Source organism: Mya arenaria, chromosome 13 (genome assembly GCF_026914265.1).
Source record: "Mya arenaria isolate MELC-2E11 chromosome 13, ASM2691426v1".
Taxonomy (NCBI): Eukaryota; Metazoa; Mollusca; class Bivalvia; order Myida; family Myidae; genus Mya; species Mya arenaria.
This window is the reverse complement of record NC_069134.1, coordinates 47,042,367-47,158,320: the sequence shown is the minus strand read 5'-3', so window position 1 is coordinate 47,158,320 and position 115,954 is coordinate 47,042,367. Positions and strand designations below refer to the sequence as shown.

General features: G+C 37.6%; 3 protein-coding genes across 4 annotated transcripts; 1 reads left to right on the top strand and 2 right to left on the bottom strand.

Annotated features, from left to right (window-relative positions):
- Positions 1–10,698: 10,698 nt before the first annotated feature.
- On the bottom strand, positions 10,699–23,430 carry LOC128213096 (tartrate-resistant acid phosphatase type 5-like). Its single transcript, XM_052918623.1, has 6 exons — positions 23,335–23,430; positions 18,687–18,892; positions 18,226–18,350; positions 17,555–17,752; positions 17,079–17,226; positions 10,699–14,663 (listed from the first exon to the last, which is right to left on the bottom strand). The coding sequence occupies exons 1-6, from the start codon at positions 23,369–23,371 to the stop codon at positions 14,415–14,417; spliced, it is 963 nt and encodes a 320-aa protein (XP_052774583.1). The 5' UTR covers positions 23,372–23,430; the 3' UTR covers positions 10,699–14,414.
- Positions 23,431–25,185: 1,755 nt separating this feature from the next.
- Positions 25,186–51,408, top strand: LOC128213094 (membrane progestin receptor beta-like). 2 transcript variants are annotated; one of them, XR_008257678.1, is made up of 3 exons: positions 25,186–25,278; positions 41,085–48,783; positions 49,068–51,408. XR_008257678.1 is itself a non-coding variant. In XM_052918620.1 (2 exons), the coding sequence occupies exon 2, from the start codon at positions 41,088–41,090 to the stop codon at positions 42,108–42,110; it is 1,023 nt and encodes a 340-aa protein (XP_052774580.1). In that variant the 5' UTR covers positions 25,186–25,278; positions 41,085–41,087; the 3' UTR covers positions 42,111–51,408. The 2 variants fall into 2 exon arrangements, 1 of the variants encoding a protein (XP_052774580.1); XM_052918620.1 differs by having other exon boundaries at positions 41,085–51,408.
- Positions 51,409–59,076: 7,668 nt separating this feature from the next.
- On the bottom strand, positions 59,077–102,998 carry LOC128215315 (uncharacterized). The gene is made up of 5 exons (XM_052922014.1): positions 102,080–102,998; positions 72,965–74,110; positions 62,589–62,749; positions 60,946–61,156; positions 59,077–60,397 (listed from the first exon to the last, which is right to left on the bottom strand). Exons 1-5 carry the CDS (start codon positions 102,996–102,998, stop codon positions 60,297–60,299), a joined length of 2,538 nt encoding a protein of 845 aa, XP_052777974.1. The 3' UTR covers positions 59,077–60,296.
- Positions 102,999–115,954: the final 12,956 nt, after the last annotated feature.

Genomic DNA, 115,954 nt, shown 5'->3' with positions numbered 1-115,954 from the left:
AAGAGAAAATATTTATTGTAACCTCAAAAAATGTTCGTTTTATAAATATTTAGATGTTTTCTTATAGTTGAAGCACTCTATTTCCTCTAGAAAAATCGTGAGCACACAGAAAATGTACTTGACAGTCATTGAAATGATCATACGGTTCATGGCATGCATGAATCATTACATCGGATCAAATGCATGCATGGACTAAATGTCAACATTTTCTCAACAGTTATAGGAATACCCTATGAAATGTAAGTTTTAAGTCATACTTTGCCGTGTTATTTTGCACACCATGCCTTGCCATTAAAACAACATTACTATTCTGTAAAATCATTGATTGCATTGTGCAGACTTTTGTGGATTGTGGTAGGATGGGTGTGAGCTTGGCACCCAGTCAGCTTTACAAACTGAAATCTATGCATGCCTTTACTTCAGCATTATTGGGTTTGGGCTGCAGATTTTTTTTGTGTAAAAAGTTCTGTGGGGTTGAGGTGGGGCGGTGACTATCCACACAGTAAGCTCAATTGTTAGAGTACCAATACAACGTTCATGTGGATATGCACCAGACAATTGTAACCACGGCCTCCCCAGGTCTGGGGAATAATGGGGACTTTGACTTTCAGTACAGCCAATCCCGGCTAAAATCCCCACCCTGCGCGGACGATCCAATGGCAAAATCCCTGCCAAATGCCCCCACACCCCAGGGACTCTAGGTAAGGTCCATTCCCCTCTATATTTTAAGCGAAGATAAAACCACCGCATTCAACCAGCACTGCCGGGCCACCTGATAGGTAAAAACACGGCCCATTTCCCCTGGTTAACCCCAGTATTCCCCCGGACCTGGGGTGGGTGGGGGTTACAATTGACTGGTGCACTAAGTTGACAGATCTTGTCTTAAAATTGTATTTGTTCAAGGCAGATCATGCCTTACTTTACCTCCTAGGCTGTGGATAAAACCCACTCATTAGAAGTTTCCTTACACATTATACTTGTCTAAATCTATAATAATTAGTCTCAATATCTTTGAGTAAATTGTCATTTTTTATTAAAAACAACAACACCAAAAGAGTAACTGATAAGATACTCAACTGATTTATTTTTTTGTAAATAAAAGCCTTAAACAAATATTTAGCCAGGTTACTAAGCTTTTCAGCAATGTATACCAGACTTTTTTCAATAATACTTAATCTATTTTGAATAATTAGCCATTAGATCACTCTTCACCAAATGACTCTTTTATGTCCAACTCCATAAAATGCAAACAAGAATCCTTTGGACTCCACACACATTGACCAACCCAATTGCGTTCATACCCCGATAATGACATCAACCCCGCAATTCATTCCTTAATTGGTTTAAGCAATAAAATGGTATTTCATGTGGCCCAGTGAATTTCACTTCTTTCACACTGGAGATGTGACTATATTTCTATTTATTTATTTTTTATGCATAATTATTGGAATATGAATCAAAAGAGGTTAATATTTCAAAATTCGATGAAATTGATCAAACATTGACGAAGTTTTAACCTCAATGAAACCGGGATGCCATGTGTAAATCCCTCGTCAGTGGATTTCTATGCATTCAAACCAGTGTACTAATGAGATGTAGGTTCGAGCATGGGCTTGGCATAGCGGAAGTCGCTGGTTCTTTCCAGAAACACCTTGTTGTTTTCGTCGATCACAGACGTTAATATTTACCTTTAAAAATGCCGAGACCCCATTACAGACCAAAATTTAACACTGATCAGTTTTCAACGAAAGTTTTGATTGAAATAAATCGTTGTCAGGGTTAATTTTTGTTGTGTTTCAATGTAGGTATGTAATAAAGACACTTAAAGTTTTACTTCATTTATTCTACAAGTGTATTACATGTGAGTGCATCAATAGTGTAGCGAATTTGGGCCGAGCGATACTTGTTAAACTGTTGTCTGCTGCTTTTACATTAAGGCGTAGGATTTTGCTATTGTACACTTTCACTTTCGTTTTGAATAGTTAGGAAACCCGCTTTATTTCAATCATCTTAAAAGTTATTATTTCATTGGCAGATACGTTTCGAAAGAATAGGAGGCTAAAGGAAATAGTAAGTAGTCATAAACAATTGTATTTGGATTACTAATACATTTGTTATGCACCCAATGCTTCAAACTTTTAATATGGGGTATGAAATAGTTTAGAGAGTGAATTTCTCAATAAAAACAACAGCTAATGATACAACTTGATCGTAAATTGAAATAAGATGGTTGAATAATAATAATCATGGTGCGAACAGCGATTTATTATAATAATGTTGTTTTCTGAAAATATGAAAATATAAGGCGAAACCCCCTATGAAAAAGACTTAACGTTGAAAATGGACTATTCCAACTGGTTAGGACCGTCCAATGTGGTCACGTAATATCGTGGGTATAAATACAGCAAACCAGCGGGTTTTATTCATTCTTGTGCTGGCTTCTGCGAGAGCAACAACTGGATAAGACAAGGTGTACTATATTTATTGTCTCTAATAGGGGTTAAACACTATTTGTCCTAGCGGCAAATATACATGTTAATTCCCTAGGGGTTTATACCGAACTATCTATATTAATATAGATATAAGTATGGTATAAACTGTGAACCAGAGAATATTAAATAGAAAAGCGCCTCCTTAACAATAGAAGTAATGAAAGTAAACTCAAAAGTCCTTACCGTACATTGACATAATACTATTAGAACAGTTTTTAAGTGGAAAGCTAGGGATATCGAAAAAGTAAGATAATTTAATATGTGCGTATATGAAAACTGTAAATATTCAAATCTTTGTTGATTTATCATTGATTGAACGATAATTGTTTTCACTATCCAATCATTTTAAATAATCATTAGTGCAAATTATTTGGCAAAATAGCCAAAGAGGAAAATCTTATATATATATATAACCATTTGAAAGTAAGCCCCGGCACGTTACAATAGTCTGAATCATACCGCCTCTCTGATACTTCCAGGGGCTCCACCTTGGTGCCTTAGCAGGGTGGTTACCGATTTGCATATATAGGCGGAGCTTCTATGCTCACAACATTACATCCCATCTTTTCTCAGATTTAAACTTTCAACATCTGCCAAAGATTAGTTTAATATTAAAAACATTATCAATCATTAACATTTAACCACATGGTAGTCAATTCATTAGGAGAGTAGTTAATGTTCTGGCAGTTTATGAAATGTGGCATTATGGCCAGTGTCAGATAGAGCTAATGTCCAACAGTGTCAGATTTATGGCATCGGCGAGCACTAATTGCTTGATTCGCCACAAAGTTTTGAAAACAAATTGTCTGTTTGTAATTACACTGGTCGTTTTCTGGGATTAAAAGCATGTCTCTGGCAGGATTGTAAATTCCAAAGAATTCCAGGTAAGTCAGTTTTCTGTTCAATGAATTTAGACTGGTCATTAGAATCGGTATATAGATCATCTGATCTTACTTTTGTTCTTTTTTTTTACACTGAAACATATTAAGAGATTTGCACTAGCATCAAAATGTCATGAATTAAAATTATATGTACACAAGTATAAACATAAAGTTAACGAATATTCCATTTCTTAAACATAAAAAAAGAATGCGCAAACATATTGTAAATTAATCCAAATTCATAAAGGGATTATTATGCCTTTTCACTATAAATCACTTTTGCACAAAGTCTTGGAAACGTTCTGGGGGGTTTCGATTTCGCGATAAACGTCTCGGTTGTGAAGGCTCTTGTTCGCCCGCACGTACAGTGCCAGGACGGAAGAAGTCGTCTAAGTCGTCCTCGCTGTCGGAGTCGTGTAGCCTTATCAGCTTAAAAAAGGACGAATTGCGGGTGATTGACTTGTTTTCTCTTTTCGCTGTTATCATCGAACCGTTTATCTTTGTAATTTTATATGGCTGACTGTCGAAAGGTGTGGAGAACTTGCTTATTTTTTGTTGTACAGTGTCGCCAACGTTAAATGTTGCCGGCTTTACATGCCGTTTTGCGTCCGCATACGATTTCATTTTAGCTTTTTGATTTGCGTCATTTTCACGAGCTTTGACTTGCTCATTTTTCTTTGAAGGTTTCGATGGTGCAAATGGTAATTTTATTCTAATCTGTCTTCCAAATAATAATTCTGCTGGACTGTATTTTGTAGTCGCATGTTTTGTAGCTTTATATTTCCGTACGAATGCATGTCTGTGCGCCAATCTGTTTTTTTAGTTTTTGCTGCGCGAATTACTTTTCCAATTGTTTTCATGGAACGCTCGCATTCTCCGTTTGCTAGAGGCCAGATAGAAGTTAATTTTCGGTGTTTGAAACCAATTTGTTCTGAAGTTTTGAAAGTCTGCACTATTCATCGGCGGTCCATCGTCAGTTCTCAGTACTTTAGGCATTTAATATTCTGAGAATATTTTGTCAAGCTTCTCAATAACTGATTTTGCATTAAGAGATGTTATTATTTCAACAATTGGGAATCTTGAAAAGTCATCAATCAAAACAAGAAGATATTTTCCATCAGGAAATGGTCCACAGAAATCAATGCTCACTGAATCCCATGCCTGTTTTGGCATTTCAGTCATTTGAAGTGGTTCCCTGGAGTTTTTATCAGTTGCTGCGAGACAGGGAATACAACTGTTACACAAGTCCTCAACCATTTTGTCCATTTTTGGAAAGTACACCTTTTCGCGCAATAGTTGTTTTGTCCTAACTATTCCTTGGTGTCCTTCGTGTGCTATTGAAACAGGCTTCTGTTGCAACTGTTTAGGTAACACGATTCTATTTCCATGCAAGAGAACTTCGCCGTTTTCGAACGTCCCAACTGTCAGTTCATTTTTCGCACGTGTACGTGTATCTAGTACCGTATTGGTTTTGTAATTTGATTTCCACGAGGACTGTCTGACGTTCTGCATCAGCTGTTGTAGGTCGTTGTCACGGCTTGTCTCATTGATTATGTCCTGCAACGTCATCGCTTTTGGAACATCATGGTACGTAATAAATGACAGGTATTCTTCAGCAATTTTTCCTGCGTTGCTTGCTTGAGTCTTTGTCTTTGTGACACCAGGGTGCCTACTTAGGTAGTGTGACATGTTTGATTAACCTGGCCTGTATATGACATCAAAATCATAGGCTTGCATTTTCACTCGCCACCGTTCGAGCCTGGCTGGCGGCTTGGACTTCAGGTTTTTGTATGTGTTCAAGCGCTTTTGCGTCTGTTACGACGGTGAACTTGTGTCCAAAAAGGTATATATGCCAGTGTTCAATAGCCCATACGATAGCTAAGTTTTCTTTTTCGGTCTGAGAGTACCTTTTTCGATATCTGTCAATGATTTGCTTGCATAGCTAACTACTTTCCCTCCTTGCAGCATGATAGCTGCTATGCCTACGGGGCTTGCGTCTGCAACAATTTGTGTTGTCAGTTTTGGATCAAAACATGTCATTACAGTTTCACTGCTTAGGTCCGATTTGAGCTTGTCAAAAGCTTTTGCTGTCTTTCTTCCCAAACGAATTTGACATCTTTCTTCACGAGCATTCGCAAAGGTTCTGTCGTTGTTGAGTAGTTTGGTATGAATCTTGACACATAGTTTGTCATTGCGAGGAAGCTTCGTACTTCTGATGAGTTTTGTGGAGCAGGTGTGTTCTTTATTATTTCACTGAAAATATAGCCGAAGAATTCAAGTGTTTTCTTGTTGAATTCACATTTCTGTTTGTTCGGTGTGAGGCCTTTTTCATGTAGACGTCGTAAGGCAGCTGCCAGTCTACTGTCGTGTTGCTCCTGCGAACTGCCATACACGATTATGTAATCGCTGATGTTTTGTACACCTTCAAGTCCTTCAAGTGAGGTCCGTATTGCATTTTGGAAAACTTCTGATGCACATGTTAATCCAAAGTTTAGTCTTTTGTAACGTCTTAGGCCAACATGTGTAGTGAATGTGGTTATGTTGCGTGATTTCTTTGAGATTTCAAGTTGATGGTATCAGTGATTTAAATCCAATTTTGAGAATATTTTTTAACCATTTAAGTCCACAATTAGATCGTCAATTGTTGGTATAATATGTCGAGTCCTTTTAATGGCTTCGTTAGGAAGGCGCATGTCTACACACGTACGGTTTTTATTGTTTTTGTTCTTCGGTTTCGGTGATACCCAGGCTGTTGGTCCATCTTCTTTTTCGATTATATCCATGTCTTCGAGCCTTTTGAGTTCAATTTCCACCTGTTTTCGAAGGTGAAAGGGTATTCTCCTATGTGGTTGCACAACGGGTTGAACTGTTTTGTCTACAAATAACTCAATTTGTGTGCCTTTCAATTTCCCAATGCCTGTGAAAACCTTTGGGGAATTTGTCACATATTTCACTTTTGCTTGTAATTGAATATATTTCTGTAACGACTTGCAATGACACTGATGTAGAGTATGATAGCAGATTGCCACTGTTTCCTTTCGTTACGTATTATTATGCCGCTCATTTTCAGCCTACTAAATGTTCGATTTTTAACACATAAAAACATAATTGTAATTATGCAGGAGATCATAATTAGATATTAATGGCATTTCCTCAAATACTGAGATATTTCATTTAGGACACATAAGTAATAATTATCACTTCTTACATCTCTAAGTTTGAGACAGGGTCCAAATAATCATTTAATGATCTTTCAGTAATTGACATTATTATGTCATTATTTTGCTTGAAGATAATATTTTGATTTTTTGATAATCACATTCATCACCTGTCATATTTTATCAAATTCTGTATCACATTTAAGGAGTATATAAACACATACATGTATTCATTAAAATAGTGATGATTTAATAATCAATAGTGCAACAACTTTGTGTAACTTTGTGAAAGACATTATACTCTATTTCTCTATGTGTAAAACTTTGTGCTTTACTTTGTGTGCATCTTAAACTGTGTGAAAATTCTAAGTGACTTAATTCAATTGAATGAGTTAATAATTAGACTTCTATATTTAATTTAAACTATTCATAATACTTTGTTATTTGTTACTAGAATAAAAAAGTGAAATCAAAATGGCGCTGCACGTTCCTTTTTGTCGGAGTAACGTTATGTGGCAGACACACGCAATGTCGTGTTGCGGGTGTGAGGCGCACAATGCCGCGCACCCAAACGGTCGCATAAAATAATATCATGGCTGTCGTAAAATTGTCTGGGGTTTCTATCCTTGCTTGAAATTAACTGGCCCATAATTTTGACCGCTTCAGTTGAACCATATGCGTATGCTTTCGTATCCGTTTTGTTTAATTTTGGCTTCGGCTTCATGGCGTTGTATGCTTGTTCATCAATGACGCTTACGATGACCCTGTGTCTACGAGCATTTTTAGGGCATGACCTTCGACTTTGACTTTGATCGTAGGTCGCTTGCAGGATATGTCTGGCTTATTTGAATTTATTGCGAGTCCAAACGAAAATTCGTTTCTGCTTTTATCATTGTCCGAAATTTCAATGTCTGAACATGTATCGGTACCTACTGTATGCACTGGCTTTGACTGTTTGCGCTTTGAACGACAAACAAGCTCAAAATGATTCTTTTTCTTGCAAAAAATACATATTTTGCCGGGACGTTGGCCATTCATGTGCGGATACTCCTTACCAAAGTTTCTACAGCATCGTGTTTTCTGTTGCGACTGACGGTATTTAGTGCTGGTAGACTGTCGTTGACAACGGTTTGGTTTTTGCTTTTGCCGGATTGCATAGGTGTTGTAACTGTTGTTGTGGTTGGCTGATTGTTCTATCTCGCTTGCGTTTTGTCGGACAATTCTAGAGATCGCGCTTCTTTGAATATTTCATCTAAAGACATTTCTGATCTGAGCGCTTTGCGCCTTAGTCTTGTTGACGTACAGCCTTGTATGATTTGTGACTTAATTTCCTTGCCTGTATTTGCAAAGTCGCAGTGTTTTCCAAGCTTTCTGTGGAAACTGTCCAAGTTTTCGTGAGATTCTTGCTTTGCCTGTCGAAACTTGTACACTTCGAATTCAATACTTTTCTTAGGTGCAAAAAACTGTAAAAATGTCATAAACATCTTCACCAGCGTAGTGCAAAAGTAACGCTGTTTTGCGTTTAGCGTCCTTGACATCCATGCCAACTAGCATGATTTCTAGTCGACCTAACCACTTCATCCAGCGACTGTCCACTGCTGTTTCAGTGACATTGAATGATGGGAAAACTGGTAATCATTGAGCCATTTTTGGTCAATAATCAATCCTTCTAATTAATTACACAGCACAGGTTTTTTTTACACAGTTAATCCGCTTTTCATGTGTTTTACACTTTTATCCTCGTCGCCATTGTTGTGTTTCAATGTAGGTATGTAATAAAGACACTTAAAGTTTTACTACATTTATTATACAAGTGTATTACATGTGAGTGCATCAATAGTCTGAATCATACTGCCTCTCTGATACTTCTAGGGGTTCCGCCTTGGCGCCTTCGCAAGGCGTTTACTGATTTGCATATATAGGCGGAGCTTCTATGCTCACAACATTACAATTTTAAACGTTGAAATGTTAAGATGAGTCATGTTACACCAGCGTCTATAAAAAACATTCCGCTTTCCAGTTTGGTAGTACTTCACGAAGCAGTGTTTAAACTATTTTTGGACTAGGGCACTTGTGGCCTAGTTCATAGCCGTAATCGCGATGTCTGCATTTTCTAGCCGAATCTGGGGGTTCACTGACGTAATGTATTCATACGCTGTATTTTGATTGGATTGCCGTTAGCAAATTTGAATAATCAAAGTAGTACCAGAACTGATTACAATGAAAACATCCAATAAAAATAGTTCTCCTAACAAGACAAGCTAATTGTAAGTTCCTTTTAATGAAGCACAAGAAATGGGTACGTAGCGAGTGAGTTAATCGGGTTAACTACATGAATGTTCTTGCATACGGTCAGATTAAATGCAATAAGAATATGAACATATTGGAAAAGTACTCATCGACATTTTCCGTTCAAAGCTCTTGATTGATAGACTGGTAGCCGCTTTCTCTTTTATCCGAAAAGAGACCAGTATCAGCTAACCACGGTGCCCGTCGCGCATTCGAAATGTCTTGTGGGTACGTAAAACGAATCAAGCTTGCGGTCTAAATAGTAAACAGCCAAGATATTTGTTGTTGTTTTTTTTAAAAAGTATTGTTATCCTTTGTATAGAATGTTGGTATTAATTTATTTACAGGGCTATTTTTTTTTTCGACATAATTTGCATGTTGCCGTGACATTTTCTTTTTAAATACAAAGTTTATTTTTTAACTAATCATTGCATGTCACTCAGCACTTTTTTAAATACAACATGATTTTTGGTATTGATTGTTTAAATACTATTAATGTAAAATAAAAAACCATATGCCGCGTACCTGTATAACGTTATAACTTGTGTTCTTGAGGAAAAGTAAATTCGGGTACCAGTCTACTGTATTGACTCATTCACTCTGATCAGAGCAGTCGAATGATTCACACATGTACATGTTATCACTACTTCCGGATGCTGATGATGTGAATTTTATACGTGTTATATTGAAATTTATCAATAAAGTCGCCATTGAATGATTACCACCATCAAACGGATTTATTGTCATCTTACCGTGGATAGCATGTTTTATTTGACACGTAGAATTTCAAGCAATACAAGTTCGTTTGATAAAATCATGTGATTTCAATTTTGCAAAATGGAGATAAAGAAATATCAAATATGCGCATACTTATTTATAAAGTTTCATTTTAAATGAAGCCAAATGTATGAATCTGTGCATAGCATCTGGCTTATGAATATGATGAGTGTTTACTTATGTGCATAGAAATGTCTTGGAGCCATTCTCAGTGTAAGTACATTTTGTTCAATGACATTGTGTGATAAACCATCGCCATTTGCCTGCTCACTTTTGATTTCTACTCTTATTATGCACCAGTCAATTGTTACCACCCCCTCGGGGTATACTAGGGAAAAGGGCAGTGTTTTCACCTTTCAGCGATGTCCCCGCAGTGCCTGATGATTGCGGTGGTTTTGTCTTCCCGCAAAATATAGCGGGGAATTACCCTTACCTAAGATCCTTGGGGTGCGAGGTTATTTGGCAGGGATTTTACCACCAGTTCGTTCCCGCAGGGTAGGGCAGGGATTTTATAGGGAATTGGTTGGACTGAAAGTCAAAATATTCCCCAGACCTGGAGGGGGGGGGGGAGCGGGCGTGGTTACATTTGACTGGTGCATAAAGTTCTTTTTCTGAAGACGCTTTGAGCTCACTTTTTGTTTCCTCGCCAAGAATGAAAATCAGTAATCACCCAATGTTGTGGCATAGTGAAGTAATGAAGATTTAACCTCACAACAGTCTTTCTCAAATGCTGTCCAGGCTTTTTTATGCTTAAGAATAACTTACCTGGAGATGTCAGACCAGAAATCGTCTTGGCATGAGATTGGATTACTGTGGATCATCATGCACCAGTCAATTGTAACCAGGGCCCCCACATCCGGGGGTATACCGGGGAAATGGGCCGTGTTTTTACCTTTCAGGTGGCCCCGCAGTATCGGGTCTTCGTGGAAAATACAGTGCGGATGTGACTTAACCTAATGTCCCTTGGGTGCTGGGGGGATTTGGTGGGGACTTTGCCATCAGATCAATTACAATTAATTGACTGATGCATAAGCTTGCGTATACATACAGATTCAGTGTTTTGGTGCGCAGTTGACAAATTAACTAATTACTTATTAGAAGTTAAGAATATATATTTATTTATATAAGAATACTTTGCAATCTAAGTCATAGATTTGAAAAAGGTAACCTGTATCAATAAATGCAATTATACATAAATAACTGTGCAAATCTTTATGAATCATCCAAATATGAGTACCTTGCAGGGTCTATGTTATGTTTTAAAAATTATACTAAGGGAGCTTTCAAGATTAGCTTTCCAATCGCATACACAATGCAGTTTGAAACCTTGATAATTCAAACAAATCTTGGTTGCAGACCATTACTATTAAATATTTGATAAGTCACAGACATTATAAGGTACATTTTAAATGGGCTGTACTCAGTTAATAATGAAAAAGAAAAAAACTTTCTTTTTTATAGAAACCTGACATTAACTTGGTATCGATGTGTACCGAATTAATGCATTGAAACTTACTAACTGATGATGCACATAGTTTACAAATGATTTATTAATAGCAGTTATTTCGTGTTTTTCCATTAAAAAAAGATTACTAAGTACATTGTATGTCTACCGAGTATAATTCATTCCTTATGCGTAATCTGCCGTTGATGTTATTACGTGATTTAAGCGAGTTAGGTATATATCTGGAAATTTCACCCAGTCTTCATATCATAGTGGATTCGACACTGCACTGCATTGTTTTTACATTTTGGTATTTTATTTACAATAACGATATCAAAGAGTAAAATAGTTTATTAAAAAAATGTCCTTAGATTCGTTAAAGAAAATATCCAACTTTTTTGGTGCCATTCTGGTGTACAGTCCCTTTAATTAACAACAGGTGAAGCAAATGCTGTATTAAATTTGAGACAGACAAAAAGAAGACAGTACAAAGTTCAACAAGTGTGACCAATTTGAGAATAGTCAGTACCTTACGTAATTTATAAATATTCATGCGATTCAGACAATTTAAATGCTAGAAATCACAAAAAAACAACATTCCCTTGAATTATTCCTGTCATAGTTTAAACTCATAATCAAATTTCAATGCACAGCATTTGAAATAATTTTAAACAGATGAAAAACTGTTATTTTTAAAAAGCACAATACATTGTTTATCTTTTATGTGACCTAACATTAATATAAAAATTTATTCAGATCATAATTTAGAGTCTTTTCTTGCACTTAAATGTGAACAAGTATGCTTGGGATTGAACACTAAGAAAAACAAATTTCAATGAAATTAAATGAAGCACAAAATATACAAAAATTGAAACTTTTTAGACTTTCAAAACTTTAACATTTATACTAAATACGGTTACATAAAATGATGAATACATTTGTAGGATATGATATCCCACTAAATGTAACCGTCGGCTTCGTTCATTCTAAACTTTCTCTCAGTGATAAGGAATAAATTTTATTCACTGCAGTTGTTTTCTAACTTTATGATAATAAGAACAATGGAAACAATGCATTTACTGTTGATCAGTGCAGATTGTGGGAGGTCATGGTTGATTTCACTGAACCACCAATAAGCCCTGCCGAAATTGGATTCTCATTGGTCAGTCAGGTGTTTTTGGTAGGCATGATTAGTATGAATCTTAATTTTAACCATCATTTATGAATGTTTACCAAATCATTGAATATCGAAATAACAAGCGAAATGTTAGTTTGAATGATGAAAGCCATGAAATATGTGAAGTATTCAAAAAGAGACCATTTTCCAGTTTGTGTAAGTATCGAGAAAATATTAAGTAAACTTATTTATTGTTTATCTGGAAAATGTTGAAATCTCATGTTTAGCCTTGATTGCTATGCTATTGCAATATGTTTTATTCATTGCAAAACTAATGTAAAACATTTTTATGTTGACTTAAGTTTGTAGATAAAAACTAATGGTATTGGTGATATGAGAATGATCTCGTAAGTCTTTAAAATCCCTTTCGGTATTGTGAGGATTTTGCTCCAGTCTTGATCAGTTTAGCTTTTGAAGATTTTCAAAGTAACTGCAAAACAACTCCAGCTGCCTAGAAAGACTATGTCAAACCCTGACCAGATAAAATATCTAGTGTTTTCAAATTACCACCTTGGCAATGGTTTTATCATAACATAGGATATTAATGCTAGTGGTTTTAAAGAAAATGCTAGTGTTTTTGTATTCGGAATGATATATCATAAGTGGCACTAAATTGAACATAATTTATAGTTCTCATTGATAAAACACATAGCCCCAAGTACATGTTGATCTAAGATTTAAGGCTTGGATGGAGTCAGGTCAAGAAAATTGCATGTAACATTGTCAATACATTGTACTTTCCAACGCAAAAACTGTTTGTTTATTCAAGTATATAATGCACACCAAGGAAATGCAGTATTGCTTAACCAGCTCAATTGACATCATGAGTTGGACATTAAATTGCTGCAATTAAAGGCACATCTAGATATCAGAATTATTCAACCCTGATTTAGCAACCTTATTATAGTTTAATATATGAACTACTTTTGTGAAATGAAAGTTTTTTTAGATTTACAAGGACGGGTAAAAGTATTTGTAGTAAAGTAAATGTACTGCAACACCTGATACATGTTGCCTAGGAATCTTACAAATTCTAGGCACTCCAAATGTTACAGTTCTATTCAATTCGGAGTGCCTGAAATGAAAGCTTCTTGATTCTACATTCAACATCTGTATGACCAATGACCAGGAGAATCATGAACCTACAACCATTTGCAACTGTTGAGATAGGGAGCTATCAGGACAGAGACAGAGGACAATACAAGAATGGCCTACTGTTGCATTTATTGATGTCTTTTACAAATATTATCCAAAGTATGGCCCTGTGGTTTAAAGCTCCCCTGAAAAAGAGGTGACAGGTTTTCTATATAGGATATAATTACATCATTGAAAATCTTCTCTGAAACTGCAAATAACAAACCTTTGATATAAAATGATTTGATCAAATTAAACAAGTATGTGTACTTTGGTTAACATACGCCAACCACGTAAATTAATTTGTTTAGGTCTGATCTAACGACATTGAGATTTTCAAAAGAACTATGACTTTATCTGATTAAACACTTTAGCCCCCACCCCCCTCCCTCTACCCACACTTTTAAAATTTCCTTTGCAGCTTGCAAGCAGTTTTAGTCTAAAGTTTAAGCTAGCCCATTAAACAGTGACCCCTTGTGATGTGAGCCGATTTGTTTAATGCTTAGAACATGGTTATCAACATTCCCCTAAAATGAAGCCCTAGTCCATCAGTGCTTTCAGCACTTTGATTATTTTATGGAATACGATAACTACATAACATAACAGCAAATACATACACGTACCAGATTGGCGCCAAAAAAGTGTTTTTCTGTAACGAATTTCAGGACAATTATCATTGTTGATAAAATGTTTTACGCTTTGATATTATAATTGTAAAAACAAATCCAAAAATGTAAAAAAAAAAATCGAGTCGGAGACCGGGTTCGAACCGGTGTCGCTAAAATTGCAGTTCAGTGTTGTATCCACTGTGCTCTGAAGGCTTACACTAACCCTTGTTGTTGTTGTTGTTGTTGAGTTTATAAAGGTCTACCCACCGTTTTGTGGGATAATGATTTATGGTCAGACAATGAAGATCTGTCATTGATCAATAAAAAGGTTCCAGTGGGGCACAATTCTAACGTGTTTATAATAATTAGTATTGAATGTTACCTGAAAACAAGAACACTTCTGAAAATAGTTCATATTCGAAGCAACAGGTACTCTGGTATTCAGAATACTCTTTCAACTCTTTCTAGAATACATCGTGTAAGAGTACAGTGTGCTGCCAAAGCCATCTACAAAGCTCATTGTCATATTCTTAGACGTAGCCTCCACGACGGCAAAGCCTCCGAGATCAATAAGCTTCGCCCAGAAAAACTTGAGACTTCCGGCGGGAATATCCCGTTCGTGACTTTTGTTGTCTTCCACGATATTTCCGGCCCCACTAACAAAGTAGTCGACCGTCCACCCGCTCTCCGAGCTACTTATATGCTATAGATAAAATAAACAAGTATGTAATATTAGTTTAAATTCCCAGAATTCCAGTAATAGAGCACACGGCATGTACAATAAGTAAGTGTGGTTCACGCCTGCATGTTTGTAAAAATAGGACTCGATGGTTCCGCCTGTATGTTTGTGATAATGTGACTCGATGGTTCCGCCTGTATGTTTGTGATAATGGGACTCGATAAGATTTCGCCTGTATGTTTGTGATAATTGGAATCGATGGTTCACGTCTGTATGTTTGTGATAATGGGACTCGATGGTTCACGTCTGTACGTTTGTGATAATGGGACTCGATGGTTCACGTCTGTATGTTTGTGATAATGGGACTCGATGGTTCACGTTTGTATGTTTGTGATAATGGGACTCGATGGTTCACGTCTGTACGTTTGTGATAATGGGACTCGATGGTTCACGTCTGTATGTTTGTGATAATGGGACTCGATGGTTCATGTCTGTACGTTTGTTATAATGGGACTCGATAAGATTTCGCCTGTATGTTTGTGATAATGGGACTCAATGGTTCACGTCTGTATGTTTGTGATAATGGGACTCCATGGTTCACGTTTGTACGTTTGTGATAATGGGACTCGATGGTTCACGTTTGTATGTTTGTGATAATGGGACTCGATGGTTCACGTCTGTACGTTTGTGATAATGGGACTCGATGGTTCACGTCTGTATGTTTGTGATAATGGGACTCGATGGTTCACGTCTGTACGTTTGTGATAATGGGACTCGATGGTTCACGTCTGTATGTTTGTGATAATGGGACTCGATGGTTCACGTTTGTATGTTTGTGATAATGGGACTCGATGGTTCACGTCTGTACGTTTGTGATAATGGGACTCGATGGTTCACGTCTGTATGTTTGTGATAATGGGACTCGATGGTTCACGCTTGTATGTTTGTGATAATGGGACTCGATGGTTCACGCTTGTATGTTTGTGATAATGGGACTCGATGGTTCCGCCTGTATGTTTGTGATAATGGGACTCGATGGTTCACGTCGGTATGTTTGTGATAATGGGACTCGATGGTTCCGCCTGTATGTTTGTGATAATGGGACTCGATGGTTCACGTCTGTATGTTTGTGATAATGGAACTCGATGGTTCACGCTTGTATGTTTGTGATAATGGGACTCGATGGTTCACGCTTGTATGTTTGTGATAATGGGACTCGATGGTTCACGCTTGTATGTTTGTGATAATGGGACTCGATGGTTCCGCCTGTATGTTTGTGATAATGGGACTCGATGGTTCACGCTTGTATGTTTGTGATAATGGGACTCGATGGTTCACGTCTGTATGTTTGTGATAATGGGACTCGATGGTTCCGCCTGTATGTTTGTGATAATGGGACTCGATGGTTCACGTCTGTATGTTTGTGATAATGGATCTCGGTGTGGTTTATATATGCTTAGTTGTCTGTACAAAACTAAGCTAAAACTAGAAACACCGCAATGCGACGAAAACGAGATGTTTAATATTTTTGCAAAAAGAGAAGGAATTTTGGGAAAATTAAATAGGTGATGGATAAGAATACAAATGGAGAGGGAAAACTCTTATATGACCCATTTTGACGTTTAATGTTACCTCGATTTATAACATACAAACATGAGTGTTGCTGATGACACACAGTCATGTCATGGTGAAAATGTGAGCCAAGTTATTCCGAATTCCTCAAATTCATGACTAAGTAACATTCTTGCATGAGAAGAAAGAAGGATTTTTTACCAATATGACCTTTATGTGTGACCATGACCTTTAACCTACGGACAGGAATGTAGTCCCCCAATCCATGGCCAAGTTACAGCTGGAACAATCCAAAATACAAGACACTTTGCCCAATGATCCTAAAGTGTGACCTTGACCTATGACCTATATATAATGGCTCTTATATGCGGCACATTTTCTAGTCATGATGAACATTTGTGCCAAATTATTTCAAAATTATCTTATGTATGGCCAAAATACAGGACGGATAAGCCAAAATACACGGACTTTCGACAATTGGCCCTTAAATGCAACCTTGACCTTTTTTCCACAAACGTAATTTAAAATCCTCCAATGCATGACAAAGTTATAGCCTGGATAAGCCAAAATACAGGCATTTTAACCAACGATCTTTAGGGTTGACCTTGATCTTTGATGCACAGACCAGAGTCTTGTACGCGACACATCGCCTTGGCATGAACAATTTTTGTGCCAATTTGTTTAAAATCTCTTTTTGCATGGCAAAGTTATGTAGTCCAAACGCGAAAAACAAGGCCATCGCCTAGAAGTGTGACCCTGTCTTTTGATGTGCAGACGAATCGTTGACGAATCCCTACTGCATGACGGCCCATTGGTACAACATAATCTAAAAACCTTATTTAATAAATTAGTACAAAAGTAAGTTACCTGGAGGTTATGGTCGTGTCCACAGAAGTAGGCAGTCACGTTATATTTGTTCAACATGGGTTTAAGCCTATTTGTAAGACACTTTGTAGGTCCGTGTTCCGCTATAGAGTAGACCGGAAAATGACCAGCAACTAACAGGTATTCGGCTCTGAAACAGTCATGGTCGTGTTCCTTTAAATCGTTGCAAGAACTTAATTTAGCAAGATGTATTTTATTCAGGGCTGCACATTCATGATGTGGGCATCGTGTTTAAAACTTTTTTTAAAACATTTAAATATGTTTAGTAATTAATTCATTACCTGCACTATAATAATGATGCCTTCCCTATTCATTTAAAATCATTATACTTTATTGACATATTGTGAAAAGGCGCATATAAATCTTGTCTAGAACAACAATGTATAGAAATGATAGTTGAAAACATCAGCCTAATAATTTAGGCAATTGAAATTAACCATGCTTGTGTCATATCCTACTTAGACGACTTCAGCTGTGTATCCAACCACGCCCAATGATCCTCGGCGACCTTGACATTCTCGGGGCCATGTGGTTGATCTCCGACAATGTCATGGTCGGTGTTACCACACAGTAGCACTGTATCAATCATGATAATGTCGACCCCGTCCCCTCCAGGGATCTTGAAATTTAGGGAGTAGTAGTAGTCTGGGAAGTTCCTGAAAAAGTAGATCATATAACGTCATCGTTAGTGTTACCACACAGCAGCACCGCTTCAAGCATATGTCGGCAACTCCCCCTCCAGAATTCGGGAAGTTCCTGAAAAAAAATGTTCCAACTGCAGATGTATTATTCACTTTGGTTAAATTTATATATATTGTGTGTCAGTACCAAATAGTTTGGTTATCTATATGTAATATTCAGCAGATTTCAATGATCGAGAGATTTTCACTCCCCGTTTTGTTTGTAAAACATACTTCAGTTTTAATTCTGTATGTGGTTCAAGAAGCATTCAGATGTGTTAATATTGTGACAGTTTCTATGCAGGTGTCAGTATCTCCTCCAAGAAGTTACGGCGGCTGGCTGAGACGGACCACAAGGAGCAAAATCTCGCGGCATCTCAATCCGACATCAGTCATTACTTCAAGAACGTGTTAAAATAAATAGCTACAGCAGCCTCCGATTCACTCACCAACGCTCTGACCTTTTGGTATAAGCTATCTGGGCAGAAGCGTTACCATAATGATCATGATTTCCGGCCACGATGTACCAGGGATTCATCAGGGAATCATAGTGATATACGTCCTCAAAAGTTTCCTGGCAACAAATTATGAATATATACATCTATAAACGTGTTAAAAAAATCTAACAAGGTATACTCAGTTAATATTTTGACATATTTGTATAAATAGTATATTCATAGTTAAGTACCTATCTGTTTTAAAAAACAACAACTTTAAAACATATCCTAACCAATACACTCGTCTCATCTTTACGATCATTTCTATTGAAAATAATAATGCGTGCATCCCGATACCGTTATATTATTTTATACTGATCAAGATGCGTTGAAAACAATGTAATTTAGTGTATACGCAAACTGTATGATGCATACTGCATATAATTAACAACAGAATAACAGTATGTGTGGACCTTAAACCTCTTGTCATCTACATCAGTGACCCCGTTGGAGTAGAAGTTGTCCCCTAGGGCGAGGTTGAAACTGGATTGGTACATCTCGGAGACTTTGGCCATCTGTTTAGCTACTTTAGTCTCTATAGGGGTGTCGTAGGGCCAGAAAGGGATCCCGCCCCAGTCCCCAACCGCCAGGAACCGTAGGCTGTCCATGCAGCTGACCTCTGAACATGAAAGTTATGTAAATACACATAAAAGTATACCAATTGGTCTACCTGGCAACAGCTGTTGTCAAAACGGGCCTGTTGAATTCTAAAAAGGGTTTATATTGGCAATTTTGGGAAGTTTCCAAAAAAACACATGAAACTGGAAATTTTTCGCGTATTCTTTGTAGCACAGGGCCGTGTCAAGTGGTGTAGTGAAGGAAGCCCTAGAAGTCGTAATAACAAATACTGTGCTGACTATAAAAACGCCAAACGGCGGTTTCGAAGACTTCACGGAAAATCTGTAAACACCTATTTAACGACACTTGATATGGAACTTGACAATGCAGCTGAACGCGACCAAAAACGCTTTTGGAAATTAATAAGGAGACGGCGTTGTAATGTTAACCGCCTTGGGGCGGGTATAAACTTTAACGGTTCTGTAGTTTGTGATCGCCTACAACTTACGCAAGAATGGGGCCATTACTTTGAAAAAATATATACGCCTATTAATAAAACAGAATTTGACGGAGAGTGGCATGAATATGTCTCCGCGGAAGTTTAAACAAAAATTTCGAAGTTTGCATCCTGACCCCAACGCGACTGTGTGTCCCCGCCAAATCCGCAAGGCTATTTTAGAATGTCCATCAGGGAAGGCATCAGGACCGGACAACATTTATTATGAACACTTAAAACACTCGTGTGACTCTATATCTCCAGTGTTGTCTTCTTTATCAGCGATGTTGCGTCACGCTCATATTCCGAGCACACTCAAATTGGAGACAATCATAACACTACACAAGGGAGGTAATAAGAAGAAAGACAACCCTGATAATTATCGAGCGATCACTTTGTCATCGGTAATATTCAAACTGTTCGAAACTGTCGTGCTTACAAGATCTTAACAACAAATCATGGATGTAATCAACAAGCAGCAAGGAGGTTTTCAAGACGGACTCGGTTGCCTGATGGCGTCGTTTACATTGCGTGAAAGTATATTTTATGCACGTGAATGTCACTCTAAAGTATACCTGTGTTCCATGGATGGCCGGAAAGCGTTTGATACCGTTTGGCACGACGGCATTATGTACAAACTGATCACAGAGTGCAAGCTAGACCCAACAACACTTCTTGCTTACTCCGAAATGTATAAAAACGTGAAAGGTTTGTTAAAAACCAAGGTCTATTTTTCTCCCTACTTTGATATACTACAAGGAACGCGCCAAGGCGGACGGAGTTCCCCGATTTTGTACCTCCTGTATATCAACGGTCTCATTAAAGAGCTGGAAGCCAGTGGACATGGTATATGTTTATATCGGATGAAAGTTGGCAACATCACTGTAGCAGATGACATGATTTTAGCTTCCTTTTCTGTTAACGGACTGAATGATATGTTAAGGATATGTGACCTTTACTCTAAAAGATGGCGTTATGAATATAACGCATCTAAGTGTTCCGTTATTGTCTTTAACGAACGTGGACGTGCTAAAATGAATAGATGCTTTAAACTTGGAAATACTATAATATCTGAAGTTAATAGCTATAAGCACCTTGTGATGCATTCCTCTCAACCTCAAAACTTATCGACGACGCATGTCGAAAACTGGGAGGTACACTCTTAGAAATTTGTAACAGCGGGCTTAACCCATATTCACTAAACGCGATGAAGAACTATATACAATAGCGTTGTTATACCAAAATGACTATTTGGCAGTGAGTTTTGGACAAACTTATGCAAAAACGATATCGTCAAACTAAAGAGATCTCATATGTTCTGTGTTAAATTTATACCTAAAAGCACACAGTAAGCACGGACTTTGCGCTATGTGCAATTGATATTAGATCAGTGGAGACTTGTATTGACAAGAGGAAATTACAGTTCCTAGGACAGCTATGCCGCTTACCAAATGCGTATCTCGCTAAAACAGTTTTTAATCATAGGCTGGCGAGATTCATTAATTATGACCAGCAAAGCCTTGGATTCATACCTGAAATATATAGACTCTTACAGAAGTATAATCTCATAAATTATATTAGTTATTATATATTCTATGGTACATTCCCGTCGAAATCATGTTGGAAGACCATATTGAACAAACATGTAATCTATGCTGAGAAACGGCGACAGTTGATGTACTTGTGCTCGCGTGATGACGCTGGAGAGTTAATGTCCAAACTTTTATGTGACAATAAACCAGCATATCTTTGGTTGCTGGCCAACAAAGGCAATACTATTGGATTCATTTGTAAACAAATGATGAATATCATTAGCCCAACAACTGAAAGGGACTATATACGACAATGCACTTATTGTGATTTATTAACAGACAATTTAGTTGTGCATCGAATTTGCTTCTGTAGTGCTCATGATCCGAAACGGCATTTGATGTGGAGATATGTTCTCACCAACTCTGACACTCCATTGAATTATGCTAGTTTCATTTCGTTAAAGCCAGTCATACAGAGCAATGAACTGATTGAATGTGCTGTTGATTGCCTCATAAGAAACACGTCTTTATATCTTGTGAACCTCATTTGCAGCTTGTTCACATAGTTTTCTGAGAAATTTTATAAACCAAGACATGCTGGCACATCATAACTGATATATCGTTATGACTATTTATATATATTATTTATGTGTAGAAAGGATGTGATATTCATTAAGCAAATTTATCTAGCTATTTCGCTTTCGTATCTAGGAAATGCATGCACTGTGGATATTGTCTTAAAGTGTGTATATTTAATATTGGTCTTTAAATTGTGCTTTATGTTTACTTATAGAGTTAAGTAAATATTGATAAAGCAATATGAAATAGGCACAGGCCTGGTAATACCATTCTTGTGAAATTCCAATATATGTACTCGAAAATGAATTATATAAGTGTGAATGTTGTTTAAATATTTCTCTAATTGCAAACTGTCATGTTGTAAACTTGTTTGTTGTACATTTATAAGCTGTAGTTTTGCTCTTCATAGCACTATGGAGGAAATAAAAGTATATATATGCGTTGTTTTGACACGCCCCTGCGATTTGAAGAAAAATGAACAAAGACTTAAATCATCAAATTAAATTTCTAGGTATAGTTATATATATTTATCATTATACATATTGCTAAATAAATTAATTAACTAAAGAGATTTCTTATATGCTGTCCAGTGATTTATATTGATAAAAAATGATATTCCACTATTTCAGACAATGAGATAACAATTTGATATTTTTCACTGTTTAAAATATATTACTAGAAAATATTAACCAGAGCCCCAACAATCGCATAATACACCTGACCTATTTTAAAGATACCAAAGTTGGTGATGATTGGTTGTACGTTATGCAAATTTAGAAAACAAACACAGTTTTTGTCAATTCGAGGGTCATAACCCTGGAGTGACTTAGATGACGTGGCTGGTTATCGAATCAGACCAAGACATTGTGCTCATAAACATATCGACTAAAGTTGGTGTCGATCTGACAAAATGTTTCTAAAGATGTTGATCGGACAAAACTGATTTAAGGAAAATTCTTTAATTAATGGTCGATAACTCTCGGTAGTCCAAACAAATTGTACGTTGACGGATTTTTTTTTACGATTTTTGATATTGCAAATCCTTCTCGACGTTAGAAATTAGAAGAATCCCTTATAACACGTCTATTATTTTAGACTAACTCTCGAAAAACTCAAAGTTATCCAAGATTATAAAAATACTTATGACCATACTCATTCTGAAAAAAAAATATGATGATAATTGGACAAGACCGATTTCAGGTAAATTCTAAAATTAAAGGGCGATAACTATATAGTGACTTGAGCGATAAATATGGCTGGTTATCGCTCCCGTCCAATATTGTATGCCCATACAATTCTATTCTATTTTTAAACAAATGATTGCTTGAATTCTTTAAAAAGATAACACTTTCAATATCAATTAATGTTTACAAAAAATGTCACAATTTTCATATTTGATTTTTTTTTATTTCCTTGATCCGGAACTAACCAAGATCCGGAATACCCCAAACAATGGTCATTCTAAAATGCCGTCCAGACTTCTTTCTTAATGATGTTTAGCCTGGACTTATAAATCACGGTTTGTAAATGTAATGTCCCGAAATATGGTACGTTACTGTATAATATTAAAACAAACTGTGAGATAAAATATGTATCATGGCCCGTATTGTCTACAAATATGGTACGATATATAAAAAAATGTGAGTAAAATTATAAATCAGGGTCCGTAATGTCCCGAACTATGGTCAGTTATGTCCCCAAATATGGTCCGTTATGTCTTGTCCGTAATGTCAGTGATCCTTTTAATAGGAATTAGGTGAATTACTTCCCCAAACAACTGTTATTTAATAGTTTAGTTGCACACCAAAATTATATAAAAAATACAATTATCATTTTAGTTTTGTGAAAACAATAAATACTGTACTGTAGAAGTTAAAACAGGGTAAATAAGAATACCTCGAAGAAAAATACACATAAACATAAATCTTATCATTTTGTACTTTCTTTTTCACAATAACATTGGTAATCACATGACATACTGTATCACATGACACTACATGAGGATGTGTATTAGTCGGTAAAAACGGAATCCTGTTTATCGTTGAAAATTTGTTAAATTACGATTTATATTTTCAATTTGATATTCTTGCGTTTTAAAGATTTTAAAGTATCTCAGTAAATTATTTTAGATTGAGCCATTTCATGCCTATTACGTATACTGTACGTATTACTGCAAAAGATAGGCAAACTGATCAATGATGAATGTCTGCAAACAGCATTTTTCATATATCAAAATGTTTTCAGGGGGTCTGTAGTTTCTGGAATGGCTAATCATATTGTTCAATACCGATGCGAAGCAGAGAAAGTCAAGTCAAGTCAACACATTTATTCACTCAAATTCATGCACAACATGAAAAATTGAGGTAATTGATAAAGACAATACAATTCAAATGCAGAAAAATGCAGACAGCGCCCAAGATGGCCGCCAAAACACAAACAGTTAGTGATCGAGTATTTATATTTGCTTATTTCCATTACTACTTTTGAGTTTTCAAGAACATGTATCAACTTTATTAATGAAAGTAGGTATATGACCAATGTGGTATAAGTGTACTTCCAGTCACGTCAAATGAAAGAATCGAGTGTTTTTGGCATATTAATTAATGAAAATAATTGAGTTGTCTTTGTGCAGTATGGTATATAATGTTTGTTTCTAGTTGTTCTTACGTTAAATAGTTACACTAGACATATATTGTAACAGTTAAGTATACTCTTTAATTATTCATAATTATATATTATAACAGTTAAATAAAATATTTAATGATTCACAAATTGTTGGTCAAATGTAACCATGGAAACCCCAAGATGGCGACTGTAATAAGAAGAACACTGGGAGTAAGTTTGCAAATTATTTTATAAGTGATCATGAAGATCCATCATAATATTTAACAGTTTAAAAAACATAATATTTAACAGTTTAAAAAACAAGATTGAATATCATTTACAAAACTTCTTGAAATTATAATTTCGCACAGTAGTCTCATGTTACATTACCTTTATCTGTCGGATTACCGGCAACTCTACTTGCTGGTGATTACCAAAAATATTTGAGCAGGTACTCCCCATTGGATATGGTTAAGCCATGTATACATCGTCTGTAAGTTTGGAAGTCAGTAGTGATACAATTGAATTTATAATATATAATCATTAAGAAAAAGTGAAAACAATATTTGGCGAAAGATTTTCACCCTGGCGCTCCCTTAAAATACTACCTGGAGCCAATAATAATCATACTCCAAGGTCCTACTTAACGTATTTCACAGCTCCATATACATGTATTAACCTTTACACAATGTTTGGCCTTCTGATAAATATTGAATATTAGTCTCAAAATTGTCCAATCAATATTATGATTAAGTTAACTTCACCCATAACATTATTCTATCAACACTGGCGAACGCCTTGCGGCAGCCAATAAACGAACAGTAAATTCATTTGGGGTTTTTATCAGCATAAGTCAACTAACATTTTGAGAGTATAAATATGATCAACAGTACCAAATACTTTGTATGAAACCTGCTTGTTCCTCAATTAACAAGTTTGGATCTTCTAAAAGGCCATTAATACTATCATAAATGACTGAAGTTAACAATTTCCACAAACAACGTAATATTTCAACCCCTCTTCAATTGTCTGGATCATTAGGCCTGGTTATCTGTATTTTTTCCAAATCTTACCAATATTGATACCGAATACCGGGTTTTAGCATAACCTAGTTTATGGCCGTTTGTTAGTAGCCGTTATGTCTGCAAATCGGAATCCAGTTCCGGGTTGCTGGGGAAGTTTCATTTCGGCAAAATATTTTGCATAAATTATTCAACAGCAAGTATTGCAATTCAGGTAAGATGTGTAAAATTGTGACGCATACCTGGTCGAATACCACACCGCTTGAAATTTTCATTTCGGGTATCGCAGAGTTGGGTCTTGCCCGAATAAGAGTTTAAATCAGTTTACACAAACGGTTTGTTATTTCTATTAATACTGTGTATGTTAAAAATAAGAAAATGGTAGATGTAAAAGGAAACAGCTTGTTTTAAATGTTAATCAAAATAATTTTCAAAACCTCTGCAGTGTTCGACATTAATGGAGTCCCTAGTCTAAAATAATAGACGTGTTATACGGGATTCTTCCAATCCCTAACGTCTAAACGGGAATGTGCAAAAAATGGGGGTGTTTTAAAAATATTGAAATTGTTTTAAGTGAAGTATTTTATGGTTGAAATTGATCATAAAGAGTTATATTCATATTTTACAATGTAAGTGAAATGTTATTTTGCACTAAACAAGCATTTAATGCATTAAAACAAATTGTTTACCTTTCCAATAAAACGAAAGTTGACTGACACAGACAACAATTATGCGAAGGGGAACAACTCGATACAATCGTAATAGCTCGGCCTCCTCCGACAAAGCTTCGAGATAGACCTCATTATACAATCGTAACAACTCGGCCATGGCCGAAATGTTCCGAGCGATTTAAAACTGTGCCCTAAAGCCTTGCAGGTGCCTTTCATGTATATATCGTTATGTTTTGACAGAATGAAATGAAAAAACCCCGTCAAACTCATAATTATAAGTTGGATATTTATTTTTTTTGTGTACGGAACTAATATAAAATAACATTATCTGGTAATATTTCTTGTTTTTATGATATTTTATAGACGCTATATGCTTTAATCCGGAATCCTGATCGGAACAACTACCCACTTTTGATAATAAACAATTTGTACGTGAAGGATTTGCCATATCAAAAATCTAAAAAAAAACCGTCAACGTACAATTATTTGGACTAATGGAGTCCCGCAATCCCAAGGGCACAAATTTTTGTGGGATGGACACCTGAACGTCGAAGTCCGGTATTCCATCAGGACACTAAAAAAAATTCCCAATAAAAGCTAAATATCAATAAATATAGCGTTTCATTTATTTATTACCTAAATTTGGGTCCCCCTAAATTTCTTAAAAGTGCATGTAAAAATTATATTATTATTAATACGTTGAACACACTAAAGCGAAACTTCAAAGTATGGCTGACTTTTTGACTATAGTTATGTCATGTATCTATAAATAAACAGGTCATTTCACAGTGCGCATGAGGGTTAACGCTTCTGTTTTTTTGTTGACATTATCAACAAGGTCAGAGGTGACAAACTTTTATTATCGGAAAAATAATTATGTTGATTTAGTTTGCTTATGTGTCAGAACCGCCCAAAAAAGATGCCAACACTACTGACTTTGATGCGACCTTTGAGTTGTTACAGTAATATTTTACCCCACAAATACCGGAATCCTACTATTCAACAATCTTTGTTTTGTGCTTTCATTAAAGCAACATAGAAGTAAAATTCCAGAAGTTTTATTAACCCTTTCGGCGCCAAAAGTGCATATTTGCAACAACTAGCCTGACCGCCAAAGTCGCATATTTGCGACAAACGATAGGGAAGTTTTTTTGCTATTTTTACGCTCAGATATTATTACAGAGCCGTGTTATTTCTACTTTCGATTCAGAACGTGGCTTTTTCCTGTTACTTCCGCATTCTCAAATAATTTTTTATGTAAAATTGAATTAATTACAGTCTTTTAAAGTGAATTAAAATCACACAGCCATCTGGACAATCCAAGATGGCTTCCAGGAAAAGGAAGCAGTCTTATATTTGCAAGGAAGTGCTAAATACGATCTTAAATGACAGTGATAGTGATATTCCGGACATCGAATGGGATTTGGATAAGTCAAATGAAAGTTCGGATGACGTTATTAGTGCGAAAACTGTTTCAAATCATTCATCCAGAAAACAAACACCTTCAGGTTAGTATAATGTTTTTTTCTGTTATTGTTTATGTTTTATCCCCATGAAAATGTCAAATATACCATAAATAAAGTAATAAGCACTTGGCAGCTAAATAATTAAATATAATATAAATAAAAGAAGACTAGACTAAAAAAATATCTGAATGAAACTATAATGCTCAGTAGATTGATAGATTGACGGTCAAATTTTTTTTGGATATCTTCAAAATCATCTCTTTTTGTTTTGTGGCTGCTTTTTTAGATCAATTTCTTAATTTATAATGCAGTTTGATAATTAAATATATGCATTTATTGATCTTTTAATTGTTATATAATTATTTATTATTTATTTTAGATCACAGACAAGAGGTCGGGAACAAGGTAGAGCTAGAGGTCGTATGGCGATCGGGAGAGGGGAATATTCGAAGACAAGAAGTATCGGCCAGATTGTGCGGTGCGAAGTGACAGACAGATTCCTGGATGGAGAAGAAAACAAACATCTTTTAAATCCAAACAGCAGTGTTCGGCAAAGGACGCGCCCTTGCGCCATTGGCGCAGAAAAAATCAGGATGGCGCAACGAAATACCTGTAGACGGGCCGATTGGCGCGCCCGTTTTTCGAAAAGCCGTTTTGACTTAATCGAATTTTTAAAGAGCCGTTTTGACTTAATCGATTTCTTTTTTCAGAAGTTTTCTTTCGAAAACCAGCCAGATCCGCCCATGCATGCCTAGATTATGGCCCTTGATAGTATAAAAAAATGCTATTGTGTAAACAATTGGTTGTGAACACGATACAGTCTTCAGTTTTGATTGTATCTCGATGAAACTTGTACAGTATCTAGATATAGATTAGAGATCGGTTCCTTTCGAAAACCAGCCAGATCCGCCCATGAATGCCTAGATTATGGGCCATGAAAGTTTCAAAGAAATGCTTTCTATTTTTAGCCAGGTCTGCATGAGCGAATTCTATTTTTAGCCAAGTTTACATGTACATGTAAATTCAAGTCTAGAGTTAAGGGAGACAATTTGCAAGTCTAGGATTTTGAGAGACAATTTGCTTTTTGCTTCTGCAGCTGACTTTGTGAATTACTCTGCCTTGTTCTTGTTGAAAGCCCAAAGGCCATTTTTTAGCTTTAAGTTCTGTAGTTTGCGCATTCATCTTAACAAAATTGGTTGTGAATGTTTAAGTTATGCACCTGGTGTCATTACTGGCCACACCCAGGGTTCACAGGTTTGGTAAACATAAATCTGGAAAGGTTTGAAAATCTTTTCGTGTGTTCGTGCATCCATCTCAGCACAATTGATTGTGAATGTTTGTTCAAATTGATCAATGTTGTCCTAGGATGCCCTTGACTTTGACCAACTTTTTTTAACTTTTAAAACTACAGATTTTTTTACTATGAGTACAGTTTTGAAAGCATTTTTTTTTGTCAGATGACTTTTACTTGGCACATATTAAAATAGTTCATGCAACTAATCTGCTTACAATACTTTCTGGGCTCAGATGTTGAACGTGCTACGTTTTTAAAAATGAAGGTAACCCAAACACAAAACATAAACTATATGTCTGTTGCCTTTTACCCATACATACATGCTCTGGATTGATATGACCACAAAAGCCATGCCAGTAGAGCATAGGCCCTTTTGGGCCTCTTGTTTTAAATTTATTATGTAATTAATTAATTTTGTACAATAAAATTTCAAAAAATCATATTTGTTTTAATCTAATGTTTAATATATTATTCAATTTATTTACTGTGAAAATTTGAAGAGAAAAAAAGTTATGGTCATGTAAATTACCTTGGTAGAATTCTCTTAGACTTTCAGGAATTAATTTGGCACTGAGAGGAACTTTTGACTATTTATTTGGCGCCAAAAGGGTTAATGCAATCAATGTATAAAATTTCACTACATTTGGGCGCGAAAACATACATTGTACACAATTTTTCGGTCGTTTGCTTTTCCAGTATGCAATACACCTGTTGGGCAGTCTGATTGATTGAGCAGCTCTATTAATATAAACTTGAGTTTTCACAATCCAGATGTAATATTCCAACTGTTTCTCAATCAAAAGCACTGACATGTGACAAGACCTTGAACCATGACGTATTTTATGCATATTTTCCGAAAATCTAAAAATAGTACCAATCATCAAGTTTTTGTTAACATTGTATCCATCTTTGTTTTTGACTGAAAACAAAAGGGACTAAGTCATTCTTCTGCTTTTGAACCCGATCTACTGACTCGGAAACCCAAATCTTCCACTTGCCATTGCCAGAGGTTCATATGTCTGACATTGTGCTAATTTTTTAAATTTGTCATTTTTCATCCTGTTGAAAACATGTATAATATGGTGTTTAAAAGACACTGTATTTGCATGGTAAATTTAATATTAAAACATGTTAAGTAATGAAAAAAACCAGAAGGAAAGGGTGCAGGATGGGTGTCCCCTCTCGCCTATGATTTAGTTTTAGAAATCAAAATGGTGCAATATCCCGTTTTTAGCTCACCTGATCACGAAGTGCTCAAGGTGAGCTATTGTGATCGCCCTGTGCCCGTCGTCGTCGTCCTTCGTCAACAATTTGCCTGTTAACACTCTAGAGGTCACAATTTGGGCACAATCTTAATGAAACTTGGTCAGAATAATACCCTCAATAAAATCTTGAACGAGTTTGATATTGGGTCATCTGGGGTTAAAAATTCAATTTGAATTAAAGGAAAAGCTTGTTAATACTATAGAGGTCACATTTATGACTGTATCTTCAGGAAACTTGGTCAGAATGTTAATATTAATAATCTCTAGGTGAAGTTCGAATCTGGGTCATGTGCGGTCAAAAACTAGGTTGCCAGGTCAAATTGAAGGAATAGCTTGTTAACACTCTAGAGGTCACATTTCTGACTTATCTTCATGAAAGTTGGTCAGAATGTTTATATTAGGGATGGCAACGAGTACCCGAGTACTCAAGTACTCGATCGAACGTCCGAGCACTCGAGTACCAAATCACTACTCGAGTACTCGGAAAAAAAATATAAAAATCACCAAATACACGATTTACAGACAAAATATCAGATCTGGTTAGTTGCCAAGAGGACAATTTACGGTCCCTCTAATCCCCGCTGTGTACACAATTGACCTCAGTCAATTAGTTGACAGTTGTTGTGATAGTTGCAAACTGTCAACAAAGGACCCCTATTTCAAATTAGCACTTATGTCAATTAGCGAAGTTTTGATAGCGGTACTTTCACCTACACAATTCTATTGTATACCAATTAGAGACCTTTCACCAAACAATGGACGCTAACGAGCGAAAGAGTATCGAGAATTGATTTTTTTAATGGGCGTATTTTAACTATTTTTGCAATGATTATCACAATTGATTGGTTGATATTTTAAATCAAAAATTATGAATATTAATGAGGTAAACAAGAATTGCACCGTATGAAAAACTATCATTTAAAACAAAAAAATTGTAGAGTAAACAACTGAACTTCGTATTGAATTTCATTCACTATTTTTATGAATGCTATTAATTTTCGTTCATTGTAATTCTGATTGTTGTTCATTTCTGCAGTGCAAACTGGTATAAAATGAAACGAATAAGACAAATTAAAAGCCTGAAACAACATTTGTTTTCTTTTTATATCATTTTTTGTTAAAACACGTAATGAAAGTTAAAATGACCAATAATACGACCAACGCACAATATACGTCATTAACGATACATGTATACACAATCTTGTCTTTGCGAACGCATAATCAATTTTTCCGAGTACCCAAGTACTTGATCGAACGATTGTCCGAGTACTCGAGTATTAATTTTACTACTAGTTGCCATCCCTAGTTTATATTAATGATCTCTAAGTCAAGTTTAAATCTGGGTCATGTGCGGTCAAAAACTAGGTCACCAGGTCAAATCATAGGAAAAGCTTGTTAGCACTATACAGGTCACATTTATGACTGTATGTTCATGAAACTTATTCAGAATGTATATATTGATTAGCTCTAGGCCAAGTTCTAATCTGGGTCATGTGTGGTCAAAAACTAGGTCACCAGGTCAAATTGAAGAAAAAGCTTGTTAACACTCTAGAGGTCACATTTATGACTGTATGTTCATAAAAGTTGGTCAGAATGTTTGTATAAATAATCTTTATGTCAAGATTAAATCTGGGTCATGTGTGGTCAAAAACTAGGTCACCAGGTCAAATCATAGGAAAAGCTTGTTAGCACTCTAGAGGTCACATTTATGACTGTATATTCATGAAACTTAGTCAGAATGTATGATAAGCTCTAGGCCAAGTTCGAATCTGGGTCATGTGCGGTCAAAAACTAGGTCCAGGGATATAACTTAACTTTTCCAGACCATTAGCCAGCTGGGCTCCTAGCTTTTTGAATTAACGAGCCCAGCATCAAACCCACGAGCCCAACATTCTGTTAACACATTTTATTTACATCCAATTAAAATCACTTACTCACCCATTGTTTATTACAAGGGAATGACAGACTCAAAACATTAGAAATAAGTTGTCATAGACAGCATTGTTAAGCTTCTCAAAATTTTGGTACTTAACAATTTTTGAAAGGCTTTTCTTCACCTTTTGGAATAGAAAGGGACCTCTTGTGTATCACTAGTTTCATGTTTTAATACTTTCAATTAAGTTTATACTAGAAATTCACAGTAATGACAAAAATATTTTGCAAAACCGGCAGACTCAAAACGAACCAAACCATTATCGGTTTTGGACGGCCATGGGCGGTAGTTTGCCCATTTAAGGGAAAATTTGAGCACTGGCCGTTTATTTTTTTCATATTCTTCAAAATGCTTTTGTTATTCGGCCTTGCAAGCTCCTTACGCCGTCAAAAAAATTCCTCATAAGTCTATGTAGGCGCGGCCATATTGGATTTTTCTGATGCGTGATTGGCTATCGCAATTATCCTATTTCCCGGCGCCCAGTACCCTTTTGCAAGAGGTATTTCTCGGCGTCCGGGAGCATATTATTCAGACCCCTATGAAAAAATCGGTCTCGCCACTCGGGCGAACTTCTTTTAAAATTCAGTCGCCCAGATCGGAAATAGGTCACCATTGGCCAGTGGGCGAGTGCTAAGTTATATCCCTGTAGGTCAACAGGTCAAATTTAAGGAAAAGCTTGTTAACAATATAGAGGTCACAATTATAAATGTTTCTTCATGAAAGTTGGTCAGAATGTTAACATTAATAATCTCCGGGTGAAGTCAAGTTTAAATCTAGGTCATGTGCGGTCAAAAACTAGGTCACCAGGTCAAATCATAGTAAAAGCTTGTTAGCACTCCAGAGGTTACATTTATGACTGTATGTTTATGAAACTTCAGAATCAGAATCAGTCAGAATGTTTATATTGATTAGCTCTGGGCCAAGTTCGAATCTGGGTCATGTGCGGCCAAAAACTAGGACACCAGGTCAAATTTAAAGAAAAGCTTGTTAACACTCTAGAGGTCACATATATAACTGTATCTTCATGAAAGTTGGTGAGAATGTTTATATTAAAAATCTCATAAGTCAAGTTTTAATCCGAGTCATGTGCGGTCAAAAACTAGGTCATTAGGTCAATTCATAGAAAAAGCTTGTTAGCACTCTAGAGGTTACATTTATGACTGTATGTTCATGAAACTTAGTCAGAATGTATATATTAATTAGCTCTAGGCCGAGTTCGAATCTGGCACATGTGTGGTCAAAAACAAGGTCACCAGGTAAAATAATAGAAAAAGCATGTTAAAGCTGCACTCTCACAGATTTACTGTTTTTACAACTTTTTTATTTTTTGTCTTGGAAAGAGCAAATTTTTGCATAAATAACTGTAAACCCGTTTCAGGACAAAAAATAAAAAAGTTGTCAAAACGTTCAATCTGTGAGAGTGCAGCTTTAACACTCTAGAGGCTACATTTATGACCATATGTTCATGGAACTTGATCAGAATGTTATTCTTGATGATCTTGAGGTATAGTTTGAAACTGGGCAATCAGAGGTCAAAAACCAGGCCACTAGGTCAAATCATAGAAAAACTTTGTAAACACTGTAGAGGTTACATTCTCTCTTTGATCACCATGAAACTATGTCAGAATGTTTGTGTTTATGAAGTCTATGTCAGGTTTGAAACTGGGTAACCTGAGTTCAAAAACTAGGTCACGAAGTCAAATCATAGAAAACATTGTTAAAACACTATTGAGGCCATATTTTCTACTTTATCTATATGAAACCTGGTCAGAATGTACTTATTACAGCAAGGTAAGGTTTGCATCTGGGTCATCCGTGATATTAAAAAAATCATCTGTGATATTAAAAAAGAACTTGGTCACTAGGAAGGATCTAACCCCCTGTCATAATTGCCCTCGCCCTGAAAACACCTTCAGGGCCCTCTTGTTTAAGGTAGCACAACCCTTCATGAAAACCTTTACTTGAAATGCTTAGTCATGTTTGCCAGCACAAAATTACAAAATCTTTCGAGGATTTCACTGTAGAGGTTTTAATCCAACTAGTCTAAAATTATAGAATGTTATACCGAATTCTTCTAATCCCTAACTTCGAAACGGGTTTGTGCAAAAAACGGGGGGTTTGAAAAATATCAAATTTGTATTTAGAGAAGTATTTTATGCTTGAAATAGATAAAAAAAGGTTCATATTCATATTTTACCATGTAAGTTCAGAAATATTTTGCACAAAACAAGCATTAAATGCATTAAAACACAGGATTTACCTTACTGACACAGAAAACAATAATGCCATTTTAACAACTCGGCCATCTCCGACAAGCTTCGAGATAGAACTTGTAGATGGCCGAGGTGTTCCAATTGTTATAAATCTGTGAGCTGCAGCCTTGCAGGTGTCCTTCATGTATATATATCGTTATGATTTGACAGTATGAAATGGAAAAAACAACACATCAAACTCATAATAATTCGTTGCATATTTTTTTTTGTATGGAACATATATAAAATAACATTATCTGGTAATATTTTTTGTTTTTGTGTTATTTTACAGACACAATATGCTTTAAACTGGAATCCCATCAATTATTTGGACTATAATCCAACCTGAAGTACAAATACTGTTTTTTAACCAGGTTTTCACATAGTGGTTATTAAAATGAGGAACGTTGTTGTTCGGGCGGCCGGGCGGCGCAAACTCATCTATGAAACTGAAAATCTTTGGTAAGGGTTGACATATCTTGACCAAACTTGGTCTATAGAAAGAGTTTATGGGTACCTTTTATGGGATTGCGTTTGGGGTCCCTAGGGTCATGGTCAAGGTCACTGTTATTAAAAATAGAAAAATGGTTGAAACTGAATAACTTTAGTAAGGGATGACATATCTTGACTCAACTTGGTCTATAGTCAGAGTTTTTGGAGACCTTTCATGGGATTGTGTTTGGGTCCCTAGGGTCAAGGTCAAGGTCACTGTTACTAAAAATAGAAAAACAGTTTAAACTGAATAACTTTAGTTAGGGATGACATATCTTGACTAAACTTGGCCTATAGGAAGAGTTTATGGATACAATTCATGGAGTTGGGTTTGGGGTCCCTAGGTTCAAGGTCAAGGTCACCGTAACTAAAAATAGAAAAGCAGTTGAAACTAAATAACTTTAGTAAGGGTCTTGACCAAACTTGGTCTATAGAAAGAGTTAATGGGTACCTATCTTGGATCACTGTTACTAAAAATAGAAAAATGGTTGAAACTGAATAACTTTAGTTAGGGTTGAAATATCTTGACCAAACTTGGTCTATAGGAAGAGTTTGTGGAGACCTTTCATGGGATTGCATTTGGGGTCCCTAGGTTCAAGGTCACTGTTACTAAAAATAGAAAAACAGTTGAAACTGAATAACTTTAGTTAGGGATGACATATCTTGACTCAACTTGGTCTATAGGAAGAGTTTATGGATACCTTTCATGGGATTGCGTTTGGGGTCTCTAGGGTTAAGTTTAAGGTCACTGTTACTAAAAATAGAAAAATGGTTGAAACTGAATAACTTTAGTTAGAGTTGACATATCTTGTCCAAACTTGGTCTATAGGAAGAGTTTATGGATACCTTTCATGGTATTGCATTTGGGGTCCCTAGGGTCAAGGTCACTGTTACTAAAAATAGAAAAAACAGTTGAAACCGAATAACTTTAGTTAGGGATGACATATCTTGACTAAACTTGGTCTATAGGAAGAGTTTATGGATACCTTTCATGGGATTGCATTTGGGGTCCCTAGGGTCAAGGTCACTGTTACTAAAAATAGAAAAATGGTTGAAACTGAATACTTTTAGTTAGAGATGACATATCTTGATTAAACTTGGTCTATAGGAAGAGTTTATGGAGATCTTTCATGGGATTGCGTTTGGGGTCCCTAGGTTCAAGGTCAAGGTCACTGTTGCTAAAAATAGAAAAACAGTTGATACTGAATAACCTTAGTAAGGGTTGACATACCTTGACGAAACTTGGTTTATAGAAAGAATTAATGGGTACCTTTCTTGGGATTGCGTCTGGGGTCCCTAGAGTAAAGGTCGGTGTTACTGAAAATAGAAAAAACGGTTGAAACTGAATATCTTTAGTTAGGGTTGATAATCTTGACCAATCTTGGTCTATAGGAAGAGTTTATGAATACTTTTATGGGATTGCATTTGGGGTCCCTAGGGTCAAGGTCACTGTTACTAAAAATAGTTGAAACTGAATAACGTTAGTCAGTGTCCACATATCTTGACCAAACCAGGTATAAAGGAAGAGTTTATGGATACCTTTCATGGGATTGCGTTTGGGGTCCCTAGATTCAAGGTCAAGGTCACTGTTACTAAAAATAGAAAAATGGTTGAAACTGAATGACTTAAATTAGGGTGGACATATCCTGACCCAACTTGGTCTATAGGAAGAGTTTGTGGATACCTTTCAATCGATTGCATTTGGGGTCCCTCGGGTCAAGGTCACTGTTACTTAAAATAGGAAAACAGACACAGGCTGAAGTTCTTCTGTCAATCATTAAAAACCTGGTTTCGTCGAATTGCAGCGTTTCTTGTTCTTTGTTTAGGAGAGCTATACTTCTCACCCAAGTGTCAACTCACACCTTGATTAAGGTTTTGTGTGCAACCATCCAACCTACTTAATTAACCAAGTTAGACAACACTTACTTGAATTTAATGCAAATAATAGGCCTTTATTATTCGACTTAGAAATTCTGGTTAAGGTTTTGCATGTAAGCACACATAGGTTAATATCTCAGCAACAACTTGATGTATTGCATTAAGACTTTATACAATGTTACTCAACCATCCAACCTACTTAATAAACTAAGTAAGATAACTCTAGTTTGCATTTAATGCAAATAATTGCCCTTTATTATTCAACTTAGAAATTCTGGTTAAGGTTTTGCATGTAAGCACACATAGGTTAATATCTCAGCAACTGTTTGTTGTATTGCATTGAGACTTTATAAAATGGTACTCAACCATCCAATCTACTTAAGTATGATAACTCTAGTTTGCATTAAATTCAAATCATGGCCCTTTTTTATTCGACATAGAAATTCGAATACATCGTGTATCATGCATTGAATCTTTATACACAGGCTCCTAACCATTCAACCTTCTTAATAAATCAGGAAAGATAACTCTATCTTGCATATTATATAATTTTTGCCCCTTTATTATGCTACTTAGATATTCTGGTTAAGGTTATGCATGTATGCACACATAGGTTAATATATCAGCAACTACTTCATGTATTGCATTGAAGCATTATAAAATGGTACACAACCACCTAACCTATTTGAATAACCAAGTCAGATAACTGTATTTTGCAAATAATGGCTCTTTATAATTGGACTTAGAAATTCTGGTTAAAATTGTGCATGTAACAACATTTATGTTAATATCTCAGCAAATACATCATGTATTGCATTGAAATCTAATCTAATTTTACAGTGATCCGCCAAAACTTTTCAATCCTTACATTGAAAAGCGTTGGAAAAGTCCAGCACGCTGTCTCTGTGACAGCTCTTGTTGTTAATACGAGTTATCCCCCAGTGTAGCTCTGTTGGTAAAGCGCCAATTAGAGTTTGTGGGAGATAGTTATCCGCCAGTTTAGCTTTGTTGGTAAAACGCCATGTAGTGTTTGTGGTAAGAGTTATCCACCATTCTAGCTCTGTTGGTAAAGCGCCAATATTATAGTGTTTATGGGTAAGAGTTATCCGCCAGTCTAGTTCTGTTGGTTAAACGCCATATAGTGTTTGTATGTAAGAGTTATCGCCAGTCTAGCTCTGTTGGTGGAGCGCCATTTAGTGTTTGTGGGTAAGAGTTATCCACCAGTCTAGCTCTGTTGGTAATGCGCCATGTAGTGTTTGTGGGTAAGAGTTATCTGCCAGTCTAGCTCTGTTGGTAGAGCGCCATATAGTGTTTGTGGGTAAGAGTTATCCACCAGTCTAGCTCTGTTGGTAGAGCGCCATATAGTGTTTGTGGGTAAGAGTTATCCACCAGTCTAGCTCTGTTGGTAGAGCGCCATATAGTGTTTGTGGGTAAGAGTTATCCACCAGTCTAGCTCTGTTGGTAGAGCGCCATATAGTGTTTGTACGCAAGAGTTATCTGCCAGGTTAGCTCTGTTGGTAGAGCGCCATGTAGTGTTTGTAGGTAAGAGTTATCCACCAGTCTAGCACTGTTGGTAGTGCGCCATGTAGTGTTTGTAGGTAAGAGTTATCCACCAGTCTAGCTCTGTTGCTAGAGTGCCATTTAGTGTTTGTGGGTAAGAGTTATCTGCCAGGTAAGCTCTGTTGGTAGTGCGCCATGTAGTGTTTGTGGGTAAGAGTTATCTGCCAGGTTAGCTCTGTTGGTAGTGCGCCATTTAGTGTTTGTGGGTAAGAGTTATCTGCCAGGTTAGCTCTGTTGGTAGTGTGCCATGTAGTGTTTGTGGGTAAGAGTTATCTGCCTGTCTAGATTTGTTGGTAGAGCGCCATATAGTGTTTGTGGGTAAGAGTTATCTGCCAGGTTAGCTCTGTTGGTAGTGCGCCATGTAGTGTTTGTGGGTAAGAGTTATCTGCCAGGTTAGCTCTGTTGGTAGTGTGCCATGTAGTGTTTGTGGGTAAGAGTTATCTGCCGGTCTAGATTTGTTGGTAGAGCGCCATATAGTGTTTGTGGGTAAGAGTTATCCACCAGTCTAGCTCTGTTGGTAGAGCCCCATATAGTGTTTGTGGGTAAGAGTTATCTGCCAGGTTAGCTCTGTTGGTAGAGCGCCATATAGTGTTTGTGGGTAAGAGTTATCTGCCAGGTTAGCTCTGTTGGTAGAGCGCCATATAGTGTTTGTGGGTAAGAGTTATCTGCCAGGTTAGCTCTGTTTGTAGAGCGCCATATAGTGTTTGTGGGTAAGAGTTATCCGCCTGTCTAGCTCTGTTGGTAGAGCGCCATATAGTGTTTATGGGTAAGAGTTATCTGCCAGTCTAGTTCTGTTGGTAGAGCGCCATGTAGTGTTTGTGGGCAAGAGTTATCTGCCTGTCTAACTCTGTTGGTAGAGCGCCATATAGTGTTTGTGGGTAAGAGTTATCTGCCAGGTTAGCTCTGTTTGTAGAGCGCCATATAGTGTTTGTGGGTAAGAGTTATCCGCCTGTCTAGCTCTGTTGGTAGAGCGCCATATAGTGTTTATGGGTAAGAGTTATCTGCCAGACTAGTTCTGTTGGTAGAGCGCCATGTAGTGTTTGTGGGCAAGAGTTATCTGCCTGTCTAACTCTGTTGGTAGAGCGCCATGAAGTGTTTGTAGGTAAGAGTTATCCGCCTGTCTAGCTCTGTTGGTAGAGCGCCATGAAGTGTTTGTGGGTAAGAGTTATCCGCCAGTCTAGCTCTGTTGGTAAAGCGCCATGAAGTGTTTGTAGGTAAGAGTTATCCGCCTGTCTAGCTCTGTTGGTAGAGGGCCATGTAGTGTTTGTGGGAATGAGTTAACCACCAGTCCAGCTCTGATGGTAAAGAGCCATGTAGTGTTAGTGGGTAAGATTTATCTGCCAGGTTAGCTCTGTTGGTTGAGCGCCATGTAATGTTATAGGGTAAGAGTTATCCGCCAGGTTAGCTCTGATGGTAAAGCGCCATGTAGTTTTTGTGGGTAAGAGTTATCCGCCTGTCTAGCTCTGTTGTTTGAGCGCCATGTAGTGTTTGTGGATAAGAGTTATCTGCCAGGTTAGCTCTGATGGTAAAGCGCCATGTAGTTTTTGTGGGTAAGAGTTATCCGCCTGTCTAGCTCTGTTGATAGAGCGCCATGTAGTGTTTGTGGGTAAGAGTTATCCGCCTGTCTAGCTCTGTTGGTTAAACGCCATATAGTGTTTGTACGTAAGAGTTATCGCCAGTCTAGCTCTGTTGGTGGAGCGCCATGTAGTGTTTGTGGGTAAGAGTTATTGCCAGTCTAGCTCTGTTGGTGTAGCGCCATATAGTGTTTGTACGTAAGAGTTATCACCAGTCTAGCTCTGTTGGTGGAGCGCCATATAGTGTTTGTACATATGAGTTATCCGCCTGTCTAGCTCTGTTGGTGGAGCGCCATTTAGTGTTTGTGGGTAAGAGTTATCACCAGTCTAGCTCTGTTGGTAGAGCGCCATATAGTGTTTGTACGTAAGAGTTCTCCGCCTGTCTAGCTCTGTTGGTGGAGCGCCATATAGTGTTTTTACGTAAGAGTTATCACCAGTCTAGCTCTGTTGGTGGAGCACCATATAGTGTTTGTACGTAAGAGTTATCCGCCTGTCTAGTTCTGTTGGTAGAGCGCCATATAGTGTTTGTACGTAAGAGTTATCACCAGTCTAGCTCTGTTGGTAGAGCGCCATATAGTGTTTGTACGTAAGAGTTATCCGCATGTCTAGTTCTATTGGTAGAGCGCCATATAGTGTTTGTACGTAAGAGTTATCCACCTGTCTAGTTCTGTTGGTTGAGCGCCATATAGTGTTTGTACGTGAGAGTTATCACCAGTCTAGCTCTGTTGGTAGAGCGCCATATAGTGTTTGTACGTAAGAGTTATCCGCCTGTCTAGTTCTGTTGGTAGAGCGCCATATAGTGTTTGTACGTAAGAGTTATCGCCAGTCTAGCTCTGTTGGTGGAGCGCCATTTAGTGTTTGTGGGCAAAAGTTACCTGCAAGTCTAGCTCTGTTGGTAAAGCGTCATGTAGTGTTTGTAGGTAAGAGTTATCCACCAGTCTAGCATTTTTTACAGTTCCCAAAACTCTCTAAAAAAATAAATTGACCCTTATTGTGTATTACATTTTCTACTGACTTCTACTGAAATTGGTCCATCGTTGCCAAAATCAGCACATTGTCAAATTTTAGAAGCCCTGGTTTCTAGCAAACACATAATATTAGTACAATGTTATGTTAATGTTGTACCATGGTTAATTTGTTGTTCAAACTTGAGGCAGTGTGCGGAAAACATTATTGAATATTTTCGAATGATATTTAATTAGGCTTTTTGCTTAAACTTGTTCATATTTTATCAAAAGTATAAATAAAGTGAATGATGCTGGGTATACGTAACCATGGTGATTTAACTGTTTACCTCTCATTTCATGCTTATCATTTTATCCTCAAACTCATATCAGTCCATTGTTTAAAGATTCCGATTTGTGGTGATGTGGATTAGCCGGTATCTTAAGGTCAAAATGTTGGTTTTGTTGGAAAAGTCTACATTATTTTTGGTCTGCCCTTATAACCCCTCACAATCCATGAATGTCAGAGTGTTATTTGTTTGCTAACCTGTCTAAATAGAGATAAACTGAAACTAGAGCTTCCTTTATCCATTTGTATGCTGGTTAAGATTAGTACTGTATGTTCTTAAGCATAAATCAATGATTTCAATTTTAAATAAAATGATTTATTATTTAAATTTTATAAATTCAGACTATGCCGATCCAGAGACTTATCCAGAAGTACCCAGCTCCTGGGCACAAAGATGACATGCCATTACTTTTCCATGAGCCCCACGTTGAGACTGGCTTTCGACACATCCACCAACCATGGCATTACTACCTCCTTAGTCTCTTCCAACGACACAATGAGTGTATGAATGCCTGGACACACCTCATTGGCTGCATTGTGGCAATTTATCGCATCCACAAAATATCCTATGAATTTAATGCTTACAATGATCCATGGATGTACCCGATGCTTGCTGGCTCGATTACCATGATTATCATGTATTTCTGCAGTTTTGCCGCCCATACTTTCCACAACAAGTCTGAGCTTTGGCATTACACTTGCTTCTATATTGATTACTCAGGCATTGGTGTGTATGGACTTGGAAGCACGATCATCCACTACTTTTATTGCACCCATCCAAATTTAACCGAATCTTTTATCTACAAAATGGCAGTTCCAGTTGGTGTTATTTTATCTATAAACGTTTGCGCTTGCTGTAGCATATCCAAAACATTGTATTCCCGGCCTTACCCATTTACAAGGAAGATTTGGCAACTGTCTTCTGTTCTGGGAATCTACCTGTGGTTAAACATTCCAATTTTTCATCGAATGTACATGTACTATTGTACAGATAGAGTAGATCCAGAAAAGTGGGACCAAAGCTTTGACGACCACACACAACAGATGATTTGGTTTGTAACAGCTGGGTTTTTCTTTGGCTCAGATATTCCGCAACGATTCTTTCCAGGAAAGTTTGACTTTCTCTTTCACAGTCATCAAATCTTCCATGTATTCATCATGCTGATGAACTTCAAGCAAATAGATGGCATGTATAGCGACATTCATCTACACCTTGAGCGAATAAAGAAAGTTGAAGATGTACCAACTTTCTGGAATACATTTGGAGCTGTTCTTCTTGCCATCACTGCAAATATCATAGTTGTGTTATTTTTCCAAGAAAAGGCTAAGGCAAGACTAAAACGAGAATCTGAGGAAAGAGCAAAGTAGTTTATACTGGCAGATAGCGCTGGGAAATTGTATGCCATTCTGTTAATGTATCCCTAAAATCTCTGTCTTAATGATCTGTTTAAGTAAGCAGGACTAACTGTTTATGTGGGTTAAATTGAAACAGCTTTGAAAATACATTTCATGTTTAATAACATGTTGTTGTTTTTTGTTGTTGTTGTTGTTGTTTTTAATTTTGAGAGGCACAATCTTATACATATTCTATTTTATATTGACTTGTTTAGATATATATTTAAATGCTGTTAATCAATAGATGTGGTCTGTGATCTTTTCTTTAGATGTACAAGTGTTTGTCACATGGAAAATAAAACTGACATTAATTATCAGTCCCTGATTTCCAATATACATTAAGCCTAACAGGTTTAAGGATCATATTTTATTGTTCCAAATTGCTTCCTAAAACTTGATTTTATTAACCAAAACATTGTTTATCAAATGAATATCTATTGAATAAGACTCAAAACTCTCTAAAATGATATACTGGCCCCAATTCAGCGTACATTTCAGTCCCTTAAAAGTCTGGAATAAGCTCAGCACAATTTTTTTTTCATTCAAAAGGAAATTGTCTGATTTTTATCACAATCAAATTTTTTAAATTGTTAAGTCTCGTTTATATAAATGTATTTCAAAGTGTATTTTGAATGCTTTCAGACTGCAATTCTGTAGTTAACAATCATTTTTGTTGTTGAATTGGATTTTGATTGGATCCTTAATATTCATGTTCCAATGCATTTTCAATGAATGTTTGTTATTGTATGTTCACTGACATATCAACATTTCATGAATAGACTTTTATTATTGGAAACTTGTAATCCACACTTTTCCCTTTATACAGCACAATTCAGCACATCTATCCATTGCAAATCAAGTCTTTTTATTCACTATATTTTTTAAATGTAAAGTCTGTGCCACTACACACCGCTTATGATTTGCATTTAAAGTGAAAGTAGGATAATTTTTCACAACCTTGACCTTGTTATTTGAAACGTTTTACTAGTTTGTGTTGTCGAAATTTTAGTGCCATGTATTTTGAAATGTTTGAATATTGCATTTTCAAATCTAAAACAGTAGCATAATAAATGTGTAGATTAGTTTGTTTGTCACCGCATGGCGCATGCAGAAATCCTGGAAAACCCCAATGTTTATGAATTCCTAATAATGTTTATTAGCCAGGTTTTTACATATTGAAACCTGGTTATAAGAATGATGAACGTCGTTGTTCGGGCGGGCAGGCGGCCGGCCGGCGTCCAACTCGCCTATGAAACCGAATAATTTCGGTAAAGGTTGACATATCTTGACCAAACTTGGTCTATAAGAACAGTTTATGGATACCTTTCATGAGATTGGGGTCCCTAGAGTCAAGGTCAAGGTCACTGTTACTAAAAATAGAAGAATGGTTGAAACTGAATAACTTTAGTTTTGGTTGACATATCTTGACCCAACTTGGTATAAAGGAAAGGTTTATGGATACCTTTCATGGGATTGCGTTTGGGGTTCCTAGGGTCAAGGTCACTGTTACTAAAAAAAGAAAAACAGTTGAAACTGAATAACTTTAGTTAGGGTTGACATATCTTGACCCAACTTAGTATAAAAGAAGAGTTTATAGATACCTTTCATAGGATTGCATTTGGGGTGCCTAGGGTCAAGGTCAAGGTCACTGTAACTAAAAATAGAAAAACAGTTGAAACTGAATTACTTTAGTCAGGGTTCACATATGTTGACGAAATTTGGTATAAAGGAAGAGTGTATGGAGACCTTTCATGGGATTGCATTTGGGGCCATAGGGTCAAGGTCACTGTTACTAAAAATAAAAAAAAACAGTTGAAACTGAATAACTTTAGTCAGGGTTAACATATCTTGACCAAACTTGGTATATAGGAAGAGTTTATTGATACTTTTCATGAGGTTGCGTTTGGGGTTCCTAGGGTCAAGGTCACTGTTACTAAAAATAGAAAAACAGTTGAAACTGAATAACTTTAGTCAGGGTTCACATATCTTGACCAAACTTGGTATATAGGAAAAGTTTGTGAACAAGTTCCTTTAAAATCATTTTCATTTCCCAGCAACAGAGTTTGATGATTTACTAAAATCACCGATGATAACAATATCTATAATTATGTGCCATGACAAAGTAACATAATCATCTTTATTTATTGATTAAACTTTCCCTTTAATGTTCATTTCCCCACTTATGCATGCTTCCTGTCTTCTGTGTATATCCTCTAACCAAATTGGCCTGTTCTTATACATGTATAAACACAACACACAATAAATCAACTGAATTATAATTCTCACAACACAGGCTGAAGTTCTTCTGTCAATCATTGAAAACCTGGTTTCATCGCATTGCGGCGTTTCTTGTTTATGTTAGTATTATAGCTGATAGTCACTTTTAGCTTGACTCAAAGATTAAGGAGAGCTATACTACTCACCTTAGCAATGGCGTTGGCATAGGCCTCACACCTTGGTTAAGGTTTTGCATGTTAGCACCTTCAAGTTATTATCTCAGCAAGTACATCACTTGTTGCATTGAAACTTTAGATAAGAGTTTCCAACTATACAACCTACTTGTACTTAATTAATAAAGTAAGCTTACATTGTTTTGAATACAATGCAAGTTATGGGCCTTTATTATTTGACTCAGAAATTCTGGCTCATGTAAGCACACATAGGTTACATAATCTCAGCAACTACTCGCATTGAGATTAATACACTACTCAATGATCAAAACATATTTAAACAAAGGATGTTTGTCAAACATTATGACCCCCCACCCCCCCTGAGCGCCATGTTGTCAGGATTAATATGGACATTTGAATGAAATATGCATGGACCGAAATGACAGCTGATTTGTCACTGACATTGGATGCTGTTAAGGCAATTTGAAGAATATGACCATTCAAGTGTGAGGATAGAGTGTGTTATGACCATGACCTTTGACCTCAAAATCCATAGGAGTCAGCTGGTCACCGAAACCTAAAAAAAACACTATGACCTTGACCTTTGGCCCGATGACCCCCAAAAACAGGGGTCATCTACTGGTCAGGCCCAACCTCCAAGTCAAGTATGAGGGCCATAGGTGCATACATTGTCGAGTTATCACTCAGACGACCTTTTACCATTCAAAGTCACAGTGACCTTGACCTTTGGCCTGATGACTCCCAAAAACAATAGGGGTCATCAACTGGTCAGGCCCAACTTACATATCAAGTTTGATGACCATAGGTCTAGGCATTGTTGAGTTATCACTTGGACAAGCTTTAAAATTATTTAACCATTTAAGGTCACTGTGACCTTTGACCCTAAAATCAAAAGGGGTCATCTTCTGGTCAAGCCCAACCGTCATGTCAAGTTTGATGACCATATGTCAAGGAATTGTAGAGTTATCACTCGGACAAGCTTTGGTCTACCGACACACTGACCGACCGACCAACATGTGCAAAGCAATATACCCCTCTTCTTCGAAGGGGGGGGGGCATAAAACTCAAGTTGGATAACTCTTTTTTTCATATAATATAAATTATAGCCCTTTATTATTCAACTTAGAAATTCTGGTTAAGGTTTTGCATGTTATCTAATTTTACCAAAGCTTTGCAAGCTTTGCAACCCTTGAAAGCGGTGAATAGTCTAGTGCACTTTCTCTGTGATACCTCTTGTTCTTTTCCATACTTCTTTCCAAGCTTTACTTACTATTACCTCAGAAAGAAAAAATACACAGTTTATTTTAATGCATTTATTGTAAAATGTGTATCATTCTTTTGGATAAAATATATATATAGATATATAATATATTTCTTTTTGTTAAATTGGTGTATATATATATATATATATATATGTGTACCAATTTAACCAAATAAGACTAAGATTAAGCACTTATCTGTGTTGAACCTGAGTTCTGACTCAAGGTGATGCTGAATATAGAATACTGAATATGAGCCCTGCTTTGTTTCGAAAATTAATTTTAAATGATACAGTGGTATGGTGTCCTGTCAATTGTTTGGGTACATATTTCTCTACTGATGTACATTAATTTATTTTAATTATGCACTTCAAGAACTGATAAAGGTTAAAAAAAAGACTACAAGTTGATTTCATCCTTCTCTGTCTCAAGCTTATCCTCATTTATGTTAATTGAAACAAGTTGAGGGTATACTGAGCCTGAAACCTTGAGTATAATGAGAACAATAACCACAAGTGTTAGTTGTACCTTGATATATCTGGTTTATTTTAGATCTGTTATATTGGTGTTGTTAGATGATTTATGTTATCTTTATTGTACATGACTGTTTATGTTGTAATGTGGTACTAAATTGTTGAGTAATTTATGAGATATTGACCAAGTAAATGTTTTTAGTGTATATTCAATGCTACCAGGTTTATACATTTATAATTATGTTATCTACTACAATAAATGTAATGATTAAATCATATTAAAACCACCCTTGATAATAACCTACTTGGTTTATCAGAAGAATATATTCAATGTTCATACGAATTTCATCACCTTTGCTCAAAAACTCAAGTTTTCTTACCTCTTTTTGTGAAGTCCATCTTCTCACAAATTTGTAAATCATTGACCATTTAACATATCCTGTGAAAGTTTTAGAGCAATATTCCACTTTCAAATATTGTCTGTTTAAAAATCAAATATTGTCTGTTTAAAAATCAAATATTGTCTGTTTAAAAAAAAGTGTCTAAATGTTGCCCTAATGTTACGAGTGCACTTCCGAAGGTTTTGCAATTACATTTTTAGCTCGACTATTCGAAGAATATGGAGAGCTATACTACTCACCCAAGCGTCGGCGTAGGCGTCACCCCTTGGTTAAGGTCTTGCATGTTAGCACACATAGGTTAATATCTCAGCAACTACTTGATGTATTGCATTGAGACTTTATACAATGGTATTCAACCACCCAAACTCATTGAATAACAAAGTTAGATAATTGTATTTTGCAAATAATGGCCCTTTATTATTACACTTAAAAATTCTGGTTAAAATTTTGCATGTAATCACATTTATGTTAATATCTCAGCACATTATGTATTGCATTGAAATCTAATCTAACAGTGATCCATGCATTCGCCAAAACTTTTTAATCGTTACACTGAAAAGAGGCGGAATAGTCGAGCGCGCTGTCTCTGTGACAGCTCTTGTTAAATAAATCCTTAGGCATGTAAATTACAACATGCAGTTTATATTTTATGATAATATTGATAACAAATGAAATTAAGGTACATTAAAATAATAACTCCAAAATTAACATGTAATAATTGATATATATCTGTTTAAAATGTTCTTGCATTAAAGTTTAGTAAGTGTAGAAACTACTTTTAAGAAAATAAATAATTTTGAGTTTTAAAGCATTTCATCGCATGTAGTTATTTAAAGTTTTAATCTTATTTATTATACAACAATTGTGAAACATGTTACATAACATTATATTAATCACACTCGTGATGTAACACGAGAGTGTGGTATTTTGTTGTGGTGGAAACAGGATCCTGGAGGAAATCCACTTGTCCGGCTTGGTGACCATGCACCCAGGACAGGAATCGAACCTGGGCCGCCTAGGTGAGAAGCGAGTGCACTTACCACTGCTCTTACCCAACATCCAAGATTACTGAAAGAAGTCCAAGAAAGATAATCAAGAAAATAAGAAAATCAGTTTTTTTGCCACTCCTGTACAATTCGGAAAATAAATTGTTCTGATTCTTATTGGGCCAAGGTGATGCTTTGTGCAATGGTATCATGTGACTAGTGACTCCCTTCATTGTTTGCGGTCATGAATATATTTATAAGGGTGGTATGGCGTCATGTCAATTGTTTGATCACTTTAATATTAAATATACAGTAAGCTCATTACCTGTATATTTAATATGTGCTGAGCAACCTAAACTGATATGGGCTTCATTTTCTTCATTAATGTGAATACATTTTGGTAGGCTAGGATGATTTAGCCCGTATCATGGCAGATTATTCTTGCAATCTTTGTGTGTCTAAAATGTAAAATATATCTTCTTTCAACTCATTTATTACTTTCAATTATTGTATTGTATATAAATTGATCCTTATTTGAACATATAGGAACATCATTTATTATAAAACATCTATTGCTTTGTCTTTGTAAGGAATAAATTAAATTAATTGAAACCTTAAACTTTCCCATTTGTTCATCAACTGGTTTAAATTAAGGAACTGGTTGACAGGGCCTACATACATTAACAATTATTGTTTGTACTACATAACACTGTATTTTAATGTCCTTTGAAGGTTTTTCATGGACTTGTATAGATCAAACATTGAGTGTATCATACGCTTATATAGATCCAATTCTTTAATGAGTTTCATACACTTATATTATAAATCCAATCTCTGAATGTGTTTCATACCCTTGTATAGATCTATGGTTTATTGTGCTTCATACACATGTATAGGTCCAATCTCTGAATGTGTTTCATACACTTGTATTGTAGATCCCATAGTTGAATGTGTTTCATACCCTTGTATAGATCTATGGTTTATTGTGCTTCATACACATGTATAGGTCCAATCTCTGAATGTGTTTCATACACTGGTATTGTAGATCCCATAGTTGAATGTGTTTCATACCCTTGTATAGATCTATGGTTTATTGTGCTTCATACACATGTATAGGTCCAATCTCTGAATGTGTTTCATACACTGGTATAGATCTATGGTTTATTGTGCTTCATACACATGTATAGGTCCAATCTCTGAATGTGTTTCATACACTTGTATAGATCTATGGTTTATTGTGCTTCATACACATGTATAGGTCCAATCTCTGAATGTGTTTCATACACTGGTATAGATCTATGGTTTATTGTGCTTCATACACATGTATAGGTCCAATCTCTGAATGTGTTTCATACCCTTGTATAGATCTATGGTTTATTGTGCTTCATACACTTGTATAGGTCCAATCTCTGAATGTGTTTCATACACTGGTATTGTAGATCCCATAGTTGAATGTGTGTCATACCCTTGTATAGATCTATGGTTTATTGTGCTTCATACACATGTATAGGTCCAATCTCTGAATGTGTTTCATACACTGGTATAGATCTATGGTTTATTGTGCTTCATACACATGTATAGGTCCAATCTCTGAATGTGTTTCATACACTTGTATTGTAGATCCCATAGTTGAATGTGTTTCATACCCTTGTATAGATCTATGGTTTATTGTGCTTCATACACATGTATAGGTCCAATCTCTGAATGTGTTTCATACACTTGTATTGTAGATCCCATAGTTGAATGTGTTTCATACCCTTGTATAGATCTATGGTTTATTGTGCTTCATACACATGTATAGGTCCAATCTCTGAATGTGTTTCATACACTGGTATTGTAGATCCCATAGTTGAATGTGTTTCATACCCTTGTATAGATCTATGGTTTATTGTGCTTCATACACATGTATAGGTCCAATCTCTGAATGTGTTTCATACACTGGTATTGTAGATCCCATAGTTGAATGTGTTTCATACCCTTTTATAGATCTATGGTTTATTGTGCTTCATACACATGTATAGGTCCAATCTCTGAATGTGTTTCATACACTGGTATTGTAGATCCCATAGTTGAATGTGTTTCATACCCTTGTATAGATCTATGGTTTATTGTGCTTCATACACATGTATAGGTCCAATCTCTGAATGTGTTTCATACACTGGTATTGTAGATCCCATAGTTGAATGTGTTTCATACACTTTTATAGGTCCAATCTTTGAAGGTGTTTCATACACTTGTATAGGTCCAATCTTTGAATGTGTTTCATACACTTGTATTATAGATCCAACGTTGAATGTGCTACATATGCTTGTACAGGTTTTATCTTTGAATGTGTTTCATACACTTGTATGGGTCCAACGTTGAATGTGTTACATATGCTTGTACAGGTTCTATCTTTGAATGTGTTTCATACACTTGTATGAGTCCAACGTTGAATGTGTTACATATGCTTGTACAGGTTCTATCTTTGAATGTGTTTCATACACTTGTATGAGTCCAACGTTGAATGTGTTACATATGCTTGTACAGGTTCTATCTTTGAATGTGTTTCATACACTTGTATGGGTCCAACGTTGAATGTGTTACATATGCTTGTACAGGTTCTATCTTTGAATGTGTTTCATACACTTGTGCAGATCCAATATTGAAAATTTGTGCAATTGATGCGTTTGTGATCTCTATTGTTTTCATGAACTTATAGTTATTGTTTATTTATTTCATCTTTAGCTCAACTTTTGGAAGAATAAGGAGAGCTATACTACTCAACCTAGTGTCACTGTCGACGTCACTCTGTCGCTTCACACTTTTGTTAAGGTTTTGCATGTAAGCACCTTCCAAGTCATTATCTCAGGAAATGCATCATGTATTGCATTGAAATTAAGATATGAGTCCCCAATTATCCAACCTAATTAGTTATTCATGTAAAATAACTCTATCTTGCATATAATGCAAATTATTGCCCTTTAGTATTGGTCTGAAATTCTGGTTATGGTTTTGCATGAAACCACACATAGGTTAATATGTCAGCAACTGCTTGATGTACTGCATTGGAAATTTATACAAAGGTACTCAACCATCTATCCTACATGTACTTGAATAATTAAGTTTGGTCACCCTGTTTTGCATAGAGTGCATATTATGGTCCTTTATTATTTTATTAATATCCTGGTTAAAGTTGTGCATGTTACCACATTTAAGTCAATATCTCAGCAAATGCATATGTATTGCATTGACACTTTATATAAAGGCTCCCAACCATCCAACCTTCTTAAATAACCAAGTAAGATAACTCAATCTTGCATATAATATGAATTTTTCCCCTTTCTTGTTTGAATCAGAAATTCTGGTTAATGTTTTGCATGAAAGCACATATAAAACTTTGCGACTACTTCATGTATTGCTTTGAAACTTTATACAATTATGTATGATAACTCTATCTTGCATATTATGCAAATTTTGCCCCTTTATATATTTAACTGGTCAAGACTTTACATTTTATCTCATTTTACAGTGATCCATGCACGTTTCACTAAAGCTTAAAATCCTTAAAAATAAAAGCAGAAAGTCGAGCCCTATTACAACTCTTGTTTTGTTGTTGTTGTTTTTTATACTTTTTTTACTTTTTATTTGCTGAAGTTTGTTTAATATTAACAATTTACAATGTTATTGTTATAGCACAAATGTACATGTAGGTCATATTTGTTTTGATATGCAGTAAATACATTACACAGTTATACCTTATACAGTGTTTTGACTTGAATTAATCCAACCCTCTTCGCTGTATGAGTTTGTAAACTGTAATTGGAGTTCTAAAGCGGGTGTTAGATAAGGGACTGGTGCCATTAAATGCATGTTCGGTTTTGAAGATCTACAGAGCTTATGTTTGTATGGTATACTCCTTGCCGATATATATATAGCTTTATTTCCCCCATTTTCTGGAGATGTACATGGTATAAGGTAATACAAACATAAGAATGAATAATTACAAACACAATACAAATTTCATAGTACATAGATATAAAAGGAAGTCACAGTAACATAAATTGCAACAAGTTTGTTTTATACGCATTACGTTGGTCTCATTTATAATTTAGCCACTGCATACTGATCTTACAGACGATTAAGAACAGTGATCATGCATCTGCTAAAATCAATAAACAGTTGCCTTTTAATTTAAACAATATTTCTTCGAAAGCGAAATAGAAATAACTGTTTAAGGATTAGTTCATTTTGTCGAGTGGCATTGTCATTGGTGAACTGCACACATCTTAATGCGTCTTAGTTAAATAAATCATTGCATAATTTAGCACAGTTGATAAGGAAGTCTAACTGTACATCGAGTATCTTTACCAAATGTTCGTCGATTTTGCCAAGTGTGTATAGAATGAATGACTGTCTCGATATCGTATTAAATAAGTCATACATCGGTTCACTCAAACTTTTAATCCCCTCTAGGGATTAAAGTCTCGAATAGCTATTGTTATTCGAGCAACACTCGAAGATCAAGTGCTTGAGCTCATGGCTGCATTGTCGATGACATATACGGCAATCAATCGGCTGGTCTTGGGGACGCTGGCAGCACAGACATGCTAGCAGCTTCATGAGGGAGAGGCTCTCTGGACGAGCTCTCGCGACGGACCACACACTTAATAGGCGCAAATGCGGATGGATTTGTTTAAACAGATCAAAGTCAGAGCTTGTGTCCATTCTCGCTTTCCATGCATTCACTTCGTGGGTGTAGACAGCTGTCTTGCAGACACGTTTTCCATATGTACTTGTTTGGGAATGACGCTTTGACTAGGTTTAGTATAATATACTTTAGGCAAAAGTGATGGGCCACTTCAAGTTGGTGTATGTCTACTCGCGCGAGTCCGTTCTAAACTAAATAAGAACATTGCTTGTCATGCATGTAAACGTATAATCGCATTTTATTGATCACGGTCAAATAACGAGTCACAAAGTCATAAAAGAGCACTAGGTGCATATCATTCTTCATTATAGTTGGACTTAACTTTTGATTATTATTTTTGTTCTATCTTATGAAAATCACAAAGGATACGTCAAGAGTCGTCACATAATTCATTTGGAATGTTCTGTTAGGTGGTCGATCTAAGAAGTTGTTTAAGGAATAAATTGCGGGGTTGATGTCATTATCGGGGTATAAACGAATCCCCGATAATGACATCAAACCCGCAATTCATTACTTATATTTACACCAATAGTTCATTATTTCATTCAAGAACTGTTAATACAAATACTTCCTTTCATTTAAGAAAACGTTTCAGTAATCCTTACATACACATCCTGTAAAATGAAGCGACCCGACTGTAACCGGAAACATTTTATCGAATGACGTCACGATAACGCGGGAAAAAATAATTCACTTATAATCACTTTTAACGTAAAATGGAAACACTTATGACAACAATACATTTAACATATCATACATTAACACTTTCTTAAATGTTAGTTTATATTTACGGGACCTGCTGAGATAATACAAACAATAACAAGATGAACATTTTCATGTATATTGTTACGCGATGAATTGCGATCCGAACATATCCGAAGATGTTGTGTTCATCGGATGATAACCGCAATTGTCGAAAAGCAGTTTATTTAAGGAATGGAAGTTGAGGTGTAAATATATCACTTATATTAATAACTTATATTTCCTTCATTCAATTAGCGTAATACTTCGCACAATTATTAAAGACCATCTTACAATTAGGTTACATAACTTTATTTTAAACCTTAATACAAATTATGTCCCTTAATTGACTTTTTTGTACTTTTTTTCTTATCATTTTTTTGACAGGCACATCTTATATATTCTTAACCAGGTTCACAAATCGAAAACTAGTTATTAGAATTATTCGTTGATCGGGCGGGCTGGTGTTCTGGAGCGGCGTCGAATTCACCTATGGTATCCAATAAGTTTAGTTAAGTTGGAGATATAGTGACCAAACATGGTATATAGGAATAATTTATGGAGACCTTCCAATGGAGTGCATTTAAGGCCGCTAGGATCAAGGTTAATGTCACTGTTATGAAAAAAACAAAAATGGTTTACACTGATTAACTTTAGTTAGGGTCGACATATCTTGACTACACTTCGTATTTAGAAAAACTTTATGGAGACCTTTCATGGGATTGTGTTTGGGGCCCCTGGGGTTAAGGTCAATGTCATTTATGTAAAAAATAGAAAAACGGTTGAAACTGATTAGCTTAAGTTAGGGTTGACATATTTTGACTGAACTTGGTTTTTTGATAGAGTTTATGGAGACCTTTCATGGGATTGGGTTTGGGCCCCTCGGTCAAGGTCACTGCTACTAAAAATAGAAGAACGGTTGAAACTAAGTTACTGCAGTAAGGGTTGACATTGCTTAACCAAACTTTGTATATAGATAGAGATTATGGAGACCTTTCATGGGATTGCGTTTGGGGCCCTTAGGGTCAAGATCACTGATACTTTGAAACTGATTAGCTTTAGTTAGGGTTGACATATCTTGACTGAACTTGTTTTTTAGAAAGACCTTTCATGGAATTGGGTTTGGGCCCCTGGGTCAAGGTCACTGCTACTAAAAATAGAAGAACAGTTGAAACTAAGTTACTTAAGTAAGGGTTGACATAGCTTGACCAAACTTTGTATATAGATAGAGATTATGGAGACTTTTCATGGGATTGCGCTTTGGGCTTCAGGGTCAAGGTCACTGCTACTAAAATAAAAAAACGGTTGAAACTGAATAACTTTAGTAAGGGTTGACATAGCTTTACCAAACTTTCTATATATATATATATATAGAGAGAGAGAGAGAGAGAGAGAGAGAGAGAGAGAGAGAGAGAGAGAGAGAGAGAGAGAGAGAGAGAGAGAGAGAGAGAGAGAGAGAGAGAGAGAGAGAGAGAGAGAGAGAGAGAGAGAGAGAGAGAGAGAGAGAGAGAGAGAGAGAGAGAGAGAGAGAGAGAGAGAGAGAGAGAGAGAGAGAGAGAGAGAGAGAGAGAGAGAGAGAGAGAGAGAGAGAGAGAGAGAGAGAGAGAGAGAGAGAGAGAGAGAGAGAGAGAGAGAGAGAGAGAGAGAGAGAGATTATGGAGACCTTTCACGGGATTGCGATTGGGCCTTGAAATCACTTTAAAACGTAAAATTGAAACACTTATGGTACCAATATATTTAAAATATAATAAACTAACACTTTTAAAAATGTTGATCTATATTTTACGGGACCTGCAGACACAATACAACCAATGACAAGATCAATCGCTTTCAGGTATAGTTGTTATGCAATGAATTACGATCCGAACATATCCGAAGTTGTTGCGTTCATCGATTGATGAACGCAATTGCCGAAAGGCAGTTCATTTAAGGAATGGAAGTTGAGGTGTAAATATTGTTGTTTGACACTGACGTTAAGTGCTATATCACTATGACGTTAAGTGTTGTATCACACTGACACTAAGGCCATCACTGGTCCATACAAACAAAGGAAGCACACGATCATTGGTCTGGATGCTCTTATCGCCAAACATCACAGTTTCGGTAAAATTTCTAGAAATGTGCGCAGATCATATTCTTGGCATTTTTCAAAGAATGTTATGTTTCACTTACCGTGGCGATAATCTTACACCAAGCCTCTCTTTTAACATCCGAGTATATGACGTCATAATTTTGTAATACGTTCATGACGTCATTTCCGATTAAAAGCAGTTCTAAGTTGACGAACGTTTCAAGAATGCTTTTATAAAATGAAGAGAAAATACTACGTTTTCCCTGATGACAGTAATGGAAAACAAACTACTTCATTCAAGTACACATTAGAAAAAGGGGCGCACAGTTTTGCAAATGTTTGTCGGTGGGTCGGAACACAAATTTTTGTCAGCGCAATAATTCGAGAACGGACGTAGGACCATGAAACTTCAGTTGTAGGTTGCACTTGACTACTAGATGACCCCTATTGTTTAAGGTCAGTAGGTTAAAGGTCTTTGCCACTCGTGAAAATATGTTTTTTCGATGACACTCGTGAAATAAAATACGATCTTACACTGAAAAAACAAATATACTCTATACACAGACGTTAAGCGCTGTATGACAGCTGAAGTTAAGTTAAGGAATGAATTGTGGGGTTGATGTCATTATCGGGGTATGAACGCAATTGGGTTGGTCAATGTGTGTGGAGTTCGAAGGACTCCACGCGTACTTTGACCAACCCAATTGCGTTCATATCCCCGATAATGACATCAACCCCGCAATTCATTCCTTATATTTACACCAATAGTCCATTATTTTATTCAAGAAACGTTAAAAAAATACCTCATTTCATCTAAGAAAACCTTTCAGTAATCCGTTTTTACCCATTCTGTAAATAGAACGACCCGACTATAACCGGAAACATTTTTTTCAAATGACGTCACAATAACGCGGGAAAAGATCAACCACTTGAAATCACTTTAAAACGTAAAATTGAAACACTTATGGTACCAATATATTTAAAATATAATAAACTAACACTTTTAAAAATGTTGATCTATATTTTACGGGACCTGCAGACACAATACAACCAATGACAAGATCAATCGCTTTCAGGTATAGTTGTTATGCAATGAATTACGATCCGAACATATCCGAAGTTGTTGCGTTCATCGATTGATGAACGCAATTGCCGAAAGGCAGTTCATTTAAGGAATGGAAGTTGAGGTGTAAATATTGTTGTTTGACACTGACGTTAAGTGCTATATCACTATGACGTTAAGTGTTGTATCACACTGACGTTAAGTGCTGTGTTACACTGACGTGAAGTGCTGTATTACAGTGAAAATAAAGCACGCTGTATTGAAAAATCCGTATAATGATACTGTCGTTTTCTGATTCCGTATCATGCGAGTACCGAGTGTTATCTAGGAACTTCTTTCGCGTTGCTAAAAATAGCGTAACCAGAAAAAGGTAAAACCTGTCAACTTTTAAATACATAAAATTATCTAACTTTACTCACGCTCCAGAAGCATGTAAATATTCAGGAACATGGTCCTCATGTTCTTCAAGGAACCATGAAGATAGGCACAAAGCAGATAACACTTTCAATCTATCTACACAGCTACTTCAGTGAACTAGTTGTTTGCCATTTCGAAGTTCATAGATTGTTGCATTATCCATGTTTAATATAAATCTGAGCAGCTAGCCAATTCAAAGAAGAAGGCGAATTCGCGTCATCGATAGAAATAGCGATTGACTCACGAACTTCCCTCAATTCTGCATATTATGATCGTCAAAAAATCCCACGTATATTTACTCTTTTTTTTTAAAAAATGGCCGCGTTAATACATGTATGTCTACAGGAATTGAGGAAATGACGATTAGTGTTTATATATACTCGTAAAATAAGTACCGTTTTGTTGTTGTTGTTTTTTGTGCTGTTACATTTAATAATTATTTTCGTGTTAGCATTTTGTTAATTTTGCTGAAACATGAAATATTTTGTTCTTATTTTGCTCAATAAAGTAGATTCTGTAACTTCTGACTTCGTTTCGCTGTAGTAGCCTTCATTACACAAAACTACGTAACACATTCAAATTCATACGCGTATTTGACAGATGGCGGTAAATTTAAATCCAATTGAAACCGAAAAAAAAAAAAAAAAAATAGGCAGGTATATTTGAAATGGAATATTACGATAAAACGCTTTTCTGGTGACCGTTCGGTGAGTATTAAACATGCATCCGTCTCGACCTGCGGTCTCGACAGATACGTGTTTACACACCGAACGAGACGTGATACAGGTCACCAGAAAAACGTCCTATCATAATATCCCCTATTTATTATATGCCTATCAAATTCCTTTACCATATCCAACAGTGAAAATACAGCACGGCGTATTGAAAATCCGTATCATGATACTGTCATTTTCTGATTCCGTATCATGCGAGTACCGTGTGTAATTTCGGAACTACTTTCGCGTTGCTAAAAATAGCATGACAAAAGTGGTAAAACCTGTCAAATTTTAAAGACATTAAACTATCTAACTTTACTCACGCTCCAGAAGCATGTAAATATTTATATTTATTATCCATGTTTATTATCATAAATGTGAGCAGCTCGCCAATATAAAGAAGGCTGTATCACACTGACGTTAAGTGCTGTATTTCACTGACGGTAAGTGCTGTATTACTTATAGAAAAATACACGGTTGATCATGGCTTTTGGTTGATAATTGCCCTAGTGGAAGGAATAATTGCCCGAGTTGTTTTGTCATTTGTCAATGATTTCAAATGAATTTAAAAACATGATTTTGTGGAATAATGAAGGATTTGTCATATAATTAGCATGTAGTCTGGAAGTCTTAGAAATGAGATATAACAAAATGGTTTTGAATTGCATTAGCTGCGAAAAATAACGATCGAGTGAGTGGAAATCAAAATATCAAACGTTTTCGTACGTGTTTTCAGAATAAGCCTGCAGTCTTTCCATTCTACAAATAGTTTCTGTTTTACATCGGCTGATTGTGATGTTCATTTCAATAGGTGAGCACAGCGAGGGTCGGTCAAGTCTAGGAGCAGTTTCATAAGAATCTCGGCTTGAATGACCCTAGCCATTTCGCTGGAATAATAAAACAAAACATTTCCTTGTCTCACTGCTTAATGACCTTTCCCGAATGTAAACATCCGGTACGGTTTCGGGTAATACTCGTTACTGAAACACGGAAGGTGTCATTATTGGTAAAACTAATTCCACTATTCTTGCACCGATAGTTCCATTTTAATCCCCATAAAGCTTTTTATGTTTAAATATTTTCCCACCAAGTAAACGGCGGCCATTTTTATTTATAATCGCCCTGACGTGCCGTGATAATAAACGTTTGCGGACGGAGAACAATGTAAGGTTATAGTAAATAAAAAACAATGTGCCGGTGACAGTTGCCGTCAATTTATCGTAGACTGTATCGGTTTTGTTTTTTTAATTCATTCGCATGTATCTCATGCTTACGAAGATCCCCTCATCCATAATGTATTGTTTATGTATTGCCAAGAAAATAAAGTAGTCGACTAATGAAACTAGCTTCGATTGAAGGACAAATCGTTGACTGGTTACAGAAAACACTTAAAAACGTCGGGAAAGTATGCGTTATGAAAAAAATGCCGTGCTATTTACTGTTGACATCAGCTTGATTCGTTTAGATTCCTTTTTTCATATTTTTTTGGTCTGAATTCCTCTTACCAATTGATCGTTTGTCGATAAATACCTGCAGAAAACGTGCTATATGTAAACTTTAAACGAAAGCCATTTGAGGTATGGGATAGCATTTGCATTAAAGGGAGATAACATAACACACACCAAACACAAATGTAAAATTGAATAGTTTATTCTAGATTGAGAACTATTTACAGTCCTCAATATTACAACCCGTCAAATGATACTTAATCTCATTATCATATAAAAACTACAGTGAAGCTAATATTGAAACAGTCAACAATGACATGAGCCACACTCATAAGCTCCGCATAGTCATGTGGAACAGTGTTTACATGACAACAATTTACAATTAAATATACTATATTTTTATACTGTTATTAATTTTTAGAATAGCGTCTTTATTCAACATGTGCACTCGTGCAAACCAACAGATAATCAGTTTTGCGTTCTCTTTTTTTACCCGTGGCATTTACCATTTGCACAATACAAAAAACAGCGTATTTTACTTCTATTCCGAAACGCCCCTTACCAGTTTAGACCAACATCTACAGTGTATGAACAATAGTATAATCATATCGGTACGTAAGCATTCGTTTCACTTTGGTTTATTACTATCGTATTGACATATTCTTCTAGAGTATCCGTATGGTAAATCACCATTAAATAATAATCAGATGCCCTCAGCATGTGTGGGTAGCATTCACTCAATGAGAGAATGGAGTTTTATAATTTATCAATGACCTACAATATGGAAATCGAATATGAAACATTTACATGTAAATGGGTCTATGGTGATTTCAGTGTCTGTCTTCTGTGTTGCCAACAGTAAATTGATATTGATATACCGAGACTGCTGGCTGGAGCTTAGCTCGGCTGACTGGTATCCCCATATATTGGCATATACAGTCTTCATCACAGCAATCCTACCTAAATACAAACAAAACACTATAAGTAATTAAATAAAACATTGCAGCCACAAATATTTACTCTGATGTCGTTCTTGCACATAAAACCGATGTAAATTGCCCTTTATCAGTATGCCACTCATATGGACCAGGACGGACAATACAGATTCCTCCCTTTCGCAAGGACTTGAAGTGTACTTATATCGCCATTGTCTGTATGCTTATCTTAAAAGCAGATATATTGTGTACATCTTCTTTAGATCATTCCCTTTCACATGTTACTGCAATGGAAATTTAAGTAAACTGCATTTTCGCTATACATATTATTTTCTTAAATACTCTAATGTTTGCCTAATACTGGTAGACAAATTTGTTATAACGCCTCTATTATAGTCTCCTTTTGCAAATGTTTGTCTGCTAAGCAATTCCATGTGTCTCGTAAACCACTGTTTTCTTGAGTATATATTATCGGCGGCCTTAACGTTTCACGTCCAACCGTCTGATGTCCGTTACCCACGGTCTATACGCTGCTAGTTGACCAAGTGTCAAGAGTTTGTTGTCGTCGGATCAGGGCTACCGGTCTTGACGTTCATGACGGATCTATCTGGCTTTGGGGAGGTGGCGCTACTCGACGGCTTGGAGCTTTCTGAAAGAAATAAGTTATGAATACAAACTCACATGTTGCATACTTCTTGCCCAATATCTATGACAATTTTAAGTTAAAAGAAACAACAGTTAGATAGACACACTTATAAAAATTATTGTTTTCAAATTATTATTAGTTACACAATTAGTACCTGGGAATGTGGTATATACACACTCAGTGGGTTCATGCCATGCGGATAACATTAGTTATGTTGGAGGTGAGCTATACTATTATATGGCTCTAAACATAGCCTCATAGGCAACGATACTCTTAACCATTTAGTTATAGCGTTAAAATACAATTTGCCGTTTCATCAAATAGTTCAAAATGGACACACGGTAAATATTCATTTCATCTGGTTTTAACATTAGCAAAGGTTCATTTAACATAACATCGAAACCTGTTTTTCACATAGGCAACGATACAATCATATCACTTACGTTATATTGTCCAAATATATTATTAATACAAGCTGCTTGGTACCTTTTCTCGAAATTGACAGATGCTATTTCAATATACAAAAATAAAATGATCACATGAATCCTTACCTGTGCCGTCCTTTTTAGCCCATACCTCCAGCAGGTATTTAAGAACCTCTATGTGTTTGATGTACTCGAGAGCCCCGGGGTTCGCCCCGAGGGAGGAGGGGCAGAGGATCACGGGACCAAGGCAAGTGGCCAGCTGGTCAAGCCCCATCTTGTTCTTGTCACTCTGGACGGCCATCTTATGGAGATGGTTCAACATCATAGACATCGTCTCCTGAAATGAGAGTTAAATGTTTAATGGCGAATGCCACGATTCTAAGAGCGTTGCTCATGCACATGTTTTAGAGGCGGTTCTCCGTTATGCTCGAGGCTTGCATAAAGCTGTCTTCATTTACCAAATCTTAGACTCCACGCCGCGACATGATATAGCTTTTGTCGGATGAAAAAGAACTATGTATGAACACAATAGAAATGCTATGACCAGAGTGCCATATATTAGATGAGCGATCTAGGGAACTTTAGGCCCTCTTGTTTAAAAAATTATCACCCCCATAAAAGTCCTAATTAATGCACTGCGGTATTATTGTTTTATAATTTGCATGTTATACGATTTGAAAAGTAAAAGAAATGATTTTAACAAAATTTCTTGATTTTCGTAATGCTTTAGCGATATGTAAACTTTAAGCGTAGTCGTTGTTGTACTGGATAGACTGGTGACATTTTCCTATAACGTAGTTATGTGTAGTTTAAGCTTTATTTATTATGCAACGATTGTAAAGAAAGTAATTTTAGCTGATGCTAAGTCACTTTCGTTGGCACGATGTTGCATGTCTCGTGGTGGAAACAGGAAAACCTAGAGAAATCCCACTCGTCCAGTATTGGTGACCACCAATCAAACTCAGATACGTTCAGGTGAAAAGCGAGTGCGCTAACAACTGCGCTTACCTGGCAAACTAATAATTATGTAGATATGTATATCATTATTGTGAACTGTATATTTGATGTTCATCGATGAAACTGAAATGATATATATCTATATATATATACAACATGCGACCTGGCGTTTGCAGACTTGACTTTTTCGTTTTCTAAATTGTCAATTCCAGCATATGAAAATAATATTGAATCACGAGACATACTGATGCAATTATTCTGTGACTGCCATTACCGTATGGAGTCTTATGCCTCATGCATTATGCCGTATGGAGTCTTATGCCTCATACATTATGCCGTATGGAGTCTTATGCCTCATACATTATGCCGTATGGAGTCTTATGCCTCATACATTATGCCGTATGGAGTCTTATGCCTCATACATTATGCCGTATGGAGTCTTATGCCTCATACATTATGCCGTATGGAGTCTTATGCCTCATACATTATGCCGTATGGAGTCTTATGCATCATACATTATGCCGTATGGAGTCTTATGCCTCATACATAATGCCGTTGGAGTCTTATGCCTCATACATTATGCCGTATGGAGTCTTATGCCTCATACATTATGCCGTATGGAGTCTTATGCCTCATACATTATGCCGTTTGAGTCTTATGCATCATACATTTCAGTTTTTATCAATATTGAAATCTCAGATTCATATCTCACAGAATAATCTATTTTGATTGTTAATGATTTAACATATCATACCATTATCCTTTATTTTCTATAGCTGCAATTAAGGTAAGTTAGTTGAATAAATGTTCACCTGGTTTGACTTAGGCAGACACTCGAGGATGCTGAGCATTAGCGTGGCGCTTCCGTCTGGATCCCCCGGGAGTCGCACACTGAGGGCATCCAACATCATCTGGTAGAGGGCATTGGTCACCAAGGGCTCCGGAAGTTCCCGCAAGTAATCCTTCAGTACACCTAGTAAAGTTTCGAATTTCAAGTTGTTTTAACAGAATATCCAGAAGGTCATAGCTCAACGTGTTTAAAAGTATCTAAAGTGTTTACAGTTGGTTCAGTGCATACAGCATACGATTAAATATCACATTAAATATACACTAGCTGACCAACTACATTGGTACTGTATTTAAATTGTAATCTGGTACCACTAGTGCGTAGCTTACATCCTATTTGATGCCACTGAAAGTGCTAGCACCAATTTGTTATAGAATATTTCACATATTATAGCGACCTTGATTTTTACTTAACATGATCAATAATGGTACTGTGCCGTGAGTTTTTTAACTTTTAAACCAGTAGATTGGAGCACCAATGGGGAATTAGCTTTCACGTCCAAACCAAAATCCTTTTCACGACACCAAGTTCTTTTCACGATTTTATTATGTTGTTCTTTCCTTAACAATACTTGATGTAATAACACAGTGTGTGTAGTCCAAAAATCAACACCAAATACATTGTACAACAGCGACAACGCTATAGTTTGCTGGACTGTGGTAAAAACACCTCCGATCACAGACAAATTTCAAGAGTCCGTTTTCTATGAAGAACTACCTTTTTTCCTTTTCTCTAAACATTTAAAAATCTGTTACCTTATATTGTGCAGCCCGGACACGCATTACATAAATTAAACCAATAGAAAACAGGAAATACTTCAAAAAGACTGTCAGCTTAGCTCAAACTAATTACTTCTGATTTCAAATAACAGGTGTAAAAACATCTAACAAATAATAATAAAATCTGACCCAAAAAATCAAAGATACACAGATATTGCGACAAGGTTGTACAGAGATGGTTACATAGGTGATATCAAGAGAGTTAAGAAGCATTCGACCATGGAATCTCGTCTATTCCCCCAACAAAAACCACAATCGACCATGGAATATCGTCTTTTCCCCCAATATAAACCGACCATGGAATCTCGTCTATTCCCCCAACATAAACCACAATCGACCAGGGAATCTCGTCTATTCCCCCAACATAAACCACCTTCGACCAGGGAATCTCGTCTATTCCCCAAACATAAACCACAATCGAACTTGATCAATATGGTATAGAGACATTCATTCTGGCCAAATTTCATACAGATAGGGTAGCAAATGGCCTCATGGGCATCACCAATAGTGGCCTATTTGTTGACCGGACATGGCCTCATGGGCATCACCAATAGTGGTCTATTTGTTGATCGTACATGGCTTCATGGGCATCATCAATAGTGGTCTATTTGTTGATCGTACATGGCTTCATTGGCATCACCAATAGTGGACTTTTGTTCACCAGACATGGCCTCATGGGCATAACCAATGGTGGTCCATTTGTTGGCCGGACATGGCCTCATGGGCATCACCAATGGTGGTCCATTTGTTGGCCGGACATGGCCTCATGGGCATCAACAATAGTGGTCCATTTGTTGGCCGGACATGGCCTCATGGGCATCACCAATAGTGGTCCATTTGTTGGCCGGACATGGCCTCATGGGCATCACCAATAGTGGCCCATTTGTTGACCGGACACGGCCTCATGGGCATCACCAATAGTGGCCCATTTGTTGACCGGACACGGCCTCATGGGCATCACCAATAGTGGCCCATTCGTTGACCGGACACGGCCTCATGGGCATCACCAATAGTGGCCCATTCGTTGACCGGACACGGCCTCATGGGCATCACCAATAGTGGCCCATTCGTTGACCGGACACGGCCTCATGGGCATCACCAATAGTGGCCCATTCGTTGACCGGACACGGCCTCATGGGCATCACCAATAGTGGCCCATTCGTTGACCGGACACGGCCTCATGGGCATCACCAATAGTGGCCCATTCGTTGACCGGACACGGCCTCATGGGCATCACCAATAGTGGCCCATTCGTTGACCGGACACGGCCTCATGGGCATCACCAATAGTGGCCCATTCGTTGACCGGACACGGCCTCATGGGCATCACCAATAGTGGCCCATTCGTTGACCGGACACGGCCTCATGGGCATCACCAATAGTGGCCCATTCGTTGACCGGACACGGCCTCATGGGCATCACCAATAGTGGCCCATTCGTTGACCGGACACGGCCTCATGGGCATCACCAATAGTGGCCCATTCGTTGACCGGACACGGCCTCATGGGCATCACCAATAGTGGCCCATTCGTTGACCGGACACGGCCTCATGGGCATCACCAATAGTGGCCCATTCGTTGACCGGACACGGCCTCATGGGCACCACCAATAGTGGCCCATTCGTTGACCGGACACGGCCTCATGGGCACCACCAATAGTGGCCCATTCGTTGACCGGACACGGCCTCATGGGCACCACCAATAGTGGCCCATTCGTTGACCGGACACGGCCTCATGGGCACCACCAATAGTGGCCCATTTGTTGACCGGACACGGCCTCATGGGCACCACCAATAGTGGCCTTTTTGTTGACCGGACATTTGTTGGCCGGACATGGCCTCATGGGCATCACCAATAGTGGCCAATATGTTGGCCGGACACGGCCTCATGGGCATCACCAATAGTGGCCCATTTGTTGACCGGACACGGCCTCATGGGCATCACCAATAGTGGCCCATTTGTTGACCGGACACGGCCTCATGGGCATCACCAATAGTGGCCCATTTGTTGACCGGACACGGCCTCATGGGCACCACCAATAGTGGCCCATTTGTTGACCGGACACGGCCTCATGGGCACCACCAATAGTGGCCCATTTGTTGACCGGACACGGCCTCATGGGCACCACCAATAGTGGCCCATTTGTTGACCGGACACGGCCTCATGGGCACCACCAATAGTGGCCCATTTGTTGACCGGACACGGCCTCATGGGCACCACCAATAGTGGCCCATTTGTTGACCGGACACGGCCTCATGGGCACCACCAATAGTGGCCCATTTGTTGACCGGACACGGCCTCATGGGCACCACCAATAGTGGCCCATTTGTTGACCGGACACGGCCTCATGGGCACCACCAATAGTGGCCCATTTGTTGACCGGACACGGCCTCATGGGCACCACCAATAGTGGCCCTTTTGTTGACCGGAGTGGCCCATTTGTTGACCGGACACGGCCTCATGGGCACCACCAATAGTGGCCCATTTGTTGACCGGACACGGCCTCATGGGCACCACCAATAGTGGCCCATTTGTTGACCGGACACGGCCTCATGGGCACCACCAATAGTGGCCCATTTGTTGACCGGACACGGCCTCATGGGCACCACCAATAGTGGCCCATTTCTTGACCGGACACGGCCTCATGGGCACCACCAATAGTGGCCCATTTGTTGACCGGACACGGCCTCATGGGCACCACCAATAGTGGCCCATTTGTTGACCGGACACGGCCTCATGGGCACCACCAATAGTGGCCTTTTTGTTGACCGGACACGGCCTCATGGGCACCACCAATAGTGGTCTATTATGGGCATCACCAACAGTGGCCTATTTGTTGACCGGACATGGCCTCATGGGCATCACTAATAGTGGCCTATCTGTTGACCGGACATGGCCGCATGGGCATCACCAATTGTAATCTATTTGTTGACCGGACATGGCCTCATGGGCATCACCAATAGTAGTCTATTTGTTGACAGGACATGGCCTCATGGGCATCACCAATAGTAGTCTATTTGTTGACCGGACATGGCCTCATGGGCATCACCAATAGTAGTCTATTTGTTGACCGGACATGGCCTCATGGGCATCACCAATAGTAGTCTATTTGTTGACCGGACATGGCCTCATGGGCATCACCAATAGTGGCATTTTGTTCCCGCTATGATCTTTTATCCATTGAAAAAAATAACTAGTTACGTAACTAGTTAACCACATAACTAACTAGTTATGCCACCATACATAAGATAACCTAAAAATATGTTTAAAGACATCGGTCCTTTAAACATTTGATAAATATAATTGCCTTCGTCTGGGACTGATTAAATATGGATGATGTTTTTTAGCTCCTTAATACAGTTAGCGCGCTGTCGGATGCGTTTGCTGAAATAACTGGCAGACAATTCGGAAGACAACACTTTCACACATTTTCTTTTTATAGCTTTTAACCTCATGGGAAATATTTTTCTGAAGGGACAGATCTTTACTTGGCAAAGACATGTTTGTAAAGGTTAAGAGGAGAGAAGATTGCATGTTGATTTAATCCTTTTTTTCAAGAGGAAATGAAAATAGGAAAAATATAATTTTGTTATTGTAAAACTTGAAGAACCAACAGCAATCTCGTGCTAAAATATTTCAAGACTTTCTTAAGAACAATACAGATAGCATTTTTTTCATTGAATGTTAGAAAACGAAAGTATCTATTTTGCGATCAGTTCCGCAATTATCGCCATCCAGGTAAGGAATTGTCACATCAGAATTGCCCTTGAAAACTGTCGTGCTATCTTTCAGAGCGTACCTAACATTTTACTTAAACAGTTACACAAAATCAGATACAATAATAAAATAGCAACATTTAGTCCATGATGAATTAGTCACTAAATTAAATTAGATTGGTGAAATCGGTAATAAACGTTTTTGTAAAAATATCTTTTAATAAACAAGGATAATTTTTGGCGTTCTTTATGGTGACATATAACTGCCGTAAGATAATCTGTTAACGTTCGCGAATTGTTTCGTGTTAACCACTTAATTTTCGCGACAATTAACTAGCTATCTCTAGTTAACATCTGCGAAACTTAATATGTTACGAAGATGTCAAACTCGTATTTAGTATTTAGTTTTGACATTGAAAAAATGTTTATTCCTTATTCAGTAGCAATACATAAATATAATTGTATACCAACATAAAGTATTTTATGGATCTGCGGGTTGAACTGAATCACCCCTAACTAAATATGCAGGTTGAACCGTTTACATCTAAAGCGTGGCTTATCAGGGTTCTACCCCGCGACCAGTGGTCACGTGGTGTGTGCGTGGCTTATCAGCGTTCCAAGCCGTGACCAGTGGTCACGTGTTGCGTGTCGGCCTATCGCTAGTCTCCCGCTTCAACCATTCTAGTAAAAACTTCAGAGATACCTGCTAGCGAATTTTTAGCAAAATAATTTTCATAATTTTCCTCCACCTCCCAATCCACCTCCTTACATGTTTCACACAATATAGGTATATATATTTTTATGCATTTTTTTATGTTGTATAATTGTAGTGCAATAAACCCATTTCTAAATTGATTGTGTATGGCTTTTATACTTAATTTCTATGAATATATACATGTTTATGCATTTGTTCTAGTATATTTTTGGTTTTATTGTTGCACGTTTATTTGGCGGTTGTTTGGACGCCCAATATGCGAGTCGTGAATGATATGTTACGAGGATGTCAAACTCGTGTTTAGTATTTAGTTTTGACATTAACTGAATGTCCTTTTCACTCAATGTGGTTTATTATTCACGTCTCCCATTCGGTTGAACTTGTCGTGGCCAGCCACTCCTTATTCAGTAGATAAATATCATAAGACTCAAAACTGGCTTGAAAGTGCCCAGAACTGCCACCTGTTACCTTTTTAAGCTATACAACATTAATAGGTTAACTAGTTATGGTTTGCGTACTCCACTTAAAAAGGTCGTTAGTTGACTATTTGATCAATCTAAGTCACCATGACAACACGATGCCTAATGTCGTTAGTTGACTATTTAATCAATCTATGACACCATGACAACACGATACCTAAGATCGTTAGTTGACTATTTGATTAATCTAAGTCACCATGATAACACGATGCCTAATGTCGTTTGTTGACTTACCTACACATTTTTTACTCCATAAACTGGTTTAGAATATAAGTATCTTCCATGGCCGAGAGTAAAAGATACCCGAGCGTAAGGTGTTTTGCGGAAAGGAGGTTTACCGAGTTTCAGCCGAACATTCTGAGCGAGGGTTGTGATGAACCTATTTTACATAAGCGGCTATGGTAGATGTTTTGTCTACCTTAGTTAAACAAAATTTAGTAAAAATGTATTTTTTGCTGAAACTCTTTTGTGCGTAGTGAAAAAAATGCGTATTGATATATGATAATTCGTGGTCGTCATGGATATGCGCGCAGTGATTGTTAATGTTAAATCTCAAATCGGTTCTGATGAGAGTGAAGGATAATTTCTTTAAAGGTGCGTGAAAACTTTTTATGGTGACATTTAAAGCGAGAAATAATTAATCAGCATTCTAAATATTGCCACAAGACAAGGTTTTTATGATGCTACAAACGGCAGTCTTCAACAAAGGGGGTAGTTACAATGTGTTGACCATTAAAAATGAGTTCCATACGGGTACTTGATTTATCTTTGCCCGTGGGCGAGATAATTTTAACACAAATTATCCCCAGTTACCTCTTCGCACCTCAAACTTACCTGTATTTTCTATACTGTTCAACAAAAAAATGAACTACACACAAAAACACAAAACAACTTTTTCTTGCAGTATACATATTGAATATTATTTCACTGTATTTCATTACGGATATATTGTTTCACTCTGTTCGAAATGCATACTTATTGTAGAATATAACTATAAAGTTGACATTTGTTTGCAATGCATATCTATAAAAACGAAATAATTTCTTTAATTGTGTATAGACAAAATACAAATTGTCAATAATAATAACTGATCGAATTTATTCTGGAAACAATACTGATGAGTCCTTATTAATGTAATTAAGACATTCCTGGTAAAAAAAACTTCCAACATTCTACGAAGCCAAATCGAGTCTAGGCAGCGGTCAAAGACTAGACCAGTGCTGCCAAAGCATAGAGCGGGTGTGACATTGAAAGGGAAGTGGACAGGGACACTAGCCGGGCAGCGATTCCTCGTTGCAAACGACTGTGATGTTGAGCGAATACTGATATTCGCCACCGTTGAGAACCTGACCAAATTGTCTACAGCCGAGACCTGGTATCTGTGCCAGTGTCTTGGTTTAAGGAATATGTAACGTAGCAGGGGATAGAGGGAGACCGTCGAGCCTGGAACCACTACGACAATGAAGGTCCACCCGCTACAAATTATGTTGAGGGTGGCACCATAACACTAATAACCAACTGCGCTATTGCCACCCTAATGTATACACTCTGATTGATATTGTCCAGAAAGAGCAGGCTGCTTACGAGGCCAAGATATTCCAGCACGCCAATGGTGGTAAGCAGCGGCCGAGGAAGCGGGTTTACCGTGTACTGGAGTAAAGGCTTATCAGGTTTACCAGCTGCAAACTGGCCATATGGATATAATAACATATGTTGATACTGTTGCCCATTTAGCTAAACTGAAGTAAATGTGTGTGATAATGTATGTTTTCATTTATACCAATACATACATACATTATAACTAGTTGAATATGTGATATTTGGCTATACTGTTTAAATGTGTTATTGGAGATATAGTTATATCTATAGTATGCTGTTTAATTATATTTTCGTAATTTAAGATCAACTCTAATGTTTTTTCCATATATTCATTATATTCTTGCATTTCTAATTATATGAACTTTTATGATTTACAAATAAAATCAGCTCTATATAAAATTTTGTGTTATTTTATGTTATGAAAATTAAGAACAACTTTTTTAAAACTAAACACGCAACTTTTTTCAGAACAGTATAGCAATTTTCGCCAATTATCATCCATTTACTCTTTTGTTACAACACACAATACCTCTCCCCAACCTCAATTTCTATAAGAAAAATTAGCGGTTGGGAACGTGGGAACACACCATGATGGATACTTATGACCCCCAATCAGTTTAAGCCCGGAATTATAGTTATTCGGGTTTTCCCAGCCTAATCCTCCGGTACAAACAAAATTAAACCGTTGTTATATACACACGTTACTTCGGAGACAATAGAATCATTGGACTGTTACATGAATTTCAATAGCTCGATATTCACCTTTTATTTGTACCGGCATGGGAAAACCCAGTTATGTTAATTCCGGGCTACATGTGATATTTTCATGAGGTTGTCATATTGTTTGAACGACAGGTGCGACAAAGCTCTTATTTGATAAATTTATAAACATGTTTGTGACGTCATCCGTTTATACTATATGGGAATTATTGAACTGCGTTCCGTACTTTACTTACTGTCCAATATTTCAAGAAGGGACTGTCCAATACATGGAGAATGGGAAGTCATTGTCCAAATAATGGACAGTCAGTACTGTAGAATCAAAACGTGTGTTGACAAACTTGTTTTTCTTGTAAATGCTATCAAACTTGTGTAAAAGTATGCACTTATTTGAAGAAAATAACTTTAAAACATTTTTTATTTAGGTTAAATAAAAATTCATAAAAATGTAAACAAGTTTTTTTTATAAAATTCCGATTTTAGGTTGTAACAAGTCAATGCCCAAGATGTGACTGAAGTATGCGCAGGAAAAAAAATGTGTTGTTGTTTTTGTTGTATGTCGCTTAAAAGTATAAAAGGGTATTAGCGAATTTTGCACTTGTTAAATATCCGTAAAAGTTAACCTTTGAAGAGAATAATTTTAACTTAAAAGCATACTACAGTCAAACCTGTATTAAGTGGCCACCCTTGGGAAATGATCAAAGTGGCTGCTTAAGACAGGTGGCCACTTAATCCAGGTTTGACATTTCGGCCTTTAGCTTTATTCAGAGATGGAGTATGTATCTTAACCACCACCTCACACCACAATCAGTAACATCTGTATCAATATTATTGAAGAAGGCTGAATACAAATACATTTGTATAGATAAAATAAATTTATTTCAAATTTATAAATAAAATACAATAGATAAATGTTGAAACAAGACATAAACAAAACACACCACATATCAGTCTACACATTTCACGCTTACGCTTAAGTAAGAAATTGATTCGAGTCCTTCCACAGTTAAATTCCTTGGCAACACTTCTTGCACTACGGCCGTTTTCTAATAACTTTATAAACTCGACACGTTCTTTTAGAGTCAAACACTTTCGATTAGTCTTTGTTTCAGCCATAATCAAAGGTAAAAACATATCAAGAACAATGTATTGTAAATATCCGTTCGTAGAAATATAAATCCGTGCACTTTGAAAAATAATATTAAAGTGCATAAAAATCGTAACTCGTTTAACGCCTTCGAATGACAATGCAAATTGTGAACTCATAAAAACAGGTGTTTTTGTCGGTATTTAATAATTATCTTCGTAATTATTTAATTATCTTATTAATTGTGTCATTAATTGTGTCAATTCTGATCAAAACATTCGCCGACGTGTAATCAACATGATTTCTCGATGAGTAAAGACGCATGGCAATCGTGTGATGCAATATTCATTTTCATTGGATGACAGAGATTCCCGAGGCCGTCGTTCTTTTCCGTAAACTTTTATACGCAATTAAAGCTGTGTATTGGAAAAATTTATAAGTGGAAGTGTCAGTGACAAGGGATTAGTGGCCGCTAATTAGTGTTTATATGGCTTCATGGAGACAAAAATTAGTGGCCGTGGCCGCGTTAGACAGTTGGCCGCTTAATGCACGTACATTATATAGTAAAAACGTACGGGGGGAATTTGGAGTGGCCCGTTAAGGCAGGTGGCCATTTAAAGGAGGTGACCGTTCAACCAGGTTTGACTGTACTTAAATAATACTTAGTTACATTTCTGTTTACAAGCGCAAAATTATTCTGATTTGCCTAAGAGGTTCACATGATTAGTATATTTTCAATGGGTGTGCCAAAAAGTTGACAATATCGCCACGCTTTCACCCATTCTTAAGATAAAGGTATAGAAATATCACATATTTCCCTCACCATAGTGGTGTTTATAAACTTTGAACGCTCCTTGGCTGGTTCAATAATTGGATTTGCATTTTTTTATTACAACATATATCCCACTCTCTTCCACGAGAGAATCATGCCGATGTTTGTAGAGAAAATTGAATGCCTGTGTACGGAGAAGAATTTATTTATTAAAAAAACAATCGGTATCTGAAAGTATAAAATGCTAGACTACCCTTGAACAGGATGAGCAGTGTTAGGATTTTTTTTTACTTCCATTTTTTCTTTTAGTAAGATATAAGAACTAATCAAAGCACTGAATGTGCATAAGTGGCGATTGTCAAGGAAATCATGCTGATAACGTAAACAGATAGCGGAGGAATTGTTGTAATTAAGTTATATACCTAATTTTACATAATCAATTACTACACCCTTGCAGCCTTCTAAATATTCCATACCTGTAATGACGTGGATGTCAGAGACATTCTCAGGCGAGAGATCGACGTTGGCCGCGTTTTTCTCAAACGCCTCCCTCAGTTGTGCCTTCCGTCGTGAGGACCCACACAGGCGGTATATGCCCACCACTTCCATTCCCCGCCTTTCGATTTCCGCTATACTCTTCAACACGAGAAGTGGGACATGCGCGCTACTGTGCTCGCGTTTGATGACCGTGTCCAGGTCAACTCCAAACACACCGTCACGTTTAGTGCTAGATACTCGTTGTAGGATTTCTTTGGGTTCTTGGAAAAGAATCGTAATGTAAAGTAATCCCTTAGGTTCCATTTTAAGGGCTATATGTTTCTTTTTATTTGAGTCAATAAATCCGGGTAAAAATATAGAACCATGAAAACACAACCTATGTTTATAATTCGGATCCCAGTTATATATCAAGAAAGACACATCTTTAGCATTTTCAACGTCAACATCAAAAGCTTCATCCCAATCAAAGTTGACCGCACCTGTCCGGATCATAGTCCGAGCTTTATTTAACGAATCCACTGAGATCACGCAATAAAGATCACGAAGGGTCATCCGCGCACACTTTAGACCCTGACCGCATAACACATGGACACATAGGATACCATCAAAACCACTACACCTTGAGAACTCTTGTCGCTTCTTCAAATCCACACGGTAACAGTCAAAGTCACCATATGCTATTTGGAGAGGACGTTTAGCTAATTGGAGGTCTCTAAAGCGGCTTGCGGATGTACGGGTGATTGTTTTGCCGTTGGTATCAAATGATTTGCTAGAGTCATTCTTTGATATAGCGCTAGTTGAGGTAGTGACGGTTTGTGAGACCTTGGTTTGTCCCTTCGATGAAGTATGCATAACGGGGCGTGTGTACCTGGGTTCAAGGTTAGACGGATCACCGACAGCATGAGGCTCCTCCATCTGATATGTTTTGTAAGACAGGAGGCAATCGGCGCTGTGCTTCCGAAGAAGCTGCACCTGCTGGGGTGTCTGGGTGGCCGCCGCTACCTTCCGGTTTGGCACAGGGGACAGTGATTTTGTGACACAGCTGCTACTTCCAGGTGCCGAGTAGATCGAGCCGTACTCGTCCGAGCAATATCCGCCCTCCAATCGTGACATACCCGTAGCACCTGCAATAAAACTATAGTAAAGAGAACAAACAACAAACAGGAAACAAATAATGATTTTATAAATTATACATAAGCTAGTTATATCGATAAGCGATGAGCAACCCTTAAAATATGTAAATCATTTATGGGGAAAAGATGTGATACTACTTTATATATTCGTTCTATCATTAACGTTGGGTAAACTTTCAGTTTTAGTAGTGAATGTACTCAAAGTTTATTGACTAAAGTACCGCTATGGGGAGAGAGCAGTAAGCAGTTTTAATCCAACCGAGACTGCTGTTTCATACTTGATTATATTTGACACATCCCAAGGATACATGGTATCATACTTTCAGAATGTATACACATGCTGGTTTTATCCGTACCGTCCATTTTATGTTATAGTAAAGGACTTCTAACCTCATCACCTTCGCATGTGTTTTCACTGACCGTGTCTTAATGAGTAAACCCTAATCTCATCAAGTGCACATGTGTTTTCACAATCATGTTCGCATGTGTTTTCACTTCACTGACCGTGTCTTTATGAGGTAACCATAACCATGTCATGTTCGCATGTGTTTTCCCTGAGCGTGTCTTTAAGATATAACCCTAACCTCATCATGTTCGCATGTGTTTCACTGACCGTGTCTTTATGAGGTAACCCTAACCTCATCATGTTCACATGTGTTTTCCCTGACCTTGTCTTTATGAGGTAACCCTAACCTCATCATGTTCGTATGTGTTTTCACTGACCGTGTTTTACATGGTCACCCTACCCTCATCATGTGCGCATGTGTTTTCACTGACCGTGTCTATATATGCTTACCCTACCCTCATCATGTTCGCATGTGTTTTCACTGACCGTGTTATTATAAGGTTACTCTACCCTCATCATGTGCGCATGTGTTTTCCCTGACCTTGTCTTTATAAGGTAACCCTAACCTCATCATGTTCGTATGTGTTTTCACTGACCGTGTTTTACATGGTCACCCTACCCTCATCACGTTCGCATGTGTTTCACCATCATGTTCGCATGTGTTCCATTGACAGTGTCTTCATGAGGTAGCCCGTGTCTTTATGAGGTAGCCCTAACCCTACGCTCAACATGTTCGCATGTGTTTCACTGACCGTGTCTTTATGAGGTAACCCTAACCTCATCACGTTCGCATGTGTTTCACCATCATGTTCGCTTGTGTTTCACTGACCGTGTTTTTATGAGATGACCCGTGTCTTTATGAGGTTATCCTTACCCTAACCTCATCATATTCGCATGTGTTTCACTGACCGTGTCTTTATGAGGTAACCCTAACCTCATCATATTCGCATGTGTTTCACTGACCGTGTCTTTATGAGGTAACCCTAACCTCATCATATTCGTATGTGTTTCACTGACCGTGTCTTTATGAGGTAACCCTAACCTTATAATGTTCGCATGTGTTTCACTGACCGTGACTTTATGAGGTGACCCTAACCTTATCATGTTCGCATGTGTTTCGCTGACCGTGTCTTTATGAGGTAACCCAAACCTCATCATCTTCGCATGTGTTTCACTGACCGTGTCTTTATATGGTAACCCTACCCTCATCATATTCGCATGTGCTTTCACTGACCGTGTCTTTATATGGTAACCCTACCCTCATCATGTTCGCATGTGTTTTCACTGACCGTGTTATTATAAGGTTACCCTACCATCATCATGTTCGCATGTGTTTTCACTGGCCGTGTCTTTATGAAGTTACCCGTGTCTGTATCAGTTAACCCTAACCTCATCACGTTCGCATGTGTTTCACCATCATGTTCGGATGTGTTTTACTGACAGTGTCTTTATGAGGTAACCCGTGTCTTTATGAGGTAGCCCTAGCCCTACCCTCAATATGTTCGCATGTGTTTCACTGACCGTGTCTTTATGAGGTGACCCGTGTCTTTATGAGGTTATCCTTACCCTAACCTCATCATATTCGCATGTGTTTCACTGACCGTGTCTTTATGAGGTAACCCTAACCTCATCATATTCGTATTAGTTTTTTGACTGACCGTGTCTTTATGAGGTAACCCTAACCTCATCATATTTGTATGTGTTTCACTGACCGTGTCTTTATGAGGTAACCCTAACCTCATCATATTTTTATGTGTTTCACTGACCGTGACTTTATGAGGTAACCCTAACCTCACCATATTCGTATGTGTTTCACTGACATTGTCTTTATGAGGTACCCCTAGCCTCATCATTTTCGTATTAGTTTTTTGACTGACCGTGTCTTTATGAGGTAACCCTAACCTCATCATATTTGTATGTGTTTCACTGACCGTGTCTTTATGAGGTAACCCTAACCTCATCATATTTGTATGTGTTTCACTGACCGTGTCTTTATGAGGTAACCCTAACCATATCATGTTCGCATGTGTTTACCTGATCCGGTCTTTATGAGGTAACCCTAACCTCATCATGTTCGTATGTATTTCAATGACCGTTTCTTTATAAGGTTGCCCTAACCTCATCATGTTCGCATGTGTTTCACTGACCGTGTTTTATAAGGTAACCCTAACCTTATTAGGTTCGTATGTATTTCAATGACCGTTTCTTTATAAGGTTGCCCTAACCTCATCATGTTCGCATGTGTTTCACTGACCCGGTCATTATAAGGTAACCCTAACCTCATCATGTTCGCATGTGTTTCACTGACCGTGTTTTATAAGGTTGCCCTAACCCCATCATGTTCGCATGTGTTTAATTGACCCGGTCTCTATGAGGTAACCCTAACCTCATCATGTTCGTATGTTTTTCAATGACCGTTTCTTTATAAGGTACTAACCTCATCATGTTCGCATGTGTTTCACCATCATGTTCGCATGTGTTTCACTGACCGTGTCTTTATAAGGTTGTACTAACCTCATCATGTTCGCATGTGTTTCACCATCATGTTCGCATGTGTTTCACTGACCGTGTCTTTATAAGGTTGCACTAACCTCATCATGTTCGCATGTGTTTCACCATCATGTGCGCATGTGTTTCACTGACCGTGTTTTTTAAGGTAACCCTAACATGTTTGAATAATTTATAAGTTATATGTTAAATGCAAATTTTGGATGACGTTATCTGCTCACTTATTTAGTCTTTGCCTAATGGTGACATTCTGTTGGTGTCATTAACCATATATATGTTTGACTTGTTACCATTCTGAATGCACAGTATGTAGTTTGTTGCAGTTATCAAAATCAACATTCGATAAGGAAAAATAGTTTTTCTATAGCTACGAACGGAGTCATAAACGACATCAGTGTAAATTGGGTCAAACCTGAAATGTATGATGAAATCGTTTAAAGACATGACAGATTTTTCAACTCGCCTATCGAGTTTGTCTACAACGATGAAATAAGTTTATTACGGCGATGGAATAACATTACAATACACCAATATCTATAGAAAACGTTATATTAAACCATTCAAACAGAACTGCATTTTTCATGCATTAGATCGCCAGATCAAACGCTATTTATAACGGATTGAATAATTCAGTGCAGTTCTATGACTCATAAATCAATTAACTGGGATGAAAGTTAGTGTCACCAAACCACAGATGAATGAGTAGTTTCCACTGAGCATTCAACAAATGGGACGAACATAGCACACATATACCGTTCTCTCATTGCTCCGTGTTACCTTTTAATGTTCATAGAAACTTTGTTCCTCTCAGTGCTTTTAAATTACCGTGCATTTGCGTGACCCTGCGAAGTTCCAATGCTAAAAACATTTTAATTGCCCAGCAAACAGATTAAACATTACACCATGTCACCTCTATACAATTATTTTCATACAGATATTGATTTTGTTCAACAACGTGAATATGGTGTTCCATTTGGGCTTCAGGTAAGAATTGTTGAGATTAGTATTATCTCATCCTTCGAAATTACAAACAAAGTCAGTATGACCTGAAGCGGTTAGGATAACACTAGTTGATTCATTTTTGGTTAGTTGTATTCTTCTTGAAAATATTGCACAAATGAAAAACATCTCTATACAACAGCAAAACATTCAATATGATAATGCGATGAAAGTAAATACAACAACGAAATGACAGTAAAAACAGCAACCCGATGACAGTAAATACAGCAACACGATGAGAGTAAATACAACAATACGATGACAGTAAAATCAGCAACCCGATGACAGTAAATACAGCAACACGATAACAGTAAATACAGCAACACGATGACAGTAAAAACAGCAACCCGATGACAGTAAATACAGCAACACGATGAGAGTAAATACAACAATACGATGACAGTAAAAACAGCAACCCGATGACAGTAAATACAGCAACACGATGACAGTAAATACAGCAACACGATGATAGTAAATACAGCAACACGATGATAGTAAATACAGCAACACGATGGCAGTAAATACAGCAACACGATGACAGTAAATACAGCAACACGATGATAGATTTACAGCAACACGATGATAGTAAATACAGCAACACGATGACAGTAAATACAGCAACACGATGATAGTAAATACAGCAACACGATGGCAGTAAATACAGCAACACGATGACAGTAAATACAGCAACATGATGACAGTAAATACAACAACACAATGACATTAAAAAAGCAACACAATGACAGTAAATACAACAACACGATGACACTAAATACAGCAACACAATGACTGTAAATACAGCAACACTATGGCCGTAAATACAACAACACGATGACAGTAAATACAGCAATACGATGATAGTAAATACAACAACACGATGATAGTAAATACAGCAACACGATGAAAATAGATACAGAAACACGATGACAGTAAATACAGCAACACAATGACAGTAACATAATGACAGTAAATACAGCAACACGATGACAGTAAATCAGCAACACGATGACAGTAAATACAGCAACACGATGGCAGTAAATATAACAACACGATGATAGTAAATACAGCAACCCGATGATAATAAATACAGCAACACGATGAAAATAAATACAGCAACACGATGACAGTTACACGGTGCCCGTAAATACAGCAACACGATGACAGTAAATACAGCAACACGATGCCAGTAACATAATGACAGTAAAAACAGCAACCCGATTACAGTAACATAATGACAGTAAATATAGCGACACGATGACAGTAGCATAATGTCAGTAAATACAGCGACACGATGACAGTAACGTTATGACAGTAAATACAGCTACGGGATGACCGTAAATACAGCAACACGATGACAGTAACATACTGACAGTTAATACAGCAACACGATGACAATAGCATAATGACAGTAAATACAGCAACACGATGACAGTAAATACAGCAACACGATGACAGTAAATACAGCAAGACGATGACAGTAAAAACAGCAACACGATGACAATCAATACAGCAACACGATGACAGCAACACGATAACAGTAACATAATAACAGTAAATACAGCGACACGATGACAGTAACATTATGACAGTAAATACAGCAACACGATGACAGTAAATACAGCAACGTGAGGACAGTAAATACAGCAACACGATGTCAGTAACATAATGACAGTAAATACAGCGACACGATGACAGTAACATAATGACAGTAAATACAGCAACACGATGACCGTAAATACAGCAACACGATGACAGTAAATACAGCAACACGATAACCGTAAATACAACAACACGATGACAGCAACACGATGACAGTAAATACAACAACACGATGGCAGTTAATACAGAAACACGATGACAGTCAATACAACAACACGATGACAGTAAATAGAGCAACGTGATGACCGTCAATACAGAAACACGATGACAGTAAATACAGCAACATGAGGACAGTAAATACAGCAACACGATGTCAGTAACATAATGACAGTAAATACAGCGACACGATGACAGTAACATAATGACAGTAAATACAGCAACACGATGACCGTAAATACAGCAACACGATGACAGCAACACGATGACAGTAAATACAGCAACACGATAACCGTAAATACAACAACACGATGACAGCAACACGATGACAGTAAATACAACAACACGATGGCAGTTAATACAGAAACACGATGACAGTCAATACAACAACACGATGACAGTAATTAGAGCAACGTGATGACCGTTAATACAGCAACACGATGATAGCAACATAATGACAGTTAATACAGCGACACGATGACAGTAACATAATGACAGTAAATACAGCAACGCGATGACCGCAAATACAGCAACACGATGACAATAACATTATGACAGTAAATACAGCAACGTGATGACCGTAAATACAGCAACACGATGACAGTAACATAATGACAGTAAAAACAGCAACACGATGACCGCAACACAATGACAGTAAATACAGCAACACGATGACAGTAAAATAATGACAGTAAAAACAGCAACACGTTGACCGTAACACAATGACAGTAAATACAGCAACACGATGACAGTAAAATAATGACAGTAAAAACAGCAACACGTTGACCGTAACACAATGACAGTAAATACATCAACACGATGACAGCAACACAATGACAGTAAATACAGCAACACGATGACAGTAAAATAATGACAGTAAAAACAGTAACACGTTGACCGTAACACAATGACAGTAAATACAGCAACACGTTGACCGTAACATAATGACAGTAAAAAACAGCAACACGTTGACCGTAACACAATGACAGTAAATACAGCAACACGATGACAGCAACACGATGACAATAACATAATGACAGTAAATACAGCAACACGTTGACCGTAACATAATGACAGTAAATACAACAAAACTATGCCAGTTAATACAATAACATGTCTGAGGAGGTTGGGAGTCTTTTATTTTTATTGCAGTGCAATTTCAGTAAAAAACAAGAAATGTCATTGATGCAAAGCACCAAAGGGCGCCATGAATCCGTTTGTAAAGTTAACAAATTCGTTGGAAAGGAATGACGAACGAAACAACAAATTCGTTGGAAAGGAATGACGAACGAAACAACAAATTCTTTGGAAACAACAAATTCGTTGGAAAGGAATGACGAACGAAACAACAAATTCGTTGGTAAGGAATGACGAACGAAACAACAAATTTGTTGGTAAGGAATGACGAACGAAACAATAAATTCGTTGGAATGAAATGACGAACGAAAGAACAAATTCGTTTGAAAGGAATGACGAACGAAACAAAAAATTCGTTAGAAAGGCATGACGAACAAAACAACAAATTCGTTGGCGAGGAATGACGAACGATTTTTTTAAATATCCTTTATCGGTTTCAATTGAACACCACGCGACGGCTCTCGTCCATGTGTACAATACGGTTTATAACTCGAAGGTAATCTTGACTCATGGCGCATGAATAAAGACTTTTGATTAATATAGATAGATGGATGGATGGATGGATGGATCGATGGATCGATGGAGATATATATATATATATATATATATATATATATATATATATATTTAGTTTGTAAAGAAATTTTAGAGACGGTACTAATTCAAATTCAAACTAACATATTACATACTGCAATATCGTAATAAGCCTGTACTGTTTATCTTCTATCTTATTTAAGGTTACTTTTAACAGTTGCATTCTTTTTAACAGTATTATTATGCTTTTATTGCAAACGGCGAAACAAAACCAAAGTTATTTAAGGTTAATTTCAACTTATATATATTTTATTTATTTTTTACGTTTAATCGTGCTCTATTGTATCGTTTTAAACACTGTACAAATAACAAATATCCATGATTATAAACTAAGGAAAAAAAGAAAAGAAAGAAACAAACATGCAAGTACATCACATATTCTCATTTGTATGCTTAAAAATTTAACTTAAATTCAAGTATAAATAATTTCAATGAAAATGTAGTTAAAGTAGAAAACGTTCTACAACTGTCCAATTACTTCTTTCCTTAACTGATAATTTTGTGTTATTATAAATATCCAAAGCTATCTAAGGCTATTATTAAATCCATGTACTGTTGGAACTAATTTTTTTTTCTTTTACAAAGGAATATGAATTTTTTAAATTCTAGGAACAATAAATCAAAACTAAATTTTTTTTTTCCAGACCTTAGCAAAACAAACCTACTATTTATGACAATATTTGGATCAATGGAATACATTTTTTTGTAAAATATGCTGTAGCAAAGGCTGTATTTTATTACAATCCCAAAAAAGATGGAGCAGAGTTTCTTCACTGCTTTCACAAAAAGAACATAGGTTATCGTCAACTAGTTTCATTTTATATAGCAACGACTTTGTTGGAAGTATTCTGTGAACTATTCTTGTTTGTAACCATTGAATATATGAATCTCTTGTGCAATAAAATACTTTCCATTTAATATTGATATTTTCATAAAACAACACCCACTTTTGTTGGCTAGTTGGTTTTTCAGTGTTTTTAATAAATGTGTTGTAAAGAAATCTATTGAGGTCCTGTTTTACCAATATAGGGTATAAAAAACAATTTATACATGGATTTTTGCAAAGAGCAAGGTCAATGTCTCTTAACATAATGTTCTTTTTCTTCATATATGAATCTATTGCAGATGTAAGTCCATTATAATGTAAAAAGTTCAATTTTTTGCCAACAATCAATTCTAAAGCACTTAGATCATACATTTTACCATTTAGATCGAATAAGTCTTTTACGCAGTGTAACTCATTAATAAATAATGCATGCATAAATACATAGTTTCCATTTTTAAAGTTATGGTTATAGAATAAAGGCATGTGCAAAAATTGTTTTACAGTGTCTATACATATTTTATCTATATATAACATATATGCTTTTACAACATCTTTCCAAAATACATTTGACAATTTTTGGCAAATATTTCCACAATACATTTTACCAAATTTAAACATCTTATCAACATCAAATAAACTCTCCATCACTTTAAAACATTTACTTTCATTATGTACTATATACTTTTTAAGCCATTTTACTATTAAACTATACATATAACTCGCTACATCTATCATTTTAATACCACCTAGTGTAAAGTCTTTCACAAATACGGTACTTTTTATCTTAGGTTTTCCACCCCATACAAACTCAGAGAATAAATCATTGAGTTGTTTCATAAAAGCGTTTGGTGGATTAGGTAAGCTGATAAATAAGTGTGTAAACAGTGGTAATAGAATTGTCTTTCCAATATTCAATGCTATTCTTCACTTTCAACAGTTTTTCATGAAAATTAAGGTTACACATTTTGTTAATATCTACATCAAAATGTACACCCAGTAGTTTAAATCTAGTATCACCCCATGACAACTTAAATTTTGTTTTAATAGATCTGGCAGAATATTTTTGAGTTCCAATCCAAACCAACTTTGTCTTATCAAAAGTTACTTTTAGACATGAAAATTGTGAAAATCTATATAACTCATCTATGACTGTTTTCACCGTTTTCTCTGTACCATCTAATAATAAAGTTGTATCGTCCGCAAATAAAGAAATCTTGTTTTCCACTCCATCAATACATTTACCTTTTATGTCTTCACAATGTCTTATCTTTATAGAAAGGATTTCTGCACATAAAATAAATAAATATGGAGATATTGGATCTCCCTGTCGACAACCTCTACCTATCTTAAAAAAATCTGACAAGTATCCATTTAATTGAACAGCAACTTCAGTATTATATAGAAACATTTTAATCCAGCTTTTAAAAGTATCACCAAACTTAAAAAAATGCTAAAGTTTTCTCAATAAAATTAAAGGATATAGAATCAAATGCCTTTTCAAAGTCAATCAGCATAATGAGTCCAGGAATGTTCTTATCATCACACAATTTCATTACATCATACAATAACCTAGTGTTTTCACTCATATTACGACCTTTAACAAATCCTGTTTGGTCTTTGGAAACTAAAACATCTAATACAGTTTTCAATCTATTTGCTATGCTACCTGAAGCTATCTTATAAACGACGTTAAGCAAAGTAATAGGTCTCCAATTTTTCAAGAATTGTTTAGGTTTATTTTCCTTTGGAATACACACAATCGTACCTAACTTTATATTTCTAGAAAACGAATTGCACTTAAAGGCATGGTTTATTGCTCTAACAACAAAATTGCCAATATTTTTCCAAAACATTTTATAAAAATTTACTGTAAATCCATCGCTTCCCGGACTTTTATCATTTTTCATAACTTTTAAAGTATTTGATACTTCATCATATGTCAGAAGGCCCTCTAAGGAGTCTATCTGATGTTTGTTTAATACATTATAAACACATTTATCTGATTCTTTTTGAAGATCAAGATCAATAGATTCCCTTTCACTGTAAAGATTTTCATAAAATTTGTAAGACTCTTTCAGAATTTCATCTTGTTCATAAATAAAAGAACCATCATCTTTTTCAATAAATTGTATGTGTTTATCAGCAATAGTTTTCTTTTCTAAATTGCAAAAATATGAGGTAGTCTTTTCGCCAGTCTGCTCTAGATCTAATAACAAAGCCCTTAAGCGTATTGCTTCTTAGTTCATTTAACTCAGACTCTAGAATTAATAACTGTTCTTTATTATCTTCCGTCATATTACTTTGTAATTTTAAAATATCATTTAGCAATATTTGTTCTTGTTGATTTCTTTTTTTAGACTTGTAGCTACCAAATGATATAGTTTTACCTCTAATTTCCATTAACAAAGTTTCTAAAAATAGTTCATCGTTAATTACAAACTGTATTTCAGACCTATCCATTTCTATCACAGCATCACTATCATATACAGGAATACAATATTGTAAAATTTACATCATCAATCTTTTTTTTAATACATTCTAAATATTCAGTATCTAATAAAAGTGAGTTATTCAATTTCCAAAGGCCTTTACCATGCTTGGCTGCAGAAAAAACATAACTCTAAAGTAATAATTGAATGATCCGACTTATAACACATATCTGTTTCACATTTTCTAACAAGATTTATCATATAATTTGATATCAAAAATAAGTCAAGTCTTCCCTGCTGAAAAGGGTTTAGTCTTCTCCAAGTGTAAGTTTTATTCTCTTCGTGTAACTCTCTATATGGATCTAGTATGTTTCTTTCATAAATTATACTTAATAATCTTTTCCTGGCTTTAACATTATGGTGAATCGTTCTATAGTTTTTATAGTCTAACTCTGGGTTAAGCACTAAGTTATAGTCCCCACAAATAATATACCTATCAATATTACTCAGTTTATCTATTTCATTGAAAATCATATTAAAAAATCCGGACAATCTGTATTTGGTGCGTATATATTAGCTAACAAGAAAGACATATCATTATACAAAATTTCTATCAACAGAAAATTTCCATTATTGTCTTTAACTACACTGTTAATTTTAATGTCTAAATTATTTCGAAATAATATAGCAACTCCCCTAGCATTTGTTTTCCCATGGCTGTAAAAACATTCACCATTCCATTCTGAATATATTGATTTCTCAAGTTCATAAGTGAAATGAGTTTCTTGAGTACAGACTATATCAAACTTTTTTTCTCTAAGTAAATTAAATATGTCAAGGCGCTTTTTTGTATTTTTTAAACCTCTACAGTTGTAAGATCATACATACAAATTAGACACAAGAAAAAAGTTGATGCATAGCATCAAGTCGGCGCAATGAAATTAGAAGAAAAACGTGCATGCAGATAACCAAAAATGGTTATTATTTCAATGATAATATTTTGTTTTATGTTGGGTGTACATATGCTCGAAGGACATTATGGTTAATAATATTGTTACAATAGTTTAAGCCCGGAATTAACGATATTCTGTTTTTTCCCAAGCTAATCCTCCGGTTAAAACTAAATTATAATAACAAAAATATTAGGGATGCAAACAAATATTCGAATATTCGATCGAACGTCTTATACATAGATTTCAATAGCATGAAATTCACCTTTTATTTGTACCGGCATGTTATGTTAATTCCTTGCTTTATATTTTGTATAAGTTTTTGTAAAACATTTCACTCATTATGATATGATGTATAGAACGGGGATAAAAGCACTTTACATCAAAGGGGAATTATCTGGAGTTCATTCCTTCGAATGAAATTTTCAAAACAAACAATTAAGCTCAAGATTAATTTTTCAAAACTCGTCATTTTTGCTGTCACCAACGGAGATTGCGGTTTACAAACATAAAGGATATTTTAAAAGTACCGTGTAACCTTCATCTATTTGATATCAATCGGAACACCTCGGCCTGTATCTTTTTCGGAGATGGCCGAGTTGTTATGATTGAGTTGGTATTTAAAATCAAAATTTTCAAAATGATAAGCAGGGCTGTTATAATTTAAGGTTTCATTATCAATAAAAGTGTAAAGTTTTATAAAACAAACTAACCTTCATATTTTATCATGCAACGTGAAAACTATTGAAAGCATTGTTCTGCAATTTATGAACTAGTCCCTAAGTTGGAATATTTCTAAAGTAATATCAAATATAGTCGGCGCCCTTCTGGGCGCCGAATAATAATGAGTATTACATATGATATCTAAATAACTATAAAATAAAAATATCCATAGTATTTGTAACTACATTTAAACATGATGTCAACTTATATTTACAGTAAAATAGAATCGTACTTTTAACGGAATGGTGCACTATAAAAATACATTTACTGTTGTTTATGATAGAATCAAGTCGTGGCTTTAACTGTGTTACGTTTTATTTGCATTTTGTTTGTTATCGCCTGTCGTTGTGAAACTATTTAGTATATTATAAAGGGGTGTTTCTGCCGTGTAGTCAACCATATCGTACAAGAACGCCGATCTCGAACTGTTGTCTGCTACGCTTCTCTTTAATTAAATTTTATCGTCATGTTTTAAAGATAAATTCACAATAACGGGAAATGCTGATGAAAAGGTATTATAAAATTGTTTGTGTGTTTTCTTCAAGCGTGCTAAAAAGAACGACACACATTTTAATTTATTTCTTTACAATGTTCTTGTCGTGTTTCAAAAATGTAATTATGGATGTCCGGCCCAAATTTCTTGAAACTTCTTAAGTCCCTTATAACAGGATTAAACTGAGCTCTATATTTTGCATTATATTTACTCCTTTTAGAGTTTTTAGACTTCAAATAGGAGTTATCTGTATGATTATTACAACACACCATATATCATTTATCAAAATAATGTACAAAGTATGTGGGTCTCCGACATCGACCACCATAAATATTCCAAATAGTCCTTTTCTCAAAGCTATATAGTTTCAGTCAGATGTTTTATAAAATAGGTTTGATCACACCACTGTTAGATAGTCTAAAACCTGTTGTTGTTTTCTTATTCTTTTATTGCAAGCGTCACTGATATCCCGATCAATCGATACGTTTTTTATCACAACCAACTCCTCAGTGTATATAACTGTTTTCGTCTTTTACGATTTCGCGGCCTAGTGCCCATTGTTGGCGATTATTTCCTATTACGTTTGGAGGATTTGGGCCTGGTGAGGCCATATTGTTTGGGTTGGAAGTGATATGATGTGTAGAGAAAAATATGTAAAAAATATGTACCGAAAACATTATTACAAACAAGCCTTTTTGGCCTAAAAAAATCTGTCCACGTCCGATTTCAGTTAAAATAAAGAATAATCAAAATAATTAATATCTATTCCTATAATGAATTTTCAGTCATTCCCCTTTTACATTGTAGTAATCATCAATCAATGCCCTTTCAAGTGATACCAACACTATATGGAGTCACCAGGCATCAACACGGAACATTATGACCGATGGCGAGATCAAAACAAACTTAAGTTGAAAACTACAGATACATTAACGTTTGACCGGGCGTCGACCATTTAGAAGTCAGTTGGGTTAAGATGCGTATTTCTTGGAAAATGGCATGCATCGTTCCATTACACGCCCATGAGTTTTTATTATTGAGACGAAAGAGCTTTGTTATTCTTTTATTGGATGACATGCCAGGAAAGGAATCAAAATTGTATCTGTCTATTCCTGTATTCTCCAATTTCAGTTTATGTCTGTGAGGTTGTGTTTTGGAAGAATCCACAAGATCATTTAATCCTGTTGCTACACATGTAAGTTAGCTAGCTTGGTCTGCAAAGCTCATATTGTATAGCATCGATTTAAATTTTACCAAGCGATTGTCATTTTTTATGCAATTAAGGTATTTATAATTTAGTACATAATAAAAACAATTTAATAAAACTGTCTTATGCACCATGCCATCTAATGAAATAGATTTCCTGTCGCAGTATCCAGCTACACGCGTACACAGACGAAGCCAGACTGACAATCATTCAGACATACCAGCAGACGCAGTATCCAGCTACACGCGAACACAGACGAAGCCAGACTGACAATCATTCAGACATACCAGCAGACGCAGTATCCAGCTACACGCGAACACAGACGAAGCCAGACTGACAAGCATTCAGACATACCAGCAGACGCAATATCCAGCTACACGCGTACACAGACGAAGCCAGACTGACAAGCCTTCAGACATACCAGCAGACGCAGTATCCAGCTACACGCGAACACAGACGAAGCCAGACTGACAAGTATTCAGACATACCAGCAGACGCAGTATCCAGCTACACGCGAACACAGACGAAGCCAGACTGACAAGCATTCAGACATACCAGCAGACGCAGTATCCAGCTACACGCGAACACAGACGAAGCCAGACTGACAAGCCTTCAGACATACCAGCAGACGCAGTATCCAGCTACACGCGAACACAGACGAAGCCAGACTGACAAGCATTCAGACATACCAGCAGACGCAGTATCCAGCTACACGCGAACACAGACGAAGCCAGACTGACAAGCCTTCAGACATACCAGCAGACGCAGTATCCAGCTGCACGCGAACACAGACGAAGCCAGACTGACAATCATTCAGACATACCAGCAGACGCAGTATCCAGCTGCACGCGTACACAGACGAAGCCAGACTGACAAGCCTTTAGACATACCAGCAGACGCAGTATCCAGCTGCACGCGTGCACAGACGAAGCCAGACTTGTCTGACAAGCCTTCAGACATACCAGCAGACTTGCAACCGATACCATTTCTGTTTTAACGCTCTATTTATATACCGTGAAATTCTGGCTCACACATCGACTATTGATCTGCCCTTGATGACTGGCATTCTACCTTCGATGAATGAAATTTCTCCATCGTAGTGATGTAAGGAGTATGAACATTTATGTAGAACTGCACGATGATTTTGTTGTTGTTATTTACAATAAAATATGAAAATTGTAAACGTGAATTGTCAATTCCACGTGAATACACTACTTGTTCTTTGGTCCCAAGGCATATAAGAGAACGATGATGTCAATAACTCGGTCTTGTTTTTGCGATAGTAGTCGTATTACGATAAATAACACTTTCGAACTTTATATTCAGAGAAACTTTCAACTATACAGCAGTATACATACAAATCGACAAAGGTGAAAGTGTCACGGTCGGTTAAATTTTTTTTAAATATATAATAAAAGACATTACATGGGTTGTTCAAATTTTATTTTGTCGTTAATTTTATATTGTAAATTTATCTATATAATTTCAAGTCACTTGCTACAATAATGATTCAGCACTCACGGAATAACTGCTATTGTTGATTGTGGAACAATTCTAACAGCAAACTCAATGAGAACACTTCCGACCATAACATGTAGCACACATGTGTGATCATGGTTGTTACAGTTCAGGTCAACATTTCTTAATCTTGTGAAACGAAGAATCCAACAACAGGTCAATGTATTTGATAAAAGAAAATAAAGCAAATTTTCTTGATTATTTCTAAGTTAAGCATTTGTGATTTATATCAAGCAAGCGATCATGACTTTACTAACCATCAACATATCCGAGGGACCATAGAGACAATGATCATGAGTTTAACAACATGTCTCATGTTACTTTACAGCAAATGGTCAAGGAAGATCAACATTTCTGATATATCAATGAAGCGAACGGTTACGAAAAAATCCGCATTTCTGATGTAAAACAAAATATCATTATTTTCTAGATATCGACACTACTGGTGTTACTATAAAACAAATGTTCATGGATTTGCAAATATAAACATTGCTGGAGTTACAATGAAACAAACGATCATTAATTTGCTTAATATTAACATTTCTAAAGTAACAATAAAGCAAACGATTATAAATAGAATACATATATAACACATGTTATGTTATGTTATGTTATAAATCTGCCCACTGTTAACAATAAAGCAAAAGATCATTAATTTGCCCAATGTAAACAAATCTGATTTTACAATTATAAAGCTGCCCAATGTTAACAAAAAAGCAAACGGCCATGAATTTGTCCAATGTTAACACTTCAGATTTAACAGTAAAGCAAATGGCATTGAATTTGTCCAATGTTAACACTTCTGATTTAACAGTAAAGCAAACGGCCATGCATTTGTCCAACGTTAAAACATCTGATTTAACAATAAAGCAAACGGCCATGAATTTGTCCAATGTTAACACATCTGATTTAACAATTAAGCAAACGGCCATAGATTTGTCCAATGTTCACACTTCTGATTCAACAACAAAGCAATCGGCCATGGAATTGTACAATGTTTAAACCTCTGATGTAACAATTAAGCATTGGCAACGATAAACATTTCTGATATAAGTGAGCGTTACAATTAGGGTCATATCCTTGTCGCTATGCATATGAATGAGTATTAATATCAAAGGTTAACACTTCTTATACAAAATAAAGCAAATGATATTAAATCTGCCGAATACCAACTTTTTTTATAAAAAAAATGAATCAAATGGCCACATGTTTAATGAAACAATGATCATGAACTTGTCAAACGTCAACATAATTGATAAATCAATGATTCCAACGATCATTAATTTGCCACATGAAGTTAAGCTGTGACTGGATGAGTGGGTTGTACGTACTGAACGTGAGGGTTGTACGCACTGTACGTGATGGTTGTACGTACTAGACGTGAGGGTTGTACGTACTGGACATGAGGGTTGTACGTACTGGACGTGAGGGTTGTACGTACTAGACGTGAGGGTTGTACGTACTGGACGTGAGGGTTGTACGTACTAGACGTGAGGGTTGTACGTACTGGACGTGAGGGTTGTACGTACTAGACGTGAGGGTTGTACGTACTGGACGTGAGGGTTGTACGTACTAGACGTGAGGGTTGTACGTACTGGACGTGAGGGTTGTACGTACTAGACGTGAGGGTTGTACGTACTGGACATGAGGGTTGTACGTACTAGACGTGAGGGTTGTACGTACTGGACGTGAGGGTTGTAAGTACTGTACGTGAGGGTTGTACGTACTGGACGTGAGGGTTGTACGTACTGTACGTGAGGGTTGTACGTACTGGACGTGAGGGTTGTAAGTACTGTACGTGAGGGTTGTACGTACTGTACGTGAGGGTTGTACGTACTGTACGTGATGGTTGTACGTACTGGACGTGAGGGATGTACGTACTGTACGTGAGGGTTGTACGTACTGGACGTGAGGGTTGTACGTACTGGACGTGAGGGTTGTACGTACTGGACGTGAGGGTTGTACGTACTATACGTGAGGGTTGTACGTACTAGACGTGAGGGTTGTACGTACTGGACGTGAGGGTTGTACGTACTGTACGTGAGGGTTGTACGTACTGGACGTGAGGGTTGTACGTACTGTACGTGAGGGTTGTACGTACTGTACGTGAGGGTTGTATGTACTGAACATGAGGGTTGTACGTACTGGACGTGAGGGTTGTACGTACTGGACGTGAGGGTTGTACGTACTGTACGTGAGGGTTGTACGTACTGTACGTGTGGGTTGTACGTACTGTACGTGAGGGTTGTACGCACTGTACGTGTGGGTTGCACGTACTGTACGTGAGGGTTGTACGTACTGGACGTGAGGGTTGTACGTACTGTACGTGTGGGTTGTACGTACTGGACGTGAGGGTTGTACGTACTGGACGTGTGGGTTGTACGTACTGGACGTGAGGGTTGTACGTACTGGACGTGAGGCTTGTACGTACTGTACGTGAGAGTTGTACGTACTGTGCGCGAGGGTTGTACGTACTGGACGTGTGGGTTGTACGTACTGGACATGAGGGTTGTATGTACAGGACGTGAGGGTTGTACGTACTGGACATGAGGGTTGTACGTACTAGACGTGAGGGTTGTACGTACTAGACGTGAGGGTTGTACGTACTGTACGTGAGGGTTGTACGTTCTGGACATGAGGGTTGTACGCAATGTACGTTAGGGTTGTACGTTCTGGACATGAGGGTTGTACGTTCTGTACGTGAGGGTTGTACGCACTGGACGTGAGGGTTGTACGTACTGGACATGAGGGTTTTACGCACTGGACGGGAGGGTTGTACGCACTGGACATGAGTGTTGTACGCACTGTACGTGAGGGTTGTACGTACTGGACGTGTAGGTTTTAGGTACTGTACGTGAGGGTTGTACGTACTGGACGTGTAGGTTGTACGTTCTGGATGTGAGGGTTGTACGTACTAGATGTGAGGGCTGTACGTACTGTACGTGTGAGCTGTACGTACTGTACGTGTGGGCTGTACGTACTGTACGTGAGGGTTGTACGTACTGTACGCGATGGGTGTACATACTGTACATGTGGGCTGTACGTACTGGACGTGTGGGTTGTACGTACTGTACGTGAGGGTTGTACGTACTGGACGTGTGGGTTGTACGTACTGGACGAGAGGGTTGTACGTACTGTACATGTGGGTTGTACGTACTGGACGTGAGGGTTGTACGTACTGGATGTGTGGGTTGTACGTACTGGACGAAAGGGTTGTACGTACTGGACGTGAGGGTTGTACGTACTGTACGTGAAGGTTGTACGTACTGTGCGTGAGGGTTGTACGTACTGGACATGTGGGTTGTACGTACTGGACATGAGGGTTGTACGTACTGGATTAGAGGGTTGTACGTACTGGACATGAGGGTTGTACGTACTGGACACACCTGGCCCAGCATTGACTTGTGTGACAGACACACTTGGCCCATCATTGACTTGTGTTACAGACACACTTTGCCCAGCATTAGGTTGTGTGACAGACACACTGTGCCCAACAACGACTTGTGTGACAGACACACCTGGCCCAACAGCGACTTTTGTGACAGGCACATTTGGCCCAACAGCGACTTGTGTAGCAGACACACCTGGCCCAGCATTGACCTGTGTAACAGACACACTTGGAACAACAGCGACTTGTGTGACAGACACACTTTGTCCAACAGCGACTTGTGTGACAGGCACACTTGGCCCAACAACGACTTGTGTGACAGACACACTTGGCCCAACAACGACTTATGTGACAGGCACACTTGGCCCAACAACGACTTGTGAACAGCGACTTGTGTAACAGACACACTTGGCCGAACAGCGGCTTGTGTGACGGACACACTTGTCCCAACAACGACTTGTGTAACAGACACACTTGGCCCAACAATGAATTGTGTCACAGACACACTTGGCCCCACAACGACTTGTGTTACAGACACACTTGGCCCAGCATTGACCTGTGTAACATACATACTTAACCCAACAACGACTTATGTGACAGACACACTTGGCCCAACAACGACTTGTGTGACAGACACACACTTGTGTGCCAAACACACTTGGCCCAACAACGACTTGTGTGCCAAACACACTTGGCCCAACAACGACTTGTGTGACAGACACACTTGGCCTTAAAACGACTTTTGTAACAGATACACTTGACCCAACAACGACTTGTGTAACAGACTCATTTGGCCCATCATTGACTTGTGTAACAGACACACTTGGCCCAGCAGCGACTTTTGTAACAGACACACTTGGCCCAGCAGCGATTTGTGTAACAGACACACTTGGCCCAGCATTTGACTTGTGTAACAGACACACTTGACCCAACAACGACTTGTGTAACACACACACTTGACGCAACAACGACTTGTGTAACAGACACACTTGGCCCAGCATTTGACTTGTGTAACATACACACTTGACTCAACAACGACTTGTGTAACAGACACACTTGATCCAACAACGACTTATGTGACAGACACACTTGGCCCAACAACGACTTGTGTGACAGACACACTTGGCCCTACAACGACTTGTGTAACAGACACACTTGGCCCAGCATTGACTTGTGTAACAGACACACTTGGCCCAACAACGACTTGTGTAACACACACACTTGGCCCAACAACGACTTGTGTAACACACACACTTGGCCCAACAACGACTTGTGTTACACAAACACTTGTCCCAGCATTGACTTGTGTAACAGACACACTTGATCCAACAACGACTTATGTGACAGACACACACTTGTGTGACAAACACCCTTGGCCCAACAACGACTTGTGTGACAGACACACCTGGCCCAAAAACGCATTTTGTAACAGACACAATTGGCCCAACAACGACTTGTGTAACAGACATACTTGGCCCAACAATGAATTGTGTAACAGACACACTTGGTCCAACAATGACTTATTTTGGAATCAGGTTTGCCGAATAGTTTGATGAAACTAATCACCTTATCAAACTCCGGTAATAAAACAAAAGCGGGCTCTTTAAGTTGCATAGACTGCCCCTTGATTCATTTAAATTGGTGTAGTAAAAGAAAAGTTATCTGTGTTTTAAGTGTTCATTTTCAGCAAAATGTTGCCTTCTGGCGAAGCATATATGACGTAATTTATCACGTGGTATACACACACTGAACAATATCGTAAATTCAAATACATACACAATGTGGTATATTCTTATACACGGGCAGTGTGGTATATTCTAATACACAGACCATGTGGTGTTTTGAAATACACAGAAAATTCGTTATATTAAAATAAATACAGACCAAGTGGTTTATTCTAATACACAGGCAAAGGGGTATATTCTCATACACAGACACTGTGGTATATTATATTACACAAATAATGTGGCATACCAGGTCACGACCTCTAAACGCCAGCTCCACTACTTTACGGTGGTGCAAAGAAAAAGAGCTGTCGACACTTCCGTGGTGGAGCTGTGCCTTATGTTTACATGAACAAACGTGAGTATGATTTATATTTTATTTGATAATTTCATTTAACGGACATATTTCGAAAATCGGGGAATGTGGTACCGTGTAAGAACACTTCTACTGTAGGCTGGTTACTTTTTCGTTTCAATATTGTGTAAACTGTGGTGTCAGGAGCTTTTCTCCCGAATCGGACTTGTGCATATTTTGAGATCAGATTGCATAGCAAGTACATTTCGGTGCTTACACACCCCATAAGAGCATTCTCACGTATGCAAACATAACTGTTATGTATAGTACCTATGCCGGAACACAACAAAACTGATAAGCACTTCTTAAAAAGGAAAAATGCACATATTTATAAAAGTGGTGGCTCTGTTGCCCTAGTGGTGGCGCTATCGAGTATGTTTTGCGCTTGAAGTAATATTTAAAGTAAACGCTTTTGGAATGAATACAAAAGATGCTATGTTTATCATTCATTAAACATTATGCTGGTTATGCATACTACTTGTGGAAACAAAACTCTATTTCGAAAACAAATCGCTAGGTGCTGTTAATTTTACCATATAGCTATAAGTCTCTATCATGTGGGTCCGGTTATGAGAGAGGTATTCTTGCATACCGGACGTGTGTTTCCGGTCATTTGACCAGTGCTGGAAAAACGCATCTTACACCACCATGTAAGATGAGTTATGCGCAACAACGCGCTACTTCTTATTTCTTTTATTGTATGGTTTATGTAAAGTACATTATTTCATTTCAATAAAGCGCAATCAATTATATAAGTATGCAATTAATTAAAATAGATAATGAATAATCGTAAAAACGCGATTTAAATAGTTACTATTTGACATCAATAGTGATTTACAATTACTGCGCTTTATAACGTCAGTAAACAACGTCGCACGCGCTTTTTGGTAAAATGTACAAAAGTGCGTTTTCTACCACAATTCTTCCACAAATTGATAATTTTAGATATGCAAGAAAAAAATTCAATCATGTTTTTTCCGGTCCGGATCGAAAAATCCGTCCTTCGGTCACGCTGCAAACCTCGTTACCGGCTTACGCGCGTGCACTCGGGTCGGATTTTTCTATCCGTACCGGACACACATGATAGATACTTATAGTAATATGGTAAAAATAACAGCACCTAGCCGTTTGTTTTCGAAATAGTTTTCAGTAAGGTTAAGGTAGTTCGCGTAGAGTTTTGTTTCCGCAAGAAGTATGCATAACCAGCATATTGTTCAATGAATGATAAACATAGCAACTGTTGTATTCATTCCAAAAGCGTTAACTTTTTATATTACTTCAAGCGCAAAACGTACTCGATAGCGCCACCACTAGGGCAACAGCGCCACCACTTTTATAAATATGTGCATTTTTCCTTTTTAAGAAGTGCTTATCAGTTTTGTTGTGTTCCGGCATAGGTACTATACATAACAGTTATGTTTGCATGCGTGAGAATGTTCTTACGGGGTGTGTAAGCACCGAAATGTACTTGCTATGCAATCTGATCTCAAAATATGCACAAGTCCGATTCGGGAGAAGAGCTCCTGACACCACAGTTTACACAATATTGAAACGAAATAGTATCCGGCCTATAGTAGAAATGTTCTTACACGGTACCACATTCCCCGATTTTCGAAATATGTCCGTTAAATGAAATTATCAAATAAAATATAAATCATACTCACGTTTGTTCATGTAAACATAAGGCACAGCTCCACCACGGAAGTGTCGACAGCTCTTTTTCTTTGCACCACCGTAAAGTGGTGGAGCTGGCGTTTAGAGGCCGTGCAGGTATGAATTGTTCACAGATGATGTCGTATATTCTAATACAGACAATGTGGTATATTCTAATACACAGGCGATGTGGTATATTCTTATACACAGACAATGTAGTATATTCTTATACACAGACAATGTGGTATATTCATTTTTAAATGGGGTGACATCGGCATGCCATGTCTAACCAGAATACGCGACAATCTCACATCTTGTCGTCATAAATAGGAACTATATTCTGAAAATTCAACATTAAATAATAGCTTTCATACGACATTTTTTTCCAGATTAATGTATATATACTGGCTGGGGTGAGAAAATAAACAGAGTGTGATACGTCTGCTGGGAATTGTCGATCAATGGTATATTTTGTAGCCCGCCGCGGTGACTCATCGCCTGGATCTAACAATAGAACTCCGAGATACGAAATTGATTTGTCGCAGACGACTTTGTGGACACATTATACTGAGCTAAAAAGGTATGAAATACAGGAGCTAACATTTCCCTTTTACAAAAATTTATATTGCAATTACGTTACCAGAAAGCAGACGATAGTTTCTCAAAAAATGCATCATCGCAACACTCCTGTACTTATAGATTAGGTAAATTTCTACAATCAGTAGAGGTGAAAAGGTAGATGACTAAAAATGTCCGCGTAGGAACAGCTTAACTTAAATCATAACAACGGATGACGATCTATCGATCATAACATTGCCGATTTAGTGGTCTTATAGGATGGAGCAATAATTACTGTTGACCAATCAAATTGCTTAAATTTGCAAAAACTATCCAAAATATATTAACATGTTGATATCTTATAGAGTTTTATACTCTTTTGTCACGTGTGAAAATAGTGTTGCGTTATCCACTTTTAATTTGCCGTACGTGTGAAATGAAAGTGTAGTACTAATGGTAATGGAATACTTTAACACGCATCTACTCGTGTATCGAACACCATGTTAATAAAGTTAATGAGTCTTTTAGCAAACATTTAAAAGAACCTTCATTTCCTTAAATATTTGTCCATTAATACTCTATTGTTATCTATGGTAATTCAACTGATACTCATTACCAGTACAGGCAGCGGCAAACGTAACCAACAAGTGTGAACATTACCAATACTGGCAGCGGCAAACGTAACCAACAAGTGTGATCATTACCGATACTGGCAGCGGCAAATTTAAACAACAAGTGTGATCATTACCAGTACAGGCAGCGGCAAACGTAACCAACAAGTATGAACATTGCCAATACTGGCAGCGGCAAACGTAACCAACAAGTGTGATCATTACCAATACTGGCAGCGGCAAATTTAACCAACAAGTGTGATCATTACCAGCACAGGCAGCGGCAAACGTAACCAACAAGTGGGATCATTACCAGCACAGGCATTGGCAAACGTAACCAACAAGTGGGATCATTACCAGTACTTGCAGCGGCAAACGTAACCAACAAGTGGGATCATTACCTGTACTTGCAGCGGCAAATGTAACCAACAAGTGGGATCATTACCAGTACTGGCAGCGGCAAACGTAACCAATAAGTGGGATCATTACCAGTACTGGTAGCGGCAAACGTAACCAACACGTGTGATCATAACAAGTACTGGCAGCGGCAAACTTAACCAACAAGTGTGATTATTACCATTACTGGCAGCGGCAAACTTAACCAACAAGTGTGATCATTACCAGTACTGGCAGCGACAAACGTAACAAACGAGTGTGATCTTTACCAGTACTGGCAGCGGCAAACTTAACCAACAAGTGTGAACATTACCAGTACTGGCAGCGGCAAACTTAACCAACAAGTGTGATCATTACCATTACTGGCAGCGGCAAACTTAACCAACAAGTGGAAACATTATCAGAACTGGCAGCGGCAAATTAAACCAACAAGTGTAATCATTACCAGTACAGGCAGCGGCAAACGTAACAAATAAACGGGAACACAAACAGTACTGGCATTGGCAAACGTAACCAACAGGTTGGAACATTAACAGTACTGGCAGCGGCAAACGTAACCAACGAGTTGGAACATTTACAGTACTGGCAGCGGCAAACGTAACCAACAACCGAGGACATTACCAGTACTTGCAGCGGCACACGTAATCAACAAGCGGGAACATTACCAGTACCGGCAACGGCACACGTAATCAACAAACGGGAACATTGCCAGTACTGGCAGCGGCACACGTAATCAGCAAGCGAGTACATTACCAGTACTGACAGCGGCACACGTAATCAGCAAGCGGGAACATTACCAGTATTGGCAGCGGCACACGTAATCAACACACGAAGCCAACAAGTGGGAACATTAATAGCACACGTACACAACAGGCGAAGATATTAACAGTACCTATAGAAGCACACGCACTCAACAAGCCGCCACATTAGCAGTCTAGACAACACCAAATGTTATCAACAAGCAAGAACGTTACAAGTACTGGCAACAGTACACGCACTCAATAAACGAGAACATAGCCATTTGTTACAGTCGCATTAATACTCAACAAGAGAACAATGCCAGTAGTGGCAGTACCAGATGTATTCATCAAGGGAGAACAATACAAGTTTTTACAGCAGTACATGCACTCAACATGCGTCAACATTACAAGAACTGGCAGCAGAAAACGCGCTCAACAAGCGGGAATATTACCAGTAGTAGCAGTAGCACATTAACTCAACAAATGGCAGCATTACTAGTACATTACCAGCAGCAGCAGCACAGACACTCAACAAGCGGCAACATACCATTACTTACAAAGGCACACGCACGCAAAAAACGAGGTCATTACTAGTCTTGAAAGCAGCACAGACACTCAACCAGCGAGGTCATTACCAGTACTAGCAGCAGCACAGACACTCAGCCAACGAGGTCATTACCAGTACTTGCAGCAGCACGGGGTCCCCCAACCAGCGAGGTCGTTACCAGTACTGGCAGCAGCACAGACACTCAACCAGCAAGGTCATTACCAGTACTGGCAGCAGCACAGACACTCAACCAGCGAGGTCATTACCAGTACTGGCAGCAGCACAGACACTCAACCAGCGAGGTCATTACCAGTACTGGCAGCAGCACAGACACTCAACCAGCGAGGTCATTACCAGTACTGGCAGCAGCACAGACACTCAACCAGCGAGGTCATTACCAGTACTAGCAGCAGCACAGACACTCAACCAGCGAGGTCATTACCAGTACTAGCAGCAGCACAGCCACTCAACCAGCGAGGTCATTATCAGTACTGGCAGCAGCACAGACACTCAATCAGCGAGGTCATTACTGTCACAGACAGCAGCACAGACACTAAACGTGCGAGGTCATTACCAGTACTGGCAGCAGCACAGACACTCAACGAGCGATTCATTACCACTACTGGCAGCAGCACAGAGACTCAAACAGCGATGTCATTACCGGTACTTAGAGCAGCACATACACTCAACCAGCGAGATCATTACCAGTACTAGCAGCAGCACAGACACTCAACCAGCGAGGTCATTATCAGTACTGGCAGCAGCACAGACACTCAATCAGCGAGGTCATTACTGTCACAGACAGCAGCACAGACACTAAACGTGCGAGGTCATTACCAGTACTGGCAGCAGCACAGACACTCAACGAGCGATTCATTACCACTACTGGCAGCAGCACAGAGACTCAAACAGCGAGGTCATTACCGGTACTTACAGCAGCACATACACTCAAACAACGAGGTCATTACCAGAACTGGCAGCAGCACAGACACTCAACCAGCGAGGTCATTGCCAGTACTGGCAGCAGCACGGGGTCCCCCAACCAGCGAGGTCATTGCCAGTACTGGCAGCAGCACGGGGTCCCCCAACCAGCGAGGTCATTGCCAGTACTGGCAGCAGCACGGGGTCCCCCAACCAGCGAGGTCATTGCCAGTACTGGCAGCAGCACGGGGTCCCCCAACCAGCGAGGTCATTACCAGAACTGGTAGCAGCACAGACACTCAACCAGCGAGGTCATTACCAGTACTGGCAGCAGCACGGGGTCCCCCAACCAGCGAGGTCATTACCAGTACTGGCAGCAGCACGGGGTCCCCCAACCAGCGAGGTCATTACCAGTACTGAAAGCAGCACGGGGTCCCCCAATCAGCGAGGTCATTACCAGTACTGGCAGCAGCACAGACACTCAAACCATTTATGTCATTACCAGTTCTGACAGCAGCACAGATACCCAACCAGCGAAGTCATTACCAGTAGTGGCAGCAGCACAGACACTCAACCAGCGAGGTCATTACCAGTACTAGCAGCAACACAGACACTCAACCAGCGAGGTCATTACCAGTACTAGCAGCAGCAAAGACACTCAACCAGCGAGGTCATTATCAGTACTAGCAGCAGCACAGACACTCAACCAGCGAGGTCATTACCAGTACTAGCAGCAGCACAGACTCTCAACCAGCGAGGTCATTACCAGTACTAGCAGCAGCACAGACACTCAACCAGCGAGGACATTAGCAGTACTAGCAGCAGCATAGAGACTCAACCAGCGAGGTCATTACCAGTACTGGCAGCAGCACAGACAGTCAACCAGCGAGGTCATTACCAGTACTGGCAGCAGCACAGACACTCAACCAACGAGGTCTATGGCAGCAGCACAGACACTCAACCAGCGAGTTCATTACCAGTACTGGCAGCAGCACAGACACTCAAGTCAAATTTCTGTGAAAAGTGTCATACCAATTCACGTTGCATAATGAAAGTGCAGAAATTGGCGTTTCTTTGAAGTTTTCTTGTTAGATTTTTGCCTTTATTAATAATGTATGTCTAAAAAGCAGTGTTTCTATTTTATAATATACATGTGTACTTAAAAACACCAAGTAACCCTCATAACAGATCACATAACGGTCAAGATCACATTAATTTTAAGGTCATAATACATTGGCAAACTAGCTCTTCAAATCCAATATTATGTTTATTCTGCAATTGCTCTGCATGCTTAATGAAATTTCTATCACATGTGATTGTTTAAAAATTCATACCGGTTGATATAAATGCCAGAATTATGTTTGCAAAAGCTTACACCGTCGACGTTAAACCACCCTCTCGTAGGTTAGATAATGGCTAAGGCCGTATGTTGATTTGGTGTGTGGTTTGGTCACTCGGCCGCAATGCCACAATGCCATGAAACATCCTGCCAAAAAACAAATAAACAATATTTTAACTTTACCCGGTTTATCCCTAGAGGTTAGCTGCTGTTGTAGGCGATTCTGCTCTTGTTGGAGCTCATGTGAGAGAGTGTTAAACTTTCGTAGTAGCAGCTGCAACTCGCTGCTACTGCTCGATGAGATCTGTTTTGGCACGGCGTACACCGGTTCGTCATCGCTTATCGCCCCCGCGTATGTCTCGTAGTCGGAGGCGAACCCTCGAGGGTCCACCGCCGAGAGAGCGCCACTATGACTCGTGTATAGCACCTCTGAGTCCGAGTTGTAACACTCCGGTGAGCGAGGTCTAGGAGCCTTGCCGCCGCCGTACTTTGCTTTGGAATGTATCATTTCCCTGAAAGCTCCTTGGTATCTTTGTCGGTGGGCAGAGTCGGTATAGCCGGCTCTATATCCCACACCGTAGTCCGACTGAGATTGGTACGTGTCGCTGTTTGTTCCACGATCACTGTCCGAACTGTAGTATCGAGGCCGACTACTTGGCGTCTGCCCTAGAGTACTGCCTTTGGAAGGTGATCTTTGGTTACTAGATATATTCTTTTGATCTCGGGGGAAAATACGTCCATAGTCGCGTTCCATTGAATCACTCGAAGGAATGTGATAAGTGGGGAGCGAGGAAGGTGCAAGGTAGCCATAAGGGTCTTCAAGGGGGCCAATAGAGGCACTGTAACCTCTATGACCTGAGTAATGGTCCCTACTGTCCCTGTCGCCTGAATCAATACTGCGAGGTAAAGAGCCTTCACTGGAGTGATCACTATTATTATCTTCTCCAGTAATGAGTTTTGCTTCTGCTTTATGGGGTGATATGAAAATACTTGCGTATTGAGAGTTAGTTCGCTCTTGACGAGATACCCGTCTATTAGGGTAATCACTGTTTGTATCAGCTGCTAATCCGCCTTCGAATAAATTGGGTATCTTTTCTGTCATTTCTAGTTGAGTATCGGAAGAAGCTCTTACGTGGCCCTTTTTTAAAACTACAACTGGAGGTGACTCTTTTTCTGTTATTGCTAATGAGGGACATGATGCATTTTTCTTGTTACAATTTTTCTTCGACCTTATTTTAAGAAGTAACTTCCTAGGTATGGACATCAGTATCACAACATCGTCTAGCGACATTCTACTAACCTCTACACTATTCACAGATATAATTTCATCTCCTATATGAAGTAATCCATTACTCTCCGCCACCGTTCCCGCTTGTATCCGTGAAATAAATACTCCCTCATTTCTATCCGACCCATTCCCTTCACGTATATAAAATCCTAGAGTTTGGCCAGGATTTTTGAATATTTCCACCGTTTGAATCACTGACGAATTTTCCATTTCTATTGATTTTATACCCATTTCCGGAGCACCATTTCTACCGGAAGTTCTATTTTTAGCACCATTCCCAGATTGATATTGACCATCGCTACCTGATTCCTCCTGGGAAATCCCACATGAGTCTATCGTCTGCGATACAGCCACTGTTTGTGCGCGTTCCTTTGAGTAAGTTGTGTGCTTTAAGGGCCTGCTCTCCGCACTCTGCGACCTTCTGCTGCTGGATCTCGTGTGGTAGTGACGGTGCCTTCCTACCTCTATACCGCCAGGCCCTTGTGCCATCGACTCGTCCTTCTGAAATGTAGATAGTCGATGTTAGCTCGACAGAGAAGCAGAATTAAATTAATCACGCGTTTCGATCAATACCGCGCAACTAAAACAGACTCTGTTTTCCATCCAAGTTATTAAGGTGCTTTACACCGAGTTACGGTGGTACTACTATCGGTGAGAATGAGAGAATCAATATCGATTCTAGCTCTCCTACTCCTTTTCTAACTATGTGCAAATTTAGATAATAAGAAAGAACTCTGCCAAACAACATACACATACAGATCTCAGCGAGTCTTGTTTTAAAACTGTAGAATGAAAAGAGCGTTCAGAAAACAGTTTGTTTCAGCATTAAAGGGAAATTTATGTAATGTGTCATTTTCCCGACGGAAATCTTTACAGGCGCTTCCTACTGGAACAGTCTCCAAACGTGGCGTTTTGCCGATAATCGATAACCATGGAAATCACGATAAGTCTGTTTATAGGCAACTCGTTCTCACAGAAGTATTGAAGATTGTCAAGATTTTCTCCCGTGACATACGGGCCACCTTTTTCGAAGTATTGTCACAAGAATCGTCTCAGTAGCTTGCGTTAGATCCTCCATACATTAGCCATAAGAATCGTCTCAGTAGCTTGCGTTAGATCCTCCATGCATTAGCCATAAGAATCGTCTCAGTAGCTTGCGTTAGATCCTCCATGCATTAGCCATAAGAATCGTCTCAGTAGCTTGCGTTAGATCCTCCATGCATTAACCATAAGAATCGTCTCAGTAGCTTGCGTTAGATCCTCCATGCATTAACCATAAGAATCGTCTCAGTAGCTTGCGTTAGATCCTCCATGCATTAACCATAAGAATCGTCTCAGTAGCTTGCGTTAGATCCTCCATGCATTAACCATAAGAATCGTCTCAGTAGCTTGCGTTAGATCCTCCATGCATTAACCATAAGAATCGTCTCAGTAGCTTGCGTTAGATCCTCCATGCATTAACCATAAGAATCGTCTCAGTAGCTTGCGTTAGATCCTCCATGCATTAACCATAAGAATCGTCTCAGTAGCTTGCGTTAGATCCTCCATGCATTAACCATAAGAATCGTCTCAGTAGCTTGCGTTAGATCCTCCATGCATTAACCATACAACTAATATCTCAACAAAACTAAGATATTCATATTTTTTTCGTCGGATTTACTGCACCGAATTTTATAAAAATGAAGAGAACATATTTATGCCCCAAAACGCTTTCTTTTGAAGCGCAGGCATTTGTTATTATAATATCGCTGGTAACTCTGGATTTATACAATAAATAATTCGTGGGATTCCAAAACCTTATTCAGGAGTATTAATCTAAATATGAATTATAGGAAACGAGGTTTCGCCTTCGTCCGTTCCTGCTTTTAAACGAAAGGGAAATCTTTTGTTTTCTATTTTGCCCGCTTGTTCAAACTTGTCTTCGCCAAAATCCTGCGACTAAAATCATAATTTAGTGTGTCCTAAAGAATATATCAATACAGTCTTGGCTCAAGTTGAAATCAGAATTCGGATAAAAGCACGTTTATTTATCATTGCATTTTGTGCTACAACAATCATACAATCATGTCAAACCAATGCATCCTTAAACATGTCAAATCAATGCAGCCTTAAACATGTCAAACCAATGCAGCCTTAAACATGTCAAATCAATGCAGCCTTAAACATGTCAAACCAATGCAGCCTTAAACATGTCAAATCAATGCAGCCTTAAACATGTCAAACCAATGCAGCCTTAAACATGTCAAATCAATGCAGCCTTAAACATGTCAAACCAATGCAGCCTTAAACATGTCAAATCAATGCAGCCTTAAACATGTCAAACAAATGCATTCTTAAACATGTCAAATCAATGCAGCCTTAAACATGTCAAACCAATGCATCCTTAAACATGTCAAATCAATGCAGCCTTTAACATGTCAAACCAATGCAGCCTTAAACATGTCAAATCAATGCAGCCTTAAACATGTCAAACCAATGCAGCCTTAAACATGTCAAACCAATGCCTTCTTAAACATGTCAATTCAATGCAGCCTTAAACATGTCAAACCAATGCAGCCTTAAACATGTCAAATCAATGCAGCCTTAAACATGTCAAATCAATGCAGCCTTAAACATGTCAAACCAATGCAGCCTTAAACATGTCAAACCAATGCAGCCTTAAACATGTCAAATCAATGCAGCCTTAAACATGTCAAATCAATGCAGCCTTAAACATGTCAAACCAATGCAGCCTTAAACATGTCAAACCAATGCAGCTTTAAACATGTCAAACCAATGCAGCCTTAAATATGTCAAACTAGTGCAGCCTTAAACATGTCAAACCAATGCAGCCTTAAACATGTCAAACCAATGCATCCTTAAACATGTCAAATCAATGCAGCCTTAAACATGTCAAACCAATGCAGCCTTAAACATGTCAAATCAATGCAGCCTTAAACATGTCAAATCAATGCAGCCTTAAACATGTCAAACCAATGCAGCCTTAAACATGTCAAACCAATGCAGCCTTAAACATGTCAAACCAATGCAGCCTTAAATATGTCAAACTAATGCAGCCTTAAACATGTCAAACCAATGCAGCCTTAAACATGTCAAACCAATGCATCCTTAAACATGTCAAATCAATGCAGCCTTAAACATGTCAAACCAATGCATCCATAAGCATGTCAAACCAATGCATCCTTAAACATGTCAAACCAATGCAGCCTTAAACATGTCAAACCAATGCAGCCTTAAACATGTCAAACCAATGCAGCCTTAAACATGTCAAACCAATGCATCCATAAGCATGTCAAACGAATGCAGCCTTAAATATGTCAAACTAATGCAGCCTTAAACATGTCAAACCAATGCAGCCTTAAACATGTCAAACCAATGCATCCATAAGCATGTCAAACCAATGCAGCCTTAAACATGTCAAATCAATGCAGCCTTAAACATGTCAAATCAATGCAGCCTTAAACATGTCAAATCAATGCAGCCTTAAACATGTCAAACCAATGCATCCTTAAGCATGTCAAACCAATGCAGCCTTAAACATGTCAAATCAATGCAGCCTTAAACATGTCAAATCAATGCAGCCTTAAACATGTCAAACCAATGCAGCCTTAAACATGTCTTACCAATGCAGCCTTAAACAAGGATGTCGTAAGGACATTCCGCATGTTTGCTGACAGTGCGACTCCCCCGTACTTAGTCGTGCGAGCATCTACAAGCTCTTACGGGCCACGCGACACGTAATATTTCTTGTCAATGATGAAAGATCAATTTTTCCGGTTTCATTCAATATACTCATGTAGAATGTTTGAACTGAAATAGATGTATCTTCTGTTGTGTTCTGTTCTGTTTATGTATTAGATGACGAATGTTTACAGTATTTTAGAATGTTCACATATTAATTCAGTTAAAAACAATAAACGCCGCAATGCGACGAAACCCGGTTTTCAATGATTGACAGAAGAACTTCAGAGTTTATTCTGATATTCAGTTTCAACCGTTTTCCTATTTTCAGTAACAATGACTTTAACCTTTACCAAACGGGCTCCAAACGCGATTTAATGAAAGTCAAGATATGCCAAACCCAACTAAAGTTATTTTTGTTCAATCGTTTTTCTATTTTTAGTAACAGTGACCTTGAACTGGATCCCAGGGTCCTCATATGCAACCCAATGAACGTCTCAATAAACTCTTCCTTAATCAAGATATGTCAACTCTAACTAAAGAGATTCAGTACTAATTGTTTTTCTATTTTTAGTTACAGTTACCATGACCTTGATCATAGGAAGCCCCAACGCAATCTTATGAAAGGTCTTAATAAACCGTTCCTAAAAATCAACTTTTTTCAAGATCTGCAACCCTAACTTAAGTTATTCAGTTTCAACCGTTTATTTACATTTTAGTAACAGTAAACCTTGACCATGACCCAAGGGGCCCCAAAGGCAATCCAATTAATGGTCTCCATATATTCTTCCTAAATACCATGTTAAGTCAAGATATGTCAGTTCCAACTGATTTTATATTGTTTTTTAGTAACAGTTACATTGACCTTGACCCAAGGAGCCCAAAACAATTTCATGAAAGGTCTCCATTAACTCTTCCTAAATACCAAGTTTAGTCAAGTTATGTCAACCCTAATTAAAGTTATTCAGTTTCAACCGTTTTTTTTATTTTTAGTAACAGTGACCTTGACCCAGGGGTCCCAAATGCAATCCCATGAACAGTCTCCATAATTTCTTTCTATATACCAATTTTAGGCAAGATATGTCAACCCTTACTAATGTTATTCAGATTCAACCGTTTTTCTATTTTAGTAGCAGTGACCTTGACCCTAGGGGCCCAAAGCGCAATTACATGAAAGGTCTCCATAATCTCTATTTATATACAAAGTTGGGTCAAGCTTTTTGAAAACCTGGTTAAAACAAATTGTTGTTTATTATTTTAATAATCCTAATACTGTTCAAATATTGTCAATTGGTGAACAACACTAATAATTCTACTTTGTTAAAAGAATCATTACTCTACAAAAAAGTGTCCTCTTTAAATGGTTATCTTCTTACGTCTCGGCACCAATACATACACCTAGATGTATTACTGCTGGTAATACATTAACCTTGATACACTATTATAGCTAGAAATACATTAACCTGGATGTATTTTATTAACCTTAATGTATCACTACTCGTAAAGAGTTAACTTGGATGTATGCCTACTGGTAAAACTTAAACCTGGATGTATTACTACAGGTAGTATATTAACCTAGATGCAATACTGCTGCTAATACATTACTAGATGTATTACTCCTGGTACGTAATACATTAATATAGATATATTACTGCTGATAATACATTAACCTAGCTGTATTACTCCTGGTAATTAAATATTAAACTAAATATATTACTACTGGTAATATATTAAGCTGGATGCATTACTGCTGATAATACATTAACCTAGATGTTTTACTCCTGGTTATATATTAACCTGGGTGTATTACAACAACCTAAATGTATCATTACTCGTAAAGAGTTAACCTGGATTAATTCCTACTGGTAAAGCATTAACCTGGATGTATTCCTACAGGTTAAGTATGAACCTAGTTGATTTACAGGTGGTATAACATAAACCTGGATGTATTACTACAGGTTAAGCATTAACCTGGATGTATTACTACAGGTAAAGCATTAACCCGGATGTATTACTACAGGTAAAGCATTAACCCGGATGTATTACTACAGGTAAAGCATTAACCCGGATGTATTACTACAGGTAAAGCATTAACCCGGATGTATTACTACAGGTAAAGCATTAACCCGGATGTATTACTACAGGTAAAGCATTAACCCGGATGTATTACTACAGGTAAAGCATTAACCCGGATGTATTACTACAGGTAAAGCATTAACCCGGATGTATTACAACAGGTTAAGCATTAACCCGGATGTATTAGTACAGGTAAAGCATTAACCCGGATGTATTACTACAGGTAAAGCATTAACCCGGATGTATTACTACAGGTAAAGCATTAACCCGGATGTATTACTACAGGTTAAGCATTAACCCGGATGTATTACTATAGGTGAAGCATTAACCCGGATGTATTACTACAGGTAAAGCATTAACCCAGATGTATTACTACAGGTAAAGCATGAACCTGGATGTATTACTACAGGTGAAGCATTACCCCGGATGTATTACTACAGGTGAAGCATTACCCCGGATGTATTACTACAGGTAAAGCATTGTGTACAGGTTGGCACTGACATATCTTGACTTAACATGGTATTTAGGAAGAATATATGGAGACCATTAATTGGATTGCCTTTGGGGCCCCTTGGGTCATGGTCAAGGTTTACTGTTACTAAAATGTAAATAAACGGTTGAAACTGAATAACTTAAGTTAGGGTTGCAGATCTTGAAAAAAGTATTACTCCTTTGTTTAACATTCACCTGGATGTAATACTCCTTGGTTTAACATTCACTTGGATGTAATACTCCTTGGTTTAACATTCACCTGGATGCATTACTTCTTGGTTAAACGTTAACCTGGATGTAATACTCCTTGGTTTAACATTCACCTGGATGCATTACTTCTTGGTTAAACGTTCACCTGGATGTATTACTCCTTTGTTTAACATTCACCTGGATGTAATACTCCTTGGTTAAACATTCACCTGGATGTAATACTCCTTGGTTTAACATTCACCTGGATGTATTATTACCTGACTGTGTAATTACTGGTTAAGCATTAACCTCGATGTATTACTGCTTGGTTTTACCAAGTTAGTGTATTGCCATAATACAGACGTAACATATTTTGCAAATGCTTTCCAAGAAAATCAATCGTTATTATCTTAATAATTCAACTTTATATAAATCTATATAAACACTAAATGAATCTATACATTGCACGAAGTCCATAGAAAGAACAAGATGTTTCTGTTTGCCATTTTCTTTTTTTCTGTTCTTGTCCTCAAGAGATCACTGTTTGCTTCTACGATTTTTTCCATAATTATCTCTTGAAAATGTACGATCTGAATAATATTTTTGTTCCATTACAAGTGCCATATTATACTCATTATCAATACACAATATGTTTCACGAAACATATGGTCATATTTATGTTGCACCTATTTAATATTTTCCATGCTGCACTTAATTAAATACCAGGATCCACTTATTTAATAAATACCATGTAACACTTATTTAAATATAATGTTTCACAAACTAGCTGATTCAGAGGGTGCGATGCCGGGGGAAATCTCTTAATTTTTTATGTCAATATCAGAGAAATAATATTTATAGAATACATTTCAAACTTGGACCCCCTTACGCCCCTTACCGCATTTAAGCCATACTTCATTCGGTTCTTGAGGGATTTGGCACACGTCCCAAGTTCTGCCACTTTTAACGCCAAATCTTGGAACCGCCCCTTCTATATTATGAGCGGTTAAGAGGGCCATAAAGGGATCAAGAAATATATTAAATACAGATTTGGTAGTTTTTAATACCTATTACACTTATCCAATAAATCGGCTGAATTCATTACCAATAACGGCATTCTCCTGTTTTGACCTCAACTTGAATAAACATCGTCTAGACAATTATTCGCTCCTAGTGCTTTTATTGTAAATATTGAAACAACAGTCTCCATAACACAATTGTTCTTACGTTGAAGTTCTAGGCATTATCTGAACCTATTCTAGAATGTTATTTATAAGCAGGCATTTTCTGGACTTATTCTCAAATAATGCATAGGGGAATGTGCATTTAAACGAGTGAGTATAATATATCTAAAATGTCATAGGCTGGCAGAAATTGGCAAGATTCACTGAGGCTTAATTGAGTTTATATAACGTGTGTCGTGCATTCATGTAACTCAACGACATTAACATTTACCGTTTTATTCAAATTATCTAGATAATCCATTTTTCGTCAATGTGTATATTACTTTTTACATAGACTTAGGTGCCAATAATATAGAGTCGGTCAGTTATATTCCATTACAAAATTTCCGTTCGATAGAAACTTGATTTGTGTCGAATTGATGAATTATCCAAGCCCAAGGTACAGAAATCTGATATTAAAAAGAAAGTGATGGACTGACACTTCTGCCTGACTACAAAATGTACATGACGGAGATAGTATCCTAGAGATGTTCTATATGAAGCACTTTTCGATCGGTATAAATATGTCAGTGAATTTACTTACAACACTCTGTAACGGCGCGTTTGCTACGTCTCTTTCCTGGTCGTCAAATGGAAACCCTTGTTGATGTTCTTATGTAAAGTGAATACATGCGTTGCACGAAGGTATTGCTTAACGTCACAGTATAGTGTCAACTGTTTGCCGTATGCAATGCCTTTTTGAGCCTTATTTTTTCATAAGTCGTATATGTGACACATGTGACATATTCGGTCGAGTCGGAGACCGAATCCGATATATGTCTAAACAAATAACGCAAATTTCATAGCATATGTGAAGATTATAACATTATTAAATTTACGCATTTTCACACGAAATATATCTAAATGCGTCAAACTCCACGTATTCGTTAGTTCTTCTATATGTAAAAAGTATTTGCCACATGCAAAAAATGTGAAACGTACGAGGAACAAGGGTACCTATAGTTTTTCTTCGAATCTGTTTTGTATAGAACAATTCATTACCTTAATTTTCATTCATTACTTGGTCTAAAGCTTAACAGTAATAAAGATAGACTAAGTGTATGCTTATGACGACGTACAGGCCCGTTCTCGAGCGCACATTAGAATGACCTTTTCATTTGTAAGTTTTTCCGAATAATTAAAATTGGTATATTGTTCTTTTATTAACCTTCTTTTATTAACCTGTTCAACATTCGTTAAAATCCAAATTTTACGCCGGTAAATCCAACTTTTTGAAGTGGAAACACGATAGCACCATAATTTCATTTTACAGTCAATTATCTGAGGCGTAGCTTGACAAAAACATATGTGTAGGCCACTTTCTAGAGTGTCATGGGGCTCTGTAACGCTGCATAACAGCTAGCCGCATTAACGTGTTTTTTTTTTTCGTTTATGCGGTGATTTTCAACGCACAAAAAGGATTTTTTTATGTCGCAAAAAGGCACACTTTCGCCGCATAAAAAACAACTAAAACACATACTAGTACAATAGTGGTTGATAAAGTTTCATCAAGATCGGTCTAAGTTTTTTGTGTCCACTTAACCAAGCTTTGAACTAGACTTTTAGAGACGTAAATTCTGACAAAGATTTAGTAAGATCGGTTTACATGTGAACCAAACCAATTGATCTTTCTGCGAAAACGTTTGAAATGACGTTTAACCCGACTAAAGGCTGGAATAAATGTTACGATAAAGCACAACACCGTCATTTGGGACAATCAGAAAACTGAATCGTCGTATGACGTAACATATATTCTCGCCTTATTGTCAGACTGACGGGCATGTACCCTTGACAATGCGCACTTTCAACATGTACGTGAAGTTAGCGGTCTAGCGGCGTGAAGTAAGTGGCCTAGCGGCCAGCGGCCTAGCGGCTTGAAGTTAGCGACCTAGCGGCCTGGCGGCCTAGCGGCGTGAAGTTGGCGGCCTAACGGCCTTAAATTGAATCCTATTTCAAAGAATGTATACATGCATTTTCTCCTAAAACAATGACATATTAACTGTTTATTAACACATTGAAGCTATTATCAACTTTTTTTTTTCAAAAACGTCGATAAAGCAGTCAGCTATTTCAAAGCATTAAACATGCCTGTTCTTCTAAAACAATGATATGTTTACTGTTTTTATGCACAAATTATCACTCTTAAGCGAATGTCTGCATTTCGCCCAAAACTCGACCAAGCTGCCTAAAAAATCCATTATAGCGAATATCAGCATTTTTATTATCTTTGTATTTAGCAAAATTGTTAAACCATAGATTTATCATTGTTTTGGAAGAAACCGCATGTATACATACTTTGAAATAGGAAACCATTTTAGGCAGCTAGGCCGCCAGGCCGCTAACTTCACGCCGCTAGGCCGCTGAAGTGCTCGATCGAATTTTTTGAAAAAATATTGATAATCGCCTCAGAGTGATAGTGTGTGCTTAAAAAATCAGTAAATATTTCTTTGTTTTATAAGAAAATGCATGTATACATGCTTTGAAATAGGATAGCATTTTAGACCGCCAGACCGCTAGGCCGCTAACTTCACGCCGCTAGGACGCTAGGCCGCTAACTTCACGCCGCTGGGCCGCTGGGCCGCTAGGCCGCTAACTTCACGTACATACTTTCAACGTCATTTCAAACTGATAATAGGGTCATCATTCACTTCTTTCTTTCATTGATTGTGTTTCTATGCACTAGTCATTTAAACACTCCAAGGGTTTATTTTCAACTTCCATTTTGGCTCAACTTGCCTGCCAACTTTTCCCATATTTTCTTTAAAATGACAGTAATATGCAACGCTATAATCGTAATCTTTACCATAATCAACAACAACATCAGCATCGTTTTTGTTGAAATATTTTTAGCTTTATAATAAATGGTTAAGTTAATCCTCTTTATGTGGCAAAAAGGCACAATTGCGCCCCATGTAAGCAATTTCTGCTTTATGCGTTGAGCGTCGCCGCATAAACGTTTATGCGTTGAAAATCACCACATAAACGAAAAAAAAACACGTTTATGCGGCGATGTTGTTATGCGGCGTTACAGGGTGGGGCTCCCCGGAATTTTGTTTTTACTGTCGCTTTTCATTGCCGTTCGAATGAAGTTTTTTATTCGTTTCATTCCACTAAACGACCTTTCACAAGGGGCTGAGGTATATGGCATGGTTAGAAGAACCTCCGATATCGAAAATATGCTAGGGCACAGGTCGTTGTTGGTCTGCTTGAGGGTCTCTTGTAGTCTAGAAGGACTTGCGGCTGCGATGCTCCATCTGACCTTACATCGTGCAATTTCTGTTTAAATGTGTCAAATGTTTCATGGAGATCAGGGGCATATGCAGCATAAATTGTTGGCAGCATGTCATCCTGCAGAATGTCCAGTTTTGAAGGCAACAAATGTTGTGCACTGTATATGTCTTCATGAAGACATCGTGCTTCTTGACATTGATGGTTGAATATCGAAGCCTGAGCTTATATCCGTTGCTTTCATGTACAGTCCATTCCAAACATCAGGACAAGCCCTCCAATCGTTGCAAAATTTGACAATGACGTTTGTTTCTTCAACAGCGTGTACTAGATCATTGTCCTCCTGCTGAAGTAGATTTGACAGCTTCACGGTAGTACCCAATAATTATGTGCTGTGCCACTACACGTGTGACTATGAATTCAAAGCGCAGTACAGAGGCCGAATACTGGTCGGCCTCCTTGTCACCGTCTTCATTAAGAGTTTCAAGTGCGTGAACCGCTACGGGGAATGCATTTTGGAACGTTTCGAGTGCGTCCGCACGACTGGACCACCCTGTCTCACATAACGAGCGAAGCTTAGTGCAACGGTTCATTTCCTCCTTCGTTGCGACGTCTCTTCCAAGCTCGCACTGGAACGTTGCTAGACGTTGTGCTGAATAATTGAACAATAATCCAATGTCCTCAACTGTTGCCAAGATAGTTCAGACACAGGCAATGTTCAAACTACGGACCAGCGCTAGATTCATGCAGTGCGACTTGCAATGCAATCAATTTGCATACGGCGAACGTTCGTGCACGAGAGCCTGGAGCCCACGATATTTTCCAGACATGTTGGCGGAACCGTCGTAACACTGAGCTTCGATCTTCAATATATCAAGGTTGGCTTCCTGCAAAAAAATCCATAATATTTGAACATAGTGCAACTCCTTGATAGAAGTGCACTCAATGAACCCCAGAAATTATTCTCTCACATTGCAACTCTCATCGACGAAACGTACACACATAGACAGTTGCTCTTTAGTAGACTTGTAGGTTGCTTCATCAACCATTTTGGCGAAGAAGGGAATCCTACGACAAACTGCAATCAGTTTTCCTCTTATTTGGCTGGCACTAATATAAATGAGATCGTTCTGGATTTCAGGAGAAGTCCATTTAGCATGATAATGTGCGTTTGCCAAATGTTCAGACAAAACAATATCATTTTGCGCAAACGCCCGAAGTATTGCGGAAACGTTGCTATTTTATTCCAGATGACCACGCAATGGTACAATCTGCTTTACACAAAGTACAATGATTTCAATGATTATGGACAAGATATGCCGATTTTTGTTTACTGACGTCTTCGCAGTTTCAGAGAGCTTTTTTTGTGATAAATTTTCCATAACTCCGGAGCGGCAGTTGTAAACTCAATCGTTCTAACGACTAGAAATGCATATTTTTTTTATAAATAGATGATCTCAAATGAGTGTTTATTTTGTATCAAATTTATTAAACGAGTTCATTTTAAAACGATAAAAACGAGGCTTGCCGATTTTCTTTATCGTTTTTAAATGACGAGTTTAATAAAATTGATACAAATAAAAAACATAATTCATGTCTCAATTATCAACTGATTTTCAAAGGTTTCACGTAAAAACAAAAAAGAACATATTTCAATCCATTTAAATCAAGCAAATCAATAAATAGAGCAATGTCATAACTGCGTGACGTCATTTTTAATCACGCGAGTGGTACACATGTCAGTTGGCGGATGAAGTTTGAAAAGACCGTTAGTCAGCGTCACAGTCGCTTTCAGTAGAGCGAATTCGCATTGTAGCTGTTTGATTACATCATAGATTTTTGTCATTTTGATGGATATGCGCAATGAGTTTACCTCCGTGA

Bases quoted from the DNA above. Each gene is read 5' to 3' on its own strand.
- LOC128213096 (XM_052918623.1), bottom strand. From the start codon at position 23,371: ATGATAAGATTTATGTTTATGTGTATTTTTCTTCGAG. The intron at 18,893-23,334 runs GTATTCTTATTT...TTTCATGTTCAG, and splicing joins TATGTGTATTTTTCTTCGAG to AGGTCAGCTGCATGGACAGC. The intron at 18,351-18,686 runs GTCCACACATAC...ATTTGTTGCCAG, and splicing joins TAGATGACAAGAGGTTTAAG to GAAACTTTTGAGGACGTATA.
- LOC128213094 (XM_052918620.1), top strand. From the start codon at position 41,088: ATGCCGATCCAGAGACTTATCCAGAAGTACCCAGCTCCTGGGCACAAA.
- LOC128215315 (XM_052922014.1), bottom strand. From the start codon at position 102,998: ATGACAGAAAAGATACCCAATTTATTCGAAGGCGGATTAGCAGCTGAT. The intron at 62,750-72,964 runs GTATGGAATATT...AAACTTTACTAG, and splicing joins TGACATCCACGTCATTACAG to GTGTACTGAAGGATTACTTG. The intron at 60,398-60,945 runs GTAAGGATTCAT...TATTTCTTTCAG, and splicing joins GGCTAAAAAGGACGGCACAG to AAAGCTCCAAGCCGTCGAGT.